The sequence below is a fragment of the Scomber scombrus genome, chromosome 1 (assembly GCF_963691925.1).
Source record: "Scomber scombrus chromosome 1, fScoSco1.1, whole genome shotgun sequence".
Lineage (NCBI taxonomy): Eukaryota > Metazoa > Chordata > Actinopteri > Scombriformes > Scombridae > Scomber > Scomber scombrus.
Window position 1 is genome coordinate 34,773,301 of NC_084970.1, and position 101,121 is coordinate 34,874,421.

The following is a 101,121-nucleotide window of genomic DNA, read 5'->3' on the forward strand; positions in this document are numbered from 1 at the left end:
CTGTGTGTTACCATGGCAACGTAGCTGATGAGCTCATGTCAAACACCTTTTTGTCACATTTTTTTTTGTCTCTCTTTGTGAAATGAGCCTTAAGTAAATCTCATTTTTATTACTTAAACCTAGCTGCAAATCAAATCTTAACATCAACATCAAGTCTTAAACATAAACACTGAAAAAAAAGTGAGATTTGTTTTTTACTTTGGTGACTTTGTGTGTGTTTACTGGGGGTCTGGACTCCTCTCAAAGGGCCCAAAATCTGAGGGGTCACAAATAATTTAAAGGGAAAAGAGAGAAAATTAAGGTTTCTACTTCATCGTTAATATCCTACTCACTCTTCTCCTGTTTGTATCTCATCTTATTCTATTTTAGCTTCATTTTATTTCCAATTTAACACTTTTAATCATGTTTAAACGTCTTTTTATTTTGCCATGTGTTGCTTTTACATCCTGTCTTCCTTTAAATTTTTTATTTAAAGCACTTTGAATTACCTTTGTCGTTGAAATGTGCTCTACAAATACATTTCCCTTGTCTTACTTTTGCTTTTACTTTTGAAATACTGAATATTTTAGAGGCTTTTTACGGAGAAATTGACCCTTTTTGTTCTTGATATGAGGGTCACAAGCAGATAAAGCTTCATTTCAAGGGCCTACAAGCCCACTGAGGATGGGAACCACTGCGTTTAAGGGACCACAAAACAAAAAAAAACATGAACTCTCTCTCTCTTTGTCTCTCTCTCTCTCTCTCCCAAGCCTCATCAACATCCACAGCTCTCCTCTTCCTCCTTCCTGCCCCTCACATCACAAATCAGAGCTCTACTCACGTCTCTCCGCCGGACAAACTGTACAAAAGCAGGCGGCGACGATGCATCCGAGGAGAACGTTCACAGGTTTGCGCTTTGATTTCAGTTCCATGTCCTGATTTCAGACGCAACCAACAAATGAAGTCCAGAGGAGGATGAGGAGCCCGTGGTACCAGCTGGTACTCGTCCACATAATGCCCCGTCTGTGCTGCCCGGCGAGTGGGAGTCGACTACAGTTGCAATGTTTGTGACTTCATCTTACGGGCACATATTGCATTAAGCGCCTGCCAGCAGAGGACTCGCAGCCTCCCACAAAAAATACTTGCATCTGTTTTAGCCGGACGGGTCACTCTGTCTTGGTGGCCCTGTTGCATTCTGGGAGGAATCCAGCAGAGGAATGTTTGGCAGCTGGAAACATTTCTCACATGTTTAAAAGTCTTCAGGTTAGACAGACCTGTTTAACCCTTGTGTCATCTTTTTTGACTGGTCCTCCCTTCCTTCTTTCCTTCCTCCATCCCCCTTTCTTCTTTATTTTCTTCTGTCCTTCCTTCCTTCCTCCCTCCCTCCTTCCCTCTTTCCTTCCCTCCTTCCTTCCAACTTTCCTTCCTTCCTTCCATCTGTCCTTCCTCCCTCCCTCCCTCCCTCCTTCCTTCCTTCTTTCCTTCCCTCCTTCCTTCCATATTTCCTTCCTTCTTTCCGTCTGTCCTTCCTCCCTCCCTCCTTCTCTCTTTCTTTCTTTCCTCTCTCTTTCCTCCCTTCCTTCTTTCCTTCCTCCATCCCCATTTCTTCCTTCCTTCCTCCATCCCTCCTTCTTTCCTTCCCTCCTTCTTTCCTTCCCTCCTTCTTTCCTTCCTCCCTCCCTTCCTTCCTCCCTCCCTTCCTCTTTTATTTCTACCTCCCTCCGTCCTTCCTTCTTTCCTCCGTCCTTCCTTCCGCCCTTCCTTCTTTCCTTTCCTCCGTTCCTTTCTTCCTCCCTCCTTTCCTTCCTTGCTCCTTTCCTTCTTCCCTCCCTCCCTTCTTTCCTCCCTCCCTTCCTTCCTTCTTCCTTGACTCGAGGACAACAGGAGGGTTAAAGATGTAAATGAGTCTGAAATTCACTGGTGATGATACAGAGAAGGATAGATATGCATAAATACATACTGAAGTACTCTGATGCTTTACTTCAGGGAAAGTACTAATAGAGTAAGGTAGAAATACTCCATTACAAGTAAAAGTACTGCAGTATTATGAGTGATGTAGTATGCAGTATTACAGTAAAACTGCAGTATTATGAGTGATGTAGTATGCAGTATTACAGTAAAAGTACTGCAGTATTATGAGTGATGTAGTATGCAGTATTACAGTAAAAGTACTGCAGTATTATGAGCGATGTAGTATGCAGTATTACAGTAAAAGTACTGCAGTATTATGAGTGATGTAGTATGCAGTATTACAGTAAAAGTACTGCAGTATTATAGTGATGTAGTATGCAGTATTACAGTAAAAGTACTGCAGTATTATGAGTGGTGTAGTATGCAGTATTACAGTAAAAGTACTGCAGTATTATGAGTGATGTAGTATGCAGTATTACAGTAAAAGTACTGCAGTATTATGAGTGATGTAGTATGCAGTATTACAGTAAAAGTACTGCAGTATTATAGTGATGTAGTATGCAGTATTACAGTAAAAGTACTGCAGTATTATAGTGATGTAGTATGCAGTATTACAGTAAAAGTACTGCAGTATTATGAGTGATGTAGTATGCAGTATTACAGTAAAAGTACTGCAGTATTATGAGTGATGTAGTATGCAGTATTACAGTAAAGTAGTGGTTTGGTCCTCTGACTGATATATTATTATTATGACATCATTAGATTATTAATAGTGAAGCATCAGTGTTAGAGCAGCATGTTACTGTTGTAGCTGCTGGAGGTGGAGCTAGTTTACACTACTTTATATACAGTTAGCTAGTTTAGTCCAGTGGTTCCCAACCTAGGGGTGGGGCCCCTCCAAAGGGTCAGCAGATAAATGTGAGGGGTGGTGAGATGATTAATGGGAGAGGAAAGAAGAAAAAACTGAGTTCTGATACACAAATGTGTTTTCAGTTTTTTGGACTTTTTCTCTAATCTTTGATTTTTGCTGAAATATTGGATCATTTGAACATTTATTGAAATGAAAGCATGTGAGAAGTTTAGAGGGAAAAATCACTATTTGGTGGAGCTGTTAACAACTCATAGACATCTGAAATGTGAGCCGACTACACACTGCTTTCCTTTTAATCATTCCTCCTGTTCATACCAGCTGTTAAATGATTCATTAATTAGTTTTTGTATCTGTATCATATAGAAGACCCTGATGGGCTTGTTATTTTGTTTTAATCATCCCTCTTATTTGACAGGGTGTGTAATCTTTTCCTCTCCCTCTCCTTCCTGTCTGACGGCTCGCTCGGTAACGATGACAGAAAGTTACACTGGCACAAACTGGGACACACGATGGCTTCACATGTAAAAACAAGGCAGCTCTGTGCACACACACACACGCCCGGCTGTGATACGTTTAAGTGCTGCGATGCATAGCCGCTCATATATCCCCCCCCCCCCCCCCCCCCCCCCCCGTCTCCTCTGTGTGGGAACAACAAGCTCACAGTGTCATGATGTCACATGAAGCTCATACATACATGTTTACATGCAGAGAATCTCCTCAAGCAGCACTGAAACACACACAGCTGTTCAGCCTGAAACTCTGCTTAAAAAACGCTTCACACAGGAGTCAGTGGAGCCTCTGTGTGTGTGTGTGTGTGTGTGTGTGTGTGTGTGTGTGTGTGTGTGTGTGTGTGTGTGTGTGTGTGTGTGTGTGTGTGTGTGTGCGGTGTGTGTGTGTGTTTAACCTTCGTGTCTTCCTCCCGGGTCTGTTTTGACTGTCCTTCCTCCTTCCCTCCCTCCTTCTCACTTTCTTTCCTCCCCATTACCTTCCTTCTTTCCTCTGTCCTTCTTTCCTTCCTTCCTCTTTTCCTTTTTCCTCCTCCCTCCCTCCCTCCTACCTTCCCTTCCTTCCCTCCTTCCTTCCTCCCTCCTTTCCTTCCTTCCTTCCTTCATTCCCTCCTTCCTTCCTCCTCCTTTCCTTCCTTCTTCCTTGCTTCATTCTTCCTCCCTTCCTCCCTCCTTTCCTTCCTTCTTCCTCCCTTCCATCCTTCCGCCCTCCTTTCATTCCTTCCTTCCCTCCTTCCTTCCCTCCTTCCTTCCTCCCTCCTTTCCTTCCTTCTTCCTTGCTTCCTTCTTCCTCCCTTCCTCCCTCCTTTCCTTCCTTCTTCCTCCCTTCAATCCTTCCTCCCTCCTTTCCTTCCTTCCTTCCTTCCCTCCTTCGTTCCCTCCTTTCCTTCCTTCTTCCTTGCTTCCTTCTTCCTCTCTTCCCTCCTTCCTCCCTCCTTTCCTTCCTTCTTCCTCCCTTCCATCCTCCCTCCTTCCTCCCTTCCTTCCTTTCCTTCCTTCTTCCTCCCTTCCTCCCCCCTTTCCTTCCTTCCTTCTTCCTCCCTTCCTCCCCCCTTTCCTTCCTTCCTTCTTCCTCCCTTCCTTTCCTCCCTCCTTCCTCCCTTCCTTTCCTTCCTTCTTCCTCCCTTCCTCCCCCCTTTCCTTCCTTCCTCCCCCCTTTCCTTCCTCCCTCCTTCCTCCCTCCTTTCCTTCCTTCTTCCTCCCTCCTTCCTCCCTTCCTTCCTTTCCTTCCTTCTTCCTCCCTTCCTCCACCGTTTCCTTCCTTCCTTCTTCCTCCCTCCCTTCCTTGATTCAGGAGGGTTAAATCAGTGAGTTTCTCCTCTCACCACCAGGAGGAGCTCAGTGACTCAATAACACTGAAGAGGTTCACACTGGTTAATGAATATTCTGCAATTATCTCTCATTATCAGTGAATCTGACAAATATTTTTATAATTTACCTTCAATTTACTAACATATTTAACCCCAAGACTACTATTAACTACTGTAATAAACATCCACCATAGCGAAATGTTAACTTGTTTCTTCTTAAAACATTATTAGTTATGTGATTAATGTCATTATAAAAATATATTATTATTATTATTATTATCCTCCCCCCTACCTTCCTCCCTTTCTCTTTCCTTTGTCCTTCTTTCATTCCTTCCTCCCTTCCTCTTTTCCTTTCTCCCTCCCTCCCTCCTTCCTTCTTTCCTCCCTCCCTCCTACCACCCTTCCTTCCTTATTTCCTCCATCCCCCTTCCTTCCTTCCTTTCTTCCTTCCTTTCTTTTCCTTCCTCCCTTCCTTCTCCCCCTCTTTCCTTCCTTCCTTCCTTTCCTTTCCTTCCTCCCTTCCTTCTCCCCCTCCTTCTCTCTTTCCTTCCTCCCTTCCTTCCTTAACTCGAGGACAACAGGAGGGTTAAATAGCAATATGATTAAAACTGAATTTAAACTAATTCAGTGCATACAATATATTTATTTGAAGCCTTTTTAAACGTATCCATAGCAACAACAACAAAATAGCCAAACTACAACAGAAAGAACCATTTATCTAAAAAAAAAAAGAAAGAAAAAAAATTCCATGAATAATGTAATAATGTATGTTTTGCAGTGTTTTGATGCACCTCCAGCTGGTTTTTGATGTTTTTTTTACTTCCATCTTTGACTTGCCTGTACTGTCAACACTGTGAAGGAAACAGATAATGAACACAGATCAGTGTATTCAACCTTAAAGCCTCAAGTAGTAAACATCTGTAACTTGAGCGTGTTGTACTGACTTTATTCCAAAGATACACATTTTAACAAATATTACATGATAAAGTGCAGATGTGCCACATTGCACATTAAGAAAAGTACATAAACTAAAATAGTTTATTTAAATACAATGTTGAGTTGGTTGCATATTTCAGAGGAAAATGTTTATCTGACACTTTATAGTTGCTTTTCATATCAATATTTTGCAGTCAGAGTAGAATAAGTAGTTAAAATTAGTTCTTCTTTGACCATTTTGCTTATTGAGTATTTTTAATGTAGGTAATTTAACTATATTTTGCTTGCAAGAAAAACAAAACTTTACCTGTAATAGAGTTTGTTTTTTATTCATTATGTTTTTTTCTTCTTTCACTTCAAAAAAAGCAACTTTATCTTAATTTTTCATCCATCAACAGTGTTTTTTTCTGCTGTGTAATGATTATTTCAGCCTCACGGGGGCGCTGCTGTAGCTACAGATAACAGTCAGTGTTATTCTCCTGTGAAGTTTACTGTGTTTGTAAAACTTTGGACTTTTCACTGACCCCCTTTTATATAATAATTTGGGCAGTATTGATGATGTAACTGTTTCTTGGGGCTGGTGGGGTTTAGCAGAGAAGCTAATCTCATTAGAGACCTGCTTAATGGCATTCTTGTTCTGCCTAAAGCAGAGAGAGAGAGGGGGGGGAGAGAGAGAGAGAGAGACAGAGAGAGAGAAAGAGAGAGAGAGAGAGAGAGAGAGAGAGAGAGAGAGAGAGAGGGGGAGAGAGAGAGAGAGAGAGAGAGGGGACAGAGAGAGAGGGAGAGAGAGGGGGAGAGAGAGAGAGAGAGAGAAAGAGAGAGGGGGAGAGAGAGAAGACAATTGTTTCCATGTTAGATTACAAAAGTATGACAATGTTTTACATCCAAAAAATATATAAAACAATAACAGAAAAGTGAATTCAGACTGAGCCTTGGGACCTTAAATCCTTTATCCTACTGACATGTGAACACATGCAAAAAAACGAGTGGACTTTGCTTCACCTTCAGCTCACTGAGTTTCTCTTTCACCCTTAAACAGGCAACGTGCATCAGGAGAAACAGACTCTTTAACACGTTGTTAGGGGGAATGATTGGTTAAGGTGGTTGTTCTGTTGAATGTGTATAACTGTGTGATAGAAATAATGTATCACTTCTCTTTATCCAACTGACTGTTCCTTCTTTCCTCCCTTCCTTCCTTTCTTCGTTCTTTCTGTCCTTCCTTCCTTTCCTTCCTCCCTTCCTTCTTTCCTCCTTCCCTCCTTCTCTCTTTCTTTCATCCCCCCTACCTTCCCCCCTTCCCCTGTCCTTCTTTCCTTCCTTCTCTTTCCTCCCTCCCTCCTACCTTCCTTCCTCCCTTCTTTCCTCCCTCCTTTCCTTCCGTCTTCCTTCCTCCCTCCTTTCCTTCCTTCTTCCTCCCTTCCTCATTTCTTTCCTTCCTCCCTCCTTTCCTTCCTTCTTCCTCCCTTCCTCATTTATTTCCTTCTTCCTCCCTTCCTTCCTTCTTCCTTCCATCCTTCCTTCCTCCCTCCCTTCCCTCCTTCCTTCCTCCCTCCTTTCCTTCCTTCTTCCTCCCTACCTTCCTTCTTCTTCCCTTCCATCCTTCCTTCCTCCCTCCCTTCCCTCCTTCCTTCCTCCCTCCTTTCCTTCCTTCTTCCTCCCTTCCTTCCTTTACTCGAGGACAACAGGAGGGTTAAACAACTTTTGCACATTTGCAGCTTGATATCTGAGGCCCATTTCTCCTGTTTTGATATAATCAGTAGAGATGATGGTGAGTTACACTGACTGGCCTGATGGAGGCGCTGTAATTAAGCCTAAAACCTCTGTGAAAGCTTTTCCAGATCTGCTGAAGCACGGACACACGGATGCGTCACAGTCGTCCTTCACTGACAACTTTTTGACACGTCACAGCAGGAGAAGAAAACAGGTGTGAAGAAGGAAAAAGTGATGATGACTGATTTACATTTACAGCTGCTGTAGTTTCAGGATCCTGGTGTGTTGCATGCAGCCTCACTCTCACACTGACTCTTATTCACACCTGGTATTAAAGAGCACTGAGATCCAAAAACTCAGACTACATTCAGAGGTGGTCTGGCTCACATACGGCAGCATTATTCATTATTATTCAGCATTATTATTATTAGTCTGAATGCAAAAGTGTCCTACAGGCCACATTGAAGAGCCGCCTACTCACCTGACATCCTCTGAGTAGGCCAAACTAATGGCGCTTTTCCACTACACAGTTCCTGCATGACTCGCCTCGACTCGCCTCGACTCAGTTTTTTTGCGTTTCCACTAGGGATAGTACCTGGTACTTTTTTAGTACCTGCTCTGGTGAGGTTCCTTCCTTCCTTCCTCCCTCTTTTCCTTCCTTCCTTTCCTCCTTCGTTCCCTCCATCCTTCCTCCCTCCTTTCCTTCCTTCTTCCTCCCTTCTTTCCTTCCTTCCTCCCTCCTTTCCTTCCTTCTTCCTTGCTTCCTTCTTCCTCCCTTCCATTCTTCCTCCCTCCTTCCACGTCACCAGACTGCTGGCCGCCGATTGGTCAGAGAGAGTCGTCGCTGGAAGAGTCATGAGCCGTCCCACACAAGAATCAAACCCGGCATTTTTAAATATCGGCAGCAGCGTTACCATAGTTACAGCTATACGGCTCAATGTTCTTGCTTTGTGTGAGACAAAAAGCCTCATACAGCAGCAAGTACACCACTGTCCTCAATGTCCTCCATTGTTTATGTGTTTTGTGTCGCGTATAAAACGAAGTCACGGCAGTTTCACGGAGCCGTGCTATGACGACCCCGCCCACGTTGAGTAGGTACTTTTAATGGAATGTAATCGAAAAGGTCTGTCCTGGAACCGTGCCAAGTCGTGCTGGAACTGTGTAGTGGAAAAGCACCATAAGTACGTATTCATGCACCAATGGCGTCATTATTAAAGTGAAAAATAAGGTTGCTGACTTTAATCCACCACCGAACGTTCTTCTATCGTAGTTTAAAATCACCACCACCCACCTCCAGTCAGCTGTCCATTTCTTAACCCTTACATACTGCTCATATTTTACACCCTTGCCCGTTTTGACCTCATAAAAACTGTATATACCGAATTTTGAACCACAGATGTGTTTTTAAAGCATCAAAAGTCTAGCTGATCAATAAATGGGCGATTGAACCTTCATTAATGTTTCAGAGAGCAGAGAGAGAATTTTGACGCATTTTTGAAGGAGAAAAAACAGCTACCGTCACACAATATCATGTCCTATTTTACCTAAGACATGAAAATATAACATTATTACATTATTTATAAGAACTTAACCTTTGTGTCGTCCTCCCGGGTCAAATTGACCCCGTCTGTTTAGACTGTTCCTTCTTTCCTCCCTTCCTTGCTTCCGTCTGTCCTTCCTCCCTCCCTCCTTCTCTCTTTTTTCCTCACCCCTACCTTCCCACCTTCCTTCTTTCCTCTGTCCTTCTTCGCTTCCTTCCTCCCTTCCTCTTTTCCTTTCTCCCTCCCTCCCTCCTTCTTTCCTCCCTCCCTCCCTCCTACCTTCCTTCCTTCCTTCCCTCCGTCCTTCCTCCCTTTCCCTTGTCCCTTCCTTTCCTCCCTTCCTTCCTCCCTCCTTTCCTTCCTTCCTTCCTTCCCTCCTTCCTTCCTTCCCTCCTTCCTTCCTCCCTCCTTTCCTTCCTTCTTCCTCCCTCCTTTTCTTCCTTCCTTCATTCCTTCCTTGACTCAAGGACAACAGGAGGGTTAATGGAGCTGTGGGGTTTATTGTATAACCATTAGAGCCATCAGTCTTCACTGCTACGTCTTAAAAAGAAATCCTCATAACTACTATCTTAAAGTTAATTAAAACTATTCACAAAAATCCCATGTCAATAGAACCGGGTCAAACTGTATGTAATGGTTAAGAAATTAACTCTTATTGCACATACAGTAAAGTAACAAGTGTAACTGTAGCTGTCTGCCAGAGAGCAGAAGAGAGGAGAGAAACTAAGCGTGACCATAAATGACAGTAGAGATTGAATTTATTGGAGTTATTTACCTGATTTGTTTTCATTTCAGCTCAGTTTGAGAGTCTCTACTGTTGCGAATTTAAATGATGTACGTGTTTAATTACGTATAGAGACGCTTGTCTCAACAGTATCGTGAGAACCTGCTCCAAGATCATTGGACTGAAGCAGAGAGACCTAAGTTCCTTATGGGAACTACAGGTCATGAGCATAGACTGTATATATAATGGACGTAACATCCGTGACGTCACCCATTGGTTTGTGGACTGCTGCTTGGAAGCGAATAGTTTCAGATCTGAGCAGCACCATCTTGAAAATTTCAGGTGCATGCTGGGAAAAATAAAAACAGGGATTCTACTTATATGGGCATCAGGAGGAGCATGAGGCGCCCTCCTGAACCTGTGAACCAATCAACTTGTCAATCACGACGTAGCCACGCCCTAATGCATACCCTGCTTTATCGTCACATATAAAATCAGGGAGGCCAAAATTTCACAAATGAACATCATACTGCATTGAAGAAGGCTTTAAACTAGCGATTGAGACCATAAACACATTTTGAAAACGTTTACTGAGGTTAGAAATCAAGTGAGAAGTTGGTGAATTCTCCATTGACTTGTATAGAGACGGAAGTCCTTTTGACACCAAAACGGTCGCCCCCTGGTGGCCTTTTGATAGAATACAGTTTTAAGTTACTTCCGTGTTCGCATCATTTCAGAGGACCGGAACTCCCCGCCTGGTCATGAGGAAGTCACACAACATTTTGAGTACTTCCGGGCATATCTTAAGAAGTGAATTTTCATTATTGCCTTCAGGGCGTCGCTATGCCCAACCCGCATGTAAGGGTAACGGACTTTCCAAGTCCTTTATCCCCTCTGCTGTCCGACTGCTGAACAAATCTTTATGAGGTCCAGTTGTATCTGTTTGTTATTTCAGTGTGCAGCTGGATACTGTGGTGCATTTTTTATCATTTGACGCTTGTATAGGCTTCCTCTCAATGAACTATTCATTGGACTAGGGCCTGCAGACTTTGCACACTGATTTTTGCACTTTTGCACACAGCTGCCAACTCTTCTTCTTTCTTCTGTGTTTTTTATCTTATTTATTTATTTATCTGTATGAGTATGTTGTGGTGCGAGCTGTCAAATGAATTGCCCTCCAAGGGATTAATAAAGTTGTCTTGAATCTTGTGGATTAATGCCAGGTGAATGTGTTAATACCAAGTTCGAACAAGGCTACTGTCATGGCTTATAGAGAGACTTAAACAGAGACGTTGTTAATGTTATTAGAGACATCTGTACTTTCTCCTCGAATGACAACGCTGAATGTCTGCTGTGAAGATTTAGTTGGAGTTTAAATCCTGTTATGTAATCGGATGTTGAAAATGATCAAAGCTCCAAAAACTTAAAGTGACTGGATGTAAAAATGCTCCATGAAGCTAAGATTTAAACCTTGTTCTGAAAGTTACCTGAACTTCCTCCTCACAGTTTCACTTCTTCATCCTCTGAGTCTTTGCCTCTGAGGTTGTTCCACAGTTTGTTCGTGTCGTCCGGTCGAATATTTCGGATCGGATTCTAGCTCGGACAAGTTTGGATGCATTTGAGAAGTTTATATTTTGAATAAAGAACAAAACAAAAAAATCCTGCTTTAAAAAAACGGTTTATTTATACAGACTTTGAAGCTCCCGCTTACAGAAGCGTATTGCAATCACTTTAAAAAAATAATGAATGAGATATTTTTCCTATTTTTCTGAATTTACTAGATCATTTTTCCTGTTTTTTGGAAGTTTTTCCTGTTTTTACATTTTTTTATAGTTTTGTTTTGTTTGTTTTTATAGTTTTTATCTGTATTAACTCGGTAATTTAAAACAACAGACTTTGTGTTGGGTTTCAGACACTTGGAGATACTCTTGTGTTTAAGTCATATAGCTGGTAATGTCATCAGTTTGTCGACTTTGCGTAAACACCGTAGGACTGTGCAATTGTTCAGATCTGCTGGACAAAACAGGAAAAATGACCTTGCTAATTCAGAAAACAGAGCTTTTTTATTTGAATGCAATAGGCCTGTACCTGCTGGCCAAGCTGACCAATCAGAAGAGAGTGGGCTCACTGGGAGGCGGGCCTTAAAGAGACAGGAGCTAAAACGGCCTGTTTCAGACAGTTTTTAACTGGAAATCATGCAAAGATATTCTAGTAGAGCCCCAGAATATGAATATAATAATGTGGATGTTTGGCCTGTAGGCCTATCAATATTGATTGATTGTGTGTGTGCATTATAAAACATCTTAATAACATCAATACAAATAAATAAATAAAACTAAACTTTAAAAAAGCAACTGTGATCAAAAGAAAACATGGTCCATATTAGTTTGATCTTGATTATTGATATTTGATAATTGTATTTGTATATGTATATGTATGAATCTATTACCTAAATAACAGCGTCAGCCGTGAAGTCTGATGACCCACAGTGCAGCTAACAGGTTTAAACCACAATGAACAGTTGGCCGACGCCTCAGGACGAGGTGGCAGCTTGTTCATTCATACGTGCCGGTTTGTGACTCTTTATAATGTGTATAATTCTACATAACGTGCTTCACCGTGAGCTCGTTGGAATTTCCCAGTGATCCAAAAATGTTTTTTCTGAGTAAGACTTCCTTCCTTCCTCCTTCCTCCCTTCCTTCCCTCCTCCCTTCCTTTCTCCTTTCCTTCCTCCCTCCTTCTCTTTCTTTCCTCTCTCCTTCTTTCCTTTCTTCCTCTTTTCCTTTCTCCCTCCCTCCTTTCCTTCCTTCCTCCCTCCTTTCCTTCCTTCTTCCTTCCTCCCTCCTTTCCTTCCTCCCTCCCTCCCTCCTTTCCTTCCTTCCTCCCTCCTTTGCTTCCTTCCTTCCTCCTTTCCTCCTTCCATCCTCCCTCCTTTCCTTCCTTCTTCCTTCCTCCCTTCTTCCTCACTTCCTTCCCTCCTTCCTTCCTTCCTTCTTCCTCCCTTCCTTCCTTCCTCCTTTCCTTCCTTCTTCCTCCCTTCCTCCCTTCCTTCTTCCTTCCTCCCTTCCTTCCTCACACATAGAGAACAAACCAATAAAGTAGTAAATACCTAGAGTTAATAATAATTAATAAGCATTATCCAGTTGTATTAATTTAATTACATATATTATTCTAAGTAGGGGTTTCTATTGTCAGATTGTACATGAGTGCTAGTGTATCTCCAGGTAGTCTGATGGTCTGAGTCATGAGAGCAGGGTCATTTTTTAATTTCTAGTCCATGCTTTTTCTTTTATACAACAGCACCGACTTCGAAAATACAGACTGAGTCATAAAATAGAAGTCATAAATAAATGATGGTTTCTTTTTTTAAACCTTATGAAAGAGAGCTTGAATGGATTCGGTCAGCAGTGAGCTCCCAGTTGCCGCTGCTAAAACACTTTTTGGCAAAAGAAATGACGATCACGGTGATTCGGGGCTTCAGGGGAGGAAATATATATAAGGAGCTAATATTTAAAATTTTAAGAGTTAAATGTTCAGTGATGAGAGATGGTTTCGTTTTCTTGTGCTTCTTTCTGTCTGTACCCCTTCTAATGTGGCTCTAACTGTTCTTTGTTGTGTAAATCTTTATTTTTATTAGTTTTTCTGTTTATATTTGTGCTTTTTTTTGCTTTCATACATCTCTTTTTGTCTATATTTCTTCATTAATCCTCATCTCCTCCCTCTTTGCAGCCACTCTGGGCCTCTTTTACTCCTCTTTTTAGGTTAGGAAGCACACAACGAACCTCTCCCCACACACACACACACACACACACACACACACACTGTCCCTCAGTAATTAGCCGTTCCCCATCAATCAGCAACATCTCAAAGCACTCACTGTCTTCTTATGAATTTTTTAAACCTGCTCCAAAAAGTAGCAGATGGAACGAGGAGCTCCCACCTTTCTGAAAAACACCACGGTGAAATCATGAAGGGCTTATCTTTCATTTATGTGAGTGTGTGAGAGTGAGTGTGAGTGTGTGTGTGAGACAGAGAGCGAGAGAAGGAGAGACTACCTGCAGCGTTACAAAGCCATCGAAGGTTTAATTAAAGGACAGAGTGACCTATAAAAGCTGTGGTCAAGTAGCAGAGATGCACTTAAAGAGAATCCTGTGGAGCTTAAGGTGAGAGAAAAAAGCTCACTATAGGCGCTGAGGACATTTACAGTCTCTTCTTTTTTTTTTTGGTCACATTTTCATGACCTTGTGAAGATTTATTCAGCATGCATGTTTAAAATGTCACTATATTTTATTTGAGAGCAGTTAGATCTCACGCTAAATAAAACTCAAAAGGGCAAAATGAACTTGGACTCAGTGACTTATTCTGCTATTTATAATATTCTGTGTCAAAGAGGAGATTTAGCTGACATTTTGGTGGGAAAGTATAGTTCTCTGTCGAATGATAAGTTGTAGACTTTATTCTACAGTTCCTTCCTTCCTCCTTTCCTCCCTCCCTCCCTCCTTACTCATTTCCTTCCTTCCTTTCCTCCCTCCCTCCTTACTCCTTTCCTTCCTTCCTTCTTTTCTTCCTTTCTTCCTTCCTTCCATCCTTCCTTCCTTCCTTCCTCCCTCCTTCCATCCATCCTTCCTTCCTTCCTTCCTTCATTTCTTCCTTCTTTCTTTTCTTCCTTTCTTTCTTCCTTCCATCCTTACTCCTTTCCGTCCTTCCATCCATCCATCCTTCCTTCCTTCATTTCTTCCTTCCTTCCATCCTTCCGTCCTACCTTCCTTCCTTCCTACCTACCATTCTTCCTTCCTATTTTCCTTCCTTCCTCCCTTCCTTCCTTCCTTCCTTAGGGTAAGTGATCCCATTAAGCACCAAAATCTAAGTCCAGCTGTTTTTCATGGATACTGACATGATTTATAAGGGAGATCATTTCTTATAAAGCAACATTTATCTCTCATTTGAAAATGTATTCATTAGTTCATGTAGACTTTGGAATATAAAATAAAGATATTTGATGAATAAAGTGGGTTTAATTGGTACTGTGACTCCATTTAAGCCCACGTCATGATTTATTTACTATATCTAAAAAAATATTGATTTTGAAGAATTAAAAACAACAATATATGTATTCAGTAACATGTTAAATATTAAAAAATGAGGAAAAAAACCCTCCTGAGTAAAATCTTAAAGGTCTGACTTCAGATGTGACCTCCTTTGTAATCATCAACATTTTCATCAGTAACTATAATTGCATATCACATACTACTGTTAGTACAATGTTTAGTTACTTGTGTAGTGCACACATTTTGACAGGTTAGTGTCTCGAATCAAACACCCAATAAACCTACTGATGGCTTATACAGTATAGTGGTGCTTAATGCAATAAACACATGTATAACTTACATTTGTTAACGCAACGATGTTCACCATAGTTACAACATCCTCACCTTGAATTTCCTGTTTGAAATGTGGTCCCTCCCCTTCTGCTACGTAGCCGAGATGGCGACCGTTGAGGGTGAGAAGTGTCCATAGTTACACATTCAACTTACAACTCAAATCACCAGGGTTAGGAAGATTACTTTGGAAATGCAACAGGTCACAGATTACTAGTTACTCTATTTAAAATGTAGTGCACTGGATTTTTCCATACTTCTCAGTGTGAATGCACTTATGTACTCTCTCTCTCTCCGTTCTACACTTATCTATGGCATACATGGAAATGATGTGTTTTAACTCTGTATTTGCGTAACTGATCAGAAGATACAATATTAGTGTGAAGGCTGAGTGGTGCATATAGAGCGTAGTGTACAGGAAATATGCAATTCGTCTGATGATGGACAGATTTTTTTTTTTTTTTAAAGTGATGCAACTGAAACAGAGAAACAAATAGGAAGTTTACATCAGTCGGTTCTGATTGGTTAGGGTAAAATAACCCTCATCCCAAACAAAGGTTGGAAGATAAATTGGCACTTTCACCAATTTTCTAATCCAACTTCTTTCTTAGCTACACATAAAATTAAAGAGAGGTCCAGATGTATCATACAAGTCATGAACAGTCTGCCTTTCTTTGCAGGGTTGAAAATACTTGAAAATCATTTTGGCTTTCATCTGAATAATTTTGAAGCCAAATGATACTAAAATCAAGTACAATAAAATGATTGATTCAAATAAACTTGATGCATTCATGAATACTCTGTTCACCGTATCATCATCATCATCATCATCATCATTATGGCTTTCCAACTTTGTAAGGGGTTTAAAAGTTAAATTTGTTTTATTTGCATCATTTCAGCACAGAAGCTCTCAGGGAAGCATTCATTGTTGCACAGACAGTGTAATAACTACTGTTCAATAGATAATTATAGCTCATTAACAGACACCTGGTCACGAACAGGTGGAATTCATCAAGGTGAAATGAACAATTTTGTGCAGTTTAAAGACAGTCTGCTGCGTCTGACTTATAAAAATTGCACAAGCGAATCTCAGAAAAACAGTTAAAGAGGATAAGAATCGCAAAATGTTCCTGCATTAAACTCAAAGTCAAACTAAACGATGATGTGAAATAAATTATAGTTGTTTTGAACGTCACAGTCAAAATAAATCAATACCAGGTAGCAGGGTATAAAATTATCTTTTTGACACAACATAAGGTCATTAAAACAGTATAAACTATATTATAAACAGAGAACTATATTAATGAAAGTTTCAGATGCTGTTAGAAGAATCCTAACTTTTATTTTTAAAGGTTAAATGATGTCACACATACATCAGCTTTCATTCTCTGATGGCTTAAATGTCAACATCATCTTATCTCAGACACACTCCCACACACACACACACATACACAGACACACACACACACACACATAGACAGACACACACACACACACATAGACACACACACACACACATAGACACACACACACACACACACACACACACACACACACACAGACACATACAAACATAGACAGACACATACATACAGAGAGAGAGAGACACACACACACACACAGACACACACATAGACAGACACACACATAGACACAGACAGACACACACAGACAGACACACACACACACACACACACACACACAGACACATACACACAGAGAGAGAGACACACACACACACACACATAGACATAGACAGACACATACACACAGAGAGAGAGACACACACACACACACACACACACACACACACACAGACAGACAGACAGACACACACAGACACATACACAGAGACAGAGACAGAGACACACACACACACACACACACACAGACACACACACAGACACATGCACGCTCACAGTTACACAGTCGGGTCGTTCATAGCAGTGAGTCTCAGTGTTCAGTTGGTGTTGAAGCTACTGATCCCGCTGCTGCCGTGGAAATCTTCACCATGCTGCTGCACATTTGATTTTTCGTGGTCTTTAATAAACTTTACTTTCATACATGTTCTGACAACTAATGAAGCTTAGCGACAGGAAGACAGACCTTTTTGTATGCTCACGTCATAGTTTTATTTCTCATTCTTTAGTCATCCTGATGCTTCTTACAGCTCATACTGATCTCTGTCAAAGCTCATATTTTCCTTGCTGTTATTTCTGGAGCATCAATTGACACATCAGCTGTTAACATCACCTGTTCAAGTCTAACCAATAGCACGGTGACACATCTTCATTGTCAGCCTATCATATTGCAGCTGTCTCTTTAAATGTTCTCCCTCTCTGCTCAGGTGCTCTCTTGATGCTGTTTTTGCGCAACCCACCGCCTCCCCATCACCACCCAGTCTTCAGATTCCTCAAAGCAACACTTCAACTTCATCAGCCCGATCAGTTTCAGCCTCAAGATGACTTTGTTGTGATTTGGCCCGAGATTGATTGATCGAAGTCGTCAGCCACAACCAGTGTCTGGACTCCATGGGTGATCTATCATGCTGATGCTCAGGACTTACATCCTTCGATTCAAAAATTCTCCCTGCGGAGTCCAAGCGCCAAAGACTTTGACAATACCTAATCATTAATATCATCTGCATAATAAATATTTTATTTTACTTCATCTCTGGTCTCTCCTGATTGAAATAAACACGTTAGGTTTGTCCTACCTACGACAGAAGCTGCAGCTCATGGTGTTAGCACTGCTGTTGTATCAAAGCTTTCGAGTGTTGAATGACTGCGGACAGCAAGGGACAACCTCGAAATTAGAAACGTGATTAGTGGACCTGCTGTAGCTTTGTTTTACTGTCTATGGCATTATTGATTAAAGTTATATAGTGAAGCAGCATATGCCAATGGCGAGTGACCTAATTATTTTATTCACCAAAACAAATTTTTACATGCATTACTAAGTAGCATTGAAACGTTTCCTGTCAAACGATTCCTCAATCCTCTCAGCCGTTGTGTCTCCATTGCAGAGTAGGAGCTTAATAGGACCCACCGGACTCTGGAGGTGACGTGAGCGTTTTCAGTGAAACCATCCAGGTTCTCATAGTGCTGCATGTTTCCATACTTCTCAGTGTGAACACACTTATGACCTCATAAATATTAAGAAGTGTAAGTACAGAAGCAATAAAGATGCCTCTCTCTCTACTTTACACATATCTCTGACATACACAGAAATGATGTGTTTTAACTTATCTGCACAAGGGCCGTTTCCTCTGCAGGAACTTCGGGGTAATTTTAAGGGGCCGTGACCGTTGGTGCGTGTCTCCATAGCAGGAACTGCACCTGTAGGACAATCTCCCAGAACTTATACGAGGGCCAAACGAGTCCCTGCTTCAGGGTATGTATTCTGTGCTGCCCTGAAAACCTACTGGGTGGGGCTTGAGGTTGATGTGGTGCTGATTGGGTATACTCGCGTCGCCACATCACGGTCAAAACTGTCGCAATTATGCAACGATCATAAATGTTGCAGAATGATTATGTCACCTCCAATCCTCTCAAGCTCCTACTCCGAATAGAGACACAACGGCTGTGAGGACGTTCCTGTAAAGTTAAAACCAGGTGGGGAGTTCCGGTCCTCTGAAATGAGGCCAACGCCAAACTAACTTAAAACTGCATTCTATCAAAAGGCCACCAGGGGGCGACCGTTTTGGTGTCAAAAGGACTTCCGTCTCTATACAAGTCAATGGAGAATTCACCAACTTCTCACTTGATTTATAACCTCAGTAAACGTTTTCAAAATGTGTTTATGGTCTCAATCGCTAGTTTAAAGCCTTCTTCAATGCAGTATGATGTTCATTTGGGACATTTTGGCCTCCCTGATTTTATATTTGACAATAAAGCAGGGTATGCATTAGGGCGTGGCTACGTCGTGATTGACAGGTTGATTGGTTCACAGGTTCAGGAGGGCGCCTCTTGCTCCTCCTGATGCCCATATAAGTAGAATACGTGTTTTTATTTTTCCCAGCATGCACCTGAAATTTTCAAGATGGCGCTGCTCAGATAAGAAACTATTCGCTTCCAAGCAGTAGTCCACAAATCAAGTCCATTTTATATACAGTCTATGGTTCCCACCTCCTAAATTGTACCTGGAACTTCCTTAATGGAAACGGGACTGTAACCATTCTGCAACAGTTTTGATTATTGCGTAACCATCAACGCACATCATCGCTGTGACGTCACCGATCAACCAGTCACAGCCACGTAAAATGACCCAGAAGTTCCTGCAGTTGAAATTAAAACACAACAATTCTTATTCATTATTATTATATAATATTGAATAAAACATACTTATGCATATTAAATCCCATTTCTATCAAGTCCGATCTGCTGGATCCCACTAAATCCTACAAACTGCACTTTTAAAATAAACAACATACATAAATGTAAACAGGAAGCTGCCATAGAGACAGAATCAGTGTATTGTTTCCTCTTCGCAGGTTGTCTGAGGCTGACTTGCCAGCCAGTAGGAGGTGAAAAAAAAAGAGAGCTGAAACTGGGATTTAGTCGGCTTAATGGAGACGTAATCTTAGCGTCGCACTTTGCTTTTCATAAATAAAAGTGACAGAAATAGTTGTGTGAAGAATGAAAAGGAGAGCTAATTAAAGAAAGAAAGAAAGAAAGAGAGAGAGAGAGAGAGAGAGAGAGGGGTAGAAACTCTGCCTCCTTTCTCTCACCTCCGCACAGCTGCCTAATGACAGTGTGAAGTGGGTGTGAATGTCAGCTCGTCTGTTTTGGGAAGCTGTATTCTGCCATCCAACAAGCTGTGCTGAAGGAGTAAAGCTTTTTAGTTCAATTCAGGCATTTACGCCTTTTAGTCATTGTGCACATCACATGTTGAGATGTGTGTCACAAGATCAAAGTCTCAAGCTTTTATCTTTGAATCAATTTCCCCAACTTCCTGCCAATCGAATCAGATCTTTACAGCATCTCTTCTAAATGTTTTGAACACAACTTTTTGATCTGATTATTTAGAAATCTGTGAGTCAGGACTGTAAGAACATGCTCATACTCAGATGCTCTCGACTCTGATAACAATCCACCGTAATGCCAGGAAGTCTTAAACATTAGCTGTAGCTTTATCTCAGGATGACTAACGTGTGCTTTAGAGGAAGTTGTATAAAGGTCAGTGAAAAATAAGGTCATGTATACACGTAGCTGGGTATCTCTGTTTCAGGATTTTGCATCAATGTCAGTTGTGAGACCTTTGTTTAGCCCTCCTGTTGTCCTCAGGTCAAGGAAGGACAGGAGGATGGAAGGAAGGAAGGAAGAAAGGAAGGAAAGAAGGAAGGAAGGAAGGAAGGGAGGAAAGAAGGAAGGAAACAATGAGGAAGGAAAGGAGTAAGGAGGGAGGGAGGGAAGAAAAGAGGAAGGAAGGAAGGGAGGGAGGAAGGAAATGAGGAAGGAAGGGAGGGAGGAAAGAAGGAAGCAATTAGGAAGGAAATGAGTAAGGAGGGAGGGAGGGAAGAAAAGAGGAAGGAAGGAAGGGAGGATGGAAATTTTTGAGAATTAACTGTTTTTAAGCAAGTTGAATTATTTGGTACAAAGTTTTTATGGTTACACCACTTAGACACTTTTGCCATAATCCTCTAATATATTCTCTCAAAATGGATTAACATTTGTGTCGTCCTCCCAGGTCAAACTGACCCCGTCTCTTTTGACTGTTCCTTCTTTCCTCCCTCATTCTTTAATGTTTCCTTCGTTCTTCCCCTCCCTCTTTCTTTGCTCCCTCCTCCTTCCATACTTCTTTCCTCACTTCCATCCTTCCTTCCTCCTCTCCTTACTTACTTCCTCTTTTTCTCCCTCCTTACTCCTTTCCTTCCTTCCTCATTCCTTCCTTCCTTCTTTCCTCACTTCCTTCCTTCCTGCCTTCCTTCCCCCTTTCCTTCTTTCCTCACTTCCTTCCTTCCTTCCTCCCTTCCTTCTCTCCTTACTTCCTTCTTATTTTCCTCCTTCCCTCCTTACTCCTTTCCTTCCTCCCTCCCTCCTTTCTTTCTTTCCTTCCTTCCTTCTTTCTTTCCTCCCTCCCTTCCTCCTCTCCTTACTTACTTCCTCTTTTTCTCCCTCCTTACTCCTTTCCTTCCTTCCTTCCTTCCTTCTGTCCTCACTTCCTTCCCCTTTCCTTCTTTCCTCACTTCCTTCCCCTTTCCTTCTTTCCTCACTTCCTTCCTTCCTTCCTCCTTTCCTTCTCTCCTTACTTCCTTCTTATTTTCCTCCCTCCATCCTTACTCCTTTCCTTCCTTCCTCCCTCCTTTCTTTCTTTCTTTCCTTCCTTCCTGAGGACAACAGGAGGGTTAAAAGCAAACATTTGATGCTGGGTCTACAAAAAAAAAAAGTGTGCAAGTTATACATACGTTTATTTTCACATTTTAACCCCTTTAAATTTAAACTAAACCACAAAGAAAACGTTATTGACCTGTATATCTAAAGACCCTGCTCTCATTTAATCACTGAGTTCCAAGAGGAGGAAAAGAAGAGCGGTTCACATTCGAGGGATAATACCTTTCACACACACATCTTCCCTTTATGCATGTTCTGCCCAAAGGATTTGGGCGAGTTAAACATCTGCGTTGTGATTTTTTGAGACTCGTCTGCTATTCTTCACGTTCTTCCCGAGGCTTCTGCGACAACGTGTGAAAAGCTAATTGCTGCTGACTTTATTTTAATGATATTCATGCCACAGGAGCAGCCGTGGCACAAACACCTTTACACCGAGATCAAAAGTAACAGTCGCTAGAAAACATGTCAGCTGTTTGCCGCATGTGATGTCTGATTATAACGTCGTAGAGGTTGAAAACTAGACTTGGAATAAGACATTTAAAAAAACATTTCTGCCCTCAGTTGATACCAAACGCGAGAGCTACGATTAGTTTTTTAGAAGTGTAAAAATATTTTATTCCTTGAAGTTTGGGGTCCATGAGTTTAGCTGAATAAACAATCCAGTAGATAAGTGTCAAAGCTTTATTTCTGTGATTGTTTATCCAGTGTCGGGTTTATTGCTATGTGTGGTTTTTGAACAGTTTGTGCAAAATGTGATATTAAGCAAGAAAATGAGAAAGAAAGAAAGAAAAAATTGAAGAAAGCAAGAAAAAAGAAAGCAGAGGAAGAAGAGAAAGAAAGAACAAGAAGTAGGAGGAAAGAAAGAAAGAAAGAGGAAAGAAAGAAAGGTTTATTGCTATGTGTGGTTTTTGAACAGTTTGTGCAAAATGTGATATTAAGAAAGCAAGAAAGTGAGAAAGAAAGAAAGAAAAAAGGAGAAAACAGGAAAGAAAGCAAGGAAAAAAGGAAAGAAAGCAAGAAAAAAGAAAGAAAGAAAGCAGAGGAAGAAGAGAAAGAAAGAACAAGAAGTAGGAGGAAAGAAATAAAGAACGAGGAAACAAAGAAAGAAAGGTTTATTGCTATGTTTCCTTTTTGAACAGTTTGTGCAAAATGTGATATTAAGAAAGCAAGAAAGTGAGAAAGAAAGAAAAAAAGAGGAGAAAACAGGAAAGAAAGCAAGAAAAAAGAGGAGAAAACAGGAAAGAAAGCAAGAAAAAAGGAAAGAAAGCAAGAAAGAAAGAAAGAAAGCAAGCAAGAAAAAAGAAAGAAAGCAGAGGAAGAAGAGAAAGAAAGAACAAGTAGAAAGAAAGAAAGAAAGAAAGGTTTATTGCTATGTGGTTTTTGAACAGTTTGTGCAAAATGTGATATTAAGAAAGCAAGAAAGTGAGAAAGAAAGAAAGAAAGAAAGAAAGAAAGAAAGAAAAAAAAAACAATCCAGTAGATAAGTATCAAAGCTTTATTTCTATGATTGTTTATCCAGTGTCGGGTTTATTGCTCTGTGTGGTTTTTGAACAGTTTGTGCAAAATGTGATATTAAAGGTAAAATTACCAAGTTGCTTATTCAACCAAATGACCAAATATTTCAGATAGTATATTTTAAAAAAAGAAATGTTGACTAACACACATCTGGAGTGAAACCGGCCAACCGGTCGATCTCACAGAAATACGTCATTTCACATCTTTCTGTGAGATCAGGTTGGGCCACCACGACACAGGATCCTAATTGACTTTCCATTGGTATTGTTTCCATGGCACTGTCACGTATATTTCACATATTACGTGCCACCAACACGTAATCCCTTGTTAAGAGGTCGTGGTCATTTCCAGGCGTTTCCAAAAGTAGGAAAACTTAAGTGGGGAACGTTTTATGTAGTTTCCAGTATTTTATAGAACAAATCATTTCCTGACGTAAGACCACATGTTTTAAAGACAAAATGAAAATAGAATACATAAAAGTAATGGTACTCATTAAAATAGAAAAGTAGGAAAACATACATTTCCCAAAGCGGAAAGTGCAGCATATAACAGTCAATTACAGGGAAACATAACAGCTCTCTTAGTTAAACTCCCAGATATTGTAAAGGAAAAGTCCACCTTTGTGTCAAAATGTCTCTATATATACACTGTAGGGTTGCACATCTCTCTGTGATAAACGATTCGATATGAATCTAGATACACAGGTTACGATTCGATTCAAAAACAATATCCTTTTATTACAGACCGATTCGATACAGTAGATGCGATTTGATTCTACGGTTAATATTTGTTGTAGATATTTTAGAAGCCAATTATCTCAACAATGCTTAACACACAGTGACAAGTAAGCAATCGCACTAATAAGCGGTAACACAGAGCTATAAGAACGCTTTGCTCTAACACACGCTCTATTTATAGTCACACACACACACACAGTCACTCTGTAGTGCGGGCTCTTGCTCGTTTACTCCAGATTCCGGGAGATTACGTCTCACTTGCGGGAGAGTTGGGATGTCTGCTTGTTTTTCACTCATGCTAATACCAGCTAGGCAGCTACGGAGTTTCACTGGCAGCTTCAGCTCTCGCATTGTTTTAGAGACGCTGGCGTGTGTGTGTGATGCCACCAACCGATTCCAAGTCTCGAGATACCCGATCCATGACACTACAACCGATTCATCTAGGAATTCATGGCTAATTTGTATCTTTCACTTGTTGAACCAAATATCCAGTCGCATCAGTGTATCGTTCACAACCCTAATACACTGTCGCCATTAAGTTAGAATAAAATATTTTTTACTTCTTCTCATGAAATGATTGTGACAATGTGATGTATTCTTGATAGATAAAGTGTATATATTCTAATAATTGTATTTATCAATCTCATTGCACCTGGTCAAAGGTGATTACTGATGTGTATAAATAGAAAATAAAAAGAGGAATGTGTCTGAAAACAAAATTATTCCAACTTTATGGGCAACCGTGTATAAACTTCCTGCAGCCTCTGCGCCCACTGAGTTATGGTTGGTGGTTTTGTATCCTTCCAGTTCACCGTTATTATTTTTTTATTACTGGGGCAGACCCAAAAGATACGTGTACGATTCCCTATCTGTCCATATTTTCCACAATGAACTGATCTACAAACAAGTGTTGTGAGTAGATCCAAAAACAGATTAATTTAATTCCTTCCTGTGCTGCAGACCAGTGTTCTTGTCCAAAAATCTACTAAAAACATGAGAGTCATGTTAGTTTGCTTAGAAAGGCTTCCCAACGATCAATAACAGCGATCATGTTTTCAGTCTCTGGAGAGTAGTTTGGCTCACATCAACATCAAAACCCTCTTGACTTCGTACTAAAGTTCTTTGACAAGCTCATTCAATGTGTTGGATTGATTGAAGCAGACGAGAGAGGAAGAGGAGATACAGCGAGCCATGTTAAGAGAGAGATATACTGAGCACATGCTAACGTTAACTTGGTCCTGGTGGTAAAAACACTGACGTAACTTTGGCCTTTAAAACTTTCATCATTTTTTGTTGCCTCCAGCCATCGACAGCTGAACACAGGATCAGAAGGGAAGAAGTGAAATATATGTTGCGTATATAATCGTGTATTCTGGGCATTTCCAAGACTAAGGACAGAGTACTTCATTTTCTAACACCAACTTTATAACAAGTTTAAAACACATTTTTAAAAATTGCAATTGTTGACGCTGATGTTTCCACGCATGCTGAGTGGCTTCTGACTTACACAGAACTACTCTCCGGAGACTGAAAACATGATCACTGTTATTAGTCTTTGGAGCCGTTTCTAAACTAATTAACATGATCAAACTCTTTATAATGAAGGAACACGTCACCCAGTGTTTTTAACTTTACATACTGTTCATATTCTGACTCATAATTAGTCTTTACCATAGACTGTATATAAGAAATGGACGTAACATCCGTGAAGTCACCCATTGGTTTGTGGACTGCTGCTCGGAGGCCAATAGTATCGGATCTGAGCAGAGCCATCTTGAAAATTTCAGGTGCATGTCGGGAAAAATAAAAACACGGATTCTACTTATATGGGCATCAGGAGGAGCATGAGGCGCCCTCCTGAACCTGTGAACCAATCAACCTGTCAATCACGACGGAGCCACGCCCTAATGCATACCCTGCTTTATCGTCAAATATAAAATCAGGGAGGCCAAGACTTCACAAATGAACATCATACTGCATTGAAGAAGGCTTTAAACTGGCGATTGAGACCTTAAACGTGAAAACGTTTACTGAGGTTAGAAATCAAGTGAGAAGTTGGTGAAAACGGTCGCCCCCTGGTGGCCTTTTGATAGAATGCAGTTTTTAGTTACTTCCGCATTGGCCTCATTTCAGAGGACCGGAACTCCCCGCCTGATCTCTACACTAATTCACATTCTTAAATCCCCCATCAGTCATTAATAAATGATTAATCTTATAGAATAAAAGACATTCACATCATTATTTTATCGTCCAGGTGAACATTTTATAGAATATGATGAATACAAGATGTTTGAATGGTGTTTTTTTTTTTTTTTTTTTTTTAAATAAACACAGGCCAAATTTGTACATTACATCAACAACAACAACAAAAACATTTTATTTCCATTTTTGCACACTGTGGGTCACATTAGGAAAAATCAACCAAACAGAAATGTGTATATGGGTCAATGACGTATAAGGATTTAGAACAACTCAATTGTAGAATAATAAAAACAAGCATATCTAATGCAGTAGTTCAAACATTCAGAATGTTGTGTACCTGAAGATCCTTATTATAAATTTGAAATTAAGTGATTTTAGTGGGTTTTTCAAGATTAATTGGCACTGGCCTTTAAAAAGAGTCATGTGGTGCGACCATGATTCATCTTGAAATAAATTAATTTACTTAACACGCTTCACATCTTTTTTTACAAGTTTTCAGTAATATAAAGTGTTTGGAAACAAAGTATTTGCATTTTTTTTAAAAATCTTTGTAAATGATGATCTTTTATTTATATAAGACATTTCAAGATGAATCATGGTCGCACCAAATGACTTTTTTTTCAGGCCAGTGCCAATTAATCTTGAAAAACCCACTAAAATCACTTTCAAATGTATAATATGAATTGTCAGGTACACAATATTCTGAATGTTTGAACTACTGCATTAGATATGCTTGTTTTTATTATCTAAAATTGAGTTGTTGAAAATCCTTATACGTCATTGACCCATATGGTGTTTTTACAGCTCTCACATGTTAAAATGGGTCAAATTTGGTTAATTGTTGGTTTAGCTCGAAACTTGAGAGAAAAATATAGAAAATCAGCAGCTATCTCATTTAATAACATTGTAAAATTAAGTTTAATGTTGTTGTTTATTCCATATTTAGTTTTTTTTATAGCACCATTTCACACACACACACACACACACACACACAACCCATTTTCCCACAAGCCCCAGAACATCTTGGATTTAACGCCATTAAAGTCCATTAGAAAGACAAACAGAGGCTCGGCTCAGCATGACATCAGGACTTCTGTTCTCTATAAGGCGCTTTCCAAAAACAAAAACACCAACAGGCCCTAACGTGTGAGGAACAAATCATACAGTGTGTCTGCAGACTTACATATAAACTGCACATGTAAACTGACAGGAATACAGGGTTAATTCAAGATTTAGATTCAAGATTTCCTTTATTGTCTTTTTCATTATGCGCTTCCATACATTAGAAAGCTAAATATTATTTCCCGCTTCGTGTCGTCCTCCCGGGTCAAATTGACCCTGTCTGTTTTGACTGTTCTTTCTTTCCTCCCTCCCTTCCTTCCATCTGTCCTTCCTCCCTCCCTCCTTATCTGTTTCTTTCCTTCTTCTCTCTTTCCTCCCTTCCGTCTTTCCTTCCTCCCTCCCTCCTTATCTCTTTCTTTCCTTCCTCTCTTTTCTCCCTTCTGTCCTTCCTTTCTCCCTCCCTCCTTCCTTCCTTCCTCCCTTCCTTCTTTCCTGTCCTTCTTTCCTTCCATTCTTCCTCCCTTCCTTCTTTCCTCTGTCCTTCTTTCCTTCCATCCTTCCTTCCTCTTTTCCTTTGTCCCACCTACCTTCCTTCCTTCTTTCCTCCGTCTTTCCTTCCTTCCTCCCTCCTTTCCTTCCCTCCTTTCCTTCCTTCTTGCCTGCTTCTTCCCTCCTTTCCTTCCCCCTTCCTTCCTTCCTTCCTTCCTTCCTTCCTTGACTCGAGGGCAACAGGAGGGTTAAAAAGACAAGAAGAAGAAAAAAATAGCAATCTAAAATGAATAAATGGTCCTGGATAAAAGGCACGATTTAAAACAGTCATAATTAAAAGGATGTTGATGTTCATATGAAGTGAGCGAGAGTGCCCATTTTCTATAAAGTGCGTCGTTGAGAGGACATAAAGGGGCTCTTTGGGTGTCCATTAAAAGCACTACAAGTGGGGATATGAGCTGGGAGTTAAGGAGTCTGTATGACTGCCTGGCGGTTCTGGCTCGGATGCTCCTGTATATTTTCCCCGACGGCACGGAGGGGAGAACAAGCTGTGGGAAAGGTGCTTGATGATGTTGGAGGCTCTGCGTATGCAAAGTCGGTGATAAATGTCTGACAGGGATGGGAGCGACATGCCGATGATTTTTCCAGCTGTTGTTTGTTTTTGTACAATCCTGTTGAGTTGTTCTCTTTCATCCGCGGTGCTGTTAATTGTCATTTGGGGTTGGGTGATGGTACACAAGCTTGTTCTTTATAATAGGGGGTTTTGGGGGCATTCAAGTAGCACACTGACCCCATTTACAATTTTAGTTAACCCTTTACGTACTGTTCATATTCTGACTCATAATTAGTCTCCACACCAATTCATATTCATAATGTTTGACCCTCCTGTTGTCCTCAAGTTAAGGAAGGAAGGGAAGAAGAAGGAAGGAAAGGAGGGAGGAAGGAAGGAGGGAAGGAAGGAAGGAAGGGAGGGAAGAGGAAGGAAGGACAGGAGGGAGAGAGGAAGGAAGAAGGAAGGAAAGGAGGGAGGAAGAAAGGAGGGAAGGAAAGAAAGAAGGACAGAGGAAAGAAGGAAGGTAGGGGGGAGGGAGGAAAGGAAAGAAAGAAGGGAGGAAGGAAATAAGGGAAGAAGGAAGGTAGGAGGGAGGAAAGAAAGAGAAGGAGGGAGGAAGGAAGGAAAGAAAGAAGGACAGAGGAAAGAAGGAAGGGAGGAAGGTATGGGGGAGGAAAGAAAGAGAAGGAGGGAGGGAGGAAGAAGGAAAGAAAGGAGGAAGAGAGGAAGGAAGAAGGAAGGAAATGAGGAAGAGAGGAAGGAAGGGAGGAATAAAGAAGGAAGGAAAAGAGGGAGGAAGGAAATAAGGGAAGAAGGAAGGTAGGAGGGAGGAAAGAAAGAGAAGGAGGGAGGGAGGAAGGAAGGAAAGAAAGAAGGACAGAGGAAAGAAGGAAGGGAGGAAGGTAGGGGGAGGAAAGAAAGAGAAGGAGGGAGGGAGGAAGAAGGAAAGAAAGGAGGAAGAGAGGAAGGAAGAAGGAAGGAAAGGAGGAAGAGAGGGAGGAAGGAAAGGAGGGAGGAAAGAAAGAAGGACAGAATAAAGAAGGAAGGGAGGAAAGAAAGAGAAGGAGGGAAGGAACAGTCAAAACTGACGGGGTCAATTTGACCCAGGAGGACGACACGAAGGTTAATGAAGCTGTGAGAGAGTGAACAGTGTGTATATTATATTTATTTATAGGGGGGGGGGGGACATTCACAATCACTATTTTATGGTCCAGAAGAACATTTTGTTGTTTAAATGCTGATTTTAGATGTTTCCTAATAAACATGAGAGTAGATGTTTCTGTGATGATCTGGAAGATGCAAAGATGAGGCGAATCAGGAGATCTTCCTTAATGCACGTTTTAATACAGGCCTGGATCATCAAACAGCATTCAAGGTACAATTGTGATGATGATACTCACACACATATAGGGCCTGATTTACTAAAGGTCTGCGTGTGTAGAAACGTGTGCAAACTTGACATCACCCGCAAAAAAATATGCAAGCTGATCTACTAACACAGCGCACTGAGGTTTGCATCTTTCAAATGTGCAAGATAGTACGTGCTGTCCATTTAGTAGTTTACCATAATGAATGTAATATGAGGCGTTTCAACCCCAGTGTGCAAAATACAGGGAGGAGAAAATGCAAATATGTTATTTAGCACACGCATTGTGATTTACCAAACCTGAAGGTAATGTTTCTGACGGTAACTGTGTCTATAAATAATACCTTTGAAGGACAGGTATTAACCGTCTGTTACTATGGAGACGAGGAGACGGAGACACAATGACAGAATACACACAGGACGGATGTTTTCCACCCGTGTTAATATTTCTGGTTTTACTAACAGCATTGACTTCATCACTAATTCTCTCCCATATGTGAGTTTTTCTGGTAATATTAGTTTTTGTTATAACTCAATATATTAGTTAACCTCTTCCACTAGAACCTGATCACATTTCATTTTGCCCTTGCAGCTTTCTGCTCGTCCAAACTCTCCATTAAGACACAACCATCACCTGTTGCACCTGTTTTCATTTACGCAGTTATTCTTAGTAGATCACCTGCAAAACGCACACTAACTAAACGCGCAATATATTGCACTGCGCACGCAAGTTAGTACCTTTACTTGGGATCTTAGTAAATCAGGTCCTAAGTATTGCTGGCATGTCAGGTATTTCCCAAGAGGTAACCTAAACAGAATATGATCTATGCATCTGATGATTTTTACTCAATGTGTCGACATTTTCCAGCAAGTAGTTGTTATAAAAAATTGTATGTGCTGCACTGCATAGATAACATAAGATACTTAGCCAAAGTTAATAATAGAATATGATGTACTGTGAAGGAGGAAGATAAGTATTGCTAGACTTGTTTTTTACACCCTGCGAGCGGAAACAGGAAGCCTAATCAACTACACACACACATACAACTGTCTTGTGTTCAACGGTCAAGGAGGGAACTGAAAAGAGGAAACACCCACGAACCCCTTGTATGAACTGTATAGAAGAAGAAGCGACTACTCATTAAAATGTTTCCATGTGTTTACTATTATTGGGTTTTATTTTTATTTCTCAAATTGCATATTTTTATGTTTTTTTTATTTAACATTTTTAAATCCAGGTTAAAAACACTTTTAAAGCACTTTACATTTTAATCTTTCATTTCCTCTCTATGTCCTTTTAATGATGAAGCAAATCATTATGTTATGCTGCAACCTTATATTTAATGCTCTATTCTAGTATTTTATTTGTTCATTTCTCTCTCTTTCTATTTTTCTGTACTTTGTTATTATTATTAGTGGGGGTGGGGTTTTTTATGTTTTTTTAATTTTCAATTGTTACTGTTAAATGTTTGTTTTATGTAAAGCACATTGAGTTGCCATTGTGTATGAAATGCGTTATATACTGTAAATAAAGCTGCCTTGCCTTACTCCTCAGGGAGCCTTTTCCTTTGTAACCTCTCGTGTATGTTGCACTGTCAAACGCTCCTCGATAATACATTGTTGAACCTTGGATTGTCGGCTCCAGTCTCCATTTGATTAAGGACATTTTGAGAAATTCTTTTAACAGTAGTCTTCCTGTTGAAATGTCTGAACATGATCCACTGACCATACTGGCTATCCAATATGGACGGTGAAACGTACTAACAAAACACATATATTGTATATACTGTGGGTCACATTAGGGAAAAGTGTGGCTAAAAGAAATGTGTATGTGGTGTTTTTACAGCTCTCAAATGTAAAAAAAAAAAAAAAATGGGTCAAATTTGACTCTGATCAGTACTGTATGTAAGATCAGTAAATAATGTAACAGTAACAGAAGTTCTCTCAGCACGCTTTTCATATAGAGCAGGTCTAGACTGCACACTCCCTATAATATTATTTACAAAGATCAAACGTCCCCCCTGTGAACAAGCTTTTGGCGACAGTAACAAGGAAAAAACCTCGACCAGAAACGGACTCTGGGTGGGCGACCATCTGCCTCGACCGGCTGGGATGAGACAGAGAGAAAGAGGGGAGAGACACATATACAAATGTGTACGAATAATAATAAGAGGAAGAAGACTAATAATAAGTGTAGCAGTGGGAGTGGAACCACTTTTCTTATGTGACATAATAACTGCAAATGAAATTAGTTGGCGATTAATTCAATACTCAGCAACTTACTGATTAATCGTTGCAGCTCTCTCGTTAATTATCACCTCAGCTCTGTGTGACTGTTCATTTGAAACGTACTCATCACTGGAGATGATTTTATATTTTGACTACATTTCCTCTCAGTTCCTCCTCTTCCTCGCTCTCACGTTACAGCCGGCTGCTTCAGGACTGTCTGACTTGATGAGAAGTTGTCACAAGTTGTGTGTGTGCGTGCGTGTGTGTGTGTGCGTGTGAAACTTTTTAATTATGGTATGTTTATTTATAGTATGAAGTGAAGGATTGTTTTGTATGGATGTTGAAACTACATCAAAGTGAAGCCGAGACAGTGTTATTCGTTACAGCAGATGGAGGTGGAGGGCGTCTTTCTTTTTCCTGGAGGAGCTGAGAGGAAAAAGTTGTGCAAAAACTGACGGAAAATTACATCCAACTGCAGTAATAGTACAAGCAGAAGTACTTAAAGTAGAAGGAAGCAGTATTTTTATTAGTAGACTGATGGTAGAAATACTAGTACTTACAGTAGTAATATCAGTTTCGTGCTAGAAGTAGTAACAGTGTAGAATAGAAAAACAGTATCAATAGTTGTGATATTAGGAGTTGTAGTAGTTGTACAATGGCAGAGTAGTAGCATAGACTGTATATAAAATGGATGTAACATCCGTGATGTCACCCATTGGTTTGTGGACTGCTGCTCGGAGGCCAATAGTATCGGATCTGAGCAGCGCCATCTTGAAAATTTCAGGTGCATGACGGGAAAAATAAAAACACGGATTCTACTTATATGGGCATCAGGAGGAGCAAGAGGCGGAGCTTTGTTAGCACACGGTGACTCGTAACTTAAACTTTACTCTTTGTCAGTAATGCACGTTAATATTAACTATGATATTAATTAAGATTCTAATATTGGCTAAAATAAGATGCAAGTCATTTTGAATAGGAAATGCAATGTTACTTACAGAAACATCTGAATATCCAAATCCTTAGTGTATCTGTTAGTACATCCAAAAGCCAAACAGGTCATTTTTAGGCGATTGAAATGTTACGACAATGTTACACAAAACTCTGAACTCGTTGTGAGACAAGTTCACGGCTATCTATTTCCATGCTGTCAATGTCTATTGCCTTTCTGTCCGCGCTCCTGAACCTGTCAATCAATCAACCTGTCAATCATGACGTAGCCACGCCCTAATGCATACCCTGCTTTATCGTCAAATATAAAATCAGGGAGGCCAAAATGTCCCAAATGAACATCATACTGCATTGAAGAAGGCTTTAAACTAGCGATTGAGACCATAAACACTTTTTGAAAACGTTTACTGAGGTTAGAAATCAAGTGAGAAGTTGGTGAATTCTCCATTGACTTGTATAGAGACGGAAGTCCTTTTGACACCAAAACGGTCGCCCCCTGGTGGCCTTTTGATAGAATGCAGTTTTAAGTTACTTCCGTGTTGGCATCATTTCAGAGGACCGGAACTCCCCGCCTGTAGTAGTAGTAGTAGTAAATGAATGTAGGTGGGTTTGTATCAGTTGTTCTAGTAGTAGAAGTAGAAGTATATTAGTAGTAGTAGTAGAATCATACTGGTAGTAGTAGAAGTAGTTGTCATATTGGTGGTAGTAGTAGTAGTAGTAGTGGTACCATTAGTCATACTGGTAGAAGTAGTAATAGTATTAGTAGTAGTAGTAGTAGTAGCAGTAGTATTCGTAATAGTGTCCACAGTTGTTTCCTTTATTTGATATAAATCTAGTTTTTGTTTTGTTTTTCTGGTGGCCTTCTCCAGCTGTCACAGTTCACTAATTCACTCTCTCTGCCTCTCACTCTTTCACTCCCTCCCTGTAGCGGCTGTGGCTCAGGAGGTAGAGCGAGTCGTCCACCAATTGGAAGATTGGCAGTTAGTTTCCCAGGTCCTCCAGTCCACATATCGATGTGTCCTCGGGCAAAATACACCCAAATTGCTCCCATTGCTGCGCCAACGTTGTATGAATGTGTATGAATGGTTAGTTTCTTCCTGTTCAGCAGCTTTAACCTTCGTGTCGTCCTCCCGGGTCAAATTGACCCCGTCTGTTTTGACTGTACCTTCTTTCCTCCCTTCCTTCCTCCCTCCCTCCTTCTCTCTTTCTTCTCCTTCCTCTCTCTTTCCTCCCTTCCTCCATCCCCCTTTCTTCCTGTCCTTCCTTCCCCCCTCCTTCTTTCCTTCCCTCCATCCTTCCTTCCTTTCCTTCCTCCCTCCCTCCTTCTCTTTCTTTTCTCTTCCATACCTTCCTCCCTTCCTTGTTTCCTCTGTCCTTCCTTCTTTCCTTTCCTCCCTTCCTTCCTCCTTTCCTTCCTTCTTCCTTCCTCCCTCCCTCCTTCCTTCCCTCCTTCCTTCCTTCTTCCTCCCTTCCTTCCTTCCTCCCTCCTTTCCTTCCTTCTTCCTTCCTCCCTCCCTCCTTTCCTTCCTTCTTCCTCCCTTACTTCCTTCCTTCCTTCCTCCTTTCCTTCCTTCTTCCTCCCTTCCATCCTACCTTCCTCCCTCCCTTCCTTCCTTGACTTGAGGACAACAGGAGGGTTAAAGTAAAGAACGAGCACAAGAGGTGAAATCCGGCTACTTTAGTTTGGCACCATGTGTGGTAGCTCCTGTCATCAGTGTATGAATGTGTGTGAATGGGTGAATGAGACATGAAGTGTAAAAAGCACTTTGTGTGGTCATAACGACTAGAAAAGCACTATATATATAAAAGTACAGTCCCTTTACTCATACGTTCACTCCCTCACTTCGTTCACTTCCCTCTGCTGCCTATTATTGACACAACCTGAACCCTTTGAGTCATTTTATTCCTCTCATTGAATCAGAAGCTTTGTACCGATGCATGTTCACAGTAGGAGAGCTCACAGCTGCAGATTTCCTCCTCATATGAGAAAAAAGCCTGAAAATAATGAGAGCTGAAGAAAGAAAAGGAAAAAAAAACAGCAGCTGGGCTACACATGCATCACCAACTGTACTTTTAACGTGATAGTCACATAAAAAAATAAAAAAGTGAGAAGAATGAGAAGTCAGTATTTCAGTAAACGCCCTAAAAGGTTGCTCATGCTTTTTGTTAGATTCTGTTATTTTTATATTGTCGTGATGTTGGATATTAAACACGGTCAAAGCTCTAAAGTGTGAGGTGAACATGAGTAAAAAGTCAGGACTTGAGCCTCCTCATGGATTAATTAAGGCGAAATAGATACAGTGTTGTGAAAGCTGCTCAGTTGGTGCAAAACGCCAAAAAAACCCAGCTGTGTTTCTGCTACGTTTCCAAAGGCGTTCGCATTTTTGTGTCCACGGAGCATGCTCAGTAGAGTCCTTCTCTTGTCCCGAGACTTTTTTTTAGACTTTCCAAAATGTTATCAGACCAAAAGGATCAAATTTATGGTTGTGACGTTCCGAAAAATGTATTCACCGCTTCACAGCTGCTTCTTTTCTAATGATTGTCGATTGTTGGTTTTTGGCCCAGCGAGCATCACGTGACCGACCCGGATGTTGTAATCATGTCAAAGTGGCTTCACAGAGATTGATCAGCCTGCTCTGAACATGCCGTTTGCAAAGTTTTTTTTACTCTTTATTTAAAACACATCCATACACCAACAATTGTCATAAACAGTTAAGAAAAACTTTGAAGAAGAAGAAGAACGAGAAGAAAATGTATTTATAGAGCACCTTTCACAGACATAAGTTACAAAGTGCTTTACAGGAAAGACCAACACAGTCACTTGCTAAAAATATACAAAGATGTTGCTCTGTTTACAAAGTTACTGTTGTTCACGTCGTCTACTCACATATTTCAGATCAGATTCCAGCAGCAAAATGTATTTGAGAGGTTTATATTTAACCTCTGTGACGTCCTCCCGGGTCAAATTGACCCCGTCTGTTTTGACTGTACCTTCTTTCCTCCCTTCCTTCCTCACTCCCTCATTCTCTCTTTCTTTCCTTCCTCTCTCTTTCCTCCCTTCCTCCATCCCACTTTTTTCCTTGCTTCTGTCCTTCCTTCCCCCCCTCCCTCCTTCTTTCCTTCCCTTCTTCCTTTCCTTCCTCCTTCCTTCTATCTTTCTTTCCTCCCCCATACCTTCCTCCCTTCCTTGTTTCCTCTGTCCTTCCTCCCTTCCTTCTTTCCTTCCTCCCTCCTTCCTTCCCTCCTTCCTTCCTCCCTTCCTTCCGTCCTTCCTCCCTCCTTTCCTTCCTTCCTCCTTCCTCGCTTCTTCCCTCCCTCCTTTCCTTCCTTCTTCATCCCTTCCTTCCTTCCTTCCTCCTTTCCTTCCTTCCTTCCTCCCTTCCATCCTACCTTCCTTACTTCCTCCTTCCTTTCCTTCCTTCTTCCTCCCTTCCTTCCTCCTTTCCTTCCTTCCTTCCTCCTTTCCTTCCTTCTTCTTCCCTTCCTTCCTTGACTTGAGGACAACAGGAGGGTTAAAGTAAAGAACGAGCACAAGAGGTGAAATCCTGCTACTATAGTTTGTTTATGAGGAGGGAGGCAGTCACCACCACCGTCATACAGGAGGAGCCGGTGGAGATTGAGGAGGAATATAAATATCTGGGAACATCTAACACAGAGGAAATCCTAAAGAAGTTCCAACAGAGACAGTACTTACTCAGGAAGCTGAAATCATTTAGGATCAACAAGGTCATTCTCATCACATTCTACTATGCCTTCATTGAAAAACGTAATTACCTTTTCTTTCACTTGCTGGTTCCACTGAAAGGCCTGCTGAAAAATCATTGAGCAGCCTGTTCGAACCAGACTGTATATAAAATGGACCTAACATCCGTGACATCACCCATTGATTTGTGGACTGCTGCTTGGAAGCGAATAGTTTCGGATCTGAGCAGCGCCATCTTGAAAATGTCCAGTGCATGCTGGGAAAAATAAAAACACGGATTCTACTTATATGGGCATCAGGAGGAGCATGAGGCGCCCTCCTGAACCTGTGAACCAATCAACCTGTCAATCACGACGTATCCACGCCCTAATGCATACCCTGCTTTATCATCAAATATAAAATCAGGGAGGCCAAAATGTCCCAAATGAACATCATACTGCATTGAAGAAGGCTTTAAACTAGCGATTGAGACCATAAACACATTTTGAAAACGTTTACTGAGGTTAGAAATCAAGTGAGAAGTTGGTGAATTCTCCATTGACTTGTATAGAGACGGAAGTCCTTTTGACACCAAAACGGTCGCCCCCTGGTGGCCTTTTGATAGAATGCAGTTTTAAGTTACTTCCGGGTTGGCATCATTTCAGAGGACCGGAACTCCCCACCTGGTTCGAACTCTCACTGCCCTATATGATCAGCAGACTGTGAAATCAGCACGCAGGATTCTACAGGACCCCTCCCATATTCTGTTTCCTGTGTTTGAGTGGCTCCCCTCAGGACGCAGACATCGCTGTCCAGGCTGCAGGACACAGAGGAGGAAAACAACCTTCATCCCAAGGACTGTTCAGCTCCTTAATAATGATCACTGACCCACTTAGGAAAACATGCTGACATAAACTTTTTACCATTTTTTACATAAACTCTAAGATTTTGGATCACAAAATCTAAATGCACTTTATAAATTATTATTCATGTGTTGAATGTTGTCTGTTGCAGTGTGTGTGCTGCTTGTGTTTGTTACTGTCATGCCCCTTTTAACCCTCCTGTTGTCCTCGAGTCAAATAAGGAAGGGAGTAAGAAGGAAGGAAAGGAGGGAGGAAGGAAGGGAGGAAGAAGGAAGGAAAGGAAGGAAGGAAAGGGGGGAGGAAGGAAGGATGGAAGGGAGGAAGAAGGAAGGAAAGGAGGAAGGAAGGGAGGAAAGGAAAGAAGGAAGGAAAGGAGAGAGGAGGGAGGAAGGAAGGGAGGAAAGGAAAGAAGGAAGGAAGGTAGGAGGGAGGGAGAAAGGAAAAGAGGAAGGGAGGAAGTAAGGAAGGAAAGGAAGGAAGGAGGGAAGGAAAGAAAGGGAGAGAGGAAGGAAGGAAAGGAGAAAGGGGGGAGGAAGGGAGGAAAGGAAAGAAGGTAGGAGGGAGGGAGGGAAAGGAGGAAGGGAGGAAGGAAGGACAGAGGAAACAAGGAAGGTAGGAAGGAAGGAGGGAAGGAAAGAAAGAGGGAGGGACGAAAGAGAGGAAGGAAAGAAAGAACAGTCAAAACTTCTTCCTTCCCTCCCTTCTTCCTTGTTTCCTCTGTCCTTCCTCCCTTCCTTCTTTCCTTTCCTCCCTTCCTTCCTCCCTCCTTTCTTTCCTTTCTTTCCTCATGTCCTTTTTGGCCATGTGGTTTTCCCTCATTCATATTATTTTGGTTGCTCTTTTTTTAAATAGGTACTTTTCTTTCAGGAGGAGGATGAACTACGTATGCAGTGCCTGTCCTGTGAAACGGAGCAGGTGGAGCCGAATGCAAGACACAGCAGGCGAAAGGAAATAAAGAAGAGATTTATTAACCAACTCAGAGGTGCAGACAGGCCAAAATAAACAGAACAGAACAAACAATCCAAAAAGACTGAAGAGAAAACCATGAGGGCTGAAATAGAGAAACTGAGCAAATGAGGAGATGAGGTGCAGGTGTGGAGATGGGAGGAGAAGCTTAGGAGAGGAGAGAGGAGTGATGAAACAGGAGGACAGAGAGGAAGGTGATTGGCTGAGGGGGGAACACAGGCTGACAAGGCTGATATAGGGGCAGGTGTGTAGACGGGAAAATAAAGGGTAAATCAGGAAGGAAAACACCGCAGAAAGTCTCAAAACCCAGAAAACACAAAACCTCATAATAACAAACCAGCATACATCAACCTGTCCAAGAATACACATGAATATAAAGTTAAACTATAAAGTACACAACACGATGAGCTAAATAATCACGTTAGACTGTCGATAGAATATACAACCAAAATCATACGAATGAGTCCAAAAACAATGAGTCTAAGATGTCATTGATTTAACCCTTACATACTATTCAGGGTCAATTTTAGCCCATTTTTTTTACATTTGAAAGCTGTAAAAACATCCTATACATATTATTAGTGATTGTGAATGTCTTAATCAAACATTTATTAATGACTGATGGGAGAATTTATGAACGTTAAATAGTGTAGAGACTAATTATGAGTGACAAAATGCATAATTTTTTAACATTTTTGTGCAGCTGATACACTAAATTTGACTTGTGTTTATTAAATATAATTCAAAAATGTGCATTAAAACATGTCATATTCATCGTTATGATATAATTAATGCTGATTTTTTAATTATATTTAATAAACACAAGTCAAATGTGTACATTTCTATATATACAAATGTGTATCAGCTGCGAAGAAATGTTTAAAAATGATGCATTTTGTCTCCATTTTTATATACTGTGATTCACATTAAGAAAAGTCCAGCTAATAGAAATATGTATAGGGTGTTTTTACAGCTCTCAAATGTAAAAAAAAAAAAAAAAAAAAAAAAAAAAGGGCTAAAATGGACCCTGAATAGTATGTAAGGGTTAAATCAATGACATCTTAGACTCATAATGTCACACATGTTCTCCTGGACCATAACATAGTGATTGTTAATGTCTTAATCAAACATTTGTTAATGACTGATGGGAGAATTTATGAATGTTAATTAGTGTAGAGACCAGGCGGGGAGTTCCAGTCCTCTGAAATGAGGCCAACGCGGAAGTAACTTAAAACTGCATTCTATCAAAAGGCCACCAGGGGGGCGACCGTTTTGGTGTCAAAAGGACTTCCGTCTCTATACAAGTCAATGGAGAATTCACCAACTTCTCACTTGATTTCTAACCTCAGTAAACGTTTTCAAATGTGTTTATGGTCTCAATCGCTAGTTTAAAGCCTTCTTCAATGCAGTATGATGTTCATTTGGGAAATTTTGGCCTCCCTGATTTTATATGTGACGATAAAGCAGGGTATGCATTAAGTCGTGATTGACAGGTTGATTGGTTCACAGGTTCAGGAGGGTGCCTCATGCCCCTACTGATGCCCATATAAGTAGAATCCGTGTTTTTATTTTTCCCAGCATGCACCTGAAATTTTCAAGATGGCGCTGCTCAGATCCGAAACTATTCGCTTCCAAGCAGCAGTCCACCAACCAATGGGTGACGTCACGGATGTTACGTCCATTTTATATACAGTCTATGGTAGAGACTAATTATGAGTCAGAATATGAACAGTATGTAAAGTACAAAAAAGTCAAATTAGCACAAACATAAACATAATCAGTGATATTCTAATTATATATACTCCTGAAAATCCTTTATATAACACTCATGTGCTTGTAGTTAATTATAAATGTCCAGTAAATAGGAACAAACTGCAGCTAAAGCAAACTGTATGTACTGTATTGACTGAATGGACACTGAGCTCATGTTGGTGGTGATGAATGTGTGGGATTGCATCAGTTCAGCTCAGAGTAGAAAACAAACAAACAGGAGGGCCGCTGTGTGTTTGTGTTGTAAATAATAAAACTAGAAGCTCTTTTTTTTTTTAATGCCGCCTCCGCTGCGCTGCTGGAACATCCTGACATTAAATATGAAGCTGACAAAAATAAGATGGAGTAAGGCAAGAAATGCCACCTGAGCTGTTTTCACTGTATTCATGTGGCTACTTTTACTTTTTAAATCTAGTTTGCAGTGATGTCATTTTGTTTCATTGTAAGATTTTATATCTTTTAGCATCTTGGGAGCATGTTGGTAATAAGTTTTAACTTTTAACCCCAACATCCATCAACTCCTATCAAGTGTTGGAGAGTAATTATTTACATGTAACAGCGTAATGCAATTTAATTATAACATAAATGTAACTGTAATCCATTAACCTTCGTGTCGTCCTCCCGGGTCAAATTGACCCCGTCTGTTTTGACTGTTCCTTCCTTCCTCCCTTCCTTCCTTCTGTCTGTTCTTCCTCCCTCTCTCTTTCCTCCCTTCTTTCTTTCCTTCCTCCATCCCCCTTTCTTCCTTCCTTCTGTCCTTCCTCCCTCCTTCTCTCTTTCTTTCCTCTGTCCTTCCTTCCTTTCCTTCCTCCCTTCCTTCTTTCCTTTCCTTCCTCCCTCCTTTCCTTCCTTATTCCTCCCTCATTTCCTTCCTTCTTCCCCCTTCCTTATTTCCTTCCTTCCTCTTTTCCTACCTTCCTTCTTTCCTCCGTCCTTCCTTCTTTCCTTTCCTCCCTTCCTTCCTCCCTCCTTTCCTTCCTTCTTCCTCCCTCCTTTCCTCCCTTCTTCCTCCCTTCCTTCCTCCCTCCTTTCTTTCCTTCTTCCTTCCTTCCTTCCTCCCTCCTTTCCTTCCTTCTTCCTCCCTTCCTTCCTCCCTCCTTTCCTTCCTTCTTCCTCCTTCCTTCCTCCCTCCTTTCCTTCCTTCTTCCTCCCTTCTTCCTCCCTCCTTTCTTCCTTCCTTCCTCCCTCCTTTCCTTCCTTCTTCCTCCCTTCTTCCTCCCTCCTTTCCTTCCTTCTTCCTCCCTCCTTTCCTTCCTTCTTCCTCCCTTCCTTCCTTGACTCAAGGACAACAGGAGGGTTAAAGTTACTGAGAAAAAATGTTAATTTGTCAATTACAAAGGAGGTTACATCTGAAGTCGGACCTTCAAGATTTTTGATCAGGAGGTTTTTTCCTCATTTTTTAATATTTAACATGTTACTGAATACATATATTTCTGTTTTTAATTCTTTGAAATCAACATTTTTTATAACTATTTTGTAATAAATCATGAGCATTACACATTAAGAGGGAATCTGTTCAGGATCCAGTTTATGAGGAATTCAAAGGAAAGTAAAAAAAAAAAGTGTGACTACCAACTCTGTTCTCCACTAATCCTTTATTAATCCCATAATGGGGGACATTTACATTATTATTCTTATTATTCCTATTCTTATTAATCCTATTCTTATTGTTGTTATTATTATGACCCATCCTGTAAGCACTGACTTGACATTTTGCAGGTGAAGAGTTTAGTGTGTTTTTCATTTTTCATATATTCAGTGTATTTAAGGTGAATTCTGAAATATAATGTATAAATCTAAAAACATATAAACCTTCATCTTCCAAATTCATCTGACTCTGATCTGAGACACCTGCTCTTTTCTACATGCGGCTTCTAACCTGCAAACCAATACATCCATGCTGAGTGAGCAGGGTCACATGACACACACACACACACACACACACACACACACACACACACACACACACACAGCTTATTCTGGAGATAAACATATAAACATGCATATATATATATATATATAACATGTATATTGCTCTGAGATTATTTCCTGAAAGCAATCGATTTATTGTTGGTCGTCCTGCTCCAACAGCTCACCGCCGCCTCTGTGACTGTTGACACAAAAGCGAACAGAAAAGCTTCAGTAAGCAGATTTGTGCGGATGGATTTAAGCTGTTGCCTTCTGATTCATCCACTCTGGTAACTTACTCCACACAGCGAGCACTTTGACAGGACGAGGACGAGGAAACTGGTCCACACATCTGGCAGTATCTGCACATCTGGGGGGGGCGGGGGTGGGGGGGCTGGCAGAGAAGTGAAAGGTGGTCTTTTAAAGGAGGAGGAGTTGGATGAAAGCTTGGATTTTTTGGTTCGGTTGGAGAGCGGAGAGAGCGCACGGAGCTCACTGCAGCCTTTATAGATGTTCACCCCTACGGGAAAAACTCACACACCGGCTTCACCTGCACCCCACCTACATATCAGAGCTGCTGGATACGGCTCATAGATGAAAACTGCACCGGAGAGGGTCGTTCTCCCTCGGATACGGAGCCCGTCAGTCTGCTACGACGCACGGCGCAACACCGGCGACCATGTCGGACAACTCCACTGATTTCCCCAACGACACGCTGCCCTCCTCGGCCGCTGCTGCTGCTGCCGCTGCTGCTGCCACACAATACAACTTCCCGGCGCTTATATTCGGGATTTTGCTGATTGTGGTTATCACGGGTGGGAACGTGCTTGTGTGCCTTAGCGTGTACTTGGAGAAGGCTTTGAAAACGACAACTAACTACTTTATTGTGAGTTTGGCGTTTGCAGACTTGCTGCTGGCGGTGCTGGTGCTGCCACTCTTCGTTTACGCAGAGGTAAGCACCTCCACACCTCACCACACACCTCCATTATAACACCTGCAGGGACGTTACGGTGCTGTTTCTCGTGCGTAAAAAAAAAAAAAAAAGCAAGAAGACGCTAATAAACATAGCAGAAAAAGTAAGGAAATGCATGTTTGGTGGAGTATTTCTTTGTTGTAACAATTCTTCTTGGCAATGAGTCTTATACCATTGGAAAGCCTGTTTATTTCCCTTTTAAATTGTGCCACATTTGTAAGGAACATGCATTTGTGGGATGAACAGCAGAGCTGAGTCAACGTGGTTGTGGCAAGAACCCCACAAGATTTGACTAATTTTTCATGGGTGCAACCCACATACTCAGCTCTGCTGCTCATCCCACAAATGCATGTGACTTACACATTTGGCACCATTTAAAAGGGAAATAAACAGGCTTTCCAATGGTATAAGATTCATTGCCAAGATGCATTGTTACAACAAAGAAATACTCTACAAACACAAATGTCCTTCCTTTTTCTGCTATGTGTATTTCACCCTCCTTATAATCATAAACAGGATCAACGTTGAACTAATCTGACCAAGGAGCTATTTCATGATTAATGACAGGAAAATTGAAGGGAGGCCAGCCATTGTGTGCCACAGTGTCTCTCTCACCACTTTAATTAGGAGTAATTAATGATGTGTGAGACGCTGGGTGGTATTTGGAGAGGTGTGATTCATAAAGCACTATATTTCCAGGCGATAAAAAAGGTCTAAAGGGCTGTAACTTAGTCCTGATGAAGGTATTAAAAGCCACCTGCCTGCCTGTCTAAATATCTCTTGCTCAGGTATGCCCTGCTGATGCTCTCTCCCTCTGCCTCTCTCTCTCTATATATAAATCCTCCTTAATTAGCTGCATTTGTGATCTTGTTACCTGTGCCAGGCAGTTAATCTCGCCACAGCACAGAGTGTCACATCGGTGGGTTCGTCCACATGCAGTCACTGGATTAAGAAGAGTTAGTCTTGAAAAGTTAAACACCTGCCACCTGAAGAAGAAAAAAAGACAGGAGAAGAGAAGAGAAGTGGACAGAGTTATGTGTGTTTTTTTTTCTACCAGGAAGAATGTTTGTCTTAGCTGCAGTGGTGCAAGCACAAGAGGATTACAGATATTTACACACACGCTCAGATTTGGGGCAGCTAATTAGGTGGTTTCATTCTCTCTTTCTCTTTCTCTGTGTGTGTGTGTGTGTGTGTGTGTGTGTGTGTGTGTGTGTGTGTGTGTGTGTGTGTGTGTGTGTGTGTGTGTGTGTATGTGTGTGTGTGTGTGTGTGTGTGTGTGTGTGTGTGTGTGTAGTTCCAGGGTGGAGTTTGGTCCTTGAACATGCTGATATGTGATGGCCTGATGACGATGGATGTGATGCTCTGCACCGCATCTATATTCAACCTCTGTGCCATCAGTGTTGACAGGTACGTGTATATATGTGTGTGTGTGTGTGTGTGTGTGTGTGTGTGTGTCGGTCAAGTCAAGGTTTTAGATGAAAGTATAAATCACCTTTATGGTGTTACAGAAGGTTCAATATGGCTTTAATGTATATGCAAATAAGGAAAGGAAGTAATAAGAAACCAGAGGGAGAATATTTATATTTATCTCCATGTTGAAGAATAACACTCAACAGATTAATGTTTTTTTATGTTTCTAAACTTCACTTTAATGTGTAAAATCTCCTTGATATCTGATGTGTTTACAACATTGACCCTAATGCAATGTCAGGAGAAAAAGGTGTCTCTCCAGTGGTGAAACAAAGTGAGAGAATCACCTCATCAGTTATGGCGTTTTCCACTACACAGTTCCAGCACGACTCGCCTCGACTCGCCTCGGTTCTTTTTGCGTTTCCACTAAGGATAGTACCTGGTACCTGGTACTTTTTTAGTACCTGCTCTGGTGAGGTTCCAAGCGAGCCAAGCCGATACTAAAATGTGACGTCACCAGACTGCCGGCCACTGATTGGTCAGAAGAGTTGTCGCTGGAAGAGTCATGAGCCGTCCCACACAAGAATCAAACCCGGCATTTTTAAATACCGGCAGCAGTGTTACCATAGTTACAGCCATACGGCTCAATTTTCTTGCTTTGTGTGTGACAAAAAGCCTCATACAGCAGCAAGTACACCACTGCCTCCATGTCCTCCATTGTTTATGTGTTTTGTGTCGCGTATAATACGAAGTCACGGCAGTTTCGCGGAGCCGTGCTATGACGACCCCGCCCACGTTGAGTAGGTACTTTTTTATAATGGAAAAGGTCTGTTCTGGAACCGTACCGAGTCGAGCCGAGCCGTGCTGGAACTGTGTAGTGGAAAAGCGTCATTAGATAATGGGGCTCGGACCGGCCCAGGAAACGGGTCCAATGTGGCCCAGTGTTTAACTTTGCAATGTATGAAAATTAAAAGAAAAGTAATTCCTATCTTTTTAATAAAATGCACCACAATTCTCACTTATCAGTTGTAGTCAAGACTTCAACGTCACACTTGAGATATCTGACTTGCAATGGACACATTTGCCTCAGTTGGGCTTATTTTAAATGTACATACTTATATAATTTATAGGTTATTATACAATGGTTGCACTGGTCCGGCCCACTTGGGATACAACTGGGCTGTATGTGGCCCCTGAACTAAAATGAGTTTGACACCGCAGAGTCAGATCATTCATGTGAATTGTGTTTTTTTATAATAAGAAAGAGATAGTTGTTGGTAGATGTTCAGGTAGCTGTTACTCTATTAGACATGTAATTTAAAGCATTACCCTTCCTTCTTTGTTTTGCAGGTTCATTGCAGTGTCCATACCTCTAAATTACAACCGTAAGCATGTGGACCATCGTCAGCTCATCCTGCTGTCGGCCACTTGGCTGCTGTCCCTGGCCGTGGCCTCACCTGTTATGTTTGGCATTAACAATGTGCCTAACCGGGACCCGAGCGAGTGCAAACTGGAAGACAATAACTACGTGGTTTATTCCTCCGTCTGCTCCTTCTTCATCCCTTGCCCCATCATGCTCCTGCTCTACTTCGGGGTTTTTCGCGGGCTGCGGCACTGGGAGGAGACTCGCAGGGCCAAATTGCGCAGCAGCATCGAGGCCTGCAGGAAGCTGCAGCACGCGGCCGTCGCCACAGCCTTCCCCCCACTGGCAGGAACCATCCCCGGGCCGCTGCCAATGCCGCTGCCCAGGATCATCGAGAGAGACTTGGCTCAGTCTCGGCTGGACGATACAGGCGAGTACATTCAGCAGGAGATTCCTTATCCTCGGCAGTACAGAGAGAACTCCGTGCCCACAGTGACCTACAGCCACCCTAAGAACAGGAAGAAGAGAGCCAAGATCAACAATAGGGAGAGGAAAGCCATGAGGGTGCTACCTGTCGTAGTAGGTGAGTGTTCCTGTTTGGCCTCCAATCACAGCTGAGAGTGCTGGGAGAGGCTGTAACAGTGTTTTTGAATGTTTGAGTCCATTAAGGAGAGATCCACAACTTTTCAAGTCTGTCTTAAAACAACAATCAGGAGCCCAAATGAAGATTAAACCTGTTTTTCTTGTTGTAATCATTCCTCCTGTTCATACTGACCATTAGAAGATCCCTTCATAATGCTCTTACAATGGAAGTGATGGAGGACAAAATCCACAGTGTTTAAAAGTTGATTTGAAGCTAATATGAAGCTTCAGCCGTCCAAATGAATCAAATCAAGTTGATACCTTTGAAAGCCACCGATTTTTTTTTTACTATAGACAGAAAGACAAGTCAACTTTATTTGGCTGATTGGGGCAGGGACTGCAACTTCATATTATCCTCAGGAGTGGATTTTCTGATGATCAGTGTGAAAGAAAAACCTTTTGAGATTGTCACTGTCAGTCTGAGTTAGTCATATCAAGTAGATATCTGACACATTTACAGTCTTTTTAGCATCAAAATTCCCTCTTTGTGTTGAAGTATAGTAACAAAAAGAGGGACTTTGGCACTAAAAACACTGTAACGTTGACACAAACAAGACTTGATTTGACTCATTTGGACGGCTGAAGCTTCATATTAGCTTCACATCAACTTTTAAATACTTTTTGTTTTGCACAGAAGGAGGACTGTGGATTTAGTCCTCCATCACTTCCATTGTAAGTGCATTATGAAGGGATCTTCTAATGGTCAGTATGAACAGGAGGAATGATTACAGCAAGAAAAACAGCTTTAATGTTCATTTGGGCTCCAGACTGTTGTTTTAAGGCACAATTGAAAACCTGTCCTATCCACTTATCCACTTATCCACTACTTTTCGATGTTGTTAACACAAAGATTGAAAACGGTTGGTTGAGGCTCACAGTTCCTACGCAGCTCTTTAATGTTGATGCTTCGTGTTTGTTTTAACGAGTGAAAGATAGCAAAATTAGGTTAAAAAAAGGACCAAATCTTACAGCACAAACTTCAACTTGCATGTAGAAAAATGTGGTTTATAGATTCAGAGTCTGGTTATGAGAGTCATTGGTGTGAGATTGAGTCTGAAAGGTGTGTTATGTTCATGGAGAATACTTGTTTCTTATCGGCCAGCAGGTGTCGATTAAAGGAGTTCTCAAGTGGTTTAATCTAGTGTTGGAGTTTCATACTGTTGGAGGAAAAAAAGAAGAAAATGATCAAAGCAGCAGAAGCAGCAGAAGCCAACATATCCTCACTTTTGATTTCTTAGTTTGGGTCAAGCTCCAAAAACTCTGACACAACTCAAAAGCATCTCCTATTAACCCATCTCTCTTTCTCTCTCTCTGGTTAGTTTCAGTGTCTTTTAAACTCCATGCAAACACTTTGTAATGCAACTGTGATGTCAGAGCCACAGGATGTTAGGCAGTAAAAGTAAAGTGAGGATGCTTTCCAAAAAATAATGCCATAAATAGTTTTTATCTATCAGTTACTTGATTCAAAGTTGAGCAGAAACAGCAGAAACATGAATTAAATCAGTATTAGTAGTGAGCAGCTTTGCCTTTTAAAACAGCAGCAGTTCTCCTCGGCACACCTGCACACAGTGTTTCAGGGATACTCTGCAGGTTTGGTTGTTGTTCCTCCATCTTGCCACAGTTCTTCTTCTTCTTCTTCTTTTGGATTTTGGGGAATCTTAGTTGCTTCTTCTTCTTCATGTTAATCCCAGACTGACTCCACGATGTTGAGATCAGGTCTCTGTTGGGGTCAAACCAGGCTGGGAGTGCTCGTCCTCTGAAATGATGCCAACGCGGAAGTAACTTAAAACTACATTCTATCAAAAGGCCACCAGGGGGCGACCGTTTTGGTGTCAAAAGGACTTCCGTCTCTATACAAGTCAATGGAGAATTCACCAACTTCTCACTTGATTTCTAACCTCAGTAAACGTTTTCAAAATGTGTTTATGGTCTCAATCGCTAGTTTAAAGCCTTCTTCAATGCAGTATGATGTTCATTTGGGACATTTTGGCCTCCCTGATTTTATATGTGACGATAAAGCAGGGTATGCATTAGGGCGTGGCTACGTCGTGATTGACAGGTTGATTGGTTCACAGGTTCAGGAGGGCGCCTCATGCTCCTCCTGATGCCCATATAAATTGCACCTGAAATTTTCAAGATGGCGCTGCTCAGATCCGATACTATTGGCCTCCGAGCAGCAGTCCACAAACCAATGGGTGACGTCACGGCTGTTACGTCCATTTCTTATATACAGTCTATGGGTCAAACAATCTGCTGCAGGACTCCTTGTTGTCCTTGTAGATGAAGATAGTTGTTTATGACTCTGGATGGATGTTTATGCTGGTTGTCATGCTGCAGCATAAATTTAGGACGATCAGACGCCTCCCTGACGGTTCTCTATTATAGAGAGGAAATACTACTTTTACTTACTGCGTTTGCTAGCAGGATATCTCATAAATCTGTTCTCAGTTTCCAATTAAATTTGATGGTTTAAGTGGAAGGTTAGGCTGAGGGAACCAGTGAGTAGTTTTTGGTAGACATTCAGCAATTTTAAAAGTGATTTATGAGATATTTGTACATTTCCACGGTTTTCTCATGAGCTACTTCACTTACTTAAATGGAAAAAAAAACAAAAAACTGGCTTACGCAAGGCATGATTGTGTATACCTACGTGCAATTTAATGCAGTTGTTTATCAAGATGCAGATTATGGAAACATCGTTAAAGTAACAGCAGCCTTGGCAGAAGGGAAAGACATTTTAAGAGTGGAAAGCTACATCACATCGCCAAAATCAACACTAACACATGATAGAAAATGTTTTTTTAAGAGAAAATCATCACTGAGGGTTAAGTATCATTTTCCCAATCCCAATATGGTAACAAAAAAGAGGTTAAATGTTGAGATGACAAAAATATCTTTATTCTTTTAAGCATTTACAAAACATTAAACACTTCACCTCACTTAGATTGACACCGTGCTGCCTTAAACATTTGGTGTTGTGATGTGAAACCTGACTTGCAGTTAAAAAATGAAGCCACACCTTTAGGAGTTTACTGCTGTCTATCTTTCACTACTCATGTGACATTGGCCATGCACGCTAGTATCGAATATCGTAGACGTAGACATGTCCTGGCAGATGTGACGCCTTTGTTGGCAATAATAAAGGGTTATCATCACGTTTAACCCTCCTGTTGTCCTCGAGTCAAGGAAGGAAGGGAGGAAGGAAGGAAAAGAGGGAGGGAGGAAGGAAGAAAGGGTTGACGGAAGAAGGAAGGAAGAAAGGAAGGAGGGAGGGAGGGGGGAGAAAGGAAAAGAGGAAGGGAGGAAGGTAGGGGGGAGGAAAAAAGAGAGAAGGAGGGAGGGGGGAAAGAAGGAAGGGATGAAGGAAGGAAGGAGGGAGGGAAAGAAGGAGGGAGGAAGGACAGAAGGAAGGAAGAAAGGGGGATGGAGGAAGTAAATAAGGAAGGAAGGAAAGAGAGAGGAAGGAAAGAAAGAGAGAAGGAGGGAGGAAGGACAGACGGAAGGAAGGGAGGAAAGAGAGAGGAAGGAAAGAAAGAGAGAAGGAAGGGAGGAAAGAAGGAACAGTAAAAACAGACGGGGTCAATTTAACCCGAGGACGACACAAAGGTTAAGAACCGATAAGCATTATGGACGTCAGGTGCTGTCTCTTGTCAGACTTGGCTTCAATACTTATATAAACAGACTGCAAAGAGAAAAACATATTATACATTATATTTTATATTTGCAAGAAAGTCACATATAAATAAATAAAAGCAGGTTTTCAATTTGTCGAGTGTGTCTTAAACCAGCAGTCAGGTGTTTGTATGAGCAGTGAAAGATGTTTTCCTTGGCGTAATCATTCCTCCTGTTCATACTGACTATGAAAAGATGTCCTTCAGATGTGCTTTCAATGAAAGTGATGGAGGACAAAATGTATTTAAAAGTAGTTGATCAGCTTCTATTGAGCTTCATCAGTGTGAGTTAGTCATATCAACAGTGGCGGCCGGTCAATGCGGGGCGCTGGGGCGCCGCCCCATCAAATATCTGGCCAAAATCTACTTAAACATATTAAACATAAATGAATTAGAAAATGCTAAATAATTATGAAATAAATAGTATTTGTTAGCCAGATGGTCATGTTAGCCTCTAAGCACCTGTCATCATTCATTTTAAATCGATTCCAAATGGTATTTTATTAATTTCTATATGTACTTCCTGTATGCGGGGCGCCGGACTAGTGGAAGTCAATGCAAGCCCTCAAACTTTTGATAAGCATGTGACCTGAGGCTGCTCTCTCATTGGCCTGCGTCACGTTTCCCACGGGGCGCAGCTCAGTGCGCCCCGGACACGCCCACTTTTATTGGCAGCGAATTGTTGTTGTTTCATGTTTTTTAATCTACTGTGATTGGACAGTTCCGGCTGTCATTCACGCCTTCCCGTCAGCTGCTGTCATCCAAACTCCTGCTGACGGTAGGTTCAGGAGATGACGTTAAAGTGGAGCCGCGGAAATTAAAGAAGATTATTTTGTAATTTCTCTACAAAAACCTAATTTCAAAAGACTTTCACTAGAAGAGAGAAAGAGGATAAAGCAGCAGCAGGTGATGGAGGAGCTGAGAGTTTCTCCTGCTGCTGTTATGATAAACGGAGCTGGCTAGCTGGATGCAGTGTGAGTTATTCCTTTTATTGCTTAATTTGTTTGCTGTTTCAAAGTGTCAGCACCGAAACGTTGTGGACAACGACAGGGGAACGAGACCTAAAACATCTCTCTGAAAAAAATCAAACAGAAAGCTGCAGCCATCGAGACAATAGCATGGAGCTAAGTTGTTTTTAGCAGACTTAGCATTGCTGAGCTCTTTCTGCAGCTGTTTCACCACATCTGGCCACATGTAGACCTCTGCTATGCCAAGCTCCAGAAGAGGAACATAGATTCAGTCAGTGGCTGCATCCAGCAGCTCCAACAGGACATATAAAAGATCAGGTAGTAGCTGCATTGCTGTTATTAATATTGTAAAGAGTTAAAAAATACTTTATAAAAGACATAACTATGAAGTGTAAAAAACTAAAATGCATAAATGCAGGATAAGAAATGATGGAAGTAATTTTGACTATTACAGTTGATTTGGGTACATTTCATTATTAAAATAAGTTAAATAAATTATGCCTAATCACAGCAGTGTATAGTGCTTAATGCGCCATCTATTGTCATGTTTAGGTATTGCAACAACTAACAGATTACAGTGAAATCAGGACTGAAGACACAATAACTAAAATATAGGTGGTGTCTCTTTTTAAGCATATTACCTTATTGGTAACTCTGCTTTAACTGCTGGTATCTTTAGGTGACGTGAGTGAAATGGGCATTTTATCATATCTGGTTATAATTTTTTATTCCTCTCTCTGTGGGTCAGAGATACCATACTGGGACAAACCAGGGGACATTATAGTATGTTGTGTTGTTTTTAGATTAGTTTTTCTTTCTTATTTATATTTTTTTGCTGCGGTATGAAGTGGTGCTACGGCTTATTTGACACTAACACTAGGACCACACAACCATCAAACTGCGCCCCCCCAAACATTTTTGTCACCAGCCGCCACTGCATATCAAGTGATATCTGACACATTTACAGTCTTTTTAGCATCAAATTCCCTCTTAGTGTTTCCCTGTTGAGCTGTGGTGGAAGTATAGTAACACAAAGACTTTGGTACTAAAAACACTGTAACGTTGAAACATAGAAGATGAAGATTTGACTCATTTGGACGACTGAAGCTTCATATTAGCTTCAGATTAAACTTTTAAATATATTTTTTAGCACAGAAGGAGGACTGTGGATTTAGTCCATTGTAAGAGCATTATGAAGGGATCTTCTAATGGTCAGTATGAACAGGAGGAATGATTACAACAAGAAAGACAGGTTTCAGTGTTAGTTTGGGCTCCTGACTGTTGTTTAAAGACAGAGTTGAAGAATTGTACCCATCATTTAAGAAGACAACGAGTGAAGCATTTAAGCATTTCCTTCTCTGTGTTAATTTACTTTAGATTGTTTTTTTAAACTCTATATGAGTTTTCCAGGTGAAGATGTTGTTTCCTCTGCTGCAGAGGAGCGTTGTGATTGAGTTTTTAAGTCTTTGAGCACTTCCCATTATGGCCACCTTTGTATTTCAGTTATCTTTATTCACTGAAGCAGGAAATGGAAGTAAAATTGGTTCTGACAGAAGGTGAAGTGTTTTCATGCTGAACAGCTCAGTGTGGTGATTACTGCCCTCTTTAAAGTCGGCAATGCAGCAATTGTGTGTGTGTGTGTGTGTGTGTGTGTGTGTGTGTGTGTGTGTGTGTGTGTGTGTGTGTGTGTGTGTGTGTTTGTGTGTGTGGTACCAATTAATCCAACAGGATCGGAAAATAAATAATAAATTCCTCTCCTAAACAGCTCCTCTATTCCATGAATTTAGATTTTCCCTCCTGAATTTATTTTTTACGAATTTACAGATTAATTCTTTTTCTTTTTCTTCATTAATTAACTTTTGCACTTAGAGTGTAATTACTGTGTCCGTGTGAAGTTCAGATGTCTGTGAGTCAGCTGAGGTTCATGCAGGTCACTCAGAGTGTAAAAGCGTCACTTCTGCCAGTAACGCCATTATAGCTGAAAGCCTTCAATCCAATTATTATGCAACACGTAATCTTAAAGTCACACTGTCTCTCCCGACTTAAACGCAGACTAAGATTGACTCTGATGTCTTTACTGCTCCGGCCAACCACCCATCAGAGATTACTTATGTTTTATTCTGCAAATGCCATCCGATACATAAACGCAGAATTTATGCAAACGTTGAACTTTACATCTACAAGTGAGACATTTGAGTACAAACTGCAGCGCTCAGCAGATTTTCGGTCAACTGGAGTTAAGTGATGTAGGGCAGCACACTGAGGTACAAGACCATTAAACAATTTAGACTAATTTATTACAACTGTAAAGAACTTCGACATGCACGGCAAAGCCTCGACTGCAGAGCACAAGCTGGTTCTGTACACTACAAACATATCATTGACATAAAATCAAAGGGAATTGCTTAATTTTATCTATCCAATGGCAAAAACTAAACTGTGATCTGTTAAAGTTACTGATGAAAATGTTGTTGATTACAAAGGAGGTTACATTTAAAGTCAGACCTTTTAAGATTTTACTCAAGAGGGTTTTACCTCATATTTAAATATTTAACATGTCACTGAATACATATATTGCTGTTTTTAATTATCAGAAATCAATATTTTTGTTTATATTTAGTAAATAAATCATGATGTGGGCTTATTTGGAGCACACATGGGATTAAATGGAGTCACAGTACCAATTAAACCCACTTTATTCATCAAATATCTTTATTTTATATTCTAAAATCTACTTGAACTAATGAATACATTTTCAAATGAGAGATAAATGTTGCTTTATAAGAAATGATCTCCCTTATAAATCATGTCAGTATCCATGAAAAACAGCTGAACTTAGATTTTGGTGCTTAATGGGAACATTTACCCTAACAGCTGATCTTAAGTCTGAAGAAGGAAGGGAGGAAAATAGGAATTAAGGAAGGAAGGAAAATAGGAAGGAAGGAAAATAGGAAGGAAGGAAGGAAGGAAGGAAGGACAGATGGAGGGAACATTTACCCTAACAGCTGAAAAAATTGGTTAGAAAATTAGAATAAGTTACATTACTTTGATGAAGTAATTGAAATAGTTACATTGCTTATTACATTTTAAATAGGATAACTAGTAATCTGTAACCTATTACATTTTCCAAAGTAACCTTCTTACCCTGATATATATGTAACAGATCGTAATAAAATATTCAGTGTGCAAAAAGTGCACTGCAATGCTAACATACTAATGCTACAGTATTCAGGTATAATGTTTGTCTCGTTCACCATCTTAGTTTAGTATGTTAACATGCCAACATTGTGTATTAATAAGCACTAAACACAAAGTACAGTTTTTACAGATATTTGATCATAAACCAAAGTACTGCACCAGTCTACATGAGTAAATTAAAGTCATATTCTGCACATTTCCATGTCTACATCTACACCAGGTCAATCTGGGGCTCTACTGGAATATCTTTGCATGATTTCCAGTCAAAAACTCCTTATTGATCTCATACTGGTTCTTTATGCAGCATCTCAGTTCAGCCTCTGTCTGAAACAGGCTGTTTTAAGCTCCTCACTCTTCAGTTCAGATCAATTATTCACAGCAGAGACTGGATGCAACGTGCAAAAAAAAAGAAAAAGAATCCCAGAGACATCTGATCGTAAAATCTGGGTCGTTCACATCAAAGCAACGCGAACAGACACAGGTGACCGTTTCTGCGGCAACGATGCACCAGCATAACCCACTTCTTCGACGTTGATACATTGCACCATGTCAATTAGCTTGATTTCTGTTTGTCTTTACCTGGCCTAAATAAATAAGTAAATAAGACAATGATGGAGAGTTGCTTGCAGTGTTTGCAGTAACACCACAATCAGGAACCTGAGGATCTGGAGCTGTCTTTGGCTACTGCAGTGTGCCTACGCCAATCTATGTAAGGAGCTGGAAGCCAGAGATTTACCGGCTTTTACCCAAGTCGTCCGCCTATTTCCTGAGCAGTTTCATCGCCTGCAGGAGCCAATGACGCCATTAACTCAACGGGAAATACACCAACTTCAGGGACTGCATTTCATCTGGAGAGAGACTGATTGTTAACAGGTGAGAAACTTTCATACATAAACTCAGTCATATAGCTCTGACTTAAAGGACCAGTGTGCAGGATTTAGTGGCATCTAGTGGTGAGTTTGCAGATTGCGACCAATAGAATACTCCTCCCCCAGCCCTCTTCTTCCACACATGGAGAAGTAAAATACAGTGGCTGCAAAACTTGATAACAATCTGAAAGTCTCTCTCTAGATCCAGTGTTTGGTTTGTCCATTCTGGGCTACTGTAGAAACATGGTTGTGCAACATGGCGGCCTCTGTGCAAGAGGACCTGCTCCCTAAGTAGATAAAAAGGGTTAATTTTAAGGTAACAAAAACACAACAATTCTTATTTTCGGGGCGATATAGAGAATTTTCCATATTTACAGTCAAGCATGGGCCTTGAGTTCAAAGAAAAGGCTGCACTATCATTTTGGCAGAGAGACATATTGTTTCTCTCATTGAGACAGTGAAGGAAACTGTCTGTGATGCTTTTGAGAAAAGCAGGAGTCACTTTGATTATGATGATTCAGCGTTACTGTGGCAACCAAGGTCAGAGGATATGACTGTCTGACTCCCTGTGTTTCTTTGTTTGTATAATAACGAACCAATAGATTAATTCCATTACTGTAGATGCATTGAGTATGACCATTTATGGGCATAGAGTATTCATGGTACTATCTGTGAAGGCTTTAAAGATGATATGGCATCATGTATCAGTACTTTGATTGTCCTCAGCCAAGCTTCAATAGACATTTTCAGTGTAAGACATCCTGAACTACTGAGCACTTTCTCCACTGATGAACAAATTCTCCATAACATCAGGTAATTATACACTAATTAAAACATACTTGTGAATATTATAATACAGAGTCTGTTCCTCTAGATGCCACTAAATTCTACAGACTGCACCTTTTAACCGTCATGACAGACCTAAAAGTTGAGTGAGGCCAGCTCCAAAGTCACTCACAAAGATTAACCCTTTTTCTAGGTGACAGTGTCAAGCCTGTGTCGGTTACTCTACTGTTGGTGTAATGATCCCCGAGACCTGCAGAGCAATCTACAGCATCCTAAAAGATGACACCTTAAAGGCAAGTTCCTTCCATTTTAAATCACTGTATATGCAGTCATGGATTATATGTATTATAAAAGACTAAAAATGGCACCCATTCAGTCCTATAAGAAAAGCTTGGCTGGCACATACACAAAAAAGTTTTCTAGCTTCCAGGTTTGCTTCCACTTTATTTGACCCACTGAATATGTGCAGTAGAGTTTCTCCTGCTTGTACACAGACTTTACATTATGATGATGTTGCTGATTTTTAAATCTCTTTTCTCGGCTCGAGGAAAGTTTTACAAATATAAAACCTCCGTGGATCAAACATTCATAACATAAAGAGTCATAATTGAGATTGTCTGCTGTTCGAGGTGACCTGTCAGCAGTTTTACAGATGTCTCTTTTACAATGGTCCAATCCGGCCCACTTAATATCCAGCCCAATTAAAAATTGTGCAACATTTGCCAGTCAGGAGCCTCTGGGCAAAATAATCTGTAAAAAACTGAGACGTAATGTTGAAATTGCACTAATTGTTCTTATGACATCTCAGGCTGGTCATCTGTTTATTATGGTAAAATGATATTATATATTATATATTATTTATAGGTTATTATGCAATGGTTTTGCAGGTCTGGCCCACTTGAGATTAAATTGTGCTGTATGTGGCTCTTGAACTAATATGAGTTTGACTCCCCTGGGGGATTTTTTTAAGATGCAATACCGTGAGTGGCCACTGAGACTGAGTGGCAGCACCCTATCCAGCTCTTATAATACATCCATGAGTACAGTCCTTAAGTAGCATTAGATCAGTGACACATTTCCTCAGTACTCCAGCACACTGGATTTGAACTGGAATAAATGCTCATGAGGTTTAAGACTTTCAGGTTCCAGACACATAGCTTATGTGCATTGTCCGAATACTTAGATTACACTTACATGAAACATTCCCACTTTCTTCACTTGTAGTTAAAACATAACAGCAACTAAAGATGAAGGTCTTTGCACCAAAATGTTCTTAATAAAGATGTTTTAACAGCAGGTCATGAGGACAATATGCGGGGGCTCTATACTAATTGAATCATTGAGGTAAAAAAACATATAAATCCATTTTTGATGCTTTTTAAACACCCACATATTTTGCAGTCATATATTTGTGACTTAGTGCAAATGTAATACATAATCCGATAATACTCCACTGCACATAACAGTCTAATGTAATCAGCTTTGAATAATTAAGTTTGAAAACACTGTTCATCTATCATCCTTTATTAGTTGTTCATCCTAAGAATTCAATTATTATCAGAGGTTTTTTTTACAGAATAGTGTCATAGTAAGGAGCTTCCTGCTTTTCCATTTCAGTTCTCTTTTTTCTTCTTGGCTTGAACGATGTTAAGCTGCTTTTCACTCCTTCCAGTTCACTTCTCTTCTCCACCTCCTGCCACCACCTCAACTTCTTCCAAGCCCCCCTTCCTCTGGCTCTTCATCCTCCTTCTCTGCTTCATCATCCTGTAAACAACAAATATAATTGTTAATTTGGTCTTTTTTATTTTTTAGTGCCCCAACCTCACAGATGAGTGGAATTCCCAAATTGCCTTGGAGCTTTTGGATGGGAAACACATCACCGTAATACCTCCAACATCTTCTGGCTCAACATAATACAACTACAACCACATCTTATCCATTGTGCTGATGGTTGACAGCAGCTTCAGATTGTTATATACGTCATCGGGTGTCAGATGGTGAGGTTTTTAGGGGACGCTCACTCCAGGACTCTCTGAAGCAGAAGACCCAGCACCACTTCCCGGAACCCAGCAGCTCTCACCATATGCCGTATATGCGGATAAAGCAAGAATAAATCCTCAAACCTTAACCCAGCTGAGGTCTCTCGCTAGAGCAGACAGTCAAGGGCAGGCACAGTGGTGGAAAATGCTTTATGGAATAACATTAAATTGCTGCCGTGTTTTCTTGACACACATCCGCCTGCTGCTGGACTGTGGACCGGATCATTCAGGCCTGCTGCACAATAAGTGAAGCACATGTGAGCAGGAGCACCCTGATAACACAGAGCCCTAAATATCACCACGCTGCACCAACTCCACCCAGCATGCAGGACCTTTATGTCAGCGCAGACACTGGTGCTACTCATCAGGAGTGGGACGAGATTTAATCCTGTGTGTGTGAATGACATAATTGTTATTAACTGTATTCAATGTTCACTGTGAACTAGTGTAAATGTTATAACCTCAAGTATTATTTATTATATTTGCTGAAATAAATTCATACCTGACAGTGAGGATTTTTTTGTTTTTCTTTATGTGGGCTGCAGGGAGGGGATGGGGAACACTCAGAACTCTTGAAATCCAATCAGTCAAAGGGCAATGTTTTTAGCTATAATAGTTAAGTGAATGTTGCTGTTTCCTGATTGGTTGAAGAGAAATAACTACATCCTTACTTTTTAATACTGCACTTGGTAATTTATTAATTTAAAATCTTTTCAGACACTCAGCAACTAACCAGGTACACTTCTGCGTTTTTCTCTGTAACATTCTAAAACAGTTTTGTCTCAAATCAGCGAATCATTGATCTGAACTGGCCTTAAGTCCCGCCTCCCGATGAGCTCACTCTGTTCTGATTGGCTGCTCAGCCGACTTCTTGCAGCTCCGTAAGCAACATCGACAAAGTATGAAATAAACTTTTCAAATACATCTGTACATGTTCAAATCGGAATCAGATCTAAAATATGAGCACGTACAACATGGAAAAACCATAGCAACAACCTTAGCAACGAAGGCTAATGAAGGCACGGTCGTTAATGAGCACGTGTGACACGCTGTGAAGCTTTCAGACCAGGTTGAAGCCCTGACTTCTGACTTGCAGGCAGCATTTCTACATATCTTCACCTCAAGTTTTGGCACTTTGATCACATCTGACATTATATCTGATATTATGTTTTTATAGCTATTTACTCATTCAACAGTTTCTTTTAATGTGTGTGCATGTGAGTGAATGGATGAATGAGTAGAGTGAATGAGGTGCAGTTTTCCTTTTTTTGTTAAAAGAGAGAGATGGCAAATTTCGTTGTATGTTAACATGCAATGACAATAAAGGTATTTTTATTATAGTATATAAATAAGAGAAGATTTAGTATTCTTAGTATTTTTCTGTCTAAATATTTCAGCCAGGACCAAAGTAGTGAACTGAGAGATATTGTCATTAAAGAGACATTTACTGTAGGTCTGCTTTGGCTGCATTTACCTCTGTGTTAACACCCATATCAACACCCTCTCCACCTCCATCTGCTCCACTCTGAACCGCTGCTGCTCCCTTTGTTTCTCTCTCCACTTGTTTTGGTAGCTTCTGTCTATTTATTGTGTCTTTGTTTCATTTTATTATATAATTTAATCTCATTTTAGCTTCCTATTAACAGGTTTACTGCCTCCTAAAATATTAATAATGAAGAAATTGTCATGTAGTCATCATACTGCTCTCCTTCCTTTGCAAAAATGCATCTTGGAGGACAAAACAAGCCTATAAGTTGACTGCATTGTCTTAGTAAAGCTGTTGTTTTACTAAATTAACAGCTGAATAAAAGCACATTGTGGCCACAAACTCAGCATAAACCGCACTGTACAATTTCTCTGCAAATCTGTCCCCAAGTGTATAGTTAATTTGATGCATTGCAGAGTTTCTGTGATACTTCTGTGCCTGAAATACTCCTCAGAATAATAGGACAGGAATACATACGTACATACATGCACAGAACTGAGCCCTGACACGAATTCCTACATTTAATACAGTATCGTCAGAGCTGGCCTGAATGCATTTTATGAATAAGAAGTGTGCAGAGTGTCCTACTGGCAGCAGAGCTCTGGCATATTATGCAAAGTCCTCCAGTGTCCTGGAAAGAAAGACATAAATCCCAGCCGTCAACCTCTAAACACACGCAAATAAATCACTCGGATCACGTGAGACAAATGGTCTCATTTTGACTCAGTGACACAGTGTCTCATCATGATCAGGGCAACTAAGCTTATTAAGGTGTGCCATCTTTCCCAGCTCGACTCATCATCTCAGTTCGGGGCTGTAAGCTCATCAGCGTTAGTTCAGGGAGTCCGAGAACAGCCGAGCAAGGATCTCTGGTGTGGCATCAGATTAGTCTCAGGTGGTTTAACACTGTGGCCTCTAAAACTAACCTGCAAAAGGAAAATTAATACTCCAAATTCCTCCCGTTAAAAGGTCATAGAAGTTGTTTCTGCTTCTCTCTGTGAATTCTGCTAATGAAAAAAATGATTTTCTCCGGAGGGAGTCGAGAAAAAAGCAGTCAAGTAATCCCAAATTTATTGAACGCCCCCGAGCAGTAACATCTTGAGCTACAATTAATGAGACGGCAGGGTCATATATTTCTGGTAGGTCTAATGAGCTCAGTCTGGTTATGAATCTTTTAGAGTCCGACCGTCAAGTCACAGAAAAACATGTCATCGTTGTTGCCTAATCTGAAACTTTTCAGTTTGAAACTGGATGTTGAGACCGAGCAAAAACATAATTCATGAGAGATCAGTGAAGAGGAGGAGAAAGCTGCTACATTACAAATCACATACTTCTACTTTTCACTTGTAGTACATACTGCAGCTGCCCTTACAAACTACATGCACTATTCATATAATTGGGACACACTGCTTCAACTATCATTGCACTGTGCTCTCTCAGCGCCTCAGCTGCTGTGACGTATATCCTCCACTGCACACAGGATTGTAGGTCAGAACAGACAGAAAAGCATGCTGGCTTGCATACTGCAAATTGTGACCAATATCATACAACATCCTGGCACATTTGACATACTGCATTTAACATACTCTGTCTCACCCATGTTATATTAATTCATCACATGGACCTGGACCATCATCAGCAGTGATGCCTCTATCATCATTACTGAACATCAAAAATATAATCAATGTTTAGTTTGTAGCTCTCTTCTCAGATCTCATATCTCATATCATATCATGACAGATTCATTTTACTGGTGACAGCTACTCCACCCATCATTGCACTTTATATGACAAGGTGGGATGTGCACCTTTATCTGTGAGACGAGACATGCACTGGTTCAATTTCATCTACAGAGTCCTGACAGGCAATATGCCATCATACATCAGCACTTTATTAAATTGGTCTCATTGTAATAATTCAACACATTCAAGTGATTCTTTAATGCTCAAACGTTCCCCAGACTAACACTGAATTTGTTAAAACTGCTGCAGCTTCCTGGAATACTTTACAACAGACCCAATCGTTACCATGGACCAATTAAAAATATGATCTCCAGCTACTCTGCTTTTGAATGCAACTGTTTTTAACAATGTTTGTTTCGTTGTTCTTCTGTGCTCTCAAGCAGAAAATGATGGCTCGCCCTCAATGTTCCCCTCGAGATTTAAATAAAGGTTGAAATATCAAAACAAACTAATCATCAAATGTAATGATGTATTCTATATGTTAAAAGAATGATAAGGTTGGAAGGTTTATAAATGTGCCTCTAGCATTTTACATATTGCTGTGTAAATAGCATACAAATCATATGATCTATGCAAAATGTGTGAATCATGAGCCTTAAAAGGATATATCTGATCATTTTCTATATTTCTCTTATTGTCAGCAAATCTCATGCAGGGGCCAAACCACCAATGAACTGATCTACTAACAAGTACTGTGTGTGTATCCAAAGCCTGATATATTTTAATCCTCTGTGCTGTAGACCTCTGCTCTTGTTCAAACACTATTAAAAACACTTCACGCTGCACTGAGTGACATGTTCCTGCATTATAAAGAGTTTGGTCATGTTAGTTTGTTTAGAAACGACTCCAAAGACTAATGACAGCTATTGTGTTTTCAGTCTCCAGAGAGTAGTTCAGTGTAATGTGTAATGTAGCTTCAGTAGCTTGTTATGCTACATATCAAAACGTTTTGACTTTGTGCTACAGATCTATTTTTTCTTTAATGCTTGTAAGTAGATCAGTTCATTGTCGGTTTGGCTCTGGATGTGAGATTTGTTGATAATAAGAAGAAAGTCAAAGCTCTCGGATTGCGGCCCTCATCATGGTCATGACAGGTCAGGAGGACCATGATAAAGGCTGCAAGCTGAAACGTGTTAGTCTATAAGTAAAGTTCTCCTTTACTACAAGTGTAAGTGGAGATTTGACTTTCTTCAGATTGTTTTTCCTTCTCCATGCATCTTGGAAGTATGTGAAGTTGAGCCAGAAACCTTCACTGTGTTTCTACAGCATTTGTTGACTATTAAAAAAATATAGAAAATAGAAATATAGAAAAATATATATGTTTGTTGCACCCTTAGGATGCACAGGATGAATGAGATATAAAGAGCTGCATGTCGTTGTGACAGAGACTTTAATCTGGGTCAAAAAGGTCTTACATCATGATTCATAAACATGACTAACTCTGTTCCCTGTCTTCATATCTTCATGCAGGTTGCTTCTTGTTCTGTTGGACTCCGTTCTTCGTGGTCCACACGACGCGAGCCGTGTGCTTGACGTGCGACATCCCTGCCAGTCTGATGAGCACCGTCACCTGGCTGGGTTACGTCAACAGCGCTCTGAATCCCATCATTTACACCATCTTCAACACAGAGTTCAAGAAGTTCTTCAAGAAATGCTTCTGGAGCTGCTGCTGACACACACATTTCCCTCCACACAGACTTTTTTTGCTGACTGAGTGAACTGAAAGGAAGAGAGCGGGGAGATTGTGAAGCTCTGTGAAGTGATGTCACGTCGTCTATGACAGCATCTTGTCATGCAGAGACGTGCTCTGGTAGGATTAACGGCATGGTTGGGGCATCTGAAGCTTTCAGTTTAACAGATTATCTCGTCTCTGGATGTGGATGGTTTGACAGGAAAAAATACACCCTGAAACATTTTAAAAAACACAGTTACTGCTGATAAATGTTGCATTTCTAGTCCGTTCTGTTGCTTGGTGATGTCCTTTTTTCATCCCTGGAGATTACTGCCCAAACAAAAGAATGACATTTCAGCAGAAAGCTGCAGAAAACAAAGATTAAGGCAGACAGAGAGTCTTAAAGAAGGTTTTCATTTCTTTCAGTGAGTCTGTACTTCTTCTTCTTCTTATGGAGTACATATCCGCCTTGGTTCGAGTTAAGGTCTGCCGGTTCCAGCGAAGGATATGGGATTTGTGCAGAGCCTGAAAGGGAAGTGTGCCTGGGAGGATCAACTGAGGGCAAAAAATGTCCCTGAGAAGCAGAAAGAGTGAATGAGCTTTCAACAGACCAGGATACCACACAGCTGAAAAGCCTCCGAATCAACCACTGATCTCCACTTCCTTATACGTGCGTGAAAGGAATAATATAACATTTTGGGAGACATGTGCATTGGGTTTCTTGCTGAGAGTTAGATGGGAAAAAAGTGTGTACACTGAATATAAAGCTACAGCCAGGAGCCGGTTAGCTTAGCTTAGCATACAGACTGGAAACAGGTAGCATGGAGCCTACGAGCACCTCTAAAGATCACTTATGATTCATTTTTGAGCGTTTCATAAAAACATCGCTGCCTTTTCTCCTCCTGGGAAAGCGTTTCATACATGTTTAATGACTCATCTTGAACTCTGAGTCATCAGCAGAGGAGTATCAGACGTGGAGGTGTGTGTTTGGAAATCAGTGGGCAAAGAAATTATGTTTTCATTTTCCAGAAGAAAGCAGCTGAGGTCTAATTTAAATTCATTCCTCCTGCTGATTGAACGACAGATGATCGTTTTCTCTCTGCAGCGCCTTTTCGTGGTCAAGTCAAATCCAAAGAATTAGATTTAAAGGTAGGCTACTAAAGACACACTGACTTCCATTTCACTATGACCTAAAAATTGTATTAGTGTGAGAAGAAAAGTAATTCCAATTTTTTCAAAAGAACACGATGCTATTCTCACTTATTTTCACTCGCTATTCGGTCAAGAACTTGAGATAATTGACTTCCACAGTGTTTCAGATTTGAAGAACTAATTCACCTCAGTGGGCTTGGACACATTTTATCAGTATATCTTACCAGGTAGACCCCAAATCGACAGACCAGGCGGCAAAAGTTTTGTGCATGTTTGGGACGATTTTATCTATGAACAAGCTTTTTCTGTGGTGATGAGCATCAATAAAACTAAACTTTAATGACACTGAAACTGGCAGCTGCTCAGGATTTGACTCCTAATATCGATGCATTTGTGAAAACTAAGAGCAGCTTTATACCATGTGAGACAGAAGTTGACAATCATGAGAGAAGTGTAGTGAAATCTTGACTCATCGATCCAAAACCGTGTCCTCCTTCTCACTATGAGACCAAATCTCTCTCAGTGCGACTGCTGCTCTGACTCACATCTACAATCCAACCAATTACAATACGACATGAAATGACACAATTAGGTTCACAGTACGTGGAAAATGCATTTTTCTGCCTTCTTCAATCATCAGAGCTGCAGACAGCTTTTCCATCAAAGTACCACGATTCACCCCACTTTCTTCTCCCAGTGTGACAGCCTGATGACATACAGCCTGACACAGATTGCCACCGACATTTTTTATTAAAGCCGTCACACACGATGCAACGCTGGCAATAAACTCTCACCATTGCTGTCATGAAGGCGCCTTGATGAGTGGGCTGGTTGTAGCTTCATATTAAGCAGAAAGATACAAAAAAAGGTATCCATCTTCTATCTTTCAAGAAGCTAATGCTCAGGATGAAAGCTACCAAGCATATTTCCCCCAAAATGAAGTTCACATCAGTCTTGGTGCCGCTGTTGAAAAGCTGACGACATGAAAGTCCTTCGAAATCACCGACTCATCAGTGAGTTGAAGGCAAACATCAGAAAATATTAAAATATATAAATATCCTCCTGAAATGTGTTGATCACAGAGGGATGATATCTGTAATTATATGTGGCAGCAGGACGTAAAAAAGATCAGTGACACTCTTCCCATCATGGATCACTGACTTCAATAAACTGTGTGGATTAGGAAGAAGAAGAAAAAAAAAGGTTTACAAAGTGGAACAAGTTGAAACAAGCTCACTGTGGCTGTTTAAAGTCATTTTAAACATGTTTATAGATATAAAACATACATTCATACATTATTGTGTAGCAATATGCCTTAAAATTCAAAGGTTGTACTGTCTATCTGTCTGTCATAGCACTCATAAATCCCTCAATATACTGAAGAAATTCACAGCAGCTCTGACTTAATGAGATCCCAGAAGAGAGTATATATATATATATATATATATTTATTTTTCTTCTTATTTCATATTCAGAATCATTTTTTAATATGCTGAGTCTATAATTCACTCATAATGTCAAAAACCTCAAGTGAACACTGATCAACTCCCTTCAACCAAGACTGAGGAGTCCCTGCTTTATGAAAATGATGATTACCACACATGTGTTTCTCTCTTTCTCTGTTTCTGCTTTTAATGTGATTTATTTTCCAGCACTGAGAAGATGTCACGTCTAAATCAAGCTTACAATACCACAAAAGAGAAGCTTTCAGTCTGTCATGATTACGTTTTTTTTACTCCTTTCTACTTTTCTAGAGAGAAGAAAGTTTATCTCCCTTGCTGCTGTGTTGTTGTTGTCACCGTGACAAATATGTACATTTGCTCCGTTTCTCATTATAACGAGACAATTCTTAGTTTAACAAGAGCATTTTTCACATTATAAGATATCTTTCATGTCATAATGACATATTTTACTTGTTATTACTGCGAACCAAATTACGACACCAGAGCAACATATTCTGTATTCTCGTTATAATGACATATTGATTCATTTCATTAACCCTCCTGTTGTCCTCGAGTCAAGGAAGGAAGTGAGGAAGAAGGAAGGAAGGGAGGGAGAAGCAAGGAAAGGAGGGAGTTGGAAGGGAGAAGGAAGGAAAGAAGGGAGGGAGAAGGAAGGAAGGGAGGGAGTAAGGAAGGATGGAAGGGAGGAAGAAGTAAGGAAAGGAGGAAGAAGGAAGGAAGAGAGGGAGGGAGGAAGGAAGGAAAGGAGGAAGGAAGGGAGGAAGAAGGCAGGAAAGGATGGAGGGAGGAAGGAAGGAGGGAGGAAAGAAGGAAGGAAGGAAGGTAGGGGGGAGGAAAGAAAGAGAGAAGGAGGGAGGGAGGAAGGAAGGATAGAAGGAAGGAACGAGGGAGGGAGGAAGGACAGACGGAATGAAGGAAGGGAGGAAAGACGGAACAGTCAAAACAGAAAGGGTCAATTTGACCCGTGAGGACGACACAAAGGTTAAAACAAGACATTTTTTATCATCATATCATAAGATTGTATGTTGTTATAGCAAGAAACTCAAATATCTATGCTTCAGTCTACATGTATCCCCTGCCAAGAACAACATATCCCTCCTTTATCCTCTTAAAATGAGAAAAAACACATTTTTTTCAAGTTACAATAAGGTGTCTTATGAAACATTTCTCATTATAACAACATACAGACTTATAAAAACAAACAGTGTTTCCTCTTATTACATTTACTGTATAAACAATGTAAAGGTTTATGGTTATTACAAGATTTTATTCCCATTTTAAACATATTTTTCTCATTATCACTACAGACCAAATTTATTCAATTTTAACAGTAAACTTCTTATTACACCAGAACAACATATTCTGTATTCTCGTTATAATGACACATTGATTCATTTAATTAAAACAAGACATTTTTACCATTATGTCATAAGATTGTATGTTGTTATAGCAAGAAACTCAAATATTTATGATTCAGTGTGTGTAACAAAAGCACACAGTAAATTATCCGCTCCTTTATCGTCTTAAAATGAGAAAAAAACAGGCGGGGAGTTCCGGTCCTCTGAAATGAGGCCAACGAGGAAGTAACTTAAAACTGCATTCTATCAAAAGGCCACCAGGGGGCGACCGTTTTGGTGTCAAAAGGACTTCCGTCTCTATACAAGTCAATGGAGAATTCACCAACTCCTCACTTGATTTCTAACCTCAGTAAACGTTTTCAAAATGTGTTTATGGTCTCAATCGCTAGTTTAAAGCCTTCTTCAATGCAGTATGATGTTCATTTGGGACATTTTGGCCTCCCTGATTTTATATTTGACGATAAAGCAGGGTATGCATTAGGGCGTGGCTACGTTGTGATTGACAGATTGATTGGTTCACAGGTTCAGGAGGGCGTCTCATGCTCCTCCTGATGCCCATATAAGTAGAATCTGTGTTTTTATATACAGTCTATGGAAAAAACACATTTATATAAGGTATAATAAGGTATCTCATTATAACATGAAACATATCTCATTATAACAACATACAGACTTATAAAGACAAACAGTGTTTCTTCTTATTACATTTACTGTTAAAACAATGTAAAGGTTTATTGTTATTACAAGATTTTATTCCCATTTTAAAACATATTTCTCTCATTATCACTACAGACCACATTATTCAACTGTTCAAAAAACATTTTGTTTTTATAATGTGTCATTTGATTGAGTTATATAACGATAATTAAGCTTGTTTTTTTTTTGCTGTACAGGCGATTTATGCTTCAGTGTGTGTAGCAAAACAGGAATGTGCCCCGCTTTTATCCAGTTATAACAAGAAAGAAAAGTATTAATTGTAATTAAGATATTTTAACATGGCATATTTTCTAATTATTACTAAAGACCAATATTTTACCGACAAACTTTTCTTGGTATAACAACATATCGCTTTATCTTGTTGTATCACCAAACATTTCTCCCATATATTATATTATATATAATGTATATATACTGTATGTTATTACATGATAAGTCGGTATGTTATATATTTAACAGGAAATGTTATTATGTTTCAATTTATGTGACAAATGTACAAAAAAAATCTCCTTCTCATGTTATAACAAAATATTTTATAAGGTATAATTACGTATTTTCTTCAATATTAATACAGATCAAATTATTACATTTTAACACAAATATTCTTGTTATTACGCAATATCCCTTTGTCTTGTTAAAACTAGAAGTCACAATTAATACAATTTATATTATATAAGAATATAAATCATAAATATAAATAATACACTGATTTTGATTCTGTATTTATGGGCTTTTGACATAATAGCAAAAACTACAGAAACATGAGAAAAAGTTTTTTTAACCCTCCTGTTGTCCTCAAGTCAAGGAAGGAAGGGAGGGAGGGAGGAAGGAAAAGAGGAAGAAGGAAGGGAGGGAGGAGGGAAAGATGGAAGGAAGGGAGGAAAGGAGGGAGGGAGCAAGGGAGGAAGGGAAAGAAGGAAGGGAGGGAGGAAGGAAGAAGGGAGGAAGGAGGGAAGGAAAGAAGGAAGGAAAGGACGGAGGAAGGAAGGGAGGAAAGGAAAGAAGGAAGGGAGGAAGGAAAGGAAGGACGGAGGAAAGAAGGAAGGAAGGTAGGTAGGAGGGAGGGAGGAAGGAAAAGAGGAAGGGAGGAAAGAATGACAGAGGAAAGAAGGAAGGGAGGAATGAAAGGAAGGAGGGAAGGAAAGAATTATGGAGGGAGGAAGGAAGGACAGAAGGAAGGAAGAAAGCGGGATGGAGGAAGGAGAGAAGGAGGGAGGGAGGAAGGGAGGAAATATGGAACAGTCAAAACAGACGGGGTCAAATTGACCCCGTCTGTTTTGACTGTTCGACACGAAGGTTAATGACTTAACGTTAGTATCTTATCATAAAGCGAAATATTTTCTGTTTTAATAAGATATGTTGTATTGTGTAATAACAAGGTAAAGTGATATGTTGATATAACAAGAAAATGTGGGAAAAAACTGAGAAATATGTCTTTATAACATGAAAAGAAGCTGATCAAATGTTTTTTTATGTCAATGTGGCAGCAACACATATGTTACACTCATTTGTTAAGAGTCACTATGACAACATAGAAGAGAGAAATTGGGAGAAAATGGACGTAAATTACAGCTGAATTATCCTCATCACTGATCAATAATATTAGAGTCATCCTCATCACACCTTAGACAATATGTTATAATTATCAAAGTGGTTAAATATCAAATATCAAAATGCATGTATGATGTTGGATGAAACTTTTAAGTCCAGATTGTGTCTTTGCACATTTAGAGTCGTTATCCTCTGTTGTTTTATGTTCTGAAACTGAAAGTATCCTCGACTGCAGGGTGGCTTAAAACTTGAGCGGTATTGTCCTTTAAGCCATTACTGCCTGTCACCACAGTATGTATGTTTGGTTACTGACTGTGCCTATTGTATGCCATATCCACGTTTTATGTGGAGACCTTTCTAATAAAGTGTACCATCTTTCTAAATCAGGGATGTCAAACTCATTTTCATTGAATTTGATCTCCTGTGGGCCGGATCATTAAAAAGATGGAAGGATTGAAGGTAGACGAGTTTGAGTTACGGCTACAAATTACCAAATGAATGTGTTTGACATGAAGTTTGATTAATTGAATTCCCTGCCACCAAGTGAGAAAAATAAACCGTGAATATGCATGATTGAGTTAAACATCAGGACCTGCAGAGTCTTACTGAACATTTGGTGACTGCATATTAAAAAAACAAGCCGGCTGAGACTAAAAGGAACATTTCTGATACTGATAACTTTTTACTTCAGTGTAATAATACAAAACTATGAACAACACATTGTAGGCCTGTCACAATAATCATGTACTTATCATACATTAACCAGGCGGGGCGTTCTGGTCCTCTGAAATGATGCCAACACGGTAACTTAAAACTGCATTCTATCAAAAGGCCACCAGGGGGCGACCGTTTTGGTGTCAAAAGGACTTCCGTCTCTATACAAGTCAATGGAGAATTCACCAACTTCTCACTTGATTTCTAACCTCAGTAAACGTTTTCAAAATGTGTTTATGGTCTCAATCGCTAGTTTAAAGCCTTCTTCAATGCAGTATGATGTTCATTTGGGACATTTTGGCCTCCCTGATTTTAAATTTGACGATAAAGCAGGGTATGCATTAGGGCGTGGCTACGTCGTGATTGACAGGTTGATTGATTCACAGGTTCAGGAGCGCGGACAGATAGACTGTATGAAAATAACCGTGAACTTGTTTCACACTGACAGTTTTCTCCGGAGTTTTGTGGTTATAGTCGTAACAGCTAACTTGGTTAGCATCACCAGGATGCCGGTGTAGACTGTGGTAGATCCAGCCCTCGCAACCTCCCCCGCTCCGTCCTCATGCCCCTCCTGATGCCCATATAAGTAGAATCCATGTTTTAATTTTTCCAGGCATGCACCTGAAATTTTCAAGATGGCACCGCAACTATTGTCCTCCGAACAGCAGTCCACAAACCAATGGGTGACATCGTGGATGTTACGTCCATTTCTTATATACAGTCTATGGTTTTTACACAAGTCTCCAATCCCCCCTTACATTATTATGCCATTATATTATCATTATATCAGTGGTATAAACTGATGATGACAATAATATCGTTTATCGCAATAGACAATATATCATCCAATGAAAGTAGTTATACATCAACATGTTTGCATTTACATTATGAGCCTGCCGATGTTAGCATTTAGCTCAAAGCACCACTGTGCCTTTGTAAAGTCCCCCAGTGCTGTTAGTGAGACTGTAGACTCTTAGTTTTTTCTGTTGCTGCATTGCTAGGCAACATCGTCTCTGCGTCTCTGCAAGGCCGACCCAAAACAATTCAGGCTGTCAGGAACCAAGGCTGTGTTTGGCCTCTGAGGACTTTATCTGCACATTAATGATTAATGAAATTGTCTAAAACCATGTCTAAATGTAAGAGTGAAAAGGAAAACTGTACTCTACTGCTAAAAACACAAAGCAGAGGAAGACCTTCAAAACTTCCAAAGTCAAGAATTTTTAAAATCCTCCTTTATCTTTCTTTCTTTCTCCTCTTTCCTCCTTTCTTTCTTTCTTTCTTTCTTTGTTTCTTTCTTTCTAGGTGGATAACATATGTAATATGTATCATTATTTTGTGGTTACACCATTTGACATTTTCAGGAGCATTCAGTCTTACTTTTGTTTTGTTTTTAATGGTTCAAATATCATTTCAAATTATATAAAACCAACAAAAATACTAAATGTACATTTTAACAAACCTGATGCTGCTTTTTAAACTATTTTTAAAGATATTTTTGAATTGCTCATCTTGCCAACCCTTACTTGTCTCTGACCCATAAACATTGAAGTCAGTCCATCCAGCAGATGTTGAGATATTACACTGGATAAGTGAAAATGTTTCATGACAATCAGTCTTATAGTTATTGAGATATTTCAGTCTGGATCGAAGTGGTGGACTGACGGACTAAAAATACTTCTAACAGGATATACTGTACCTTTTGTAATCATAGCAAGAAAAGAAGATGGAAAAACAAAATCAGTCTAAATATCACGTATGACTAAAACTTTGAAGTTATCAAAAGACAGGACGAAAAGATGGAAGGAAGAAAGGATAGGTGGAAGGAAGGAAAAGAAGACAGAAAGAAAAGATGGAAGGAATAAAGGAAGGAAGGACAAATGGAAGAAAAAAAGGAAGGAAGGAATAGAAGACAGGAAGGAAAGAAGGAAGGAAGGAAAAGAAGACAAAGAAAAGATGGAAGGAAGAAAGGACAGGTGGAAGGAAAGAAGGAATGAAGGAAAAGAAGATAGAAAGAAAAGATGGAAGGAATAAAGGAAGGAAGGACAAACTGAAGAAAAAAGGAAGGAAGGAAGAGAAGACAGAAAGAATATTTGTTCCAAATTTCATGACAATCAGTCTTATAGTTATTGAGATATTTCAGTCTGGATCGAAGTGATGGACTGACGGACTAAACATACTTCTAACAGGATATACTGTACCTTTTGTAATCATAACAAGAAAATAAGATGAAAAACAAAATCAGTCTAAGTATCACGTATGACTAAAACTTTGAAGTTATCAAAATGTAGGGCGACTATAACTGACACTTGGTAAGGAGGAGAGGATTCGACATAAGTACTTAAGTCTCTTTAAGAAGCACAGAAACACTAGCATGAAAGGAAAAAGTTATGTTTTCCTTGCAGTACTTGATGATATCACACAGTGAGAAATAAAAGACTTATTCTTGTTACAGAGGCGTCAGCAGCACCTCATGTTTAACAGGACCGAAAGGGGAGGTGAAAATTGGGAGCGTTGAAAAAGCTGAAGGTGCTGAATTTTGCTCAAATCTCTATAATGATCTGCAAAACTACAAACTACAAATAACACACAGGACTAGATGAGCTCGCAGCGAGGGATGACTCACTTTTATCTCAGCTGGATGCGCTAACAAATTAATACAGTTCTCACTATTCAGCAGGTGTCAGTGAAAACACACCCTGAGTAATGCTGGCAGATGGAGCGAAGTCACACAAGCACATTTACGTACTTAATACTCTAGAAATGGTGTTTATGCCTCTATACATCTGTGTCCATGTGGTTTAGTCAAATTTAAAGGGTTAAAATGTGAAAATAAACGTATGAATAACTTGCACACATTCTTTTTTTGTGTACCCAGTATCAAATTTCTGCTTTTAATCCATTTTGAGAGAATATATTAGAGGATTATGGTAAAAATGTCTAAGTGGTGTAACCATAAAAACTTTGTACCAAATAATTCAACTTGCTTAAAAACAGTAAATTGTCAATAAACAGTAAATTGTCAATAAAACACCATATCAACTAGTTTGGCATGATCTTACATTATAACTTTTATATTAAATAAAGGTAATGGAATACAATTGTTCTAAATATTACATTTACTCTGGTAACCATGGAGACCAGGAAACATTTGAAGTCATTATTAGTATAAGTCCACTTAAATACACTGTAGGTGATAAAATATGTAATATTTATCATTCTTTTGTGGTTACACCATTCTTTCTTTCTTTCTTTCTTTTTTCTTTCCTCCTACTTCTAGTTTTTTCTTTCTTTCTTTCTTTCTTTCTCTTCTTTCTTTCTTTCTTTCTCCTTTCTTTGTTTGTTTCTTTCTTTTTTCTTTCCTCCACTTCCTTTCTTTCTTTCCTCCTGCTTCTTGTTTTTTCTTTCTTTCTTTCTCTTCTTTCTTTCTCTTCTTTCTTTCTTTCTTTCTCCTTTCTTTGTTTGTTTGTTTCTTTTTTCTTTCCTCCACTTCCTTTCTTTCTTTCTTTCTTTCTTTCTTTCTTTCCTCCTACTTCTTGTTTTTTCTTTTTCTTTCTCTTCTTTCTTTCTTTCTTTCTAGGTGATAAAATATGTAATATGTATCATTGTTTTGTGGTTACACCATTTGACATTTTCAAATCCCAAATCCCTCTTTTCTTTTTTGCTTAAGAAGTTTAGATTTCAGCCTGTTTAGCTGGTTTCTTTATTAACATCTCTCTCTCTCTCTCTCTTTCTCAGATCTCCACCAGCCAGATGATGAACATTATTATATTTTAAGTTGATAATAAATGCTATTTTAGATGATTTATTCATGTGTGATTCCCTTTTTTTTGTCACAGACTCTGACAAAGTGGCAAAGTGCTGCTTTTCCTGCCTGAGAATTGGCTAAATGTCAGAATCCGGTATAAATCATCATGTTTTCGCTGCCTTTTAATTGAACTGAACTGCTGTGAAAAAAGGTTTTAATACCCAGAAGTTATAATGTCAGCAGAGGAGTGAAGAGTTAATGTTGTCTTTCATGCAGTACATTACATGCAGTAACTTCCTGAGCTCTGAATGAAGAGACTGATCTTCCCCCGTTTAAATAATATATTAGAGATGAGGTTTATTGTTCACTGCAGCATCTCTGACAACTGAAATCACTTTTATTGGCAGGTATTATTATTATTATTATTATTATAAAACCAACAGCACCACCTGCAGTCTGTCACCATTCAAACAGAGAACTTCAGGACACTAAGAGCTGATCTCTGGCTCCCTCTGCTGGTGGAAAAAATAAACACCTTCAGTTTTGATTTAAAGTAAATAAGTAAGTCTGGTGATGTTCTTTATTTTTCTTATTGACAAAAAATCCCCCTCCTAGAGTATTGTGACCATATCCTGATAGAGGATATCCACTAACAAATGCATTATTTACTGTTGCTTGAGTTATTTTTGCTTAAAAATGATGAAGTTTTTTAAATGAAAATATGTATATATTTGTGTCCTGTTGTGTTTAAATACAATCAAAGTTAACATTTAAATACAATAATATGGACATTCAGTGTGAGACTTGAGCTTGTTTAAAATGGTGTAAAACATAAAGTTTGTTGCATATTGGCTAAAATAATATCACTAATTTCCCCTATTTCATGTTCCTTTTTCCTTAAATATAAATATATATAGTCACATTTTAAGTTGTAACTTTAATTCTGCTGAACTGTTGATTTTATCTCAAGAAGCCAAACTGAACAGAAAAAAAGAAAAATTAAACTTTTATTTCATATTTGAAAGTCTGATGGTTTGCTTTACATTTTCAAAATTAAATACAATAATAAATAGAGGAGAAGAAGAAGAAAAAGAAGCTGAAGAAGCTGAAGAAGCTGAAGAAGCTGAAGATGAAGATGAAGACGAAGAAGAGGAAGAAGAAGGTTAAGGAGAAGAAGAAGATGAAGGAGAAGAAGAAGAAAAAGAAGATGAAGAGGAAGAAGAAGAGGAAGAAGGTTAAGGAGAAGAAGAAGAGGAAGGAAGAGAAGGAGAAGACGAAGAAGAAGACAAAGAAGAAGAAGAGGAAGATGAAGAGGATGAAGAAGAGGAAGAAGAAGAAGATGAAGAGGAAAAAGAAGGTTAAGGAGAAGAAGAAAAACAAGATGAAGAAGATGAAGAGGAAGAAGAAGAGGAAGAAGAAGGTTAAGGAGAAGAAGAGGAAGGAAGAGAAGGAGAAGACAAAGAAGAAGAAGAGGAAGATGAAGAGTAGGAAGAAGGAGAAAACGGAGAAGACGATTTCAGATGAATAAAATAACAGATTCTTCACACAAAGGCCACAATGAAGAAGAATATATTTACTCACCATTTCAATAAACCAGACCCTAATAAATAAAATACATCTCATTGTACATCTTTGTTATAAAAAGTCCACAGCTGTACAAGTTATTCTACTGTAATTATCTCTTAAATTAAGCTTATTTCTAACTGAGAGACACCGTTTTCCATCCAGTATTTATTGATATGAAGCTCGTGATCCTCAGGAAAACAACAGAGTGCAAAAGAAGAAGTCAACTGGATTTAGTCGCTCAGTTTGATGTAGTCAGATGGATTCACTCTTCACTCTTTGTTGTAGAAGCCTGTAGAGAAATAAAAAAGTACAAACATTAAAATAAGGGAACTTTCACTTCATTTATGATCAAATCAATAAGTTTTGTTCTTCTCTTTTATTTCATTTTACTTTTGTTTTGTCTTTTTTATCAATTTAAACCTAGTAGGAAGGAAGGAAGGAAGGAAGGAAGGTAGGAAGGAAGGAAGGAAGGAAGGAAGGAAGGAAGGAAAAGTCAAGTCAAGCTTTATTTATAAAGCACATTTAAAAACAACCTCAGTTGAACCAAAGTGCTGTACAGTTATAAGAAAAGAAGACAGGAAGGACAGATGGAAGTAAAGAAGAACGGATGGAAGGAAGGAAGGAAGGAAGGAAGGAAGGAAGGACAGTTTGAAGGAAAGAAGGAAGGGAGGAAGGAAGGAAAGAAGGAAGGAAGGAAGGAAGGAAGGACAGTTTGAAGGAAGGAAAAGAAGACAGGAAGGAAGGAAGGAAGGAAGGAAGGAAGGAAGGAAGGAAGGAAAGAAAAGAAGCCTGAAAGGAAGGAAGGAAGGATTGGTCCCCTTGGTCGGCCGGTTCTGGCCCACAGGCCTCATGTTTGACCCTCCTGCTTTAGATGAATCACCAACATGGACTAGTGTATAAAATGTGTATAAAACGTGACCCTTGATGTAGAAGGTTAGGACTCACGTTCTCCATCAGAGCCTTGAGCTCCTGCGTCCAGCCGAGAGCGTCGGCCAACGCTTCCACGCCGCTGACGACGTCGCCCAGCTGAGCGACGTCGTGCGGTCGGCTGCTGCTCCAGGCGAACGGACCCACCAGGTCTCTGTTGATGAGGAGACGAGGAACAGAGCCGCGCACGGCTCCCGACAGACTGGCGAAGGGCTCCACCTGCAGGACAAAGAGAGAAGTGTTATTGTTATATTGAGCAGTGTTTTATGTTTGTCAGTGTTATTTGGTCCTTTTTATTAATTCAGGTTTAATAGAACTTGAAACATACCTTTACTGCAAAGCTTTTAGTTCATCTGTGTTTATTTTAAACCATAATGAGGTTCTTTTTTTTTTTTTTTTTTTTTTTTTTTAATTGTACATTTGAATGTTTCCAGTTTTTACTGTTCAATTGTACCTTTTTTTTCATTTTTATTATAATAAGTTTTTTTTATTTTTTTTTTTATTGTATGTTTTCATGCTTCCAATTCTTTCTGTAAAATCATCTGATATTTAGTTTCTATAAAAAGCACATTAAGTATGAAATGCACTATATAAATAAAGCTACCTTGCCTTACACTTATTTTTATTTAGTTTCATTTTTAAAATCTATTTAACTTTTATCTCCTTTTATTTGTTTTAATGTTTAATGTTTTGACCTAAGCTGCTGATTTGAACTTGCTGTACTTGTTTTCTCTTGTTTTATCACTTCAATGTAAAGCTGCATTTTATAGTAAAGGTGCTATATAAATAAAGTTATACTATTAATATAGACTTACATATGTTTGCTTTGTTATGTTATTTGATTATATGCACTTATAATTATTAAATTTACAGTTTTTGGTGTTGAACTGTAAAATATCACAGCTTCAATTATATATCTTTATCACCAATGTTTAAACTACATTTAAGGGATCACTGCAAAACAATGTATTTATTCTGTATATAAACTATATATTGAAATTTCCCTCCCTAATATCTGTATCCAGCATCAGTCGAGCTTTAGACAGCACTGAGTCAGTTGCAGCCCACCCAGCTGTGAACTGTCTCTCCTCATGTTATCTCCCACCTTGACCTTTTCTCTCAAATGGAAATATGTCAGACTGCAGCGGCCCTGATGCGGTTTCCTCCTGAGTTTTAGGATCCGGCGGCGCTAACCTCCAGTGAAGTTCCCATGATGATCAGCAGGTCTGCCAGCGGGAAGTCTGTGAGGTATTTGAAGAAGTTCTGCGGCAGCTCCTCCCCGAAGAAGACGATGTCGGGCTTTACGACGCCCGTACAGGTCGGACACTTAGGCACCGTCCCCTTCATCACGTCTGACTGATAAATACAAAATCATTTAAATCTCTTCTATTAAAACATTTATTTTACATTCATCTTAAATCTCAGTTTAACAGAGAAAGATTTCAGCTGCAATGATTAGTCAATTAATTGCCAATAATTAAATTGACAGGCCAACTATTCGATGATCAATGAATCTTTTTGACTGATTTGTTAAGAAAAAAAGTCTAAAGAAGAAGATGAGAAGAAGAAGATGGAAAAGAAGAACAAGAAGAACAAGATGAAGAAGAAGAAGGAGAAGAAGAAGATGATGATGATGATGAAGAGGAAGACGAAGAAGAAGAAGGAGGAGAAGAAGGAGGAGGAGAAGAAGATGATGATGAAGAGGAAGAAGATGATGAAAATGATGAAGAGGAAGAGGAAGAAGAAGAAGAAAAAGAACAACAACAACAACAACATGGAGAAGAAGAAGAACAACAACAAGATGAAGGAGAAGAAGAAGAAGAACAACAACAACAACAAGAAGATGGAGAAGAAGAAGAAGAAGAAGAAGAAGAAGAAGAAGAAGAAGAAGAAGAAGAAGAAGAAGAAGAAGAAGAAGAAGAAGAAGAAGAAGAAGAAGAAGAAGAAGAAGAAGAAGAAGAAGAAGAAGAAGAAGGAGAAGAAGAAGAAGAACAAGATGGAGAAGAAGAAGAACAAGATGGAGGAGAAGAAGAAGAAGAAGAAGAAGAAGAAGAAGAAGAAGAAGAAGAAGAAGAAGAAGAAGAAGAAGAAGAAGAAGAAGAAGAAGAAGAAGAAGAAGAAGAAGAAGAAGAAGAAGAAGAAGAAGAAGAAGAAGAAGAAGAAGAAGAAGAAGAAGAAGAAGAAGAAGAAGAAGACACATACAGAGCCTTATTCAGAGTAAGGTATCTATGGTTCTTCCTTTAATTCTTTCATCATATGTTTATAACTTGACCATCTTTTTTCGCATAGTTTAGATTCCCTCTCATTTTATCAGTTAAACACTCCATCTGATGTATTTGTTGATATTTCCTGACTTTTGACCGACCATCATCATCATCATCATCATCATCATAATGTAATTTATGTAAATCTCGACCAGATGTGCAGAGTTAGTGTTCGGGTTATTACTCACTCGTAGCTCCTCTCCTTCATATGTCCTCCGGCAAACGGTGCAGGTGGCCGTGGCGAACGTACCGTGAGCCTCCACCAGCATCTTAGGAGGAATGCCTGCCACTACACACACACACACACACACACACACACACACACACACACACACACGTTTCCATCACTTCAGAGGACATTACATTGACCTTAACCATGCCTAACTCCAACCATTACCGAGTATATCCTTAACTTTAAAGTAGTACACACACACACACACACACACACACACACACACACACACACACAGTAAAACACACAGAACGTTACACACACACACACACAGAAAAACACACACACACACACACAAACACACACACACAGTAACACACACAGAGTAACACACACAGAGTAACACACACACACACACACACGCTCACAGTAACACACAGTTACACACACACAGTAACACACACAGAGTAACACACAGACACAGTAACACACACACTCACAGTAACACACACACAGTAACACACTCACAGTAACACACAGTTACACACACACAGTTACACACACAGTAACACACACACTCACAGTAACACAGTAATACACACAGAGTAACACACACACACACACACAGTAACACACACACAGTACCACACACTCACAGTAACACACACACACACACACACACACACACACACACACACACACAGTAACACACTCACAGTAACACACTCACAGTAACACACACTCAGTAACACACACTCACAGACAGTAACACACAGAGTTACACACACACAGTAACACACACACACACACACACACACACAGTTACACACACACAGTAACACACACACACACACACACACACACACACACACTCACAGTAACACACACACACTCACAGTAACACACACACACACACACACACAGACAGTAACACACACTCACAGTAACACACAGAGTTACACACACACACACACACACACACACACAGACAGTAACACACACTCTCACACACACACACACACACACACACAGTAACACAATGGCTTAAAGAATACCAGCCCAATCTCAATAACATGATATATAAATAAATAACTACACACGTCTCTCCAGCCCGTCGATGTTCTGCGTGTACATCCTGAGCAGTAAACCTTTCTCATGGAGCAGCCGGACGAAGTAGTGCGTGACGTTGGGCCGGTAGTTTCCCGGGTAAAGCTCTTTGGCCAGGGCGAAGAAGGGTTCGGGGTTGCGATGGAAAAAGTTGATCTCGAAAATGGCCTCGGCGTAAGGCAGGTTGTACTGCTGCAGGTTGTCATAGAGACCGCTGCCTGGAGACCTGAGAGCAAGGAAACACTCATCTGATATTTACAGGAGATTTATACTTAAAGAGAAATGTTAGAATCAGGGTTATTATAGTTTTGAAATGTTCATTAGTTTTTATTTTTATTTAGTTTTAGTCTTAGTTTGAGTTTTTCAGGTATTAGGAGGAAAGCTTTGATTAATAGAAGCTGAAAAGATGAAATAATGCTGACACTCAGGTAAGGTTAGCTGTGTTGGAGAAAAAGGAGGAGAAGATGAAGAGGAAGAAGGTTAAGGAGAAGAAGAAGAAGAAGAAGAAGAAGAAGAAGAAGAAGAAGAAGAAGAAGAAGAAGAAGAAGAAGAAGAAGAAGAAGAAGAAGAAGAAGAAGAAGAAGAAGGTTAAGGAGAAGAAGAAGAGGAAGAAGAGGAAGAAGAAGGTTAAGGAGAAGAAGAAGAGGAAGGAGGAGAAGGAGAAGACGAAGAAAAAGACAAAGAAGAAGAAGAGGAAGATGAAGAGTAGGAAGAAGGAGAAGATGAAGAAGAAGAAAGAGAAGATGAAGAGGAAAAAGAAGGTTAAAGAGAAGAAGAAGAGGAAGGAGGAGAGAGGAAGAAGAAGAAAAAGAAGATGAAGAGGAAGATGAAGAGGAAGAAGAAGAGGAAGAAGGAGGTTAAGGAGAAGAAGAAGAGGAAGGAGAAGACGAAGAAGAAGACAAAGAAGAAGAGGAAGATGAAGAGTAGGAAGGAGAAGACGAAGAAGACAAAGAAGAAGATGATGAACAAGAAGAGGATGAAGAAGAGGTAGAAGAAGAAGAAGAAGAAGAAGAAGAAGAATAAGAAGAAGAAGAAGAAGAAGAATAAGAAGAAGAAGAAGAAGAAGAAGAAGAATAAGAAGAAGAAGAAGAAGAAGAAGAAGAAGAAGAAGAAGAAGAAGAAGAAGAAGAAGAAGAAGAAGAAGAAGAAGAAGAAGAGTTTAACTGAGTTTAACAAGCGATGAAGTATTTTTAGTTTAGTTTATAATTAGCTGAGTGTTTCAGGTACTGGAAGGAAAGTCTTGATTAGTAGAAGCTGTAAAAGATTAAATAATGCACTGAGAGACACTGAGGTAAGATTAGCTGTGTTTGTGCTGCTTTGTGTTAAATTTCAGTAAAGTAAATAATTGTTTACTGCTAGTTTTAGTTTTAGTGAACTATAATAACCCTGGTTAGAATAAGACAGGAAACCACATCTCTTTTTTATTTTATTTTGAACCTGAAATCTGGGATGCCGCTGGGAGTGCTGATCCCAGCTCCGGCCATCACCACGACTCTCTTGTACCGCTGCTCTCGGATGCTCTTGGCGATGCTCTCCAGGGTCTGCTGCTCGACGGCCGCACCTCCGCCGCCACGGGAGAAAAGCCCTCGAGCGCCATCCCACCGGGGAGAGGTTGTTTGTCTGTGAAGATGAAAGAGTGTGATCAACTCCACTGAGATGCACAGAAATATGAGAATCAGTGGCTGGATCAGTTAATTGCTGACTAAACTAAGCGTAAACACAGCTGTCAGTCTGGTACTTTGAACAGTCTCATCCCGATTTGTTATAAGCACATCTTATTTCTTACACTGTTAATCACATTATTTTAAAATTGCTCTCATTTTATTTATTTTTTTCAACTTTTTATTTGTATAATGCATTTCATGTATTCATTTCAATTCTTAATTCATGTACAATTCATAAATAAAAGAAAGAAGAAAAAAACAGCAATAAGCTAGAGGAAGTACACACACACTCATAATAACAGAGAAAAGAAAAAAGGAAGGAAAGACAGAAAAGAAAACAAAAAAAACACATACTCTCATAAGACATAGCAGTCATAATCTAATATTTTGTTTTAAGCATGGCTAACATCCATAGTGTCCAAACATCAACAAAAAACATTCATTTTCAACTGTATTTTAGCTGTAACTTTTTCCATTATGAACACCTCATTCACCTTTTGTTGCCATTGTATAATATTGGGGGTTTGTGGCCTTTAAAATAACTGAATAAAAAAAGAGATAAATGCACTGGAGCCTAGTTGTCCCACATTATCCTAATCCACCCTACCTTAAAATTGTACTTAAGGCCAGTACTTGAGTAAATGCATTTATTTACTTTGCCACACATCTGAGTCTGACCCTGAATGTACATAATTATCTCTGATGGCTGTGATATGACCCTTAACCCAGACACCACTGATGAAATGTCAGGATCCTGGTGAGGTACCTGCACAAAGCTGCAGCTCGAGCTGGACACAAACTCCTTTCACCAAAACCTATTTAAATAAAAGAAGAAAAACAACAATGCATGTGTCATATATTATCACTCATAATGTTGCTTAAGGTCAGGTGAGTCTGATTAACTTTACTTACAGTTTGCAGACACCGTCCTGCTTGCTCTTGAACACAAACTGCGATGCAAACAAAACCTGACAGGTGACATTAAAGAGGAGCTCACTGCAGAAGCCATAATAACACAGCTGTGTGACTGCAAACTAAACTACCCGCAGATTTTCATTACGTGACTCTTATTTTACAGAAGCAGATTCTTGAACACAAACACGAAATATTGACTCATTTGGTCATTTTAAAGTCAAATAAAAAGGGAAACTAATGTCAGCCTGCTGCAATGCATGTTGTTGTCGTCCTTTGACCTCCTTATGACGCGCCACACTACCGTAATGTCTGGTATAGCTTAATGGTAGATAACTTTTTGTTTAATTATCCATCCTTTTGTAAATGATATGAATAAATAACTCACTGGAAATTATCTGTTGCTTGTATATCTGTCAATACACCAACTTTACATCACATTTTTGAGCAAACATAAGCTAACCAGTGCTGAAATGTATGTCATTGTCATAGTCCATCACTGGTGTTACGGTTTAACTGGTGACCGTGTTAACTGGTGACTTTCACGGTTCTCCTAAAAAGCCTTCATACTTTAATCCATTCTAAAGACATACTCGTCTGCGTTTTAATATCTAAAGTATCTAACCATTTTTATAAGTTTAATTGTGTTCAGAAGATTCATTCACCTCTCGTAACGTATCTTAAAATGTGAGACTGTCACCAGATAACACGGTCACCAGTTAAACCGCAACACCGGATGGAGTACCATGTACCGTAATGTCTGATATAGCCTAAAGGTAGCTACCCAAAACACCTCGGTCGTTGCTACATAACTTTTTGTTTAATTATTTGTCGTTTGTAAATGACGAATAACCCACCGGGCATTATCTATTGCCTGTATAGCCGTCAATAAACCAACTTTACTTCCTATTTTTAAGCGAACATAAGCTAACTGGTGCTGAACACTGGAGTAGTACCATAATGTCTGATGTAGCCGAACCGTAACTACACAGAACAGCTCAGCTGTTAACTATCTTACTTTGTCACATATTTTATTTAATTTCGTTTTAACTATTTAATGCTTAACAACGCATGTGCCAATATAAAATATGAATATAACTAATAGAAAACAACAACTTTACATCATTTTTTGAGCGAGCCCGGTAACCGTTGATGGACACGCCTACTACAACTACATTTCCCATAATGCTTTACGTCCACCCAACAACACGACAGGGGTACTAGCTAGTTAGCATAAAGATCATTCAGTCAAGTCACTCATCAGCTCTGAATATAAACTACCTTTTAAACTTGTCGCTACCATGAAAGATGTCAGCGGGTATCTCAAGCAGCAGCAGAGCACCAGCTCAACGCCGGAGATGGCGTCGGAGTGGCACACGTTGGAGGAGCTGCACAATAAAAGGTAGAAAAAAAGAAAGGAAAAAAATGCTGCTAGCTTCGGCTAAGCTAACCTAAGCTAGCTCGGTCAATTGGAATGAACGCTGAGTCATGTGCGGTTCTAGCATTAGCTCAGGTTAGCATAGTTCCCTGTTTATCAATCAAAGCAGTAACTTCACACATTATTTTATATTCTGAGCAAAATAGTCACGTCAGGCTAATAACCCAGCTTGTGGAGGACAAAGTTTATATGACTGTAGTTTTTCTTTTAGTTTTTTTAGCATCAGTAGCGGAGTTCATTGTTTTAGCAGTCTGCAGTCTGAGTTAGTCATATCAAGTGGATATCTGACACATTTACAGCCTTTTTAGCATCAAATCCACTCTTAGTGTTTCCCTGTTGAGCTGTGGTGGAAGTATAGTAACAAAAAGAGAGACTTTGGGACTTTAAAAACACTTTAACATTAAAACATCTGACTCATTTGGACGGCTGAAGCTTCATATTAGCTTCAGATCAACAACAAATACATTTTAAGGGAGGACTGTGGATTTACAACTGCCTCCCTACAACAGGAAAGGAGGGGATTGATTATTATCCTGACATGCAGCCACAGACATTTGAGGAATAAAAGGCAGAAATCTGAATATTTTGTGCATGTAAACAGAGTCGGTGAAACGCTGTGTGTGCAGTTTAGAGTTTCCTCAGTGTTAACATGCACTTAAATCATCAGTCACTCACTATCCATCAGTATCAATCAATATCTGTTTTTTGAATGTAAAGCTACATTATCTCCTAGCGTTCATTTATCCTCATGATGAAATTATACAACATGGTGATCTTATGACTGTAACTGACACTTTCTCTGTGTGTGTGTGTGTGTGTTTTTTTAATTGACAGATTGTGGCATCAGTTGACTCTGAAGCTGGGAGACTTCGTTAAAGACCCATGCTTCAAAACAGGAGATGGCCTCGTACAGGTAAATACACTACAGTCACACATCTGCTGCTATCATGGACGATCCCTCTTCATCCTCTCTATGCTGAGCTGAGGCTTCAGCTGCAGACTCATCAAGCGCTTGGTTGAGCTCTTCACACCAACAGCCATCAGACTGCACAACACCACAGCTCCCAGTACATCCCACTCCCACTAAAAAAGACTGACTAGACTACTATGTAAATCCCAGTAACATTGCACACATGTATGTAATATCAGGTATTTATTTTCAGTCTCCTCCAACAGTATTGGAACGACTGTATAATGCAGATTTATACCATTGCAGATTATTTTACAGATTGTTTATTATATATAGTTTTTTTATTTTATCTTATTTATTTTTATCACTTTGACCATTACGAGGCCACTGTTGTGTCTGTTTTTAAATTTCTCTGTAGGGGGATCAATAAATATACCATACTTTAATACTAATTTAATATCATATAGTGAGATATGTAATCACTAATGAAGCTTTCTCATTTTTATGTAACTCTCGTGGGAAAGTCTATTGTGTCGTTGCGTTTCAGTTTCTTCTACTGAGGACTAAATCACTCTGTTAAATCCAGTCAAACGTCCATACTTATCACACCACAAGAAAACAGTTCAACTCTGAGATGCTAAAAACACATAATAAATACTATTGTTTTGCTTTTAAAAGCCTTGAAAATATGATGATTTGAGTTTGTTTTTGTTCTTTGGTGTCTAATCTTGATATGATTACATGTTAGGAATCACAAACACATACTTGTACTGCTAATATTAATCGAATATTTTAAGATATTGACATATACTATGACGACAAATTTAAGTAAAATTAAACTGTTGAGATGTGTCATTATTGATCTTCTTTGGGAGTTATTCAAATTGATACAGCAGTACAGTGGAAAAAAGTAGCAGTATAAAGGTGAAAATGTACTTAAAAAAATAGAATCAACAATAAATTATTAAATAAAATATATACAGTAAAGTGGAAAAAAAATCTGAGTTATGTTATATACATGTGCAATGTTCCTGTGATATACAGAGTAAGGTAAATAGTCGTATATACTGTGTGCAGAGTGAGTGGTGTACAGTTTGAGACTGTGCTCCATAATTATTTGTGACATTAAACCATATTATAATACGAACATTAAACATTTTTAACTTTTTGTATTTTTCTTCTTCCAGCTCTATGATAACTTCATCTGTGACTTTGAACACCGGTGAGTTTAAAAATGACTGAAACACACACAGTAATGTACTTATGTTATGTTTATATATATATATATATTTTACTTATTCAGCTGCTAATTCACTTGTTTTTGATTCTTCGAACAGAATCAATCCGTTGTCCCTCATGGAGATCATCCTGTATGTTGCCAGACAGATGACAGGTAAAGACGCTGTGATGCAGTTGAGGAATATTTCTCTTCTGAATATTATTTTTTGGGTGTTAATTTAATGTTTTTTTGTTTCTAGATCCTAAAGATGCCATCGTTTTTCTTGAGAAGACCAAGGAAAAAGTAAGTTAACGTAAAAAGCATCATCATTACTATCATCAGGTTTTGAAATGTAAACGACTTGAATTGAACGTTAACGAGTCTCTGTGTGTGTTTTAGGTGAAAAGCAGCGATGAGGCCGTCATCCTCTGCAAGACGTCTATCGGCAGACTGAAACTGGAGATCAACGATCTTCCTGCAACAAAGGTAAGAGCTCCTATAACAAAAAAACTCTACCTTCCTTTTTACAGTCGCTGACGTCACTCAGATATCACACGTTAAGGCACGTGCTGAAACGTCAAGCTGCTTTTTACTGTTCACACTTGATTTGTTAAGACGGTGTTAAAAACTAACAGCTGTGCAACAAAGCAGTTAATGTGTGGTTGTTGTTTTTTTTAACACAATCTGTTCAGTGACTTCTTCTGACTGAGAATAGAAACATGTATTTATGCTCAGTTACATTCATTCAGTCACTGTGAGCTGCAGCTTCAGTTATTAACACCATAATATCACAGCAGATATATTATAGTATCTGAATCATTGATGTATTATAAGAGCTGGACAGGGCTCAGCTGATCTCTCCCAGTGGTCAATCGTGGTATTGCAGCCCAAAACCCATTTCCCCATAGACCACCATTGTAAAAGACACGACTGTAAAACTGTTGAGAGGACACCTTGAACTGCAGAAAACATCAATAATGACTCTTTAAGTTATTACATTTTGATCCATTGAGGTTTTATATGTGTAAAACTTTCCTCGAGCCAAGAAAAAAGATCTTAAATTCATGAAGTCATCACAATGTAAAGTCTGTGGGCAGAGAGGAGAAACACTACTGAGCATGTGCAGTGGGCCAAATAATGCAGGAGTAAAACTGGAACCTTTTTTTTGGCGTATGCGTTAGCCGAGCAAATCTTATCCGACCGATACCGGACTTTAGGGGCTGATACCGAAATAAGGGAGTAAACAAATTCCGATATCTATATATTGGCCAATAATGTTGAAGTCAAGTGTTTCATGTCAGGAATATTTACAAATTTTTTTTTTGCAATGATCCATCAAATATGGTTATTAAACACTTGTGACAAAGATGATATTTAACAGTTTAACAATAGTTTATTGTACACTCTGTGAATTTAATAATTATTACTAAATAAAAAAACGCATAACAAAATATATATGTATTTATTAAACTTGAATTAAGAATGATCAAATGAACGTAAAATACTACCTAGATAACTTTTAAAAAATTGACAAAAACTGCAGTGATAGGGTCGAACTCTAATTCTCATTGGACTCATAGACTGTATATAAAATGGACGTAACATCCGTGACGTCACCCATTGGTTTGTGGACTGCTGCTTGGAAGCCAATAGTATCGGATCTGAGCAGCGCCATCTTGAAAATTTCCGGTGCATGCTGGGTAAAAAAAAAAACACGGATTCTACTTATATGGGCATCAGGAGGAGCATGAGGCGCCCTCCTATCTGTCCGCGCTCCTGAACCTGTGAACCAATCAACCTGTCAATCACGACGTAGCCACGCCCTAATGCATACCCTGCTTTATCGTCAAATATAAAATCAGGGAGGCCAAAATGTCCCAAATGAACATCATACTGCATTGAAGAAGGCTTTAAACTAGCGATTGAGACCATAAACGCATTTTGAAAACGTTTACTGAGGTTATAAATCAAGTGAGAAGTTGGTGAATTCTCCATTGACTTGTATAGAGACGGAAGTCCTTTTGACACCAAAACGGTCGCCCCCTGGTGGCCTTTTGGTAGAATGCAGTTCTAAGTTACTTCCGCGTTGGCCTCATTTCAGAGGACCGGAACTCCCCGCCTGATTGGACTGAATGTTTGCCCTTTTTGGTCCGGTATCCAGCTCTTAAAATAAATCCATGATCTGAATCAGCATGAAGAGAGAAAAAAAGTCAGATTGGTGCGTCCCTAATAAAACATAAGTACGACTGACCTGCCAGATATCGTCATTTCGAAGCAGCGTTACTTATCCTGAAAGTAATAATATACGATATTTGAAGCTAAATCAGACAAAAAAAACATCCACGTTAAACAAATATCGTTGTCTTCACACTTTTTTATCTTTTTTCTCCAGAAACTAATCGAAGATGTGGAAGAAATGTTGAATAACTTGCCAGGTGTGACGTCGGTCCACGGCAGATTTTACGACCTCTCCAGCAAATATTACCGCATCATCGGGAACCACGCCTCCTACTACAAGGACGCTCTGCGCTACCTCGGCTGCGTGGACATCAAAGACCTGCCAGGTGAGCGACGGCACGACGGAGGATGGGAACGAAACGATTTTATTAATGTCAGAAAGATGAATTTATGGTTGTTGTTTTTTCACAGAGTCGGAGAAGCAGGAGAGGGCGTTCACACTGGGGCTCGCCGGACTCTTAGGAGAAGGAGTTTACAACTTCGGAGAGCTGGTGGGATTTTCATTAAAATACTCTCTGCTTTGTTTTGTTTCTTTTTTTTATATTAATGAATGCTGCTCAGCCCTTTCATCTGAAGCTCAACGTGTTAATGAGCGTTTGTGTCGTTGCAGCTGATGCATCCCGTGCTCGAGACGCTGAGGAACACAGACAAACAGTGGCTCATTGACACACTATACGCCTTCAATGGAGGAAATGTGGAGAAATTCCAGGGCTTCAAGTCTGCCTGGGGCCAACAGGTGATTTACATTCATATAACTATTCAACGTATACTAAAACATTAAAGCTTAGTCACTCTGATGAGGTGAAGTGTACCGAATTTAAACCTTTCATCAGTTTGTTAAAATTTGGGGAAACATGAGTGTTAATGTCACGATAACTACTTTAATTGGACGATTGGACCCTCCCAGAAATAATGGCGATAAACGATATTGTCATTTTAAGACCATTTTATGCAGGTTACCATGGTAATATTGATTCAAATATCATACTTTCCTATTAGAGAGAAGCCACGACCCCCCGTAGTTTCACCTTTAATCATTTACAGCATACCTGCAGCCTAAATGCATGTCCCACACACCCCCAGTATATGTTTGATAGTGGGACTGAAGAGTTTTAGGAGAATTTGGGGTTTTAAGAAATGTCAGGAATTGGGAAACTTTCCATGGGAATTAATGGGGAGGAGGGTGTAGGCGTCTGTATGCTTCATCCAGAAGCAGAACTGCCCCTTTTTAAAATGGGAACGTAATCTGTAATATGAGTTTTTGACAGAAAGATTTTCACAGATTTACACGTGGATCAACTTTTATTCATTAACCCTTTACATACTGTTCATATTCTGACTCATAATTAGTCTCTACACAAATTCACATTCATAAATCCCCCATCAGTCATTAATAAATGTTTGATTAATCCTTAATGAAGCTGTCAGAGAGCAAACCGAGTGTAAGCTATTAATTTATGTAAAATAAGACATTCACAATCATTTTATGGTCCAGGAGAACATTTTATAGAATATGAAGAATACAACATATTTGAATGCTGATTTTTTTTTTTAAATAAATATGGGTTAAATTTGTACATTTACATATTAAAATAACATAAAAATAAAAAATGGTTCATTTTATTTCTATTTTTGTATACTTTGGGTTATATTAGGGGTGGAAAAGGTTCAAATTTGACCCTGAACAGTATGTAAGGATTAACTTTTTGCTTTTATTAATATAATTGTCTGTCTTGATTCCAGCCTGACCTCGCAGCACATGAAGCCAAACTCATGCAGAAGATCCAGCTGCTCTGTGTGATGGAGGTGAGATCCTCCTAACAGTCGTGTTGTTGCTTTCTGTTTTTTTTTTTTTTCTCTATTTTCATTCACACAGACGTAAAGAATGAGCCACAACTTGTGAATTTCAAAAACTCAGATTCTTCCTTTTTACGTTATAATTCAGTCAAATCTAAACACACATTTTTTAAGATTTAAGCGTGACTTACACCTCATATGTGAAAATGACGCCCGTCTCCTTCGTCTTCTAGATGACTTTCACTCGTCCTGCGAACCACAGGCAGCTCACCTTCACCGAGATCGGCAAGAGCGCCAAACTCCCCGTTAACGAGGTCAGTCACTCGATTTCATTTCAATATCAATGCATCAGAAAATTAATCCAATAAATCCTCTTTTTTTTTTGAGTCTGATGACCATGATCGACTTATTATTACCAGAAAGAATGATGATGTTTTTGTAACCAGAGAGGAAGAAAACAGGGACATATGATTTTATTTACATGTGTTTTGAGCTGCTGCAGACATTTAATGACCCAAATAAACTAAAACTAATCAGAAAATGTATTTACCTGTGATGTGTGACGGTGGTTTCTGTCCCTGCAGGTGGAGCTCCTGGTGATGAAAGCTCTCTCCGTCGGCCTCATTAAAGGCAACATTGACGAGGTGGACCAGAAGGTGCAGATGACCTGGGTGCAGCCGCGAGTGCTCGACCTGCAGCAGGTTAGTAACACGTTTCCTGCTCTGCTGCGTTTCAGAACAACAATAATAATAATAATAATAATAATAAACTTTATATAGCAGCTTTCATACAGGTTAAACTGCTAAAAACTGAGACCAATGCCTGCAAGAGAAAAAGGATGATAAAAATGTTTAGAACATTTAAATTACGTAAAATAAATAATAAAAGATAAAAATAAATAAATATGTAATAATAAGAGAAATGGTTTATTAAAAGTTAGGGTTAAAAAAACTAGATTAAAAAAAAGATTAAAAAGATAAAACGTAAAAATGAAATAAAAGAGATGAAGTTTAATAAAAGCTAGACTAAAACTAGGTGTAAAAAATGAATAACATTGATAAGATGAAACTCATAGAATGATATTAAAGTAACATAAAATAAATATAACATAATATTTATAAAAATAGAAATATATTTTTAAATATATATTAAAATAGAAATATTAAAATAGAAATATATTTTTAAATATTAAAATAGAAATATATTTTTTTAAATATAATAACAAATAAATAAAAATAAACACTAATTAAAATAATAGAAAAATAATAAATATATCTAATATAATGAATAAAATAAGAATAAATAATAGAAATTTAAAATTGACTCCTTTGGGATTCCAGTAAATACGGCATTGCAGTCGTCCAATATAATTAGAATAAGACAGGAACAGATGTATTTTGTTAATATTTCTTAAGTGATAAAAATGGACTTTGGGCACCTTCTTTAAGTGAGAAGTAAAACTCAACTCTGAATTAAGAACAATAGCTCCATGTTCCCCTCTGATTTGACTGATGGTCTAACTCACCTGTCGCTCTCTCTCTGTTTCAGATCAAAGGTATGAAGGATCGGTTGGACTCCTGGTGCGGAGACGTTAAGAACATGGCCATGCTGGTGGAGCAGCAGGCTCACGACATCCTCACTTAAAACCTTAAAACGGGACACCACCTCCTCCTTCATCCTCTTCCTCCTCCTCCTCTTCCTTCCTGGCACACAAGCAACTCCTGTTTTTGTTGCGTTTTTTTGTTTTTTTTTGTTCCTTCTTTCATAAATGAGATATTGTTTATCACCAATCTGTAAATTACACTGAGGTATTTTACACACAAGCAATTGGTTGTAAGGTTTCCCTCACAGTATGGGTTAATAAATACATAAATGTATTAATAAACATGTCTGAATATCATATTTATCCATTCCAGTTATTATCTCATTACATTATTTCTTTTAATGTGTGTTAAAGCGTAGTTTCTCACTTTTTCAAGTCTGTCCTTAAACATCAGTCAGGAGCCTAAATGAACATTAAAACTGTTTTTCTTGTTGTAATGATTCCTCCTGTTCATACTGACCATTAGAAGATCCCTTCATAATGCTCTTACAATGGAAGTGATGGAGGACCAAATCCACAGTCCTCCTTCTGTGTTAAAATGTATTTAAAAGTTGATCTGAAGCTAATATGAAGCTTCAGCGTCCAACTGAGTCAAATCAAGTCTTCTATGTTTCAACGTTACAGTGTTATTAGTGCCAAAGTCCCTCCTTTACAATTAGGTGTCAGTCTCAAGTGCACTGATCCTAAAAGTAAAGTTTTAAGATTTTCTGTCTTTCTTAAATAGGTCAGTTGGCAAATGTTGGCATGATGAACAATTCAAAAATATCTTTAAAAATAGTTTTAAAAGTAGCATCAGGTTTGTTAAAATGTACATTTTGTATTTTTGTTGGTTTTATATCATTTGAAATGACATTTGCACCATTTTTAACCAAAAGTAAGAATGAATGCTCCTGAAAATGTCAAATGGTGTAACCACAAACGAATGATAAATATTACATATTTTATCCACCTACAGTGTATTTAAGTGGACTTATAATGTAAGATCATGCCAAACTAGTTGATATGGTGTTTTATTGAGAATTTTGTGTTTTTTAGTTTTTTAAGCAAGTTTAAAAGTTTTTATGGTTACACCACTTAGACATTTTTGCCATAACCCTCTAATATATTCTCTCAAAATGGATTAAAAGCAGAAATTTGATGCTGGGTCCACAAAAACAGAATGTGTGCAAGTTATTCATACGTTTATTTTCACATTTTAACCTCTTTAAATTTGACTAAACCACATGGACACAAACGAACAACACTGACCCAGATATAGAGTTGCCTGTATACTTGACTGACTGACCTCTGGTGGTGGATATTGTGTACTACAACACATCATATTAAAATATATTATAAAGAGAAAAGATAAGTGAAATAAAAGATGAACTAAAACAAGGTTATGAAAGAGATTAAAAGACAATAGAAATAGACAAATAAAATTGATAAAAATATAAAACTATAGCACATTCATACACTGATGGCTGAGAGAATCAAACCGCCGATCTTCCGATTGGTGGACGACCCGCTCTACCTCCTGAGCCATCGCCGCCCCATAAAACTGCCCCATAACAGAGCTTAAAGATTTTGATCAATGTCATCATCAAGGTCTTAAAATGACACTGAGTGACTTTAAAATCGGTCGGATTAAATCTCTCTGGGAGGAGTTCGTTAAAGTACGAGGCGTGGAAATGGCGCCAAAATTGAAAATTCAAACCAAAATGGCCGACTTCCGGTTGGAGTTATGGTAGGGGTCCAAGAGACTTTTGTGTTCGTCCTTACATGTTACATATGTGTACCAAGTTTCGTTCATCTACGTCAATCTGGAGGGAGGGGCTCAATTTTACTAATTTTCTAAGGGGTGCAATGGCGCCATTTGGCCAGCAGTTGCTTTTTAATGGCGAAACATCAAAATTCCTCACATCGCTGCGGCAACCATGTATAACGGAAGAAAAAGATTTTGCTAACTTTTCATCTCCAATGTCTGAAGATGTTTATGAGTGAATTTGAAGTTGGTCGGATTAAATTTCTAGGAGGAGGTTTTTAAAGTACGAGGCGTGGAAATGGCGCCAAAATTGAAATTTCAAAAACAAAATGGCCGACTTCCGGTTGGAGTTATGGTAGGGGTCCAAGAGACTTTTGTGTGCGTCCTTACATGTTTCATATGTGTACCAAGTTTCGTTCATCTACGTCAATTTGGAGGGAGGGGCTCAATTTTACAAATTTCCTAAGGGGTGCAATGGCGCCATTTGGCCAGCAGTTGCTTTTTAATGGCGAAACATCAAAATTCCTCACATCGCTGCGGCAACCATGTAAAACGGAAGAAAAAGATTTTGCTAACTTTTCATCTCCAATGTCTGAAGATGTTTATGAGTGAATTTGAAGTTGGTCGGATTAAATTTCTAGGAGGAGGTTTTTAAAGTACGAGGCGTGGAAATGGCGCCAAAATTGAAATTTCTAAAACAAAATGGCCGACTTCCGGTTGGAGTTATGGTAGGGGTCCAAGAGACTTTTTTGTGCGTCCTTACATGTTACATATGTGTACCAAGTTTCGTTCATCTACGTCAATTTGGAGGGAGGGGCTCAATTTTACAAATTTCCTAAGGGGTGCAATGGCGCCATTTGGCCAGCAGTTGCTTTTTAATGGCGAAACATCAAAAAAACGTTTTAAATATTTAAAAGGCAGCATTTAACCACCTGTTTTATAATAAAGCATAAAGTATAAATAATAACCCAATTCAATGAAAGTAGTGATGATTATATTTGGAAAGAATGTAAGGCAGAAACATACATGTGATTTTTCAGGCAATTAGATGAAAATAAATCCATATTTCTGATATAAAACGGGTCAAATTTGACCAGAGGACAACAGGAGGGTTAATAGAGAGAGATGAACACCATTCTGTTAAAAGATCCTCCTTTATTTGATCTGGGGCGATATTTCCCCTGGGGACAGGAAATGTGTTTATTATTGTTTTTTAACCAGATGGCATCATCTCCATGGACGATCACTGTTTTTTCATCTATTCCTGCATGTTTCTAAAGTGGTTTACATATGAAAAAAACAGTGAAATCTGCCTTTGTTGCATTTTCACAAATAGAATAAAGCTTTTCATAATTCTGAGACAGTATTAAAGAGACGTTGGCCTCTCTGAGATCATCCAGGTTTTACCAGTCTAGGTAGGTGGTACTGAGCTAGTGAAGGGTTTTATGTCCCAAACAAACCAGGAGAAGCTTATTCATGCTTTTATCTCCAGTAGACCCAACTACTGTAACGGTCCTCTAACTGGACTCCCCCCAAAAAAGCATTAAACAGCTGCAGCTCGAGTTTTAACCAGAACAAGTCAAGTCAAATTTTATTTATAAAGTGCATTTCATACACAAGGTAAACTCAATGTGCTTCTTCCTTCCTTCTGTCCTTCCTTCCCCCCTCCCTCCTTCTCTCTTTCTTCCCCCCCCCTTCCTTCCTCCCTTCCTTCTTTCCTCGGTCCTTCTTTCCTTCCTCCCTCTGTTCCTTCCTTCTTCCTCCCTTCCATCCTTCCTTCCTTCTTCCTCCCTTCCTTCCTCCTTTCCTTCCTTCTTCCTCCCTTCCATCCTTCCTTCCTCCTTTTCTTCCTCCTTTTCTTCCTTTCCTTCCTCCCTTCCTTCTTTCCTTTCCTTTCCTTCCTTCCTTCCTTCTTTCCTTCCTTCCTTCCTTCCTTCCTTCCCTCCTTTCCTTCCTTCCATCCTTCCTTCTCTCAAGGACAACAGGAGGGTTAAACAACTGAAATTTCATACACAAGGTAAACTCAATGTGCTTCACAACAAATAATCATGATACAATAAATAACAACAAAGTAAAACAAGATAGAAAAAAGTCCAATCAAACACACATGTGCACCTTCCAGTCAGCTATAGATTAGATGTTAAAGTTCTGCTACTGGTCTACAAACCACTGACTGGTTTAGGTCCAGAATACATGAATGAAACCCAGTAGAGCTCTGAGATCTACTGACTCAGGTCAGATAGTGGAGCCCAGAGTTCAGAGTTCAGACTAAACATGGTGAAGCAGCTTTTAACCTTTGTGTCGTCCTCCCGGGTCAAATTGACCCCGTCTGTTTTGACTGTTCCTACTTCCCTTCCTCCTTCTCTCTTTCTTTCCTTCCTCTCGTTTTCCTCCATTCCTTCTTTCCTTCCTCCATCCCCCTTTCTTCCTTCCTTCTGTCCTTCCTTCCCCCCTCCCTCCTTCTCTCTTTCTTTCCTTCCTCTCGTTTTCCTCCATTCCTTCTTTCCTTCCTCCATCCCCCTTTCTTCCTTCCTTCTGTACTTCCTTCCCCCCTCCCTCCTTCTCTCTTTCTTTCCTTCCTCTCGTTTTCCTCCCTTCCTTCTTTCCTCTTTCCTTCTGTCCTTCCTTCCTCCCTTCCTCTTTTCCTTTCTCCCTCCCTCCCTTCTTTCTTTCCCTCTTTCCTCCGTCCTTCCTTCCTTCCTTTCCTTCCTTCTTCCTTCCTCCCTTCTTTCCTTCCTCCCTCCTTTCCTTCCTCCTTCCTCCCTTCCTTCCTTCTTCCTCCCTTCCATCCTTCCTTCCTTCCTTCTTCCTCCCTTCCTTCCTCCTTTCCATCCTTCCTTCCTCCTTTTCTTCCTCATTTTCTTCCTTTCCTTCCTCCCTTCCTTCTTTCCTTTCCTTCCTCCCTTCCTTCTTTCCTTTCCTTCCTTCCTTCCTTCCTTCCATCCTTCCTTCCTTCTCTCGAGGACAACAGGAGGGTTAAACAACTGGAACAAACTACCAGCTGAACTGAAATCAGCCCCAACTGTGAATATTTTTAATATCCAGGTTAAAAACATATTTCTCTTCTCCTGTGCTTATGATTGAGCTCTTTTTAAATCACTTTAAATTTGAATCTTTCATTTGCACTCTATGTCCTTTTAATGATTTTAATGCTAATCATTATTTAATGCTGCACTCTCATATTTTATGCTCTAGTTCAGTCTAGCCTTTAATTTTCTTTCTCAATCTCTTTCTATTTTTCTGTACTTTGTTTTTTCTTTTTGTTATAATTTGGTTTTCTTGTTTTTTAATTGTATGTTTAAATGTTTCCAATTCTTACTGTCAAATGTTTGTTTTTATATAAAGCACATTGAGTTGCCCCTGGTATGAAATGAACTATATAAATAAAGATACCTTGCCTTGCCTACTATACTTTCTGGCAGAATATATAATTATGACCAACTTCATTATTTCCTGGATGTTGTATCACCATCGACAGCATTTGGTTCTCATGTTTAACTGGTTTGAGATCTGTTGTCAATCACTTCAGAAAGACCTCTCGCTGTGTATGAACCCAGGCGGGTAGTTCCGGTCCTCTGAAATGAGGCCAACGCGGAAGTAACTTAAAACTGCATTCTATCAAAAGGCCACCAGGGGGCGACCGTTTTGGTGTCAAAAGGACTTCTGTCTCTATACAAGTCAATGGAGAATTCACCAACTTCTCACTTGATTTCTAACCTCAGTAAACGTTTTCAAAATGTGTTTATGGTCTCAATCGCTAGTTTAAAGCCTTCTTCAATGCAGTATGATGTTCATTTGGGACATTTTGGCCTCCCTGATTTTATATGTGACGATAAAGCAGGGTATGCATTAGGGCGTGGCTACGTCATGATTGACAGGTTGATTGGTTCACAGGTTCAGGAGGCGCCTCTTGCCCCTCCTGATGCCCATATAAGTAGAATCCGTGTTTTTATTTTTTTTCCCAGCATGCACCGGAAATTTTCAAGATGGCGCGAAACTATTCGTTTCCGAGCAGCAGTCCACAAACCAATGGGTGACGTCACGCATGTTACGTCCATTTTATATACAGTCTATGGCAGTGGTCTCCAACCCTGCTCCTGGAGAGCTACTGCCCTGCATGTTTTAGGTATCTCCTCACTCTAACTCGTTATCAAGCAGCTGAGGCTCGTCAAAGGGCATGATAACGAGTTGATTATTAGAATCAGGTGTGTTAGAGTGAGGAGATACCTAAACATGCAGGGCAGTAGCTCTCCAGGAGCAGGGTTGGAGACCACTGGTCTATGGTATGAAATCACCTGCACTCGTTACCTTTCCTCCTCTCTTCTATTCAGGCGTTTCCTTTCTTGTGCGTTATATATACAGCTGCTGTCAGCGTGCCACCTGATTGGCTCGTGTGTGTTTCTGTGTTATAGGAGGAAAAACCTGCCGAAGGTCTCGGTAATGAACCATTTCTGTGAGTTGCAGGTGGTGCGCCGTGATCTCTTTGACCCTTCGGTCTTCTCCGCACCTGTCAGCAGCCTGCGCCCAGGTGCTCGGGGCTGCAACAAACAATTATTTTCATCATCAATTAGTCTGGTCGGACAGCTTTTATATTAATCATTAAACCTCTTTTCATCATAACATGTCAGAAAACTGTGAAGATGCCCAACAGGACGTCGTTTTGTTTTTGTTTCAGTTAAAAAAACGAAAAAGATATTCAAGTCACGCTGATGTGAAACAGACAAAATCAGTCAGTTCTTAAATTTGAGAAGTAATATAACTTTATTTAAATAATGTATTGATCATAATAAAACATAATGCTGTTGTTTAATCTTCCACCATTTGATTTCTGATGGTTTCAGAAGTACACCGACTTTACTATTTTAAAATATAGTGAAGAATCATCGCGTTCATCTATGGAGCAAAAAAGAGATTTGAAACTGAAAGTCCAAGTTTTGATATTGAATTTTGAAGAAAAAAAAAGTAAAGTTAAATATTTTATTTTGAATAAATTATTCATTCTCATCCGAATCTTATCTTTTTTTTCACTTCCTTTTGGTCTTGATATTGCTTTGGGTGCGTAATATGAAGTGAGAGGGGCGTAAAATAATAACAGTGAAGGAGGGCGTCTCCTCTGTCACCTTAAACCTGGTTGGTAATGGAGTCAATGATGTTTTTTGTGTCCATGTGGTTTAGTTTAAATTTAAAGGGGTTAAAATGTGAAAATAAACATATGAATAATTTGCACACATTCTTTTTTTGTGGACCCAGCATCAAATTTCTGCTTTTAATCCATTTCGAGAGAATATATTAGAGGATTATGGCAAAAATGTCTAAGTGGTGTAACCATAAAAACTTTGTACCAAATAATTCAACTTGCTTAAAACAGTAAATTCTCAATAAAACACCATATCAACTAGTTTGGCATGATCTTACATTATAACGTTTATATTAAATAAAGGTAATGGAATACAATTGTTCTAAATATTACATTTACTCTGGTAACCATGGAGATCAGGAACCATTTGGAGTCATTATTAGTATAAGTCCACTTAAATACACTGTAGGTGATAAAATATGTAATATGTATCATTCTACTGTGGTTACACCATTTGACATTTTCAGGAGCATTCAGTCTTACTTTTGGTAAAAAATGGTGCAAATGTCATTTCAATGTAGATTTTTAAAAAAACCTGATGCTGCTTTTAAAACTATTCTTATAGATATTATTGAATTGCTCATCTTACCAACTCTTATTTATCACTGACCCAATAGCTTCTGCTCCCTGAGGAGACGCTGCTGGTGTCTCCTGATGGAGCAGGTAAAACACATGATCTTAATCTGGACTATATTGATACTGGACTATGGCTGATGTGTGTAACATTGGGACATACATCAAGGTAAAAGATGTGTGTAGGTGGAGGATTTGCCAAAGTTAAGCTAACATCGTTGTATTTTTCAAAATTCAATATCCAATGTTGAAGAAAACAGATTCCTGGCTTTGTCTCCATACTCAAACCAGCTGAAGGTAAACTGGTTCATCCTCACAGTAATGAACAGGCCTTTTACCCAGCGGACATGTTGACATATTGTGATAGTAGGAAAAAGGTTCAGGTGTTACTAATAACATTAATCATTGCTCTGTTTTTGTTATTAAAGTGTCCCAGTGAGTCATGACAGTGAGTCAGCAGGCACAATGCCACGACTCTGAAGCTGAGTCCAAACATTCATTTCATTTAATTATTCACACCTGGGCTTTTCTTTACTGTAACATGTCAATATGTCTTCATAGTGATTTTAAGTTCACATTTGCCTTTTATAAAATTATTTTAATGAAGGAAAGTAACAAATGTTTCAGCTGCAGCCTTCATCAGTCGGATCTCTTTTAACCCTCCTGTTGTCCTCTGGTAAAGGAAGGACAGGAGGAAAGGAAAGAAGGAAGGAAGGAAGGAAAGAAAGGAGTAAGAATGGAGGGAGGGAGGAAGGAAGGAAGGAAAGGAGTAAGAAAGGAAGGAAGGAAATAAAAGAGTAAGGAGGGAGGAAGGAAGAAAGGAGTAAGTAATGAAGGAAGGAAAGAAAGAAAGGAGTAAGGATGGAGGAAGGAAGGAAGGAAGGAAGGAAGGATGGAAGGAAGGAAAGGAGGGAGGAAGGAAGGAAGGAAGGAAAGGAGTAAGGAGGGAGGAAGGAAGGAAGGAAGGAAGGAAAGGAGGAAGGAGGAGGGAGGAAGGAAAGGAGGAAGGAAGGAAGCAAGGAGGGAGGGAGGAAGGAAAGAAAGAAGGAACAGTCAAAAGAGATGGGGTCAATTTGACCCGGGAGGACAACAGGAGGGTTAAACCAGGAAGTGGTTTCAGCTTTATATATAAACCTTTTATATAGCGGTGCTTGAATTATTATCATTAATATTGTTGTTGTTGTTGTTCTTCTTCTTCATTTTATTATTAATGATATTATTATTATCTTTATTATTATTATCATTATATACCATGGACTTATTAAAACATCGTACAACACAAACACACACACACACACACACACACACACACACACACACACACACACACACACACACACACACACACACACACACACTGCCCACAACATACTCCACACAACTAACAACATCCTAGGGTTAGGGGTTATAACTGTAATGATAAAGTTAAAACTTTTTTTTTTAATGAAAAAAAAAAAAAAAATTCTAAAAATATATTAATTTTTTTTAATTAAAATTAAAATTACAAAAATGAACAAAATACATTTTGTTTAGCTGACACACTGGCACACAAAATAAGAACAGGTATAATTTCACAGGTGACAACATGAAGCTTTTAAAGGGGCATTTTGTATGTGCATGTTATGTACCTGTGTGTATCCTGCAGCTTCAGTTATCACACACACACACACACACACACACACACACACACACACACACAGCACACACACACACACACACACACACACACACACACACACACAATAAATAATGCAGGAATATATCCTGACAGGCGGGCGTTTGTCCTTCTTTGACACTATGTTTCTGGTCACCATACAATCCAGCAGATTGTGTTCAATAACCGAATGATTTCCAATATCGTTATCCTTCCAGTGATCGATCAGAACAGACTGTAATACGAACGCTCTGAAAGTAGAGACAACGATCTCAGACTTTGGCGTGATCTAATTGCTGTTGTTTAAAAAAAAAAAAAAAGGTCATTCAGGGTCTCTGTGGTCTTCAGTAGAGCTTACTCAAGCGACGTTGGTTTGCTTAATGATAACTAGCTGTGGAGAGAGAGAGAGAGAGAGAGAGAGAGAGAGAGAGAGAGAGAGAGAGAGATGAGAGAGAGAGAGAGAGAGAGAGAGAGAGAGAGAGAGAGAAGAGAGAGAGAGAGAGTTGTGGCACAGGATCAATGAGCTCACAAACCACCAGTTATCAGGAAAACAGATGCTCACTGCTCACAGATTTCAGTCTGGGAGGAGGCGGCTGAGTGAGAGAGAGAGAGAGAGAGAGAGAGAGAGAGAGAGAGAGAGAGAGAGAGAGAGAGAGAGAGAGAGAAATGAGGCTGGATAATTAGGAAAAGCAGGCTGTATCCCCAAAGGGAAAAAAGAGCAGCGAGCAGCTTCGTACATGCAGCTATTCGCACCATCCCTCCGTCTCTATCTCTTTAAGAGCTGAGGGAAGGAGCGTGTGTGTGAGTGTGTGTGTGTGTGTGTGTGTGTGTGTGTGTGGGTGTGGGGGAGGGGTATTGGCTGGGGGTGGAACAGTCCTGTAATGAGCAGATTTTAGAGAGAGTGAGAGAGAGAGAGAGAGGGAGACATAGAAAGAGAAAGAGAGAGAGAGAGAGGGAGAGAGAGAGAGGCCGAAAAACAAGAGGAGGACAGATGACTTGTGGAATTGAGGATACAACAACAATCCTGATTTAGGCGAACGCTGAAATGGAGATGACAAAGAGAAAAGGAGAGGAATAATCTTTCTTTTTATTTTTTTAAAATTCTTGCCTCCTTCCTTCCTTCCTTCTCTTCTCTTTTTTTTTTTTTTTTTTTACATCCTTATCTTATCAGGAGGGAGACCGAAAA

General features: G+C 39.5%; 3 protein-coding genes across 3 annotated transcripts; 2 read left to right on the plus strand and 1 right to left on the minus strand.

The window, feature by feature from the left end:
- Positions 1-42,170: 42,170 nt before the first annotated feature.
- drd4b (dopamine receptor D4b) lies at positions 42,171-62,311 on the plus strand. Its single transcript, XM_062417427.1, has 4 exons — positions 42,171-42,443; positions 43,759-43,871; positions 45,225-45,820; positions 62,109-62,311. The coding sequence occupies exons 1-4, from the start codon at positions 42,171-42,173 to the stop codon at positions 62,309-62,311; spliced, it is 1,185 nt and encodes a 394-aa protein (XP_062273411.1).
- Positions 62,312-73,999: 11,688 nt separating this feature from the next.
- sirt3 (sirtuin 3) lies at positions 74,000-81,888 on the minus strand. The gene is made up of 8 exons (XM_062416968.1): positions 81,623-81,888; positions 81,477-81,525; positions 80,484-80,666; positions 79,040-79,272; positions 77,956-78,056; positions 76,698-76,859; positions 75,522-75,722; positions 74,000-74,865 (listed from the first exon to the last, which is right to left on the minus strand). Exons 1-8 carry the CDS (start codon positions 81,717-81,719, stop codon positions 74,839-74,841), a joined length of 1,053 nt encoding a protein of 350 aa, XP_062272952.1. The 5' UTR covers positions 81,720-81,888; the 3' UTR covers positions 74,000-74,838.
- Positions 81,889-82,845: 957 nt separating this feature from the next.
- Positions 82,846-91,124, plus strand: psmd13 (proteasome 26S subunit, non-ATPase 13). The gene is made up of 13 exons (XM_062416990.1): positions 82,846-83,024; positions 83,895-83,973; positions 85,158-85,192; positions 85,308-85,363; positions 85,449-85,492; positions 85,589-85,675; positions 87,582-87,753; positions 87,839-87,918; positions 88,038-88,163; positions 89,171-89,233; positions 89,458-89,538; positions 89,809-89,925; positions 90,773-91,124. The coding sequence occupies exons 1-13, from the start codon at positions 82,924-82,926 to the stop codon at positions 90,866-90,868; spliced, it is 1,137 nt and encodes a 378-aa protein (XP_062272974.1). The 5' UTR covers positions 82,846-82,923; the 3' UTR covers positions 90,869-91,124.
- Positions 91,125-101,121: the final 9,997 nt, after the last annotated feature.

Bases quoted from the DNA above. Each gene is read 5' to 3' on its own strand.
- drd4b (XM_062417427.1), top strand. From the start codon at position 42,171: ATGTCGGACAACTCCACTGATTTCCCCAACGACACGCTGCCCTCCTCG. The intron at 42,444-43,758 runs GTAAGCACCTCC...GTGTGTGTGTAG, and splicing joins CACTCTTCGTTTACGCAGAG to TTCCAGGGTGGAGTTTGGTC. The intron at 45,821-62,108 runs GTGAGTGTTCCT...ATCTTCATGCAG, and splicing joins GGTGCTACCTGTCGTAGTAG to GTTGCTTCTTGTTCTGTTGG.
- sirt3 (XM_062416968.1), bottom strand. From the start codon at position 81,719: ATGGCTTCTGCAGTGAGCTCCTCTTTAATGTCACCTGTCAGGTTTTGT. The intron at 80,667-81,476 runs GTACCTCACCAG...TCATCTTCACAG, and splicing joins CGAGCTGCAGCTTTGTGCAG to ACAAACAACCTCTCCCCGGT. The intron at 78,057-79,039 runs GTGTGTAGTTAT...GTGTGTGTGTAG, and splicing joins CATCGACGGGCTGGAGAGAC to TGGCAGGCATTCCTCCTAAG.
- psmd13 (XM_062416990.1), top strand. From the start codon at position 82,924: ATGAAAGATGTCAGCGGGTATCTCAAGCAGCAGCAGAGCACCAGCTCA. The intron at 83,025-83,894 runs GTAGAAAAAAAG...TTTAATTGACAG, and splicing joins GAGGAGCTGCACAATAAAAG to ATTGTGGCATCAGTTGACTC. The intron at 87,919-88,037 runs GTGGGATTTTCA...GTGTCGTTGCAG, and splicing joins TTTACAACTTCGGAGAGCTG to CTGATGCATCCCGTGCTCGA.